This window comes from Melospiza georgiana, chromosome Z (genome assembly GCF_028018845.1).
Source record: "Melospiza georgiana isolate bMelGeo1 chromosome Z, bMelGeo1.pri, whole genome shotgun sequence".
NCBI classification, from domain to species: Eukaryota; Metazoa; Chordata; class Aves; order Passeriformes; family Passerellidae; genus Melospiza; species Melospiza georgiana.
The window spans coordinates 22,984,771-23,110,569 of record NC_080465.1 but is presented as its reverse complement, the minus strand read 5'-3'; the positions used below and the strand labels follow the sequence as shown (position 1 = coordinate 23,110,569).

The window sequence follows — 125,799 nt, the reverse complement described above, 5'->3', positions numbered from 1 at the left end:
TGAAAGAGGAGAAAGGAGAATTCCCCTGAGGGCCAATTGGATGAGCTTGAAAGTGCATTGTTCACCTGGAAAATTTGCATGAAAATGACCACATTAACTATGTTCTATATTCTCCACTAATACTGTCTGCTATCATTTCAGTGGAGAGACCACGACTAGACCACACTAAGCCATGCACAATTAGGGATCTGTATCTTTCCTGAACCTTTGTAAATTCTACTTCCCTTAGAAAATGTTACGCATGGAAGTATAGATCTGTCAAGATATTCCTGTGTTTCATCCATAACATAAATCTTGCCAATTATAAACCTCTGAGGAGGGAATGATACTCAGTGAGAAAGATGAAGCGCAACATAGAGGCCTATTCCTGCACCTTCTGCTTATTCTTGATATTTCATGGGCTTTCTCACAAGGTGGAATTTCTATTTCATTGTCTGCATAGGCTTTATAGGAAAACATTTCTTACCTTTCTCAAGAAATCAGTGTAAAGTGAAAATATGAGCTTCTTAAATGCTCCTAGAGAAGCTGGTTACCTTTGTTAATTAGTGAGTGGTTCCTTATCAGTGCAGGGATGGGAAAGCAGCTTATATTAATCCAACTCAATAACTTCAGGGGAACGTTTTTTCTTAAGATAAAGCAGTCTCTAAACAAAAACCATAATAAATAAAAATTGCAATTCCTACACATTTCACCCTTACAAAACTGTTTTGAAAGATTTCTCATGTTTACCTGGTCAAAATAAGATTGTTTATTAAGGTATGTTAATTTTTTAATCACTTATGCTCTTAAATAGCAAATCATATCTCATCCTGTTTTTCCTAACTCAAATCCTACCAGCTGCCTTCAAAAGACAGGTTTTTTCCTTAGACCATCTAAGTTTTGAATCTTTTAATCAGATCTAAAAGCCTTCTGTTTCTACTTCTGCACTTCTCTCCAAAGAGCTATGTTTAAAAATGTGTTCATTTTACTCCTGTCATTACTCCACCACCACCTTCAATGATGTGGCTTTGTTTCTTAATTCTTTGATATTGGGCATGTCCCCATTTCTGGAATACCATAGAGATGTTTTTTTCAATCAAATACTTACATCAGAACCTGTCACTGAACAGGACTTGTTATTAAGTTGCTTCATAAGGCATTTTATTTCAAAAAGCCATCTTCCAGATAATATTTTCATCTTGGGGACCAACATATATGGGGATGTGCTTTAGTTGGGATTTTTTAAACACGTGTGAAATATAAATTCTTATTTCAGGAACGATGTCCTTCTCCGAGTTCTAAAAACCCTTCAGTTCTGTGTTTTCCATCTTTAGTAAGAAGAGCAAATCAGTAAGGGTGTACAACAAAATGTGTTTTTTCATGGGATCTTTCTATAGTAAAGAAAACTGCTTTTAGGGAAAAATTATATAATACTATAGTAAATTCATGCAAGTAGATGGAATATGTGAATAAAATGACCTGAAAATACATGTAAGGTAACAGCTTACTAAATAAACTTTAAAAATTGATAATTACAAGGGCCAAGGGGAAAATGGCAGAAACACCTGACTAAATCCATTGAGTGGGCAACAAAACACAGGGGTAATGAAAGACAGTGTCAGTAAACACAAGGTGGTGTATACTGGCAGGAAGAATCCCAACTCTCCTTACAAAAAGGGACAAGAAGGCAAGTGCCTATTACCACTCCTGAAGCAGGATTTTAGGGCTGCAAATCTCATAAAAGCATTATCTTCTTCCTTTTTTAAGCCTTTAAAGTACTAAAAGGCCACAATGAAGAAAAGACGCCCTCAAACATTTTCTTATCCAGGCTGAACAACCCCAGCTCTCTCAGCCTGTCTTCAGGAGAGGTGCTCCAGCCCTCTGATCATCTTCAATTATGTCCTCTGGACCTGCTCTAACAGGTCTACATCTTTCTTGTGCTGACGACCCCAGAGCCAGATGCAGAACTCCAGGTGAGGTCTGTATCTGTGAGGTAGAGTAGAAGGAGAGAATAACCTCCCTCAACCTAATGATCACTTCCACAGGGCTGCTTCTGTGACTTCTTCTCCCCATCTGTATTTATATCTGGGATTGTGCCAACTCAGGTGCAGCACCTGGCATATGGATTTCTTGAACTTCATTAAGTTCTCTTGGACACAATTCTCAAGTTTATCCAGGCCCCTCTGGAACACATGCCATTTTTGTGTTGTGTCAGCTGCACTGCTCAGCTTTGTGTCATCTCCAAACCTGCTGGGGATGCCCTCAATCCCACCATCTGTGCCATTGGTGAGGACACTGCAGAGCACCAGTCCCAGCCCTGACGGACGTCACTTGTCACAGCTTCCACCTGGACAGAGAGCACAACGCTCTGGTGGCATCCATCCTGCCAATTCCTTATCCACTGAATCAAATGCATGATCAAATCCATCTATTAAGTCTGTGTCTCTCCAATTTGGAGATGAGAATGTGATGTGGGACCGTATCAAAAGCCTTACAGCATTCTAGATAGATGACATCTGTTGGCCTTTCCATGTTGACTGTTGCCATCACTCCTTTGTAGAAGGTCACCAGATTGGTCAGGCACAATTTGCCCTTAGTGAAGCCATGCAGGCTGCCTCAGAACACTACCTTGTCCTTTATGTGCCATAGCGTATCTTCTAGGATGCTCCCTGATCTTCCCAGGCACAGAGAATAGGCTCGCTGGTCTGTAGTTGCACAGATCTTCCCTTCTCCTCTTTTTAAAAATTGGAGTGATATTTCCCTTTTCCAGTAACCAAGGACTTCGCTTACCATCATGACTTTTCAAATATGATGGAGAGTGGCTTGGAAACAATAGCAGTCAGTTCCCTCAGGACCTTGGGATGTATCTAATCAGGTTTCATCAACAGGTGGCTCTTCAGGTTCAAGCAGTCCTGAACCTGCTCTTCTTACAGTGGGAAGGACTACACTTCCCCACAGCTGTGTCTATAGAGAAAAAATTTGTGCAGCCGAAGCTCCACTGGAGTTGAAGCTGGCCATAACTTTGGGGGACAATAAAAAGAGCTTTTTCCTAAAGTATTAATGGCAAAAGGCAGTGTAGCAATTACATCAACCAGTTACAGGATGAGGATGGTCATTGCACAAACAGGGACATGGACAAGGCAGAGGTGTTTAATGTAGTCTTTGTCTCTATTTTCAACACAGATGAGAGATCAGGGGGTCTCAGTGCCCTGAGCTGGAGGACCATGACTGCAAGAAAGACCAATTTCCTGCTGACCCTGAACTTGCGCAGGACCTGCTGGGTAATTTTGTCCCAGTTTTTCAGAAGGACAAGAAGGAGGTCCTACAGGCCTTCAAGTCCCATGGATTTTTATTATTTATTATTCTGGGAACTACTGAAAATTGCCTGGACAACAATGTGATCATTGCACCCAGCACAGCTTCATGAGAGGAAAGTCTTGCTTGTCAAATGTAATTTTCTTCTAGGACAGGGAAACCCATCCAGTTGATGTGATCTTTTTGGATTACAGCAAAGCTTTTGAAACTGTCTCTCTCAGGACTCTCCTGCAGAAAATGTCCAGCCCACAGCTGGATAAACACATGATGTGGTGGGTGAGCAGCTGGCTCATGAGTCAGGCACAAAGGGCTGCAGTGAATGGGGTGACATCAGACTGCTGTGACCTGTCACTGGTGGGGTTCCACAGGGCTTCACAGGGTTCTGTCCTTGGCCCGCTTCTCTTTAACATCTCCATAAATCACCTGGATGTGGGACTGGAAGGAATAGTAAGTCAGTTTGCTGACACTAAATTGGGAGTAGCTGTCAATTCCCATGAGGGCAGAGAGGCCCTGCAGAGAGACCTGGATAAATTACAGGCCTGGGAAATCACCAGGTTTAGGTAGGATGTCAAGAAAAGGGTAATGGAACAGGCTCCTCAAAGAAGCCGTTACAGCACCAAGCCTGACAGACTTCCTGAAGCATTTGGACAATGCTCTCAGGGACATAGTGTGATTCTTAGGGTGTCCTGTGCAGGGCCAGGAGCGGAACTTGATGATCCTGATGGATTCCGTCCAACTCAGGACATTCTATAATTCTACAATTTTAAGCTGAAAAGTAGCAGAACTCAAGATAATTTTCCGAAATACCTCGAAGATCTCCCACTCCTTTAACTGTATTTACTAGAGGATGCTTGAAACCTCCTTGAAATGTGGCATTCTTATTTCAGTGTAAATATAGCCTTTTACTGAATACTAAAAAATAACCACCTGCTAGATATATTTCTCCTGAAACAAAATAAGTGTCAGACCTTCATTGGATTAGTATGTGTCCAGTTAAAATAACAAAGTCATGGGAATTTTTTGTAGTTTGTGCCAAGTAATCCTTAATAGTTACCATAGGTAACTATTAATAATACAAAGCAACAACCATTGATGCCTAAATATTTCTGTGTTCAGTTACCTCACATTAGCAAAAACTCACTTCTAACATAGAGATTCCATTCTTTAGCCACAGAAGACCCTGTGATCTGTACCTGTCCCTCACAACACCACCTATTTGTCGCATGGGCCTTTGTTTAAGCAGATCACCAGAACTCTCTTGCTGAAAACATTCAGTTGTTTCACTGATACTGTGTCAAGTAGTTATCTCAGATAAGGGGCAAGACAAAGCTCTTACTTAATGTAGCAAGATATTTCTGAGTGAAAGAGCTTCTTAGCAAAAAGAAGTCTGAAAATGCAAGACTCAAGAATACTCATTGTCCCCACCAAACAGGGCAATAACTTCAGCCTCTTTATTTTTTTTCAGTGAGGTTTGCAGCCAAGATTATACTTCAAATAACCTTTTAACCACAGCTGTTAAGATGGAGGCTGAGAACATTCACTTCTGAGCATCCTTCTCGCATCCTTTCCCTTTCTCTGATAGAAAATCCTTCTTGGGCTCCTATCTATCTTATCCATGTCGCCATGAAAGTAAGGTTCATTTTTTCTAGACAAAATTAAAATTGTTATTGCAATGTGGATGGCCTGATCCTTGTCAGCGATTACAAAGGAAATAGGTGCTCTGGGACGTGATGTCCAAAAGTCAGATCTGTGGCAGACAGGTGGCTGGTAGTACAATGTACTCAATCAGGTCTCTCATTCAGCAGAGACCAGATACATAAATGCACGCTGCACAACTCATAATGAACGTGTCATGCCTTAAAGGATCTGTCCTGATTTTTTCCCTTTACATACCTTTATTGTTCTCTCAAGAAACCAAGCATAATTGCCATCAGTGTATCAATTTGGTCACTATTCAAATGGAAAAGCTTTCCTTTAGACACCTTTGACACACATTTTAAAACAGGGAGGAAGTAAACATCAGGACAGTTCTATAAGGCTCGCTTATTTTTAAATGTAGCTTTTTCTTTAGAAAATGTCTCCACAGGGTTATAAGTCATGGTACACAAATAGATATTTAAATCATTTTGTGGCCTCTGAAATGCATAAAGCAGTTAAGGTGCTTCATATTTCTCCAGTCTGTGTTTACTGACTGCATCTTGGCAATGAATATGTTGTTTTCCATTGATATTTCTTTGCTAGGTCACAAGTTAAAAATTTCTTGGGTCTATTTCCTTGTAACAAATTTTCTAGGAAGAATCTCATCAATTTTCTAGTGAAAGCCAAGCATGGTGACAACAAAAACTAGATTTTCCCTAGATTTTTAATTTCCAATTTATCTTCCAGTCAGAAAACCAGTATGTTTTTATTAAAAAACCCAAACAAGCAAACAAACAAAAACTCCAAAAAACATGCAGAAAACCAAATCAGCACAAGATAACAGACAGAGCTCATAAGGAACTTAAAAGTAAGGTTTACACCAAAAGTTAATAACGCTTTATTTCTTTGAACTACTATGTACTATCAGATTCTACATCTTTTCCCAGGAAAAGAAAAAGTGTAAAAATAAACTAATATTAGGGGAGAATTTAAGCACTGGTCTTCTCTATGCAAAGTTAACTGTTTTCAGAAATCATATTATTGCATTAAACACACATGTTTTTCACTGTACTCCACATCAGAGCTATGAATCTGGCCTTTTTGGCAGGTTCAGCTATAAAGATGCACAAACTAAGGCCCCAGATGAAAACACCTACAAATCACACTAGTTCATCTGTAAATACAGATGTTTTGCAAGCCTGGGCTGGTTATATCTCCAAGGGTTAAATATATCTTGTAAAAGCATTGTCCTCTGAGTAGAAGTTTACCTGAGAAGAATTGCCCAATTGTACTTTGCTCTATCTCCTCACCTTTTCAAGGTTTAATGCTTTCCAAAGTACTGCATGTGCTGGTTTCCAGAGTTTCCTGCTCACATGGTTACTGATTAACCTATGAGTGCCCTTAAAAGATTATCCTGAGACCGCATGCCTTCAAGGCCCTTGTGGCTTTTATTAACAGAATGTGGTTTGCCTTTGAATATCATAATCCAGCTGTGGTTGATTATGCAGCTCTGAGAATATTTTATAAATTTCTGGACAGGTGTGAAAAATAGCTAATTGTCCGCTCTATATATAGATTTCATGTATTACAGCAACAATTGGTTGATGTAACTTCTGTTATCTTATCTTTAAGCAAAAAAACCCCCTGCTTTTTAGATGTGTGGGCAGCCTAGATCTCCATTATGAAAAGAACATCAAGTGTTCATTAAATTTTAAGCTCAAAATCTGTGCATTACAGACTGAGCATGTACAATCCTTTACTTATTAAAATGTTCTTTAAATTGTTGTTTATGTCCACTCAGCCTGAATTTGAAAACATAATATTGTTTTGCATCTTGCTGGGTATCTATTAATTGGTGGTTTTAAAATCCACAAAAGCACCACCAAATATATTGAGAAAAAGAAATATTACTCTTAAATTGAAGAAGTTATGGTGACTTGCCATAAGTAAGTGGAAGAATAACATAGCTATTTGATAAGTAGCTCAAGAGACTGCTTACAAAGCAACAAGCAGAATAACAACATTGTGATCCTGAGTCCCCTCTCCATTATCATATATATTTGTATTTTGTGAAGTGGTAACCCCATGGATACTGGTCTGCTAAACTTCAATTAGAACACAGCATCTGTCTCTCCCATATTAACTCCTCACACGGTGCCTCTGGCTGGTTGCTGAGTTTCCACTACAGCAGGCTGGGGAAATTGGCAATGGAGGCAACCATGCAGTCCTTTGTTTGCTTCTGCCATTTAATTTAACCCTTCCCCATCACATTTTCTTCAGGGTCAGCCTCAAAGTAGACCTCATGCAGCCTGATGTAGATCTATTTGTGCCTTCCATATCTGTCAGATCTGCCAGGCATCCCCCTTTTAAGTGTCTCCCCAGTACGGCTGCTTAGCGAACAGAGTCAGAATGAACTATCGCCCACAATCCACCATGTGGACCCACATTCCCTGTGCTGTTACCTTTTCCCATCAGCTGTGCAACTGATTGTAAAGGCAGCAGAAAATAGCGTTATCATCTGCAAGATGACAGAAGAGGTATTAATACGGGGGCTGCACACTGAAGTGTCCTAGTGATACATGTGTAATGCCACATTGCAGTGGAATCAATATGGCACAAAACTGAACAGCATGTGGAAAGCAGAATATTTAAACATTAGGATTTATAATGGCCATTAAGTTTTTTTAAAGTACTTAAGGCCTTACCACTAAGTTAAGCTGCTAAGAAATAATTGTTACCACTGTCAAGGCACTGTCATTTTTAGCTAACCAATGGTAATGGGATCATCATGCAAGTTAAGAGTGAACTGCACCAGAGAACTGCAGCATTAAGTTTTTATGAAAAAATCTATGAAGATAAATTAATAATCACAGAATCTGAGGACAGTTTAAACTGTACTTTCAAAAATCATGTCCCAACCTCTTGCCATGGATCTATGACCCATAATCTGCAGGGAGGGACACTGTCTTCTGAAGCTGAGACATTCTAGAAGTACAGAAATGCTATGAAGTGTCACCAAAACCCCCCAGTTAAGACATGTGAGTATGTTTGTATGTGCTTGGATGCATGCTGGGGGAATTTAAAAATAGAAAACATAGTAACTTTAGCCTTGAACATTCAGAGTTTTCAATTCAGGCCTCCTACAGTAAATTCGCTTTTCCTACATCAAGTATTCAGGCCAGTTAGGAATGATCGTAAAGAATAAATTAAATTTACATTTCTCTATGGGATAAACTACACTTGTAATGAGATGTTCCAAAGAAACACTAGTACTTACTTGAAATGTTCAGCAGCACATGTAATTTTGAAATATTGAAAATTTTGGAAAAAAAAAAAAAAAAGGCAGGCTGTAAAGCAGTATACCTGAAGTTTAATTGGCTTATTTTAGTAATAGGCTTATTTTATACAACTGAAGTCTATTCTGCTTAAAATTATTTTTGTTATCTAAGATCTCAAAATGTGATACCTTGTTTTAATGATGCCATATAGATGCTTCATTTACATATGAAAAATTTAAATATTAACAATCCTTCAAAAAATACCCTTGAAGCAGGATTATTGTAATGTCATGGAAAAGAACATATACCACAAAAGTAATTCTTATTCTTGAGGAAATACGTGTTTACTTTCAAAGATAATACTGTTTAACATAGTTTAAAAATAATAACTTAAGTATTAATTAAAAATTTTCATTACAAAGCCAGCATAAAATAAGCAAGCAATCTCTACCTTCCTTTTATCTCAGGTACTTAGAAAGCAGAAGAAAAATTGAAGGGAACAGAACTGATTTCTGTTTTCTTTCATAGGACTAGAGGTACCAATGGGACTAATTTTGTCAAATGCCATCTTGTTTTAATGGGTTTTAAGTCTTTTATTAACCTTGCCTACTCAACCTAGATTTTTCAGTTTATAAGTCATGCAGACAATTTTTCCCCACATTTAATATTTATTAACTATCATTCTCTTCTTCTCAGACTATAGTAGATGAAGCTAGGAGAGTAAATTCTTAAAAAGCAGCAATGAGATAGTATTGAGGAACTAATGGCAGACTTACTAGAGCTGGTAACCCTGGAAAAAATGAAAGCATTGCCTCCTTCTTTTGTCACCCTTACTTGCTTTCTTTCTGGCAAGCAAAGATGAAACCCTTCAATGTAACAAGTCACTTCCCTGTATGGCTATGTAGGTGTTCAGAGGCATGAGTTGAAAGATGAAAGTCATCAAATTTTTGTTGGTATTTGCTTTCTGTATGTATGGAATGATTACTGAATTGATTTTGTTAGGCGACACAACAAAGCTTGTATGCACACCCACCAAAGAGCACAGGGTGAAAACAGCAGGAGGGGGATGCCCCAGATAGTATGACGTCCTGGCTGCACCCACCCATCAGAGCCCATAGCACAAGCCTAGTTGGAAGCCCAGTAGCAGGATGGCAGGAAGGAGCCAAAACAAGGCTTTCTGAGAAAGAAACCGCCTTGCCACAGCCCTCCCAGGGCTGTCACAGGACCTGTTACACTCCTGTCCACATCCAGCAGGAAACACATCACTAGCCATCAGAAGCACCTCCAGGCCATGCTTCTCACTCTCTCTTACAGATTGGTGTGACTGAGGGAATTTTTGCTGTTTTGATCATGGGATAGTTCCTATGGCACCAGGCCTGATGCAGACAGGGGGTATTCACCTGTATGAAAGGGGGGAAAGGATTCTAGCTCATGAGCTGGCAGCACTGACTGAGCAGGTTTAAAGGGGGAAAGGGACTAGATCAAGCTAGCTAGAGAAGAACCTGGGGGAACGCGCCTGTGTTGGGGTGGCATGGACAGCCCAGCTGAAGTGCATTTGCACCAATGCAACCAGCGTGGGTAACAAACAATGGAAGCCATTGGCAGCAGGCAGCTGTGGCGTGGTTATCACCATGGGAATGTGGTGGGATCGCTGGAGTGCTGCAGTGGATGGCTACAAGCTCCTCAGAGGACAGGTGAGGAAGGAGGGGCTGTGGGGTGGCTCTGCACACTGGGGAGGGTTTTGGCTGTACAGAGCTCAGGGCCAGTGGGGATAAGGCTGAGTGCCAGTGGGTGACAGTCAGAGGGAAGGCCCACAAGGCAGAGATCCTGCTGGGAGTCTGTCACAGACCACCCAGCCAGGATGAAGTGAAATATTCCATCAGTGGATGTTTCGTGGTCACTGGCCCTTGTTCTTGTGGGAGACTTTAACTTGACAAATGTCTGCTGGAAACTTTAATTTGACAAATGTCTCCAGCACAGCAGAGAGGAGGTTCCTGGAGAGAGCGGAGGGTAACCAGGCACAGCTTATAAGGGAGCCTACCAGGGCATGCCTTGCCAGACCTGCTGCTCACAAACAGGGAAGGGCTGTGGGACCACCTTGGGCACACTGGCCATGGAATGGAATCAGTCATAGAGTTTTGGGTTCTTGGAGAAGTAAGGAAGAGAATCAGCAAAATACTTGGACCATGGACTTCCAGAGGGTGGACCTCGGCGTGTTCAGGGCACTGAACATGTTCAGAGAGTCCCCTGGGAAAGAGCATTTAATAACAAAGGGGTCCAGGAAGGCTGGACATACTTTAAGAAGGAAATATTAAAGATGCAGAAGCATGCCATCCCCATGTCCAACAGGTGAGCCGGCAGGGAAGAAGACCAGGCCAGCTGAACAGAGACCTTTAGCAGTAACATGGGGGAAAAGAATCTATGAGCACTGCATGAAGAGGCAGACAGCTCAGGGACAGTACAAGGATGGTTTCTAGGTCACATAGAGAGAAAATTAGAAAGGGAAAAGCTGAGCTAGAACTTAATCTGGCCACTGCTGTGAAAAACAATAAAAACTGTGTTTATAAATACATTCACAACAAAAAGAGTGCCAAGGAAAACACTATCCTTTATTGGACTCTGGTGGAACATTGTAACCAAGCATAAGGAAAAGGCCTAATGCCTTCTTAGCCTTAGGCCTAGCACCTGCCAAGTCTTTAGCAGTGAGACCAGTTATCCCCAGGGCAACCAGCCCTCTGAGCTGGTCACAGGGGCAGGGAGCAGGAAAGACCCCATGGAATCCAAGGGGAAATCATGAGTGACCTCCTGTGGCACTTAGCCCTCACAATCCTGTGGGACTGCTTGGATTCCTCCAAGGGAACTGAGGGAGCTGCCAGAAGAGCTCACCAAGACACCCCACCAAGAGAGGTTGAGGGAGCTGGGGTGTTTAGTTTGGAGAAAAGGAGGCTCAAGGAAGATTTTTGCACTCTTTAGAACTACTTGAAAGGAGATTGTAGCCAGGTGGGAGTCAGTCTCCTAATCAAGTAGCTATTGCATAAGATGTCATAGCCTCAAGTTGCACTGGGTGAAGATCAGGTTGCACATCAGGAAGAATTTATTCACTGAAAGGGTAGTTAAATGCTGGAATATACTTAAGCATCAGATTCCCAGGGCATGGTGGTGTCACCATTCCTGAAAGTGTTCAAGAAACTACTAGATGTGGCACTTAGTGCATTGGTCTAGTTAACACGGTGGTCAAAGTTCAAAGGTTTGGTCAAATGTTGGACTCAAGGACTATGAAGGTCTTTTCCAGCTTTAATGATTCTATCATTCTACAATTCTGACTGGGCCTGCTGCAAAGGGTTTGGAACACATTTTTCACACAAGGGAAAAGCAGCTTGGTGCTCCATATGATTTACTGCAAGATGTTTGGGAAAGGATCAGAGGTTGAGGTGACTTGGGGAAGACCAGGAAGAGGAAAATGAGGAGAGAGGAGGCACAAAAAGGGCTGATGATAGGTGAGTAGTTGGCCAGTGAGTGTGCTTGTCAGCCATGGCCCGTTCCTAGGTAATGCAGCCTGTCCAGCTGCTCACCCAGAGTCCTTCCTTTCTTTGTCACACTCACAATTCTTATGTTTACATACGAGAGTGAGGGTGGTTGTGTGTGCGTGTGTGTGTGTGTGTATTGCGCATGTGCACATGTACGTGCATACATATGGAGTCTGAATGCAGCAGCTGGAGTCAGGGGGTGAACAGACACCTACATCCGTGGTGCAGCAGCCATAGTGGGAGTGGCAAGGACCAGCAAGGATCATGTTGGATGACAAGCTTGGCTGGTGAAGTGGACAGGATTAAGTGGGTGTGGGGTCCTCCAAGGGCAAGAGCACAAGGGGTTTGGCTACGGGGACAGAGAAGTCCCAGCTAGCTGCCATTTCCACTGGAGGAATATTTATAAAACATATTCTTCTGATGATTTGCAATTGTCTTTAATTTCATGTTTGAAGCCACTCCTGGCTGATGCCTTTGTCTTTTGTGACTATAACTCTTAAAGTTCCGAGGCTTTCTTTTTTTGCTGGGATTTATCCCAGTATGCTCTTCTAGAGAGCAAGTATTGCCTTTCACCCCACTAGTTTAAAAATGTCAACCATTTAAAAATTATGTTGACACAGAATATTTGGCAGGTGCCTGGGATAACTAAATTTTTACAACATCCAGAATAAGACACACCCAGACACCAGCCTTTCAATTTGTAAATAATGGCTAACAAATGGAAAACAGTGAGGAACAGCTATCCAAGCCGTCTGTCAACTGTAGCCAACTGAGGTCTCCATTTTAATACAGCTGGATCTAGCCAGACTGGTCCTTTAACTTTATTGCTGAATATAGGAAGCAAATAATGCCTGCCTAGCAACTTTCTGGGCTCCCTTTTCACTGATTCTTGAATGCTATTGATTTTTTTTTCAAGGATGCAATGTGGTAATGCAGATGTGACCTTTCTGTCTTACAGACTAGTAATAGGTAACACTGTACAGAAGAAACCTACTCCACTAGGTTTTAAGAAGACTAGAAGAATAATTGAGTCTTTGCAAGGTTGCACATAACAATAAAAAGAACATAACTAGAATTTTCAGAAAAAAATGCTTTGGGTATTAATAACAATTGCTAAATAATAGTAATTATTCTGAGAGAATTTAATTGCTTCTGTTTATTCCACACATTATTTGGGAAAGTAAAGATTAATTACTTTCCCTGGAAAAAAATGAATTTAACTGTGGAAACAGTGAAAGATCTTCAGGATTTGTAATAACCAGTAATAAAGAGTATTCTAGCTTGTTTAAAGGAACACATGGTGAAACCACTGCATTTCATTAAATGGCTAATCTCTTTCCAACCAAGGGGATTAGTCATGAGTTAATCAAATCATTAACCAAAATAAACTGTATCATAATCTGGATTCCAGAATGAAATCCTTAACTCAAATAAACTGGTGTCATAATCTGGATTTCAGAATTAAATCCTCAGAGAAACAGGAGTATCAGGAGAGTGACGTCCAGCAATTTCAGTGGAAGATGAGTGGCCAGTGGGGAGACATCTCATGTGTCTCTTGGCTACAGAACATACAGAACAAAAGATGACATGAAAAAAAGTCTGCTTGGATAATATATATATAGTATAAACACATACTTGTGAAAGGGGAAAAATTTTGTAAACCTTTACTTGTGTGCATATGCAGATAATAGACTTAAAACACTCATCACCTAGAAGGATCAGCATCACATTGCAGCTGACCTGAAGCTGCCCCCCAAACTCAACCAGCCTAGAAGGAAAAACAAGTCCCTGGGTGAACAAGGATACCTTGGATTCAAATCTACACAGGGACCCTCAGCCAGTGTCATTCAGCCCTGAATGCAGAGGTACCAGGGGCCAGAGAGCTGGATGGTGCTAAGACCTCAACCAATCACTTGTGTAAGGGAGGGAAATTTGAAGCTCCTATACAAGGAGCTGCAAGAATAAACTCAAGGCTGTTTGTCAAAAGAACCTTTGAGAGGACAAACAACCCCACCATAACAGATCAGCCCAAAATTGAGTAGTTTGAAATATCCCACATTTTTAAAACAAATGAAATTTCTAAAGAATCTAAGTAAAATTATTTCCCTTATCTGCACAGTGAAGGTTTTCAATACATTCTAGTATGTATTTGAAATCAAGTTACACTTGAAAATACTATTCTAATTGTTTTCTACCACATTTTTTCTATTGGTATTCAGAAACAGGTTGTGGTATGAGACAAGCAATAGAATACTGCCCCACAATTTACCTGAATGCCTGCAAAAACCCTGCTAGGAAGAATTAGTCTCTGCACAGACGTGTTTTGTTTCCACTTTTTATGCACTCAGAAATTTTTCTTTGTTGGCTTTTATTCCAGTAAGGAATGATCTCTTTATTTTTCCTTACAGATGCAAGGAAAAAAGAATATTCATTTGAAGTATTTATGGGAGCAGAAGGTTGTATCAGGCATCAACAATAGTGGAGTTTTTCTAAGAAACTTATTTTGTGTGAATGTCACTATAAAGCCACATTTACTTCCTATTTTTTCCTCACTTCACATCAGTTTCTTTCTGTGGACAAATTAGGTGTGTAAGTGCTGCAATCCAGTGCTAAAGACTGTAAGACACCACTGCCACTTGGATTTGAATTCTATTATTCTTCTCTGTTTGATGCATACTTGCATATCCTGAATTTCCAACATTCAATGACAAAATTCCTTATAAGATTTAAAATGTGAAACAAGTCTATGATAGCAAAAATTCTTACCATTCCTGTGCCAGTGTTAAGGTTTGGCTACAGTGATTTCCTCTTCTATGTATCACAGAAGTTTTGAAGGATCATATTAAATCAGCATATTACAAAAAGAGTCTGGTGCTGTGCCCAAATTTGTGTCCAAATTCCACTTTGCCACCAGGTTCTTTTTGGGAATTAATGTGTTTTCTTCAAATCTATAATGTCAGGAGGTAAGCAATGTATTGAACAGTGATCTCCTATGTATTAGCTTAGGAGAACAGACAAGAAGAACTTTCAGAACTACAAGAGACAGGAATTCAGCCCTCAAAAATCTTTTTCCGAAGGCATTTAATTCAGAAGGTCTGTGCTCCAAACAGAGTTTAGAGCATGTTTTTAACATCACCAGTATTGAATAGAAACTTCAAATTTTCTCAACATATGCCTTCATTATACCTCTACACTGACATACGAACAAGAGTCACAGAGGCCATCCTGATTTGACATAGGTTCATTGAGGTTCAATCATTGCTGTCTCTGCTCAGTCATCAGAATAACAAGTGTTTCAAAAGCTCTTTCAAAAGCTGTTCAGATGTCATGTCTTGGTCCACTTTATGTGGCACCTGTCACAGACACACTTTTGCATCAGCAGCTGCACTAGAACTGCCTCAGCTTCCTGGTGCAGCTGTGCAGCACTGGCGCAGGATCACCAAGGGAATGGTGATCTGTCTGAACCTATGTCAAATCAGGATGGCCTCTGTGACTCTTGTTCGTATGGCAGTGTAGAGGCATAATGAATGCATATGTTGAGAAAATTTGAAGTTTCTATTCAATACTGGTGATGTTAAAAACATGTTCTAAACTCTATTTGGAGCACAAGTTAAAAATTATGCAGAAATTATTTCCCATGTAATGAAAACTACTGATAATGAGCAGTAGATATCTATACAGATTATCTACATTAACTAACCTATCTAGCAGAAAAAAAGAGTAACATTCAAACAATTTTAACCACCTTTACATTGCTGTCCTTCATTGCTATACACAAATGCATTTCCCTGCATTTCCCTGCAAGGTGCAGTGTCCTTCATTGCTATACACAAATGCATTTCCCTGCAAGGTGCAGTGTTTTTTACACATCCTAAACTTCTCCTATCACAATGCATTACAACAAATATTTTCAGCTATTACTCTTTGCAAGCTCAGAACAGGTTTTTCATAGAGGAAATTACTTCAGCACAGCACTTCAGCATTTGTTAGTCAGTCTTCCACAGAGAACGCATAGATTTTAGGTAATTAATAACATGGAATACAGATATTGCTGCTCTTTTTTCCATATGCGGAATATGAAATACAGACATTTTTTAACATGAAAACATGTTTCTGTAAGGAGATCACATTAGCTATTCCCATCAGAAAATACACTATGTAAATGTGCTATATGGTACCCAGTTGTTTTAAACTAAGGGTAACATGAACGTAATTTTGAATATTAGTAAAATATATTAAAATATGCCATCTGGAATGAACTTATGACACTTCTAATAGGAGAAACCATGTTTCACAGATACACGATTAGAGGAAAGCATTTAATATAATACAATACATTATAAAATATAAATATATTTATATATATATTATATAATCCACCAATCACGACTTTTCAGGAAAATTTTCTAACCTCATCTCACTTTACAGACTGGACATTGGTAGATCTTCAGTATTTGGGGACTTTGATCTGTCATTCGCTGCTGGGCTCAACTCCTGCAGATTGAATATCCTCCTGAGTACTCATTAAAATAAAATAACTGTATAAAACAATAAAATTTATGTTCTTTAGCTTTTCAGTTTTAGTCTTCTGCTTGACCTTCAGATAATTATGAGATGTTTATCACCGAGAAGAGTGGTTCCACAGCAGACTTTAGCCTGTCCTCCCTTTAATGTGACCCCAGGAGAGAGATGAAAGCATTCAACTACTTCCACTTCCTAGGAAGAAATTTGCTATTTTGCTCTCACAGGCTTCTTGCAATGTTTCCCTGGAGTGACTGTTACCATGCTTTGCAAAGGTCTGTCTCCTGGAGAAGGCAAAGGCTGCTCTGAGACTTTGGATGGTCCTGGCATTGATGTTTCTTGTCACCTTTCACCCATGCATCAAGCAGCTCACTGTTATCAGCACCAAAAGAGCTGGCTGTTGCTAGCAAACAACACAGTAATCAATACATTCCTTGGAAAAAAGAATTTTTACTAGCAACATCCAGCAGGGTTATTCAATGTGACAAACCCCCAAGATTTTCAGTGCCTGAGTAGAAATGTAAGAAAACTGAACAATGCCACCATGCACATACACACGCAAACAGAAGATATATAATGGCTGAAATTCCTCTAAGTTTGTGGGTCTTAAGCTATCCAGAGACCTAAAGTGGAAACACTGATGCCACAAGTTGACTAAATGCTTTGCTGAACAGTTAGCTTATTCCCATTAGCAAAGATTCCTACTTTATGAAGTCTTCCCTGTCTGCAGTACCTCAATTCAAGTCCCTTTGAAATTATTAACATACCAAATGAAATCCTTACATTCTGAATCAAAAACTGAAGGTCAGAATGCTGCCATATAGCACAAGCAATACCTGTATTGGGAACATCAGTGCCAAGTATGTGGTGATCTTCAGTCTTTCTCCAAAGCCTTCTCCTTCATTTGATAGCAGAATATTTGCCCTTCCAGGCAGCAATTTTTGTGCTACTTAGGGCCAAAATATGCTTAGCAGTCTGCTTTTTGGACAGTTATAATGAAAACAAGGTAAAATCAGCACAGGAAGAAAATGAAGGGCACAGTAAGATAGAGGCAATGACTGCTGTGACCTACCCAGTTTTTGAAAATCAAGGTATGTAACTCTGTATTAGCAATGTTCCGGCTTCCTAACACCCCTACGCAAAAAAAAAAAAGGCAAACCAGTAATAATTAGAAAACTTTTTCTTTCCCATTTTGCCTTTGCACTTCACCATCTATTCTCTATTAACTGCTCTCTTCATTTGTTTGCTCAATCTTCTCTCTTGAGCAGATAAAAAGGTTTCATTAAAGTAAAGCCTAATGCTGTCAGTGGCAGGAGAGCTGCCAACCCTGGCGGTTTTCATAAGTCCATTAAGCTGACCTAAGCATGCTAATACTTAATAAATTCCCTCCATTCACAGCAGTCCTTTGCAAATATCCTTTTATCTCATATGGAAAACTAGGTTAGGCGATGCAAATGAGTAATAAAGGACCAGACCCCACATTTTGGGGTGTATTTATGTATACACACATTTGCACCTAAGAGGGGAAGCACATACAATCAATTGCAATCTCTGATGTACCAGAAGTACTAATTGAGATTACAGAAAGAGCTAACAACAACTTGATATGAGTATTCAAATTACTAAGATGAAAATGGCACTGGACAAACAAAACAGATCTTTTTTTCATGGATTTCCTTCACTAGTTCATTTGTTGAGCAGATTTTCTAAACCTTTTTCAAGGACATCTGCTATACCTATTCAGTACATTTCATCTCTAGTTTATCCAGCAAGCCAAATAACCCCAAACCCCAGATTCTAAAAATCACGGCCATCTTCTGCCATTACCAGTTAAAGTGGAAAAAAACCACTTGGAAGAACAAGTGGACTGCAAAGCACCACCAGTCAGCATCATCCCTTACCAAAGGAAAAGCGTTTAACATCATTTGTCACTATCCAGAGGTCCAGGAAAAACTTTTTAATTAAAACAAAGCTTTTAAAGCAACAAAGTATCTAGCCTTCATCTCTTCCTTAAGAGAAAAAAAGTCTGCAGCAGTAGAAAATGACTGACTGGAATTCTCTCCTTAAAGGCTAATGTAATTGTTCAGATAAAGTAATAAATATGGGGGCATGGTGTGGAGCGGAGAGAGAGTTTCCTATGTCTAATAAGAAATGTACTCAATAAGCAGCAAGATTTAAGTAAACATGTGCCTGACAGCTATTAACAGACAAGTGCAAAAATGATGGTGAAACAGTCCAACACCATAATTTCTTCAGCCATAATAGAAAACATTAACTCACAACAGCTGATATTTTATTCATTCTCTGTTTTCAGGTTTTGCAAAGGTTACTGGAAACCGTACTCAGATTTAGTTCATACAAAATTATAATGCACATGGAAACATAATAAAAGGACCATAGTTCTGTGAATAAACAGGATGACATTTTAAACACAAAACCTAAACTGTCCTAATAAGAATAAAATACTCATCTTGTAAGGATCTAGCAAATTAAAACTAATCACACATATATCTTGCTATACTTAATGCAGCATTTATATCAGCTACTGCAGCGAGGTAAACAATGTATTAGCAACCTTGCACAGGACCAGAACTCCTACAAGGGAAAATAAACCACCCTTCTCCATCAAGAAGTGTCTTTCTCCTTCCCCAAGAAAAGAGAAATGATGCTGAAGCCACCTAGAGCAGGTGACAATTGTACTCCTTAGCCATAGCTGTGGTGAAGTTTTCAAATAAAGAAAAGCTTGACAGAGAGCTTCTTCACCATCAGCTGAGTATACCCTTAAGCAATCCTCCTCCACTTTACTTCATTAATTTATTTCCTATCCTCGCAGAACAAAACAGTACTTACTCAACATAGCGTAATAGCCCACAGGCCTCTTCTCTAACGACTCATTTCTGCTGTTCTGCTGCATTGGAACACCCACTTGTCACACAACAGAAAATATGAAATATGGATGCGTTGAGAGCAGTGAAGAAGCAAAGGAAATTTTGTCCCGTGAATAAACTTACTTTAGGTAAGAGAAACATGGCAACATTTTTTTCCTCTTCTTTTTAAATAAACACTCATACAATCTCATCTGAATGACCCACGTGATGCTGAATGATGCATCCATCTAACAAAAGACGAATGTATTTCATCCCTAAATTCACATCTAAGAGCTCCATTTTATAAGATAACCCTGGGTATTTCTGAATTTCTGAAAAGAGAAATGTAAATGAAGATGCAACATCTGTCCTTTGACTTACTTTTCTATGAAAGTGGTAAAATTTTAGTAACAATACCATTACCTCTTAAAAGTCCATGCATTTGTTTTTGAAGCAACTGATAGGGTTTCAAAAATAAACGTGGGAAAAAATGCTACAGTTTTTCCTCCAATTACTGTCTCCTGGTACCATCAACACATAATGGTAAGAACGGCAATAAACTCATTATTTCATAAGATATTTACAGTATTTTTGTGCACAGCTGTTGATTTGATTTATTTAAGTGAACTTTGTACTGCTAAGAAACACAATTAATATACGAGGAAAGAAGGTTAAAAGTAGGTCAGCGATAGAGCAAGCGTTCTTAACCCAACCAGCATTCCAGCCTCCAGCTTGAAGCATGTTAATTCCTCATATTCTAGAGTGTTAAATAACACTGTAACTAGATGTTGAAGACAAGAATCATTCAACATTATCCACCCTTGATCTTTACACAAAATTCCCATGACATCCATAGAACTTCTACAGCTGTACAAACTAGAATAAAGTCCATGGCAAACACAGCTTTCAGGATTTGCTCTACAATAAATATCACAAGCAAAAAAGAGACAGCAAATGTTAACTTTTTATTTCTTTTGAACATATAAAGGTTATATGAAATAATTGAAATTATTTTTATTTATGAAACAATTCTTTTAGAGCCATCTTGTGGGGAAAATAAGCAATTTAAAACAATACACATACTTTAATAGCTTTTCTACCAAAAAGATCAGTGGTTATGTATGACATCTTCTAGTACTCTTTAAAAAAAATAAATGTCTCAGGCACACTGTAAACTTTATACAACATTGTTTAATCCCCTAGAACATGAAGGAAGTGCCTTTATGAATAATCACTTGTTAAAAGATTAGTTCTAGATAGAAAAAATATATATCATAATGTTAAAGATGCTATTTTTCTGAAGAAAAATTTTAGACCAGATTCTATTCACACTCCACCCAACTACAGACCACAAAAAAGCACGAAAACCAGAAGAGGCTAAACCTTCTTTCAGAGCCCTCTTGAGTAAATTAGACAGAATTATTCAATCTAACTAAACAGGGGGTAAAACAAAGCAAAATAAATCTAAACATATTAGTAGATTTAGCAAACGAACCTGTAAAGTTTTCATTATTAAACATCCTTAGCATTTCCAATTTAAAGCTTTGGTAATATTCCTAGGTTCTGAAGGAGTTTACACCAGTTGTTTATAAAGAAGTCATTACACAACAGTCTTCTGTTTGTATACACTTAAGGAAAGTACAGCCTTGGACAGTCAATTTCAGTATAATCAGAAGTCATGATGCAGACTTCAGCTACCTAGGGCAATCAAACATCAGCTCTGCTTGACTTATGTGTCTTGCCTCAAAGTGCTTAAATTTTATCCTAGAGAACAAAAGCGCACATATAGGTCATATATCTTACTCAGTTTTAACTTTTGCCCTAATAAAATACTTCAATTATATAGAACATTAAAGCATATCACATCACATTTATCCAACAAGTAATTATCTTCTATTAATACAGAAGTAAAACAGGACATCACAGAACAACTGCAAAGCACACAATCAAGGGGTGTCACAGAAATATGCATTTTTTTGAGCTGTTACAATCAGTGTATAGCATAGACTAGCAGGCACCTCTGTTAATTTATTTTTTTAAATAAAGAAATTTGACAACAAAAGGGTCCTATGATACCTGAAACTTCTGACAGCTGTAACTAAACAGAACACACTTGCACCCAGACATATAACCAGACAATTTTACTAAGGCAAGTACAAGTATGTAAATTTTTATTTTTACACTCCTACCAGACTTCGAGTGAAAGAACATATATGTGTGCACTTATAGCCTTCCTTCCTCTGTAAAGAGGACAGTGAGATCTGCTTCCTCCATACCTGCTTTAAACTTTGGAAAGGAGCCCTGACTCAGGGGCACTTGCCTTAATGAGATTTTGAATTTCTTTGAATTTCGGATGTTCTTTATCAGCTACCAGCTGCAGCAATATCGCTTCGCTAGTAGTAACTATAATTCCAGTACGTGCAAGACGCTGAAAAATAAAAGAGCAGAGAGAAATCATGTAAGGTATTTGCAAATGTGAATGAGTGGATTTTGAAAGAAAAGATAGATAGCATTTTTAAAAACATCTCTTATTAACAAAAGCACTGCCAATTCCATTCCAGCATTTCTTAGTGGTATAATTTATAAAGCTAGGATGAAAAACTGACAGGGTTTAGACTTTCCTATGGCAAAAGGCTGCCCTGGATTACAAATAAGGCTTTCTACTTAAAGTAGATTCTTTCCCCAAGTCAGATTTAATAGGCAGCAGCCCCACACATCTTAGTAACAGCCCCTTCCCCCTGCATAACCCAGAGGACAGCTTTCTTCACTCTCATGCAGATGAAAGGCCTGGGGAAAAAAATAAAATAGCAAGGTCCAACCGAACAGCATTAAGAAAGAAATTATAACAATTTCTCTCTCAGTCCTTGTTATGTACAAATACTTCAGCTTTTGGACTACAGAGCACACCTAGTAGCAATAATTTCTGGAAAAAGAGGAAAAATCTCTTCTACAGACATTATAAATCATACTGGTACGACAGCAGCTCTTTTTAAATGATGTTTCATTACAGACAGTAACCCCAGTCAGTTCTCACAGGCTATAGGATAAAATATACAGCTGCAGAGAAAGGAAAACCAAAAGAAGTCTGCTAGATCTTGTAAGTGTGCAACTCAGCAGGGCTTGGGCTTCACGTAGCCCAAGGCACAGGACTTACTGTAAAGTTACTGGACTTTTAAAAATGTAGTTGTTGCTTACATAACAAAGTTACCCTCACCAAAAGCTTATCAACCCATGTCGCCCATCATCTTCCCAGCCATCATACAGATGCTTTGGCAGTAAACCTCTTCACAGAGCCAGCTTTCCCTCCCTCATCCTCGACTCAGCTGCATGCTCCACCAAATGGGAGCAGGGTCTAATGGGATCCTGAACGGGCTAAGGGAGGGCTAGCGGCAGAGAACAGACAATATGTACATACAAGTTTCAACTGTAATCATTAAAGCAAAGAGAAGCTCCAAACTCTCTAGCTCTTCAATTACAAACCACCTGATGGGTGAAAGTTACTAACTTTAAGGGACCAACAAGTAAAGTATATGTATCTACAGCCTACATAACAACAAACTAACAACATTGGATTTACTGAATTCAATACTTCCTACTTGCCATTCTTTCCTCAGCTCTCCTACTCAGTATAACCATATTTGTTAAACTTCACATGCATACAAAAAATAAAAATAGAAAAATTAATATGAAATATTATAGCAATGTTTTGAACGTGAGCCTCTTCAAGAATACAAAGGTTTTGGTTTTAACTAGCATGGATGAGAAAAAAAATCTAGACCCTTAAAAATCATTTCTGTCTGTGAAATGTTGGTTGAAAAGAGAGAACACCTTCTCTTTAAAAGCAAAACACACCGTAACATGTCAAAAGAGGCTGACATTGACTTGTATCTTCTCTAGGACTAGATATTATTTTTATAAATTTTAGATTAGCAGAAAATAAGAGATGCGTTTGCTAAGTATATTAGATGATTTCTAAGGAAATCACAAGTTTTCTTAGAAGAGAGTCTTTGGGAAGGAAAGTATTGACAGTATGTTGCATCCACACTGCAGAAAAAACTAGAAAAGACAAAGAACAGAAAAGAAATCCAGCAGGAGCAGATGAAGCTGTCTCAATCTGAGACCAAGCACTGGTATAAGATATCTTCATCAGACAGGGCAGATTCAGAATAGTCACATCCTTGAACTTTTGGGCTGAGTTATTTCATCAATGAAAATTTCAAGATTTTTTTTGTTTCTGAGGGGTTTTTTAACTAGAAGTTGTTGCCTGCTGTCATTTTTAAGCACACAACAGAAGTGGAAACAACCTGTTATCCAAGCAGACATGAACGCTTTCATTACCAATTAAGTCAAATTGCACCTCCTAGTACACCACTCAAATATTTGTATATTCATCACCAGTACAATCAAAACACATGCTATGCGATGGGAAATGTGGAGAACTGAAGGGGCAGGTGGGACCAGATGGGAGTTATTTGGGGCTGCTGTGGTTATCACTGCAAAGTTCTCTTTATTATTCCTGAAAGATCACTGTGAATAGAGAAGGGCTGTGTTATTGTGAAAAGGCAAATGTTACATTCATCTTCCCAGGAAGGTACGGAAAAGGGTCCAGGAACACTGGTCAGTAAAACTCACCTCAGCTCACCAGCTTGCGTAAGTTTGCACAAGAGACAACGTTAAAATCATTTATTAAAAGAATGTGACTAGGAACTGTGAGCTGTATGGTGAAACTAAAGCAGGATTATGCAAGACTTTGGTACGTTGCCCACCCCCCCCATAATGCCACAGTCAATCGGCATTAAGGACATGTCCAATACATGTCCGTTTCTCCTGGTCTCCTCCTCCCAAGCATGCCCATGTCTTGCTTGCTCTAGCCCACATCCCTTGGTAGCACTTTTAAGTGAGGCTCTGTAACACAAGAAGCAGACAATGTTGGTATGTGCTGCTGCCATGTGCAGCAGAAAAGGTGTTACTGCTGGCTCAACTCCACATGGCAAGCGTTGGCTCACTCATATTGTAATGACTGACAACACAAGAGACTACAGAAAAATGCTTTCTTTTGCTTCCTGAGAACACATTACAAAGGTGTACCAAGAAGTTACCAAAAATGGAAAAATTTACAGCTTTTGCAAGCAATCACACTTCTAAGATCAATACCTTTTAGCCTAGAAAGTAAAGCAAAGCTAGCTAGTCACTGTTTTAACCTTTATTACATTGGCCCAACTTCTATGCTTACAGACACATTGTAAGTAATAAATGTACAAAAACATACACAATAAAGCCATAATAAGGTCACAATAAGGCCAACAGATTTCAGGTTTTCTGTATTTGTTTTGTCTCCTACTGCTGCTGCACCATATTGATTTGGGAAGTCCATGACTTCAGTCACTCCTGTACTCTGTGTGTGTCCCTATGCTCTATGTGACAGTTGACATTAGGTTTCCACTTTATCAAAGTCACGGGTTTCATCAATCACTGTGTGCTGGGGATTTCTCTTTAGTCTTTAAGAAATTAAGTCTTCTCAAAATCTATGAAAAAGCATAACATGCTGTGGTTATCATTAGTTTCTACTTCAAATAATTATTAGGGCCTGAGGCAAAAAATTGCAATACTTAATGTATGTATCGGGTTTTGACTTTCAACAGTGATGCCTGTAGGCAAATTAGGAGTACACCATCAAAAAATCATTTTAATGAATTTGCTACAACATAGTTGTATGTGCTTTTAAATCTTCTTGCTACATTTATCTCCACTTTCTCAACATTTAGTTTGCCTAAGCTCCTAAAAGCAGGGGGGAGGGGAATCTTTACTATAATCAGGGTCTTGCGATTAAGCTTTAATTTGCACTGATGAAGAAAAGCAGGAGGAGGGACAGAGGTACAAGGAGATTTGAACAGGATCACATACTGTATTTCGTTGCACTTCAAGAATTTCCACACCTGAATAAAATACTCTTTGGAACAACGAAGCCAAAAGCTTTATAACGCTTTTACTCTGCTGTAGAGATAACACTGCATAAAGGGACATGCTAAAATACTAATGTCTATACAGAGCAATCTATATTGTATGAAAAAATCACTGCTAAATTCCAAACATTCCAAACTGGGTTATGCATATTAAATTATAATTCAAGGAGATTAAAAAAAGCCAGTACTTTTTCTCCATTTTCAATGCTATTTTAAGAATCAGAGTACTCATCTCTTCTCAAATCTAATTTTATCCACTGCTTTGTCCATAGAAATTCCTTGTTAGCCTACAATAAGCAGAGAACTTAATATACCAACCCAAGGTGAAGAAAGCCTTGCCTAAGAAACTTACTTCAAGAGCAAACATTCTGTCCATCATACTTCTTGAAGAGGTGGCGTCAGCTACAATATGAACTTCCAGACCTCTGCCAATTAATTCCAATGCTGTTTGCTGGATACAGACATGAGTCTACAGGGGAGAAATCAAAGGTAGAAAAGCCACCAACAAACCATTATTATGAAATGAAAGTCACACAATCACAAAGTAGAGTACATAATTAACTAGAGTTCAAATACGCATTTTTCTACCCCTGGCAGTATGAGGGAACTCAATATGCATTTTAAATGCCAGTTAAGATTGTGACAAGTGCCTGTAGTTTATAAGTATCTCATCTCAAATTCTTTAATGAGATAATATTAATGACAACACAAAAATAATTTATTCTGTAGAGGATATCTAAGCTCTAAGTACTATAAATTATATAAACTGAGTTGGTTTGCTTTAATTACACAAAGTGAGGCCCCTTTGATGGCCCATAAACATTACCATAAACCAGTATCAGAATGGCAATACGCCTACCTCTACTCCAAAGAGGACAATACTCCGGACGCCAGGGATCTCTGCTAATGCTGCTTCAACTTCTGGCAGCACCATTGAAAATTTTGTCTTGGGAAGCACAAGTTTAGCTCCTGTTAAATCAATTTCTTGCACAGTGCTGCCAAGACCTTTAGGATACTGTTCAGTGACAATAACTGGAATTCCCAAGAGCCGTGCACCTTGGAGCTGTAAGAGGACAGAGAGGAAAACATTTTTAAAAAAAAGAAAAAACAGAAAAAGTAGAAAAACAATAACAAAGACATTGTTGTTACCTAATACTAAGTAATAGTTAGACTGTATGTAAAATAATAAAAAAAGTTTGCAACGAGTGATCAGAACTCACTACAACATACCAGTCGTTGGCCCACGCTGATGATATCACCAAAGTATTTGATAGCAGGCCGGAATCGCTCTTGCATGTCACAGCAGAAAAAAACAGTGCTTGAGGGTGTCAAGTTGCCCAAAGTAGTAATCTGAAAAAAAAAGAAAAAAAGGTAATGTTTTCCATGGCAGTGGATATCCCTTCAGAAATGTAGCACAATGAGGAAGAGTTTGCAATACATCTGCTAGATTATGGATTTATGTTACTTTGAGTCAAAATAGGAGACAAGTTTTTCAAGCTTGATTTTGATATGTTTCTGAAGTAAAATGAATAGCTGATACTGAACAGTACGGTAGAGTCATCAATATATAATCACAATTTTATTAGGTGGGAAGCATAATTCCACATAAATGTACATGGATATTTCTGAACTCTGAAGGGGGGCAGAGGAACACACCACCTAAATCATAACAAAAAAAAAAAAGTACCAAAAGCAAAATTACACTCTTCAAAGTCATTTTTAAATCCACAATTCTTGGAACTGAAATAGACCCAGGATACATTAAAGTTTAAAAACTTCATACTTCCACTTGCTTTCAAATATTGTATGTGTATATATATTCAATACTTCCATTGTGTAGTCAATTTGATTTGTCTATGACATCTTTTAGCACAAGTCTGATGAAAGCCCAAGGCTAGAAAGAAAGTAGAGGAGACTGTAAATATTAGAAACCAAACTGAATGCATTTTAATGACAAAAGTAATCTCCTAGAGTTTCCCTCATACAAGATACCAAGTAGGGTGGAAGGCAGGGGATAAGAAAAATAAACCAAATACTTAACTTTCTTACACTTAGAAAGAGTGCTTTGTATTTTTATAGATAAATTACTTTCACTACCTGTCGAACCAAAGTATAGGGCTTCAGATGGAAGCCACAGGGAAAGAAAAGAGCTACATACTGTCATTCAGTTGTAAGGCAACTCAAGAGAAATTACATCCATTCAGGAGCTTTTCAGCAGACAGATAAATCGAATTGAATAAAGAGCTTCTGGGAAGTACCCATTAATTATATACACTTCATTTCCTGCAATCTGAGGTTGTAATGTTTTAAACTGAAAGAAAATTACAAAATCTGTAAAAGAATGTATTTTGGAAGAGTGCAGGTGTATTAGGTTAATGTGACAAGGTTTTGGTTGTGGGAGGAGACTGTAAGGGTGGCTTTTGTGAGATGCCAGAAACAGCCTTATGTCAAGAGAGCACTAATGCCAGCTGAATCCAAGACAGATCTATTATATCAGTGATGCTGGTGACAACTCTATGCTAACATATTTAAGAAAGGGTAAAAAAACCCCACTGTCCAACAGCAGCTGTGAGAGGAGGGTGAGAATATGTGGGAGAAAGAACACTGCAGACACCAAGGTCACTGCAGAAGGAGAGGCAGGAGGTGCCCCAAGTGCTGGAGCAGAGATTCCCCTGCAGCTCCTGGTGCAGACCAAGATGAGGCAACTGTGCCCCTGGAGCTCATGGGCTTCCATAGTGGAACAGAAATCCACCTGCAGTCCATGGAGGACCCCACAGCAGAGCCTTGAAGAAAGCCTGCAATATGCCTTAAAGAAGGCTGAGACTCTGAAGAGCCCCGCTGAAGTGACTCTCTGAAGTGAACTGTGACTCTCTAGAGAGGAGCCCAAGCGCAGAATGTTTGGGAAGGATGCATATTTGGGAAGTTACATTACATACTATCTCACACAGGAGGGACCCCTCTCTGGAGCAGGGGAAGAGTGTGGAAAGAATGAGTGGGAGAGGTGAAGTTTTATGAACTGACCACAAACCCCATTCCCCACCCCTCTGTGCTGCTTGAAGGGAAGAGGTAGAGAAGTTGGATCTAGAGCTAAACCAGGGAAGAAGGGAGGCATAGGGAAGAGGTGTTTTTACATTTGTTCTTATTTCTGATTATTTTACTTGGTTATTGATTAGCACTATATCAAACTGATTTCCCCAAGTCTGGTTTTTCTATTATGGTAATTGGCAAGATTCCTCTCTGTCCCTATCTTGATGCACAAGCTTTGTCATATTTTCTCCCCTCTGTCCTACTGAGGACAACTGATGGAGCAGTTTGGTGGGCACGTGGTGGCCAGCCAAGGTCAACTCACCACAAAGGAACTGGGAATTGATAAATATTCATTACAAAACTTTCACTGATTCAACACGTCTCCAGAGTAAAATGATGCTGATCTCAATTCCCAAGGCCATGCTTAATAATAGCAATGCTTAAACATATGCAATGGCCTGTTCAAACTGTTGGGAAAATTACCTGTATGCTAACAATTGCAAATACTAAATTTCCTCAATTCTCAGATTCATTACACCTCTACTGCCAAAGCAGCAAGCATTCATAGACATGGTTCCTCCAGTCCTTGTGAGCCAAACAGCAACACTTCTAATACTAGCAATTACAGAGGCAAACGCAGTAACCACCACAGTGCAGATGATGTAACACTGGGCTCACTGATACCACAGGAAGACAGAAGAGCATCACAACAGGCATTAGGGAAATCTTTTTCACCGGAAGATACAGCTGTACTGAAAAAATTTACCACAGATGTGAGATTTTCAATCCTATGAGATTTTCAGTATTCAGCAATGCAGCAGCTGATTTGATCAAGGGGCCAGGGAAGGCAGCCTCTAGATACTTTTCCCAAGTAACACTTCTGCAATTCTACAGCAGGTAATAAATGAGGTCTGGGACCAAGAAAGATTGGACATAAAATTAAATAACCACCTTGTTCTTGAATACCATCCATCATACCCCACCATTTGCCTGAACAATGAAAAAAGGCAGTCGGCAGGCAGTATTAATGTACAATTCAACACCACAGGAAACACATACTGTGACCCATTCCAGCTCTGGCACTTACTACCATCACAGAAGTCAATCATGACATTTAACTTTCCTACTGCTCAGCAATAAAAACAGAAAAATTGGAATAAACAATACTTATAAGTGTGGTTCCTACTCATAAAATGTGCCATTTTGTCTTAGCATTTATATGACAAGCAAAGACTATAAACTTTCTCCTTTAAATCTTCCCATCACTTTAACAGCTGCACCAGAGGAGGTTAAGGTTGGACATTAGGAAGAATTTTTTCACAGAAAGGGAGAATAGATATTAGAATGGGCTGCCCAGGGAGGTGGTGGAGGTGCTGTCGCTGAAGGCATTGAAGGAAAGACTGAAGGTACCATTTGATGCCATGCTCTAATTGATATGGCAGGGTTCAGTCACAGGCTTGACTCAATCTCAGAGGTCTTTTATAGTCTACCTGATTCTGTAATTCTGTAACTTTTTAACATCTGTCTGAACCACAAACCATCATCAACTACAGAATGACCAATGTGAAGTTAATCTACCGCCTTGATATGCACCTTCCTCTGCCAGTGCAGCAGATGGCACCACCACCCCTAGCAGAGGAACAAATGTGAAGAGAGTTGGAAAGTCTTCAAGAAGCAGCATAGTCTTGCCCTACAGAAGGATCAAACAAACATAAATAATATTCTTCACAGATGACCACATGGTCTGATCCATCAGAGACAGAACTCTTGTAAAACCCATCCCACAGCTCTGTTACCTTTGCCTTTCAGTGTTTTCTCATCCATAGCTCCTTTGCACACATGTATGAGTACTACTTCCAGTTAGCTCCACAGTGAATTTGAAACACAAGCGCATTACAACCCTCCTTCACATGGATAACCATGTCCAAAACTTATTACCAGACCTTAAGAATCAGACCTTTAGGTCTCCCTTTAGGCCTTCCTTTCCCACTCCTCATTCTAAAATGTATCGAATGCTTTTAGTATTTCTTCCTACAAATTGTTTTCATGGTCCTCCCTGGGGTAGTTTTCAAACTGCAGTCTGGAACGAAGCACTCAATACTACTATCACAACAGTGTTTCTCTGACCATACTACTTCACGGCTCTAGCAGGGCCTCAAATATCAGCCAATTCACAGACCGTCCAGGCCCTGTTTATTCTGTACTTTTCAGTACAGTATTTGCTCTTTTCATAATGGACGATACTTTGACTCCTGAGTACATTTTAGACTTATAAATCATCCCCTGAACTCTCCCTCATCTACTGTTTGTATAGCTGATTATTTCTACATTGCTACTTCCATTTTGAAGTGCATCTTATTGCACCCTGTTTTTCCAGCTTGTCCTGAAATACCTGAAGTCTGCTTTTTCAGATGCTTGCAGCTCCTTCCAGCATGGGATCTTCTGCAAAAACAGTATTTGCCCTATGTTTTGTCAAGAAGAACAATGGAATAATTAAAAACAGTGGATTTGAAAGCCATTTTATAGAGCACAATTAAATTTTATTCTGATTTGACAGTGAAGTGCAGAAGAAAACTGACTGTGTTTCAAGCCACAGAGTATTCTTACTATAGACTTCCACAGAATCTCATGTTTATGTCAAGAAGCACTGGGAGCTGGAGCAAAAGCACTATATCTGCTTTTCTTTACTGTCAAGTTGGTTTCATATGATTTAATTTATGCCTTCAGATTCATGCCAGCACCTCTCTAAAATAAAGTTGTGTCAACTGTATATTTGCTAAATAAAAGCTTTTACAAAGTCTAACACAAATAATTTGTATATTGATTTTTCTATTTATTTCTGATTAGCTTGCAATCTGAATTGTGGCAGAACAAGAGGAAACTGGAAGAGAAGCTAACATCAAAGAGTCGACACTTGCTGGTGTTACATGGAAGACCAGATGTAGGCAGTGCAGAGTGCAGCAGAAAGCAGTTTGAAAGTCAGTTTCATAAATAGTAGATAACAGAGTCCATAAATACATTCATGTAAGCATTTGCTATGTATAAAGGAAAGGTTTAGTTTACTAGTTAGTTTACTAGTTCTTTAGTGTGCCACATAAATCCTACAACTCACTTGCTTTCAATGCCATCCTCCCCATCTACAAGAATGCTGTGACACTTCCACTTCACATCTGGCAGTGAAAATCACCCAGATCTCCCCAGTGCAACATCCCAAAGAGCTGGGGTGAGGGCAAAACTACACCTAAACATCAAACCTGGGCTGGCACATCAACACCTGTTTGACTTCGCTGCAGAAAGTGGCAAGCTGGGCAAGGACTGTGAGCCACTGCAGCCACACAGTATCTGCCTGAATCCACCCTGCATATTACATCTACTCAGCCCCAATACCATTAAACAACTTGAACTCAAAAGTAAAAAAAAAAAAAAAAAAATCAAAACCCAAATGACCTGAAGTTCACCTGAAGTACATAAGCACTTCCACTTGTTGCACTTCATTTCTCTTAGTTAGGATTTTATGTCCTCCAGCTGAAGGTTACCCACAGCACAACCAGAATAGGTACATCAAATGGTCAAGTAACCTGATGCAGCTCTTTTACCCAGCTAAAGAAGTCATCTCTAGGACCTTGTCCAGACCAGGATTTAAAGGTATGCTGTCACAAGTCACATACAGCTTTAAATCCTACCCTAGAAAAGACCTAGGTGGGAAAGGAGAGGTGCTTTTTCACATCTATTTATCATCTCTGCTGATTATTATTATTATCAATCAGACAAAAATGTGATTGAGATGAAGTACTATAATTATAGGTTCAGCTTTACAAAAATATTCACATATACTGACTGGCTTTTTACCTGTCCTTTACCTGTTCAAAGTCTGGGAAATCATGAGACTGACAAAATTAATTTCCTCACAGTATTTGTAATGAACAAGAAACTGGAAGCAAAGAAATAACCCCGTTTGACATCACTAGTGACGTCATAAATCTCATGTCACCTACTAAATGTTACATACTAAAAGGGCAGACTGGGGGATGCTGCAACCTTGGTATTTCAAGAATGGCACAAAAGAGACAACAACAAAAAGAAGCTACCACCTTTTCTTCTGTACTTCTTAAAGAAAATTGGTAAGATTCAGTTGTACTTTGCTGCCTATATTTCAAATGTAAAAAAAATGAATAAATTCAGTTTGATGTATTTCAAGAGAAAAACAGGTAAAAAATATTTCAATTTAGAAACATAAATATTTATCTTATGCTAAGCTAATGTGCAGCCTTTTACATGTATTTCAGCATTTAAAAAGGACAGATTTAGTTAAAATAACACATGACATACATAAAACTAATGTAGTACAAAAGTCTTCAGCAAAATTTAAAATTACTAAAATGCTTGTTACAGAGTAAAGATATACAAACAAGGAGTCTGGATTTGAGAAACAAATTCCTCTTTCAGTATTTTCAGCCCCTTTCCTCCCCCTTCTTTAAGGTCCCACATGCTGCTTTTCAAAATACTTATTTATTTAGGAATGTAACAATTTATCAAAAATTTTAATTTCACCCTAAAACCCCCAAATAGAATCCCTGCAATTTATGCTTTGGCTTTTCCTGCTCTTCAGAAAATGGACTTGGGTTACTGAGTTAGTTAGTTCTAGCTCCAGACTATCTGAGCAATATCAGGTATATGCAATAACAGCGAAAATATGTGTATTAATTGCTATATTTCATTTAGCTTATCATTCAGCAGAAGTTTTTTCAAGACAGATATGCCTGAGACACCAACCTCTCTCAAAAAACTAACCTGAAAGAGATGTACTTTTATGCAATGGTTTCAGCAATAATTTTACCCTTTTAGCTTCAGTATCTTAAGGTTTACCAGTTTGTAAATACAGAGTACAAGTCCTCCTGAGGAGAAGCCACCTTGAAGTTATGACAGTAACTGTGAAATAGCCTCTCTAGCTGCCTAAACTGCTCTATTACACAGCTGTAATGTGCATATTACAGCCGTCTTTTCTTTGGATATCACCAAAGTCTTTTTCCTTATTTCTCTCCTCCAAAAGCAGCTACAACAACACTACAGGAAAATACAATAACTTTTGTAGCACTATTCAACTGTATGTAGAGGTGATTAAAATGGTCCTGCATTGCCTCATCCAAACTACAAATGTTATAGTCTCCCATTAAGTCTCTCTATAAGACTTAAAATTTATGAAAAGCAGATGCAGTCCCTCCGTTTGAGAGAGGCCTGAGGAAAGGTCCCTCTCCTCTGCATGTCTGGGGTGGAGAAGATCCAAGTTGAGGAGTGGCAGCCAGGCAGAACATCACAGTGCAGTGCTCCCCACCAGCCTGCCTAACGCTGCACGGCCATCAGAAGCTTAAGTGACTGTTTCGTGTCAGCACACCTGGACCAAACAAACGTACATATATGAGGATGGTGAAAAGGCATAAAACAACAAAAGAGCAAATGTCCCTGTACAGATCAAGCTTTGAACTGAGTTCATGGAGTGGCTTTCCAAGGGCAGCATATGGTAATTCCTCCATGAGATTACTGCTCCCCTGAGCTGCAGGGACAAGAAATTGAAACAGACCAGTTGAATATCATTTGATGCTGACATTCTGTGAGCTATTATACCAAAAGGCATCCTTCTATGACAGGCCTGCACAGGAGTCAAAATGGAAGGACAACATACCACAGATTAGCTGCCTTAAAGGTTAAAATCCTACCTCCAACTAAATGCATACATATACCTCATAAAACATGCATATAAAATCACTGAAATTATTGTCTAGTGATACAGCTGCTAGCACCTCTGAATTTTAAATCAGAAATATCTTTCTAAATATGAAAGTCTAATCACATCAGCAAGCAAAAGTTGTCCCTCTTGAAACATGCATCCAAAACAGGGATTCCACTGACTATGCCACACACAGAGTTGACAAATCAATGTTGTGTGTAACTGCAGATAAATCATGGAGGAAGGGAGGGAGGAAAAGCAGGAGGGAAGGAAAAAAGGGCATATAATAGTGGCAATGCCTGAGTGAATACACAGAAAGTATAATATTCCCATCACTAAGTCCTAAAGGTCTTAAAAAGCTCAGCTGTGTCTGTATCATACCAAATGTTTCTCAAACAAGTGATCTCTGAGCACCTGTCTCTGGCTTAAGGCAAGCTGACTGACATCATTGTGATGTCTCATTTGAGACATCTTCAGCTCATTCACAGCTGCTGAAACATATCAAGGAATAACCCACAAATACCATCCTTTTAATATCAACAGCTGCAACAGAACTGCAACAGTATTGGTGTAAGTAGGCAATCAAATAGGCAATAATGCATAAACTATTGGTTCATCCTGAATCCCTGCAGTCAAAGCCGTATAGCGCATTTGCACCCTGGGAGTGATGCATCCTTGTCTCAGTACTGACCTTTATTCCAAGATGTATGTCCTGCTACAAATGCTTGAGCTGCATTTACAGTTTCAGTGCAGAAGGCATCTGCAAGGGAGTCTTTGCAGAGTAGTGATCTGCATGCACAAATGAGAACCAAATTTTGACCTGAAACACTGTTATATGCCCAAAATACCCAAATTCTGTTTTTAAAATCCTTGCTTTCATGAACATCTATACCAACTCTTTTTGCAAGCCGGAAAGACTGTTCCTTTCCAGTTTTTCTGATTGGGCTCCCACAAATTACAACACAGAAACAGAAAAGTTTTTAAACTGAATATAATGAGTGTATATGATGTGCTAATCATTTATTAAACTAGTTAGCTCTTCTTAACCATTCTTTCCATACCTTAAGTTAAGAATAAAAGATGCCAAAGGCATCCTTAATATGAAAGCAAACAGACCACCTAGAGAGTTTATGCATACAAGACACTATGATTAAGCAGAGTTTACAAACAGGATTAATTACACATTTCTGAAAACATTAAGAAAAGACAAGCAATGTTTCAGCTCTCATGATAACACTTCTCTAACATCTGAGAAGTGTCAGCTAGGCAAAATAAAATTTCCTAATAATAATTTTTTTAAATGTTCAGAATGAAAACAGCAATTATGTGGGGTTTAATCCTGGGGTCTGTTTTGGTTTGTGGGTTTTTTTTAAGTTGAATTCTTCGATACTGGAAAATGGAAGAAGCAATGTGTTTTGAGTGGAAGTATTAGAGCACAACTTGCGCCAATCTCTAGTGGGCATAAAAGTATCTTCATAGGAAAGCACACGTAACTGCATCTGTCTGGCAGTCCGGCTTCCTGGTTTGTGGCTACAGAACTACCAAGCTGTAGACCTGCATATCAGAAAGAGCTTTTTGAGGCAAAGAGGAATACAGAGGTCCTGATGAACTACAAGCCAAGATACCGAGCTCTGGCAGAGCCCACTTTACCGGCACTCTTGCAGTTTCCACCTCGCAGCATTACCCCCGGCTAAGGCCGGGTATGACCAGCCGCCTGATTTAGCGGAGAGCATTGATTACTTCAGCGACCTGACTTGTCTTCCCATTCATGACGCCAACTAAGTTCTGGCCAGCCGAAGGCAAAGCCCGGTTACCACACGCGTGAGGCGCAAAGCGCACCTGCCTCCCCGGCTCGGGAAACCAAAAGTTTCCACGGAGAGACAACTGAGCGCGGGCGGCGGGGACTGCGCCCACGGTCCCAGCCGGCTCCAGGATCCCTCACTTCTCCCGGAAGGGGCCGGGGCTCGCCGCGGCAGGACGGGACGGGCTGCCCGCCCTCACACGCACCTGTGGCGGCCGGCTCTCACCTGGATCTGCAGCGGGACCAGGCGCACCTTGCAGCGCTCGTTGACCAGGAAGCCCTTCGGCAGGTCGATGTACTGGCTCCACTCCTCGGCGAAGAGCTGCACCACGAACTTACGGTGCATGTCTATCTGGTCCCCGTAGAGGCTAAGGAACTTCTGGATCAGCAGCTCGTAGCCGGCGCCGTGGGGCACACTGGAGGGCCGCGCGAAAACCGAGAAGCAAAAAAGGACGGGCACAGAGCCGCCGCCCGCTGGAGCGCAGCTCCCGCTGCCCGGAGCAGCGCCCGGCTCCGCCGCCGCCATCTTCAGGGACCGCCGCGCCGAGCCCCGCCAGCTCGCTGCGGTCCGCGCCACCGCTCCTCCTCCCGCCGCCTCCTCCCCCGCGACCGGCCGGGCGGTGCCGGCGGGCCCCAATCCCGGCTGCGGCTGCTCCTGCTCCTCCTCCCCGCCATGGGGTTCGGCCCTGCCCCGCACCCTCACGGGGGTCGGAGCGGTGCCGGGGTGCCTTCTTCGGGCGGACACGGGGTGTCTTGGGCCGGGGCTTGGTGCTTTCCCTGCTTAGGCGGAGAGTGAGAAGAGCAGCCCCACACGGGCGCACTTGCCCTCGTCCGGGCGGAGAGAGGCCGTGTCTCCCGGAGAGGTGCAAGGGGACACCGCGGGTGTGGCGGCCCCGGCGGGGCCCTCGCAGGGTCCGGGGATAGAGCGCGCTGCTGGGTGCCCTGGGCAGGGCGGGCTCGGAGCGCGGGCGGGCACCGGGCCCAGCCACGGCGGGGACGGGCGAGGCCGCGTCCCGTGCAAGCTGGGAAGGAAACCTGTTGGTAGAGCCTGAAACGTGCCCGGTTGCTTTGGAGGGTGATCCAGACCAGATCTGAAGAGAGACTGGTAGTTGAGTTCTCTACGAGGCTTCCTTCGGAATTGCCCTTTTCTAAGCAGCGGGCGGTGCCCGAGCCGCGGCTCCGAGCTTCCAGTTCCATGCACGGATGAGGGGAAGTGATCAGGATAGAACGCATATCTTTTCCTTCGTAGCTTCATGCTCTCTACCATATTTACTTTTTCTCCAGGGATGACTGGCAGCTGAAATTGTTTCCCCTATTTTTGCCATGATTAATAGAGTTTCTGTTATATTCAAGTGTGCTTGGGGGAAAGATCTGAGTAGTGTGATACTCGCATAGAGAGAAAATACTGTGTTAAAAACAAGTGGATGTTTGCATGCACTGTGCCAATGCACCATTAAGTTTAATGCATGTTTGCGTGGCACAGAGTTGATTAGGAGGATGGAGCACTTCTCCTATGAGGAAAGGCAAAGACATCTGGGATTGTTCAGCCCGGAGAAGAGAAGACTTCAGGGTGACTTGCTTGCAGCATGAAGGGAGCCTACAAGAAAGATGGAGAGGGTCTTTTTTACAAGGGCATGTTGTAACAGGGCAAAGGGAGTGACTTCAAACTGAAAGAGAGTAAGTTTAGATTAGGTTTGAGGCAGCAATTCTTTACTGTGAGGGAGGTGAGGCCCTGGAACAGGCTGCGCAGAGAAAATGGTGGATGCCCAATCCCTGGAAGTGTTCAGGCCAGGCTGGATGGAGCTCTGAGCAACCTGGTCTAGTGAAAGGCAACCCCCTGTTCAAAGCAGGGGGATTGGAGCTAGGTGATCTTTGAGGTCCCTTCCAGCACAGGACATTCTCTGATTCAATGCAAATTGTTCTCAGGCTTTACTGGTATCAAAAATTTGGAGCTGTCGTGTTACATGACAATATTATGTTTTCAGCAGTTTGCTGGTTTGTTGGGGTATTTCACTGGAAAATACATATGTTGATATGATTTGATTTAAAAATTGCAAGGATAAGTAGTCTTTTGCAGTTATTTACGTACTCACTTGTGTACTCACTGGGCACCGAAGCAGCATGAAGTGATTATTTTATACATTACCCAAGAAACAAATGTGCAATGTCACCTGCACATCATAGGAAAAACATTGAAGTGATACTGTGTTTAGGCAGAAATTACACATATTGAGGTGTATTAAGTCTAAAATACTCTCTTTTTGCTGTCTCTAACTGCCAGTGAATTCAGTGGTTTCATACAGAATTTCTACCTCCTTTCCACATCTCTGTGGTTAAGATATGCTTTGAAAAGAGTGGAGAGCCTGTCCATCTGGGTTTGGTGTAAGCACTTGATTGTATCCTGCATAGGACAATATGTAGCTGGGGAGAAAAATAAATTTTCACCTCCAAAAATGAGGTGAATCCTTGGGAATGTTGGGTGAATTGTGTACAACTCTGTTCCACCTGCCAGCTATAAAAAATGTCCAGTAGCTTGGGTTCAGGGCTTATTTTAATTATTTGTCCATGCTTACTGTTCTGCTGGTTTAATTTATTGATACAGACAGTCATTAATGCTGTTACAGTAGAGGAATACAGGGTGAACAATTTTATGGCCTACTCATTAGCTGACTTGAATCATTTCCAGTTTTCCAAAAGAAAAGGTGACAAATTGAACACCCAGTGAATTCCGTTTATTTTCTGTGACTTAAACTGGTTCCCATTTCTTAATTTGTACTTTATTTTCATTGAGTGCAGTTCTAAAATTAAATATACTTCTAAAACATAGCATGGGTAGTGGTTTTGTGGATTAATGATGCCTTTTAAATGGATTTCCTTTTTCCATTGTAGCAAGATAGATACATCTGCATTAAAAAAATAAGCCATAGCAGGTTCTTACCTTTCTAAACTGCTGTCTATAATGAATATGTTTGAATAAAAATCAGGTATTATGCAGAACACATAACATATTTTAGTATGTTCACCAGATTCAAGCTCACTTAAATAACAGAAGTTTTGCTAACAGGAGTAAATGTGTGCAGTGACAAGGAATTGTCAAGGCAGTACCCACATTCATCCAAAACCTGGATGATAAGGGACTTTTCTACTGCAGCTGACCATTGCTTCCCCTGTTGCCCCTCAGGTCAAGGACCCGGAGCAGGGGCTGATCCTCCCTGCACAGGACGTCTGGAGGCAGAGGAGCACAGCTAACAGGCCCCCTGTACACAATGGCATATGCCATAGCTGCTTTCTTCATCACACAACCCATCTGTCTTTACCAAATGACAGCTAATCTTGGCCCTTGGTCTGTGTCTTATTTCTGCTGGTATCATATTGTACAGCCTTGGATCTTTTCACATTTCAAATTCTGTCTCTTACACTGCAATTTCACAGTCAGTCTTTTCACAGGTAGTTTAGTCCCTCTCTCCTCTCCTCTCCTCTCCTCTCCTCTCCTCTCCTCTCCTCTCCTCTCCTCTCCTCTCCTCTCCTCTCCTCTCCTCTCCTCTCCTCTCCTCTCCTCTCCTCTCCTCTCCTCTCCTCTCCTCTCCTCTCCTCTCCTCTCCTCTCCTCTCCTCTCCTCTCCTCTCCTCTCCTCTCCTCTCCTCTCCTCTCCTCTCCTCTCCTCTCCTCTCCTCTCCTCTCCTCTCCTCTCCTCTCCTCTCCTCTCCTCTCCTCTCCTCTCTTTATATTTTCTTTTTCGTCTTTCTTTGTAGCTGCCTGTGCTTGGAGAGTATTGTCCCGTAGAGGAAATCACATCTAGTGCAAGCACAGGTCAGACTATGCTATTTTTCCATGCCAGCTTTGGTTATCTTCAGTTGTCAAGGGATCACCCTGAGATCAGAACTTGAGAAGCATCACCAACTGAACTTTCCAAGCATCACCAACTGAATGTAAGTTGGATTCAGTAACCTTTTGTGTGTCTGTTAATCGTACAGCTCATGTGGCACTTGCAGAGGTATCACACCATCACAAATATGAGGCTTAGCACACCTATAATCCAGCATATCATTTTTTGCTTCATAGTAAGAGAAGAGTATGATGCACTGCACAGGAAAAGTGCCCAATGATCTCCATTACATTGGCTTACAACAAACGTGGTACTTTTAACTCAGTTTGAATAACACAAGTGTGTAACAGTATTTGTAATGTATCTCTCTGGCATTTCACATTGCAAGTAATGTGTCATCAGTTCTGGTACACAATTAGGAAAAATATTGCTTTTGCTGTAAATTCAGAGGTAGCCTACATCATGTCATGTGGGCTGTATTTTGATATCTTTTGATATCCTTTCCTATGTAACAACACTTGGAACAGGATAGGAGAATGTGACACAAATGGTAACCACGGAATCACAGTCATAAAATTGTTCATGTCTGAATAGACCTGTATGATCATCAAGTCCCACTGTAATATAGTGCCATAAGGCAGAGCCAAAACATAGACAAGACCCTACTTCTATGTTACTAGTACTAAATATGTGAAAATTCAAGTTCTCATGGAAAAAATATAGTGCTGTCAAAGCACTCTGCTGAGTTTTAACTGTTTTTTCTTTCTTTTGCTAAAGAAATTTCATTAAAATGATGGTGCCACAATAGAAGCCTAATTATGAAACTCAGCTGTTTTTTCTGCAAGAATGTAAAGAATTGAAATTGGGAGCAATTACGCTATTATAAGGCAGCCTTATATAACGAGCTTACTCTCTGGATAGTTATATGACTGTTTTCAGAGTGATATGTTACAATATAATTTCTTAGACCTAGTTTCAGATACGGTAGCCCCACATTTCTATGAATATAAATAATTACATGTCTTCATTACAAGCATTAAATATGGCATGGTAATTCTATTAAAGCACAGTGTTAATGAGTATGTTTTGCCTTTAAATCACAAAGCACGGCAGACAAAAATTGTCAAAATTTCTCAATTATTTCTTGAAGATTAAGTGTTGCAACTATGTATTTTCAGGGCACAGAGTAACTTGGAATTACACCAGATGTTGGTCAAAAAATACAGTTAAGTTTACTTTTGAGATTTATTACCAAAAGATTTTCAATATTGTTGATGAAAATGTAAAAACATGCAGACAGAGACCAGATAGATGAGGGCTTTTTTCATCTCCTTCTGCCAAGCTGGCTAATGACAGTGACAGACATCTTAAAATCCATTTTGTGGTCTGAAGGTTGGTAAGTCTGAAAACTTAAAGCATTTCTTTTATGATATAATTGATCTTCATCTCTGGCAGTCACTCTTCCACTCTTAATATACATTAGCTTTTGGGGGTTATTTTGTTTCTCTTTAATTTTTCCGCTGAATCAATAATGTTTGGTCACATGGGACACCAGTTTCCATAGTGAAGAGCGTTTTGAGTGTTGCCTGTACTGTGCCTGTTGCTTGATCCATAGTTTATTTTTGTGTCTTTAATGACTTGTACATGTTTAGATCAAATAAGCTTTAGTCACAAGCCACTCTTGAAAGAATTTCCTATGCCAGTCCTTCTTTGGGTCCTGTGTTTGTCCCTAGTTCAACATAACTCTTCTAGACCTGTAATCCTGTTAAATACTCAGATGTCGCTTTGTTTTATTGTTGTTGTTGTTTTGTGATTTCTTTTCATTATTATTTTGTTTATAACCTGGAAATATTCCATTTGGGGCATTTGTAGAGTTTCCACAATCTCAACAAATCTTTTGCATTGTTACTTGGGAGAATTTGTGTACTATCTGTGGGGCAATATCTTTTCATCTAGTCACATCTTAGCAGTTATGGACCCTTCCAGCTTTTTTAGTTGATTAGACAAAGATCTAGGAAGCTATGAGACAAGTTCCCCAAGGAACATGTCAACAGTTTGTCAAACTTTGAAGATTTTCTCCTGCAAATTAGGTGTTTCTTCATGAATGAGTGGCTGCCAGGTCACCTTCCTTTCCAGTTTTGTTGCCACCTCTGCTGTTGTCTTCATGCTTTGGCATCTGGTTTCTGTAGCCAGCTGTCATGGCCCTTGCTTTTTTGAACAATAGCTGTAATAAGTGTATATATATGTATACATGTGTACACATATATCTAATAGTACAAACCCAATGTAGTTTTATATACGCGTAGCCTTTCCCACACTAGAAGGTATACACTGTGCTCAAGAACATTTGTATAATGGAACACTTCTTCCACAAATGGGAGTAGTTCAATTTATTGAATTGTACTGTCTTGTAAGTGTTGTACATGGAATCAGAAATGCCATTAATTTTCTCAAACTATCACTATTATATTAACACCTACTTTGCTTCTAATTGTAAATTGCATTACCTTTTTGTAATAATTCAAGCAGTAGTTTACTGATTAGAGAAAGGAAGTAATTTGATACATTTTAATAATCAGACCATTTGAGCTCTTCTTCAGCTGTCAGAGATGAGTTGAAATCATCCCTGTTGCCACACGCCAAGGACAGAACCAAGTTTGAAATAACTAGCCTTTTCCTTTCTGTTTTTATTTAGTTCTTCAGCTCCTTGAAGACATTAAATTCAGCCAATGGCAGTATTTAAATTAAAAGAAGCCACTAGGAATAGTTGCTAATGGCATTTTTCACAATATACCTCTTTTTATGGGCTGCAAAACCTTCTGAAATGTCTGTTTTGGGATCCTAGAAATAGCTGATTCTGTGTGAAGGGTTTACTCTGTACACATAGGCTGTTCCACCAGGAAAATATTGCTCAGGCACTGGGTATGGGAGCAAGCCAGTTTGGGGCAATGCTTTGACCATCAAGGACACAATCTGGCGGGAGTCAGAATGGAAAAACAGAACATTTTAAGAACAGCCCAGTCTCTAGCAATGAGGCAGATCCCAGCTGAAGCAAAGGAAGTCAGGACAGCAGGTCAGGGTTAGAATCACAGAGTCATAGAATGGTTTGCGTTGGAATGGACCTTAAAGGCCATCTAGCCCCATACCCTCTGCTTTGGACAGGGACACCTTTCACCAGACCATGTTGCCCCATCCAACTTGGCCTTGTGGGACATCCACAACTTCCTGGGCAACCTGTTCCACTGCCTCACGACCCTCACAGCGAAGAATTTCTTCCTAGTATTGTTGCAGTCTGATCTGGGCCCAGATAGCTTTAGACCAGTGGCAACTATATTGGAAATCCGATTAGGTGACTTTGGGGAGAGAGACACATTTCCAGACTAATGTCTCTGGAACTAAATGCCTCAATAACTGGTAAATAACAAACTAGAAGGTGAACAAGCTACATGGGAGCACACTAGAAGAGACTAACTGAAGCTTGGGGTCCAGAGTAAAGCAGTAGTACATATAGATTAGGGTTTAGGGCGGAGTCAAGGTTGGATCTGAGAGTGAGATCCACTAGGAAAGGATCTGAAAATCATTGCAGGGGTACATTGACCAATCGAGGGTAATGAGGTAATCTAAACATACTCTCAGTATAAAGCTATTCTCCCTTGTTCTGTCACTACATGTCCTTGTAAAAATTTCCTCTCCAGACTTCTTGTAGGCCTCCTTTATGTTCTGGAAGGTTACAATCAGGTCACTCTGAAGCCTTCTCTTTTCCAGGATGAACAATCACCATTCTCTAATCCTTTCCTCATAAGAGGAAACCATTCCTCCAGTCACTTTGATGTCCCTCCTCTGGACCCACTCCAGCAGTTCTTTGTCCTCCCTGTGCTGGGAGCCCAGAGCTGGATGCAGGTTCCAGGTGGGCTCTCCCCAGAGCAGAGCAGAGGGGCAGAATCCCCTCCCTCCCCTGCTGCCCACGCTGCTCTGGATGCAGCCCAGGACACGTTTGGCTCTCTGGGCTGGGAGTGCCCATGGCTGGGTCATGTCCAGCCTCTCATTCACAACTCCCCCATGTCCTTTTCCCCAGGGCTGCTTTTGATCTGTTTATCCCCCAGCCTGTGCTGATACCAGGAGTTACTGTAAGGTAACTCCTTACAGGAGGTGCAACACTTTGCACTTGGTCTTGTTAAAAATCATGAGATTCCCATGGGCAATGGGAATTCTGTCTTGCCCAGCTCCCTCTGGATGACATTCCATCCTTCCGGTGTCTTAGCTGCATCACTCAGCTTGGTGTCATCTGCCAATTTGCTTAGGGTGCACCGGATCCTTTTGTCTGTGTCATTAATGATACATAAAGCACTTATCCCTGTACAGACCCCTGAGGGACTTGTCACCAGTGTCTGTCAGGACTCTTTGCTGTTGACCACCACCCTCTGGATGTGATTGTCCAACTAATTACTTATCCATTGAACAGTCCACCAGTCAAATCCATCTCTCTGCAATTTAGAGATAGGGAAGTGGTGAGAGACCATGTCTAAGTCTTTACAGAAGTTCAGATAAATGACATCTCAACTCTTCCCTTGTCCACTAACATGGTCACTCCATCATTCAAGGCTACTGGGTTGGTCAGGAAGGACTTGCCCTTGGTGAAGCTGTGCTGGCTGTCTTGAATCATCTCCCTGTTCTCCATGTGCCAGAACACAGCTTCTAGGAGAATCTGCTCCATGATTTTCCCAGGCATGGAGGTGAGGCTGAGAGGTCCCTGGTTGCCAGGGTTTTCCTTTCTACCCTTTTAAAACCTGAGTTCAATGTTGTCCCTTTTCCAGTCACTGGGGACTTCCCCTGAGTGCCAGGAACTTGAAAAAGCCATGGAGAGTGGCTTGCCAACACAGGACTCTGCGATGCACTTCATTGGGTCCCACAGACATATGTGGGACATACTTTCAGATTCCTCAGGGGGTCATGAACCAGATCTTTTCTTACTGTGGGAGGAACTTTTCTCACCCAGTCCCCATCCTGCTGTCCATCCACTCAAGAGATGTGAAAATAGAGGTTGCCATTGAAAATGGAGGCAAAAAATTGTTGAGTACCTCATCCTTCCTCTCATCCATTGTTATCAGTTTGTTTATCAGGGGATGTGAAGGTTCCTTGACTTTCTTTTTCTGATTAATATATCTGTTGAAGCCCCTCCTAATATTTTTTGTATTCCTTGCTAGATTCAGTTCCAGTTTTGCCTTGGTCTTCCTCACCTTCCTTACCCAATCCTACACAACCAAACTTCATGCCTATACTTTTCCCAGGTTACCTGTCCTTGTTTCTACAGCCTATGCATTTGCTTCTTTCCCTTTATTTTGACCAGCTTCCCATGTTCAGGCAGGTGTTCAGCTGTTTCCAAGAGAGCATAGCCCCATTATACGTGACAGTTACTTGGGGAGGCAAATGCATCACCCCAAACCTTCACATCCTCCTTCCACCCCCCACTTTACTTACTGAGAATGATGTTGTGTGATGTGTATACGTGGGATATGATATGAAATACCCCTTTGGGTCAGTTGGGGTCACCTGTCCTGGCTGTGTCTCCTCACAGCTTCCCATGCACCCCCAAATTCCTTGCCATCGTGGCAGTATGGAAAGCAAAGAAGCCTTGGCTCTGTGTAAGCCCTGCCCAACAATAACCAAAACATCTCTACATTGTCTACCCTGTGCTCAGCACAAATCAAAAACACAGCCCCATACTTACACTGTGAGAACAATAAATTATATCCCAGCCAAAATCAGCACAATTACTTACAGCTAAACTCTGTAATGTGAATTTTTATCTAACAGAATTCTTGCCCTCTGCTCCTTTCTTGGAATGAATAGCTACCCAAATCAACAAGGTGCTTCTATCACATTGTGCCTTTGCATTTTCATTTGGCATGCTTGTCTCTTTGGCAGGCTTTGACTACATTGGAAAGTGTAGTTCCACTCATATGAGGTATATCAGCCAATTGTAAGACAGAGGAAACTGTCAGAGATTTTTACAGAAAAAAGAAATATTTTCTGTCTGTTCTTTTAGTGTCGGCATTTATCTCCATTTTATCTATTTTTAAATCTGTCACTCCAGTCCTCCGTTTCCCAGTTCTAAATATTTTATCTTGAGGAGGATGTAATTTACTAACTCAAGAGCTCTTTGAAAAGCTTTCTAACTTGATTACTGTCATTGGGAACATCTGCCTAACAAACTTCTGCATTAGCAGAATGTGGTTTTCGTTTCTCAGGAGATTCATAGGTTTAATTCCAGGACTCCTTAATCCGTGAGTGATTTTGCATTAAAAAAAAATTATTCGTTGCCTCCTGTTTCATTAAAAGTTACTTTTTTTAAAAAATGGAATAACAGAACATAGGAGAAAGAAGAGGTCCAGAGCACAGATATTTTTAGCTAGCATCTATTGTAAGTATCTCTGAGAGATCAGGATGAATAGCCTCATCATCACTCCAGGTCTGCTGCCACCTGCACAATTAATTGATCATATTCATATCAGCAAAGCTGCCTGACAGATGACCCATTTTGCAAACACATACATAAATGTGCATGAGACCTTTATTTGTTGCAACACTGTTTTTGGAGTCAGGCTTTATTGCTGTAGCACCCAAATAAAAGCTGAAGCAAGAATTTTTCTTTAAAAAGTGCTTTTTGTCCTTAAAGCTCTTAGTCTTTGCAGAAATTTCTACCACTGGGAACAGGGTTTCTGTGACTCTTTATTCAATGACGGACTCTAAAATGAGTATTTGTTGAAAGTTAAGACTAAAAAGCTCATTAATTTGGACAGGGTCTTATTAACAAAGAATGATGCAATGGAATATGCAGGGGTAATATTATTTCCTCTGTGTGTTTCAGTGGGTTCCACTGAATGGCATCCTCATTGTTACTTAGAGTTTCAATAGCTGAAATCTTTTCCATTTTTTCTTAATAATCTTTGGGGGTCTGTGTCAAAATGGAATGACTATGTGGATGGTTTGGGGTTCAGAAAATAAAAAGAAAGCAGAACTCTACTGTTATATGCTGTGGCTTTGAGATGTCTGTGTTGCTTGGTGTAATGTGAGAATTTGCAGTAACAACCTCTGCAATGACCACCAGATATGTGAATCAGCAGTTATAACCCAAATCCTATTTGTTTGAAAAGCTTGTAGTAAGGTTTCTAAAACCTGCAGTTTTGGAAACGACTGTGTTTTCAAGTAACTGCTTCTTAGTGACTCTAATCTTAATATCACAGCAAATACCTAATTGTCTTGCAGATTGAGAAACATATGTGTAGAACTATTTTTACTTAGCAAAATAAGTCATACATTTTTGTTTTAATATATTATTGAATGCAACAGGTCTTTTACTAATGCAACAATGCTATCTAGTGTATTGCTTCAGTTGATTTCACTGTGCAGTTTTAATGTACTACTGCTCCTATACTTCAAAAATTTATTTTTTTAAACAGAGACTGGATGGTGGTGACAGAAAGCAAGCTACTGTGATTTATGGGTTGCAGAAAAAGATGATTTCCACTTAAATTCTGAATATGCCTGAATATACGGGTTCTGAACGTGACTGTGGAAATTGCCAGGAAAACATGTACAGTGCAGCTGCCATGAGGGTAATTGTTATCCACTGGCTGTGTAAATAAAAAGCTATTAGTAATTCTCTGACTGTCCTCAATCAGTCCTGGAAACTGTTTTTTAGGATGTATTTTTCTGACTCTATTTTTTATGTACAAAAGCAAGGCAGAGATTATCTTAACTAGGTCAAAAGTTGTCTGGGAGGACCTTTTACTGAACATCACATAGAGAGGTTCAAGAAAAATACAGACTATAGGATCAACATTTTAGTTAGGTAGTGTTTAATATTATGAACTATATGAACAAAGTGAATTATCTCAAAAATATTTCACAAAAATATGGTTTCTGTATTCATCATTTCTCTAAAGAAATGTAGTTTTTCATACAGCAAAAGAGGAAGGTCTTTAAAAATAGTCTGTACCTCTAGAAAAAACATACTAGCTCAAAGTAGTTCTGAATATACCTGGAAAATGGCACAGGAACTACTCATTGTAGCAGAGATCTGCCAAAACCGGACTGAGACAATGGTGAATCGTGCTTCTTACTGTTTTGATCTGAGAATTTCCCAACAAAACCGCTTTGTTAATGGCAGATTAGAGGCATTCGGGTAGATGTAAGCTTCTCTTCATGAAAATTGGATTTTTGTGACTAGCAAAATGGAAATGGAGTTATATTTTTTTATGCTCCAAAAGAGTTTCTCCTAATCCTGTGACAGAATACAGCTTTGTTACTGCAGAGATATATAACTGATTGCAGGGTTTTCACATGTTATCAATAAATAATTTTCTCTCTTTAATGTATGATTCTAATTAAATGCTTGGATAGAAGTAGAGCAGAATGTATATGGCTGCATTTTTCATGGCAATCTGTAGAATTTTTTTGCATTTGCAAAAAAAATTGGTTTTGTGTAATTCTAGGTGAGAGCTCAATTATCTCTGTGCTCCTAGAAGATGAGAATTAGACACCTACATGCTGACAGGAGATGGATTTAAGATATAATCTTCTTCTCACTGTTCTCTACTAGTCAATTTAGGCATTTTTTTAAACTGACTTCTGTGGATCTTATTTGCAGGCATATAACTTTTTTAAGGCTCTGTTATGGTGTCCTGTGAATTTCACTTGGCATTTGAGCTCTTAAGCTAGGCACTGAAACAATGCCTGCAGCAACTCCATTTCCTTCAGCTACTCAGCTGTGAAATGAGCAACTCTGCTCCTGAAGCATGGTAGCTGCCAATGAAGCAGCAACTTAGATTCTCTTGTTTAGTATCACAGAATCACTGAATGGTTTCCATTGGGAGGAACCTTAAACACCATCTTGTTCAAGCCCCTGCCATGGGCAGGAGCATCTTTCCCTAGACCAGGCTGCTCAGAGCTTCATCCAACCTGGCCGTAAACACTTCCAGGCATGGGGCACCAAAAGTTTCTCTGGGCAATCTGCTCCAGTGTCTCATCACCCTCACAGTAAAAATTTCTTCCTAATATCCAATTTAAATCTATGCTCCGCCAGTTTAAAGCCATTCTCCCCTGTCCTACCACACCCTGCCCTTGTAAAAAGTCCCTCTCCACACTCTCTTGTAGCCTCACTCAACTAGGCTGGAAGGGTTCTGTAACATCTTCCCAGGGGCTGTTCTCCTGACTGAAATATTACTAACTAACTAACTAACTAACTAACTAACTAACTAACTAACTAACTAACTAACTAACTAACTATAGTGGAAGAGCTCTGAGTATTAGGACTTCAAAATGTACCATACCTTTGGAATTTTAATCCAGACTTTTCCAATGATACTCTCTTAGTCTCTTTGTATGCAATATTTTCATTTAGATTATTACAGAAGTAAGGATCTACTCACAAATCTGGAGTACAGCCCACATTTTCATAGCTAGGGTTTTTTTTCTTGCTTTAAAAAAAAAAAAAAAAAAATTCTCAGGCCCTAGGCCCTAATCCCACTTTCTTATGAAAATTTACATAGCCAGAGAAAATTACATGTCTCTACAAGAAGATTGTAAGGCATTTGAAACCTAATTTTTTCTCCCTGTATCTCACTCACCTGATTGGTTTAATCCAGTCCAAATCCCTAAATCGCAGTGTCTCATTTGGGATATACAGTGTTTACCGCCAATTTGGGATTTCTTAAAAACCCTTATTTTTAAAAACTCAGGAAAAATTTTCCAAAGTTTGCACCATGAAATGCAGCTGATCAAGATATTGAAGAGATGTCTTTTTTAGCCACACACATGGTATTAATTTAATTCCACAACAGAATTGTACTCTAGAAGTATTGAATTTGATTGTAATGTTAGTGAAGTGAAAGGCCAAATACATGCTGGCTTTAGAAGCTGACAAATAAATAAATGCCTTTTAATTTTGACATTTGAATTAATGACATCATTAGCTCCTTATCCACCTATTAAGGCTGAAAGCTGATAGTTTTCCTGGATAACAAAAGTTAAATATCGGATGACAGTTTTGATGTTCATGTCCATTTTTCTGTCTGTGAATTTTCTTAAGTTATTAAGAATTCTTATCATTGAAATGCACCTAGAGCAAGATCTGAGGTAGCATTCTAGTCCCACATACCTTTAGGACAAGAAGCTGTCAGAGTGAGCTAATGCTCAGGCATGCCTCCCCAGAGATCCATCTTTGTGCTTCTCCATACCAAAAAATGGAATCCTTACACATGAGGAGTACAGTCTGGCACAAATTAATGTCTTCACAGTTTCTTATTTCTTCTTAAGACTACTATAGCACAGGTATTTCTGCCTGAACTGCAAAAGCGATGAAAAAAACATGCTTGGCCAAAAAAAAAAAGTTAAATAAAAGGAGTACTGTTGATCAAGTGTATTACTAATAAAGTGCAGCCCACCCAGAAGAGAAAACTAATAGCATTTAGTAGAAGACACATGTACTTGGAAAAGTACTGTAAGCTGCCTAGTAGAAATTACTTTGGAAAAAAAAAAGTTTGGAAATTATTGGATAGCTAGGCAAGTGTTTTAGTATCTCATAGTTAGCTAGATTTTAAAATTACTGTGATTATATCCTGTGTTTGGAGAAAAAAACAAGTCATTTCCCAGATTTTCAAAGGTTGCTGCCTAGTAAAGCCTGCACCTTTAATTTCTACACTTTCAAAGACACCAAGAACATAATAAGTCAAATGTTGTTTTAAATCCCCCTGAGTAACATTTCACATAAACAGTATAAAACTGTGCTGAGTGTTGTTGTATGTGTTGTTGATTCAGCAGAATTCTGATGTGACATGACTAGTTTCAGCATCAGTGACTTCCTCACTTACTATTACCAATTTAAAAAAATTAGGAATGCAAGTGTATTTTGTTATTAGCAAAGAGAAAAGAATAATCAAGAAAGGCAGAATAAATAGAAAAATGAATGGAAATTGTAGTAATCACTATAATACATTTTTTCTTGAATCACAGAATTGTTACTCTCAAAATCATCAGTTAGTTTTTCTGTCATCTACCATCGCATAGGGATACCTGTTACTACATATTTTGACCACATATAGTTAACAATGATGCATGAAAGCCTGGCAAAAAGAGATTAATAATGAATTCTGTCAGGCAAATAACTATATACTGAAATAAGTTGCGTGGATTTGGATCAAATCCACAAGTTTACAAAGTATTTTAAAACCAAATATATGCCCCGCCCCTTCCATAGCATAATCACCATAAGAGACTGACATTTCTGTTTATCTGCACTTAGCAGTTTCCACTGAATGAGCATATTAGAATTCCCATCAAGGCATTCACTCCCTTCTTGCAAGATATATTTCAAATAATTAAATACTCTTTACTCTGTTTGCTATAATATGGATTTGGGGGCTTGGGGTTTTATTTGGTTGGTTGGTTGATTTGTTGGTTTTTAAATGAATGGAGATACTTAGTTCTCAGCGCAGAACCACCACAAAAAGAATCTTACCAGACTTGGACTGTCCTATACTTGTAAGAAACATTATTTTTGTCAGCATAGCAGTATCAGTTACTTGAATAAAAGGAGACACAATAACAAGGGGGTTTCTGCCAGTCTAAGTCCCCTTTTTATTTAAAAATATATGTGTGTGGTCCAGGTGACATAACAAAAATCTCCCAGTCGTCATGCAAGACTATGGAATAGCAGGAAGTATGGAAACCTCATGATGCCAGAATGGCTCCAAATGGGAATAGGTCAGTGTACCTCCTACTGCAAGGCAGCAACAAGGACTGTTTTGTTGTACTGCAAAATGATTTCCTCACCATTTGATTTGATCTGTGCTTATTGCAGTCTTTGGAGAAACTCATTGAAGTCTACTTTGGTAAACGATTCTCAGACTTGTGGACTTTTTCACTCTGCTAATGACCCAGTTTATTTAAAATTAGCACAGCAGCAATCATATAATATCTTTGTCAGAGGGTATAATGTGTAAGGTATTAATTCCTGAGTATCAGGACACAATCAGATAATCTTCTGATGTAACCTTTATGGCCACGTGATGTGTGGCAGTTCGTGTTTATTTGCAATTATTTGCAATTAATTGCCAAATTATGTGTGGCAGTTTGTGTTTATTTCATTAACTTATTGTTAATGGTTCATTCTGTTATCCCCCCCACATTTTCCCCCAAGTGGTCAGTGAAAAGCTAACTCCCTCAAAACTGTCCTTCAGGCTAATCCCCTCCCTTTGTTCTAGTCCTTTCCTTGCCTATCAAGGCAACCCTGCCTCTCCTTCCCTGTCTCTCAAGGCAGCCCTGCCCCTTTTTCTTGGATGTTCCCTGCCACTCACCACCTGGGCCAGTCCTTGATTGGAAATCCCCTAATCTATTTTTAATATATGAGGTTAGTAGTGCAACTCCCCATCTATACCCCAGCCACCCCTCATCTGCTCCTACTACATGAAATTAATTTTCCCAGACAAATACTGAGACATCATTTTGCAGCAACACTCATACCTCAGCCAGTCCAAATGTTGATTTGTGTAAAGGTAGGAAATTAACAGGTTAGTCACTATATTTTCTCATTCTGAAAGGAAGACCCTTTGTGGTGTCTGACATGAGCATCATCATTATTCAGCCTAACTGCATGCTGGTTCAAGAACTTAGGTATTCATGAGGAATGTGACATTTTGCTGAAACATGCTTCAGTGCATCTGCTGGCACCCAACTTACTGGCTAAAAGAAGGAAAACTACTGGACTGAGAGTAATAGACTGCTTTCCCCTTAGGAAATACAGGGCCTATGTATTATTTTCTTGATGTCATGGACATCCTATTTCTTGGGGTAGTGCATGGGACAGTACTATTTTACTCACCTTTGAAAACAGGCAGATTGCCCAAGGCTATCTTAGTTACACTATGGAAAATACAGAAATCTGTATTTCACTAGTGCTCACAGCTGGGAAACAAACACTTTATGCTCCCAAGGCAGCTGTCTTAGAAGAGTCCCACTGCTGCTGAAAATGTACCCAAGAGTCTGGAAACACCAGTTGGCTGATCCTGTAGTGGATGGAGCATGGAAGTTGCACACAGACACTGTTCTTCCTCTGATGTTTTCTCTGACCCAACCGCTGTTCACAGAAACAATGTGCTTCATCTTAGATACACTACAAAAGAAGCAACCAAGTGCTGACACTCATGAACAAACCTTTGGGTTTTGTTTCTCCTTTTATATTTTTAATGGAAAATTGTTTTCTTCTTTTTTAATTTCTTTTTTCCCCTCTCATTTCTTGCATTTGTTGCATTTAAGTGGTTGAACCTTTTCATTAGTCATATATAGGATCATATATTATAACGCTAAATAAATTTTAGAAATGCTAAATATGTTACCAAAGCTAAGCAATTGATCTTACTAAATTCTTTAGTATTCTACAAGATTAAGCATGATACTTGGATGTCAGGGTGCCATATTAAAAAAAAAAAAAAAAACCAGAAAATAATTATTTTTCATAGAAAGGAGAAATTGCTGTAATAAAAGGGGTCCTGAAGTATATTCAGGAGTAATTCAGTGTAAGAGTTAAAGTAGTTTTGATTGCAGCAACCACTTCTTTGCTCAAAATTTCAGCCTAACATGCAAAGTTGAGTTTAACTTTACAATAAAATACCTCATTCTTAAATTTCCAGTTCTTGACTAGGTAAAGGCACTTCCATCTGTGTCAGTAAGTGTCAAACATCCCCTGCCCCAGCTTTCAGCTACAGACAGCAATTTGGGCACTCCTTAAAGAAACAGAAAAAATGGGAGTGCTCCAGAAATGCTAGATCACAGTGACCCCCTTCCATCTTTAGGGAAGTGCTCTTCATTCCCCAGTGTGTACTTTACATTAACATCTACCATCAGGCATGATGTTGGTGTATGTATTTGTTAGCTCTCACTGGTTTGTAAATCCAAAATTGTAACCTTCCTTATTTATACAGGGAGTCCCATAAGGAATATTGTGTTCAAAAAGTTATGATCCTTATATATTTTTCACTGCATCCTTGGTTTGGGTTTTAAAGAAAATCAATTAAAGTAATAATCAAAGTTCAAAAATTGACACCAGTTCTAATGCCTTGTTAGGTGGAAAAGGTAGAAAGACACAAGAAGATTATTTTTAAAGTGTGTTACATCCTACTCTTTCATGAGAACCTAGGTTCATACCACTGTTATGATGGAAGAGAGACTTATGATGGCCAGTGTTGGAGAGAGTCACCCTTGCAGTATTCTCTGATACTGCTTCTGGCTGAACAAAGTGGGCATCACGCTGCGTTAGAAGAAGGCATTGTGCAAACAAAGTATCAAAAGAAGCTGGAAAACAGACTTTGTGCAATCAGACTTAAATCAAACTGAGACAGAATGGTATTTGGTTTAAATTATCTTATACTTTATTTTAAAACTTATAAAAACCAATTATTAGAACATAAAATCTAGTGTTTTAAAAATTCAGCTATATTCTATATTCATAAAATAATGATCTCTAGCAGTCATTACTAAGAGTATGGAAGCTATTAGGTACTCAATATAATGACATAAAGTGCTGCAATAATTCTTTTTATGCTATATAAATGATTTTCCCCATTAAGCATGCAGATTTTCTCTGCTTATTGTTGATCTGCTGCTACACATTTCACGACAGTTTGCTCTGTCTTCAGAATTTGAATCTCCAAACAGGCAGTTTAACAAATGAAAGAGCACAGATCATGACAGAAAAAAAAATTCAACAGTGATGTTAGTATTTGGGTTTGTTTGGAGGACTTTCTTCTGCTTTAGCTTTATCAGAAAAGTCCTCTGCAGAAAATATTTTTTCCTCCAACCAGTGTCAAGCTTTTACTTCTTACAATACATATTCAGAAGTATGTAAACTACAGGAAAAAAAAAATGTTAGTGGCATATATTTTCCCTTTAGACACAACATGTGACACAATATATGTTGATTCTTTTTCTACCATGTGTCATACCATGTATCGTTTATGTTCATTTAGTACTAAGAAAATGTATCAGATTCAGCATTATATTCCAAAGCAATATAAAATAGATTTCAATTAGGTTTTACAGGTTATTTGCTTAGCAATTTGTCTCAAGAGATAAAAAGTGATTAGTAAAAAATAATAATCAAGTAAGTAAAGACATATCTGAATGTAAATATCAAATATAAAAAACATTATTCTGAATAACTATGTAAAAGTACTGGTAATTAATTACATTGTTTTCTCATACAATAGCTTGTACAGACTGTCCCTTAATAGCCCATTAAATGGTCAATTAATTAAAGCTTCATTTTCCCAGATAAGATCATCTCATGTAATTCTTTGGTTAACAAGACATATGCTTTCTTAGAATTGTCTAAAAAATAAAGGGGATCAGTAATTGTAGATGGATTAAAACCTTCATCCACAAGTTGAAATTTTTGTTGTTTGAATGTTCCTGTCATTTCCATTTTTTCCTGCAGTAGAGAGAAAGATACATTATTCAAAACAAGCCACTTTTCTTTTTCTCACATTCACATTTGTTTTTCAAAGTCTTACTTGATGTAAGTCCATTTATTCTCATTGTGCTGAAAAACTGTGTGCTGCTGCAGACCCACACCAGACACCCAGCTGACAAAAGCTAGAGCCCTTTTCTTTGTGCATCCCTGTGCATGTCTCTTTAGTGTCACATGTGGTGTCTGCCCAAGACAATCGATCTTCTTTACTGGGCACATCATAAAAGGAAACTACACACCATGAAACTTCTGAGAGTAAAACTTGTTATTACCAAGAACTCCTTTATGATAAAACTCAGGAAATTTGCTGTACCTATGACTATTGTCACCTCACAAAAGGGCTTGAAAGAATCATGTACTAATTCAGCCATATTCATATTCAGGTCCAAAGGAAGATGGATCTTGACCATGCATTTTGTTTTCAGACAACTCCAGTGCTTTGGTATCCCTTGGAAAAGTGGTGTGAGGCATCTGTAATGTCTATTCTAACTACCTCTACTCAGCCCAACTTTATGATCTCTCTCCATCATCTTCTCTTCTGTCTTTATATTTTTTTAATGTATGCAAACAATCTCTGAAGAAAAAAAATTAAGTATTAAAAAAAAAAAACTCAAAGAGCCCTTTTATCTACTCCAGGCATACCTACAGATTTTATCTACCTGCTCTGGTTGGTCTAGGACATGTTCTGACATCTTCTAAAGTATGATTATATGTCAGATCGAGCTTCACAGAAACACAGAAAGTTGGAAGAGACCTTCAAGATCGTTGAGTCCAAGCCGTTCTCTGACACTTCAACAAAACCACGGCACTGAGTGCCACATCCAATCTTTTTTTAAACACATCCAGGGATGATGACTCCACCACCTCCCTGGGCAAACCATTCCAGTAATTCATCACTCCTTCCATGAAAAACTTCTTCCTAATAGCCAACCTATATTTCCCTTGATGTAGCTTGAGACTGTCCTCTTGTTCTGTCAGTTGCTGTCTGGAGAAAGAGACCGACCCCCACCTGACCACAGCCATCTTTCAGGGAGTTGTAGAGAGTGGTGAGGTCACCCCTGAGTCTCCTTTTCTCCAGGCTGAACAGCCCCAGCCCCCTCAGCCATTCCTCCTAGGCCTTGTGTTCCCAGCCCCACACCAGCCTTGTTGCCTCCTCTGGACACGCTCAAGTGTCTCAAGGTCCTTCCCAAACTGAGGGCGCAGAGCTGGACACAGCACTCCAGGTGTGGCCCCACCAGCGCCAGTACAGGGGCAGAATGACCTCCCTGCTCCTGCTGGCCACACTATTCCTGACACAGGCCAGGAGCCATTGGCCTTCTTGGCCCCCAGGGCACACTGCTGGCTCATGTCCTGCTGGCTGTGGACCAGCACCCCCAGGTCCCTTTCTGCCTGGGCCCTGTCCAGCCACACCATCCCCAGCCTATAATGCTGCAGGGGGTTATTGTGGCCAAAGTGCAGGACTTGGCACTTGGCCTTATTAAACTTCATGTTATTGGACTCTGCCCATCCATCCAACTGTTCCAGGTCTGTCTGCAGAGCCCTCCGTCCCTCTAACAGATCAACAGACGCTCCCAGCTTAGTGTCATCTGCAGATTTGCTAATGAAAGACTCAACACCCTCACGCATGTAAGTCTGTAAAAATGAACAGGACTGGCCCCAGCACAGACCCCTGAGGGACACCCCTGGTGACTGGCCCCAGCTGGATGCAGCACCACTCCCCAGAACTCTCTGGGCCCAGCCATGCAGCCAGTTCCTAACCCAGCAAGGAGTGCTCCTGTCCAAGCCCTGGGCTGCCAGCTTTCCCAGGAATGTGCTGTGGGACACAGTGTCAAAAGCCTTGCTGAAGTTCAAACAGACAACATCCACAGCCTTTCCTGCATCCACCAGGCAGGTCACCTGGTCATAAAAGGAGACCAGGCTGGTCAAACATGACCCCTCCATGTGGCTGGGTCTGATATCCTGGCCATCCTGTAGATGCTGCATGATGACACTCAGTATGAACTGTTCCATTACCTTGCCAGGTACTGAGGTCAGGCTAACTGGCCTATAATTACCAGGATCCTCCTTCCCACCCTTTTTGTGATTGGGCGTCACACTGGCCAGCTTCCAGCCATCTGGAACCTCCCCAGTGAGCCAGGACTGATGGTAAATGATGGAGAGGCTTTGCAAACTCATCTGCCAGCTCCCTCCTCACCCTGGGATGGCCCATCTGGGCCCATAGATTTATGAACATCCAAGCATCTCAGAAGTTCTCTGACTGCCTCCTCCTGGATAATGGGGGGACCATTCTGCTCCCTGACACCATCTGCCAACCCAGGAGGACAGTTGTCCTGAGGACAAGCCATCTCCCCACTAAAGATTGAGGCAAAGAGAGTGTTAAGGACTTCTACCTTCTCCTCGTCTGCAGTTACTAAGTTCCCTCCCTCATCCAGTAAAGAACAAAGGTTGCTCTTACCCTTCCTTTTACCATTAATATGTTTGTAAAAACACTTTTTATTATCCATTACAGAAGTCGCCATTTTAAGTTCAAACTGAGCTTTGGCCTCCCTAATTTTTTTCCTACATGCTCTAGCAACCCCCTAAAATACTTCCTGAGACACCTGACCTTCCTTCCAAAGATGATACATCCTCCTTTTATTCCTAAATTCCTTCCAAATCTCCTTGCTCATCTAAGCTGGATGTTTACCTTGTCAGCTTACCTTTCAGCACACAGGGACAGTCTGCTCCTGTGCCCTCAGGATCTCTGAAGCACACCCACCTTTCCTGAACTCCTTTGTTTTTAAGAGCTGCTTCCCAAGGAATTCTCTGAATAAGTCTCCTAAGTAGGCCAAAGTCTGCCTTCTGGAAGTCCAATGTAAGAGTCTTATTGGTGTTCCTCCTCATTTCACCAAATATTGAGAACTCTATTATTTCGTGATCACTCTGCCCCAAACGACCTCCAACCACCACATCTCCCACCAGCCCATCTCTATTTGCAAACAGCAGGTCTAACATAGTCCCTCCCCTGGTGGGCCCACCCACCGGCTGTGACAAAAAGTTGTCCTCCATACACTCCAAAAATTTCCTGGACTGCCTCTTTTCTGCTGTATGAAGTTTCCAGCAGATGTCTGGTAGGTTGAAGTCACCCACAAGAACAAGGGCTGGTGATCCTGAAACAGTATCTAGCTGCTAATACAAGAAGTTCTCCACCTCTTCTTCCTGGTTGGGTGGACAATAACAGACTCCCATTATGGTGTCAGCCTTGTTGGCCTTCCCCTTAATTCTTACCCATAGGCATTCAACTCCATAAGTTTCAATACCTATAGTGTCAAAAGCCTCCCTAATATAAAGGGTCACCCTTCCACCTCTTCTCTCTTTCTTGTCCCTCCTGAAGAACTTGTAGCCATCTAGTGCAGTGCTCCAGCTGTGTGAGTATCCCACCACATTTCTGTGATGGCAACTACATCACAGCTCTGCTGTTGCACCATGGCCTCCAGCTGTTTGTTGCCCATGCTGCATGCACTGGTATGCACGCACCTCAGCTGGGCTGCTGACTTCTCTCCTAACACAGTCTTACCACCCTAGGACCTGCTTCCAGACAGCCCAGATGCATCCCCTTCCCCTTTCAGACCTAGTTTAAAGCCCTCTCACCAAGGTCTGCCAGTTTACAAGCAAAAAACCCTCTGCCCTTAACAGAGAGATTATTTCCATCTGGTTCCAGTAAAACAGGGGCTGTAAAAATTGCCCCAAGATCAAAGAATCCTAAATTTTGCCAATGACACCAACCCTTGAGCCACTTGTTAATGATGTGAGTTCTCCTATTTCTTTCATACCTGTGCCCCTGTCCTATTGACCACTTGACCCAGCGCCCTAAAGTCCCTTCTAATCACCTTGACACCCCTCTTTTCAATCTCATCACTGCCAGACTGAGTATCAGCAGTGGGTAACAATCAGGGGGCTCAATCAGCCCAGGAATATCATCTCAGTGATATTTTGTACCCGGGCCCCAGGGAGGCAGCAGACCTCCTTGTGGGATGGGTCCAATCAACAAATGGGGCCCTCAGTTCCCTTCAGACGGGAATCACCTATTACGATTACCCTTCTTTTCTTCTTGATGTTAGAGGTAGTGATCCATCTTACAAAAGAGTCATAGTTGGGAGGCTCACTGGGCAGACAATTTTCTTCTAAATCATCTGGCCGGCTCTCTAGATGAAGGGCCTCATACCTATTCTATAGCTTAATACATTTTTATTTTTTTCCCTGTACCTTCTTTCTTTCTTGGTTAATGACAGCTGTACCAACAGCAATGCATCTGTAAAGGATGCATTTAAATCTTAATTTAAATTCAAATTCCAGATACTTGATATCAATGCAATACCCAAGATTCAGATTCCTTCCATCCAGTGTGAAGGTTTTTCTGTACAACTATACAGGAGTGAATCTAGACTAGGTTCTCATAATTCATAAACTCACTACTGCAACATTCTCAAGTCTAATCTTGCTTTCTCACATCAGAAAGCTGCTGCAAGATATCTTCCTGGACTTATGAGATAGATAGATACATACACACATATTTCACTTCCAAGGTCTTTCACAGGTTTTTTGTTTCTTCTCTTTTTTCTGAACCAATATTCAATCTCTGGGTAATCTAAGAAACCAACTTCCATAACTTTTCTCTTTAAACAATGATGATTTTTTTCATCTGCTCCTCGAATGTAGGGGACTCCCCCATAAACACCTTCAGAAACATTTTTCTGTTTGTCTTTATCAGGAAGTTTGCAAAACACTTAAGAGAAATGAAAGTGCTCATCAGAATTCATGTACCATGATTATCAATATTGTGTGCTTTTGATACTCTCATATTTTTTCCTAGCTCTATGTAGCCCACTCTATGATATTTACATTTTTACACTCTGTGGGAGGAACTCTTTTACCCCAAACTGGACAGTTATTAGAACAAAGTAGTGCACAAATAAGGATGATTCTGATGATTACTGTGGTGGCAACAATAACATACTTTTTTATTCACCTTTTCAATTTACCTAGTATCTTTCCAAATGCTTTAATATTTGTCATTGTTACACAGAAAATAACATTCATTTTATTGTGTACAGCCCACTGTCTTCTGTTTTAGCTCCATTTCTATCTCATTTTCACTGAATAAAATGGATTTTAGATTCTTTTCTCCAGATGCAATTGTTCATGTTTTTAAATCGGAACCTTTTTCTTTTACCATGATTATGCTTCTAATCTCCCCAAATCCTTTTGTATGATCTCTGTCCTTGCTCATTTGTACAGTTTCTCTCATTTAAACATAATCTGCAAATTCATTGACTTTTTGTGTAACCCCTTTCCAGGATCCCATTAATGAAGACAGCAAATAGGACCCAGTCTAAAACTAATCTAGTGATACATGAACAAGCACTTTTTGTTATTCACTTAGCTATCTCTGTGTTTAAATTATGTAGATGTCTGTATACACAGTGCAATAATGTACCTTACCTGGACTCTTAAGAAGAGCGGACAAGCATAACTTGGTAGATAGGTCACTACTTGCTTATACATTTGCTCCAAGTCTAATGATGCATTGTGCTTTAAAATAAGAGAAGCCATTCCTGCTTTTCCTTCATGATCTGCACAAAAGGAAGTTAGATGACAATTTTGTTACATGAATAAAGTTGACATTGTAATGATAAACCACACAAAAAAACCCATAGTGCATTAACAAACCAACAGTCATATATCATATTCTGAGTTTCAGTAAAGATGCAAGATCTCATTCATATTTTATCTGGTATTACATGTACATGGAGATCACTCAAGTGTTCAATTAAGCAACAATGCTGTAAATTAGTGTGGCGGGTAAGACTAAATGGAGTCCTGTGCTTGATATAATCGATAAATGTGGATGAACATCAACAAATTCCTCTCTCAAAAACAAGAGTGAAGAGTGTCTTTCCTGGAGTAGCCAATTATATCTTCATTTCTGTTTTAGTCTCTTTCTCTTGCCAGTATGTTTTCTCAAAACTGTGGATCTGAATTAACAGAGAGAGCACTTAAAATTCTTACTCTTTAGTCTGGAAAATGAGAACACTGTGAGTGTTTGGTAAAGAACAAAATGGGTAAAAGGTAAAAGCAATGAACTTCAGCTATCAAAATTAACTAAACACTTTAACCTAGTAAGTAACTTAACACTTTAGGCTAGTAGTAATAGCAGAGATGTTCTGCCAACCTTATCGTTGTTTTGGTTTGTTTTAATTTTTTGCTATGCTATAAAATCTGTAAGGAATTTGATTTTTTTTAACCTTAAGTGCAATTATCAAGACAGTCAGATAAACTGGGTAGGTAAACAGGTAAGTATTGTACAGGAAATTAGCATCTCTCATACTTTTTGAATCTGATTTTTAGACAGTCTTCTATGATGTTTCATGTTCTATGGCTTTAAAATACTGTTCAAGTGAGTGTTCATGCTTCACATGAGAGAAAGTGACACTTTCTCTCATTTTAAACTCCTTTATCATTTTGTGGTGGGTTTATCCTTGCCAGCAACCAAACATCCAGCCAGCTTTGTGCTCAATCCCTTCTGCCATGGGACGGGAAGTAAAGGAAAGCAAGGCTCAATAGTTAAGGTAATTGCAGTTTCATAGGAAAACAAAAAGATACATGTACAAACAAAGTACAACCAGGACATCACTCAATATCCCCCATCATCAGAGATGTCCAGCTACTTCCTGCAGAGCAGGGCCTGACTTGGAGCATGCAGCGCTTTTTCAGGGAGACAAGCACCACACCCACAAACCTCTCATCCACTTCTTTTCCTCCAGCTTTAATAACTAAGCATGGCAAAGTTATTCTGTATCACACGATGCAGAATATTGCTTTGGCAGTTTTGGGCCACTGTACCATCTCCATCTGCTCCCAAGCTCTTGCTGTCCCCAGCATTCTCATACACAGAGAAAGCATTGTACTGTGCAAGCTCTGGCCAGTGGTAGCCAAGCACTTTTAAGTTATCAACACTGTTTTAGCCATTGTTTTAGTCTGGTGCAAAGCAGAGCACCAAAGAGTCTCCTATATAGAAACTTATTTTTATCCCAGTAAGCACAAATATGTATTTTAAAAAAAGATTTAGCATGAATGACAATAAAGTCCATCTGATCTCCTGAAAAATAACAAAAAACTCTATTAAAAGAAATTAGAATATTTTCTTCCTTACAAATTTATTTTTCTCTTCATATTCTTTTTCATTTTCTTCTTGGTTTTATAACTTAACTGTTTACAGTTACTTCATGAGGCAAAGTAAAATAAGACAGCAAAATGTCTCCATATATTTTCCTTTAGACTTACTTTAGAATTACCTAGTTTACTTTTTATTTTGGCACATATGTCTGGATTTTCCACAGATGTGAATTTACTGAATCTTTATATTCTAATTTAGGTTATGTAGCTATCACAAATGTATGCATGGTCGATTTTCAAAAAAACTCCTCACTGCATATAGATAAATAATGCATAATTCACTGGCTCATTCATAATCGGGTGGTATTTTCATTACTTGCATCTGCATTTTAGCTGGATATTACAGATGACTCAATCAAATATGATTCATAAGTTTAAAACACAAAATAGAAAGAGTTACGAGGGTTAACAATGAACCTGGGAGAAGCATAATGTATAACTCAGACTTTTACCTGGCACAGACACACCATACACATTTGCTTCTTGTATGAAGTCCAACATTGCAATGACATCAGATACTTCTGTAGTGGCAACATTTTCCCCTTTCCATCTAAAATGTGTGAAAAAATAATTTCATCCTATGACAATTGTCCTTTTAAAAACCTTTAGCAGAAGCTCCATTCATTTCAGACTGACACTACCTCACATTTTTTCACACTTGTGACATTAGAATTTAATCACCAGAAGACAATGTTGCAACTCATTGCCCTTACTGGGCATCAAAACAGTGTAAGGGCCACTGAATAGAATTGTTTCCAAGTTTTTTACAGGTATATAAATGTATCAGAAGTGGCCAATCTCTGCTATTTGATACATTTTTGTCCACATCAGTATCCGACTTCCTTGCTCATAGCAAATCCATCACTAATTATATGCTTTTTGAAAAGCATGATCAAAGAGCTGGAATTCCTACTAACTGTTCTGAAAATTAATCATTCAATTCCACAGGAATATTACTCACAGAACACCTGTGATAAAATTAAGCCTTTATCATCCACTTCAGAGTCATTATAAACTACATCACAATAGCAATAAATTGAACAGTTCCAGTTGAAAACAAATCCAACCCCATTATTGCATTCTATGTATCTTTAATTAAGAAATTTGAAAAGAAACAGTAACTGTACCTGAAGGTATCTCCAATCCTGTCCCAAAAATACAGAAAATTGTCATGGTCTTGAACCATTAGATCTCCAGTATTAAAATAAAGATCTCCCTTCTTAAATACCTCACAGAGTAATTTCTTTTCTGTGTGTCTTTTATTGCCAGCATAACCAAAGAAGGGGTTCTTCGCATTGACTCTGGAGATCAGAAGACCAGCCTCACCTATACAGAGAAGTTGAAAGAATATAAACCCAAAATATCATTGGACATTTCTGTACCTGACATTAATATCACTTACAGTATTGTCCACGCAAATTCACAGTCACTTGTATTTCTTCCTCGTGGCTCACCAGTTTTCTCCCACAAGGGTCATCTATCTATTGTAACTCCCTAGTAGTTTATAATCCTCTGAAAGTGCACCATTCAAGTTCATATTGAATTGACTCCCCACAGGTTACTGAATTGTCATGATGAGTGTCAGCTTTATCAGCTTCCTAATCAAAAACTAGTGTTAATCAGAAGTAGGTGCTCAGCCCAGGCACTGTGTTCCTATTTAATCTCTTTTCAGAAGTTCTGAGAACACTGAAATTACCTCACTTAGTTGGAGCCTGGTGTTAATAACCCCAAGCTTGTGGGTTTAAACCATGTGGGACCATTCACTTAAAGAGTTTGATTTGATCCTTGTGCGTCCCTTCCAACTCAGAATATTCTGTGATTCTGAGACTTCTTAAGAATATTTATTAAAGTGATACAGCATCATCAGTTTACTTTTTGGTGTAAAATTCAAAAGTTTAACACAATTTTTTTCCTCAAAAAGTCGGGAGAGTAGGGGCAAGGACTATCCTCTTATGCTTGTAGAGTTCCAGGGTGTTAGTTTGCAGACTATGGAATAATTGTATGAAATAACCTTTTTGGGAGCAGGTTCTGAAAAATATAGCTTAAGAGTTCCATTACTTTGTAACAGAGACAAGAATTATAAATATAAAAATATATCAAAATGCTTCCAAAAGTAGGCACTATTTTGAATTTAAGACTGCCTCCTTAAAAAAAGCTGTGCCTTTTTTCCCCATAAACTGGTAGTGTTTAAAGTAGAAGTATTTAGTTCACTGGTAGTATCATTGCAGCCATAATGCTCTGAAGAAATAAGACATGGGTAAGACAAAGATTATAGACAGAGATAATACTTTTCATTAGACTGGGTGGTGTAGCTGGAAAAAAATTAGACCACATGTCTAATTAAAGCATGTGTTCCCTTCACAGGTCAGTCTGACATCCATAGAGATAAATTCCTATAAAATTTCAGCTTTTGGTGACATATCATCTCAAAGTGCCCATGTTTTATCACCAACTGTTAGAGAATCTCATATCTCCTTTGAAAAATCTGTTTCAGCTCCCCATTAAAGCTGTCTGCCTGACCTTTAATATGAGTTTTTCTTCCTCCAGTTTCAGCTGTTACTTTCCTACAATTCAATGCATGTTCCAGTATGTAGATAATGCTTTGAAACGATTTTTGGTAAATAGTTTTAGGACAGCTATAATCAAGCAGTTTTGGGGTTTATTTCCTTTTTTTGGGTTGTTTTTTTTTTTTTTTTTTTTTTTTTTAATTATTAAGCTAAATCACATCACCTAGTCAGAAACACTTAATCTCTCATCAAAAAGCATTTGCTCTAATCCACCAGTCCTTCCTGTAGATCTCTTAGGCAACCATTTCCTTATGTTAACCTCCTTTAAAAAACACAGATGTCACTATGTATAAATTCAAAGATAATGCCATAGCATCACTTTTGACCACTACTCTTCTGTGAATACATCCAAGGATCTCCTGAGTGCTTCTGATATCAGTACTGGTGTGTTTAATGCTGTTTTATCTGAGATCAAAAATCATACTGCTTTTTTTCAGAGCAAAGAGTAACAGTTAATTTGGTAAACTGCAGTAACACAATAGCAAGGCTTCTTAAAACAACTCTTTTAAGTATTTGTATTAAAATCAATAGGCTGTAATATCCTATTAAAATATATACTTACCTTTCTTAACTTTTTCACACCAACCATGCTTATTTCTAATTGGTTCATCTTTTTGGAAATCATACTTGATTAAATCAAATGGGAAAAAAAGCTAAAAAAGGGAAGAAGTCATCAGTTACTCATCTACACAGTGACATCTGGTGGCAGCAAATACACATAAGGAAACCTGTACTCCAGTCTTGCTCATCAAAAAGGAGAATGCACTTTCATTTAAAACTGAAAATACTCTGTATGTAAATTTATGCCACTTCCTGAAGCTAAGCAGCATCAAAACAGTTTTGTAAATGAAGACACAGAACTGTCCATATGTTAAATTTTCCTACAAGTAAGTTATGAGATCTACATCATCAGTGAAAGAACAATGTGAGTCAGCATAATAGAAACATTATCTCTAGTATTTAAGGGACATTTAATGGTGGTGGCTGCTTTGATGTGTTCTTGGGGTCTTCTGGCACTGAAAACAGGTGGCGAGGGAAAGGCCTCACAAAGGAAGATCTGCTTCCTCTTGGGTTTTACTGTTGCTTAGCTAACCTCAGCTCTTCCCTCTTGCCTTCTCAGGCTGCTGTATGGTGATGGGAACTGAGCACCAGCAGACGGGTACCTCCTGCCATGGCTCCAAGCAAACTGAAGGACAAGATACTCCTATCAAAACTAGCAACTGCAACACTTTCCCCCCCCCTTCTTCTTCTTTCTTTTTTTTTTTTTTTCTTGAATATACAGCATGTGACTATTATTTTGCTTTATTTTTCTCCTGTGATATGAATACAAATTGGACCTTTAAGAGACACTTCCTGATACTATTCCCTGATACTGTGTTTGCAGTGATCCAAATTGTCTCTTTATTATTCTAAAGAGACAATTTGCCCTACTTGGGATTCCATGTTGCCTTCCCAAAAGGAAATGTATCAGCAATCTTTAACAACTGGTCATACCAAGGTAATGATCTTCTCCTGAGAATTCTTGGCAATCAGGAAACAATTTTATAAAATGTTAATATAAACCTGCACTCTTCACAATAAAGAAATGCAATATAACTTAAGGAGGGTTATATGGAAATGACTGAAGTAAAGGGTAGGATGTTAAAACATAAACCTCTTTCCTTTTCTGCCACTAACTCAGACAAAGAGTTGCACCTTTATCCTAATTTGAAATGTTATTGTAAATAAATATTTTTTCTCAAAGAAATCTTAATAAAGAGCAACATGAATCCCACAATTTCAGCCTCATATGGACAAAACAGGTTCATTGAGTCCTTTCAATGTTCAGCACTGTGTTTTTCTTCTACCCTAAGTCTGAAACAAAAAGATATTTTTAACAGTTGATCAAAGGAAAAAAGTCATAGCCTGCAAAATAAAATAATGATTCAAGAATGGAACACTATTTTAATTAAGTGAAGGGTAATTATTTTTATTAACCTCAGATTAAATAATTTAAAAAAGTCAAGAATCTGAGGGCCAGAAAGTTTACCTCAATTAGAAAATAACTGATTATTCTTGAGGAACAGAGTGGAAGAGGGCCTCTTCTTTTTTTTTTTGTCTGCCTTAAATGCTACTCACTCTTTCTTTCTTTCTTTCTTTCTTTCTTTCTTTCTTTCTTTCTTTCTTTCTTTCTTTCTTTCTTTCTTTCTTTCTTTCTTTCTTTCTTTCTTTCTTTCTTTCTTTCTTTCTTTCTTTTTACATTGATATTTATTACTTCAATAGGTTTAATATGACCAAATGCAATGAGTAATATAAATAATAAGAATGAAATGGTATAAAATTAATTGTTACTGGTTTTGTGTCTGATTAGAACAGCTTAAAATAATGCATCATACACAGTAGTATTTTGACACTATACAGTTTTTGAGCTCTGAAAGAATAAAGAAGTATTTCAAATTGTTAAAAACACTCAGAAACTGTAATTCAGTATCTGAGAGACTATTATTATACATAATTATACTATGTTGTATACAACTTCTTTTGCCTACAACTTCAGAATATTAACAAGGTGTATTCCAATTAGGTTTCTGAAAGAAAGAACCACATCTTGTATTAAATATGCATAATGAAACTATGCATAGTCTGTGCAAACAGCTGTGCCTGCACAAAAGTCTTTTCCAAGCCAAATCATTCTGTGATTCTAAGCAGCTTGCTTTTCATATTAAATACTAGAAAATGAAAGCCCCACAGCAAAGTATTTAGTCTGGGCACAGACTAACTTTTGGTTCGCCTCATTATTTAAATTCTAATGGGACAAGGACCTGAGCTGTTGAAGCATTACCATATTATTTTCTCAGAGTACTGCATGCAACATTCATCATTTTAATCTACATCTTACTCTCTGAAGCACAAGATAATGTAGCAAACAAAAAGCATCATTTAGCAAGCTGAAAATGAAAGTGCATTAATGTGCAACATTGTCTACTACTATGCTGCCCAGATGTTATCTAATACCAGCTTCCCTCACCTGCTTTATTTTTTAATTGATTGGAAATATGTGAATTTAAATATTGTTTTGAAAGTAGTTTTGACATTCCTAGCATTTCAACTTGCAGAGAATGCCCAGAGAACCTTTACCAGAAAATAGATATCACAAGCTTTTTATTACTGGTTTTAAAGATGAAGTATTTTTGAATTATTTTGGACAATATCAGCTTCGAAAACAAAGCATTACATGTACTAGATTTAGTTTCAAGCATCTTTAAAAACTGAAATGTAAGGAAAAAAAGTTAGAACATAGTGTCATCACACCTTAGAGACAGTTTTGAAAGTATACTTGAAATGCCTTATTCACGCTGTAAAGAGCAGAGACATAGGTACTCCACACAACTTTGTGAGCCAAAGTAAACAAAACCAAGAAACAAATATTTTAAGCTATGTTTGATATTAACTGAATCCTAACATGTAAGAATATACTACTTTAGAAAACACTTCTAGTACTTTAGATTATTTTTGCTCAAAATTAGTAAAAGGAGAAGAAACAGCATTAATTTTCATTGGCCAATGAACTTAGGTGCATCCATTTCTCGGATTTACACATCAGTATTCTTCCTTTGAACTGTTTTCCAGGATTATAAAATTTGCTTAAAACTAACTTTGTTTATTTTTAAAAAAAATAATTTGTCTTCTGCCACAAGTTCTGTGACTGCATGAAGAAGTGCATAATACTAATTCTGAATGGCTGTGTGAAAGCCATTTTATATGTTGAAATTATTTAAGATTTGTTTTAAGATCGAAATGTTCCTCAGCTCAAAGATGATTTTTATCTATACAATTTTGTGTAAGAGATTTGGATTCGTGTGATATTTTGAGTATCTTTACTTAAAATAATGAGAAATTATTTTTACAAATAAATTTTGGGTGGGGTTTTTTTGGTTTGGGGTTTTGTTTGTTTGTTTGTTTTGTTTCTTTTTGTTGTTTGTTTACATAATGCTTTTCAGGTGAGCGTGGCCTGGGTTATTTTCAGCCCTTCTTACAAGCTTCCTTGAATCTCATTAATCCCAAGCTCCCTTGTTGTCTGTCATCACTCAGAATTTATTTCAGTATAAGAAAGAGATTTATATATTGATAGACACAATTGAGGTTCTTCAAGATTTTTCCCATATCACATCTATATACATACAGACATAATGTATTTCATATATAAAATAATTTATTATTAACATTACCTAGACACGGATGTATGTCAGATGAAAAGATTCAACAGTAATTTATTATATTACTGTGTTAATAAAGACATTGTATTTTTGGTAAAACATTTTAAGTTTCACCAGCTGAAAAGCTATTCAGAGGCTTCTACTTTTCTGTTCATTGACTCTATGTAAACATCTTTATTGAAAGATTTATTCATATTCTACAGGGAGGCTTTCAAGCACATGAACCAATCCCTCTTATATAAAGAACACAGAGTGAAAAGAAAGAAATGCAAACAAGAGCACTTCTTTTAGTTAACATCTTAAATACAGTGACTTCTGCCAACTGCTGGAACAGTCATCTGTTTCTTTCTATTACCTTATGTCTTCCAACATTTTTATAAAAATAAATGTGTTCTGTAGAACCTTAATATTTATCACAAGCATCTATCCCCAGTCCTTAGCAGTTACTGGTAGAAAAGTTACTTTGCTCACTCAGAACTCAGGTTGCCAGTCAAAGCTGTAATTTTTGTATTGCACCTTTACAAACTGTGTCATTGTCACTACAACAGAATGCGCTCCTATTTTTTTTCCTTTCCCCCCACCCTCCCCCCCCTAAAACTGTTATACTTCGAAACTTTCTGCTATTATTCCCTCTATACTCCCAACACCTGTATCCATAGGGCTTTGTACTGCATTTACTTTGTTGCAAGCTCTGCAATTATGCTGTAGGAAGAGAGTAAGTTTCATCCTTCTCTTTCAGTATACCAAAAATATGAACACACAAACCTATTTTTCCCACTTTCTCAGTTATGTTTCTTTCTATTCTAGAAATAGGTGTTTAGGAAATCCCTAGAAAGCATGTTAAAGATTATCTCATGTTGTCCTGTGTGTCAGGAGAATGTTCCAAAAGATGTTGTAGCATTTATTTGAAGAAACAACGAATTTTAGTGATTGGGTAGCTGGGCCTTCTCTGTGCCATTGTCTGCTTTACAGCAGGAGACAGATTTTCTTTCCAACCTCAGCAAAGGTTTTTCACAAGTCAACAAATCAGAAATTATGCTGCTCTCCTTTACATATCACTAGTTGTCTAGTGGATGTCACATAGACTGAAGTAAAACAAACAACAGCTACACTTCAGAAGGCATTGTTTAGTAACCTGCAAGCTGCAAAATGTATTAAAAAACCACCCAGAACAAATGCCTGAAATAAGCAAAAATGAACTTATGTATGGCATTAAAATATGCATTTAGTGTCACTTGCAAAATCACCACACTATTTAATTAAAAATACAGATGATTAAATAAATATGCAGGTAGTTTCAATTTTAACCTTTATCTGCTGTAGACTTCACAAAGTATTTCCAAAAGGTTAAGACTTATGACAAAAATCTGACCAAAGTTCTGTAATACTGAAAACAAATTTACTCAAGTTTGGAACACATGCAAAATCTTGTAATATTATAATGCATCAGGCTTAGAAAAGTCCGAAGCAAAAATTAACATCAGCTATAAGGCTCCTGGTTCACTTACTACTCTCTAAATTCCAGATCTCTGATTTCTGGCAGCAGTTCTGGACCTTTCTGGAAATAGCCAACAGCATTGGATGGTCACTGAATGGAGCATCAGACATGTAGGACAGAGAATCAGTGGAATCAGCTGCTAAAATTCCTGAGGTCTCTGTGGTTTCTGAGCAACACACTAGCTCTTGTGGTGTTTTCTGAGTGGTTCCAGAATCCTCACTGTAGTCTGAGTTTCTGTACAAGAAATGAAGAATTCCTCTGGCCCCAGTGTGTAAAGCAGTCTGTGGAGTGACTGTACTGTGGTGATGGAGATTGAAGCTGAGGACCCTGGAACATATGCTGCCTAGAAACCTATTTACATGGCATCAGAAGATACCTCTGCTGTATAAAACAATGGTTTTACATTATTCCTTTAAAAAGTTTTGTCGGGACATTTTGTTATCAGTTCTCCTAAGGAGCACAAATGTCATTTAAGTCAACAAGACTTGTATATAGACTTGTATATAGATAGGTATCACTCAATTTAAAATTCCAGGCAATGCATGAGGTACTATTTATTTCAAGAAGAGTAAAAACTGGCATAAATAGCAACATAATGATAAGTATGCAATCTTCTTTCAAAAAGACTAGACATCTTTCATATTATTAGCTAAAGGTTGGGACACATGTTACTTTGTTTGGGACTTTCAAATTGCTTTTAAAAGACTGTCCTTACAGGATCAAAAAGAAAAAGTCCCCTTGTGAATTTCACGCATAAATAAATTCTTAATTTACTCAGAAGGATGGAGGAAAGTCATAATGTGTGATAAAAATAACATGTAATCTTCCTCCCAAAAATATATGACTGCCATTTTCAAAGCTGATGAAATACAGAATGGGGTTTTTTTCTAGTTTCAGTAGCCTAGAACATAGCAAACACCTACTGTAGATAACTGGGTATAGCATTTTAAAATTAATCATCTTGCCTAGTATTCTCTGTCACAATACCTCAACAATGATTATATATGTATTGGGTTATCTTTAACAATTCTAAATGCTAATACTGGCTAGATGAGGTTGCCTCCAGGTATAAAATATCTATTAAATTTGTATATGTCTATATGCTACTGTATGTAATTATTGCAATATATTAATTATTATTAATTGCCATGTATGCCAAATATTTACATAGCAGAATATAAATATAAATATAAACATACTATATAAACACATCTCTAACTATAATTTGTAGAACATTAAATCAGAATAGGAAATTTGTAGTCTTATTTCAGCAGTGAGGAGTTCTTATATATTAAAATAAATCGAACTTTTTTCTTTTGTCCTCTAATGTTGTAGAGACCTGAAACTATACTTGGCAGCTGTCAGATTACTCAAAACTTTCAGAAGAGAGCCAAGGCCTTTTTGACTCCTGTGAACTCCATAAAAAATCTCAGTGTTTCTGCTGAGTGTACAGCTGTGTTGGGTGCCAAGATTTTACAGAGGATCAACTAACTTGCAAAAACCAAGCTAGAAAATTTGTCTTGGACTTAGGACTGCACTACAACTAAGAAACACAAATTTTCAGCACTCCTACTAAACAGAATGTAAAAAAATAGTCACCTTATAGAGGAAATTGGTGCGCCCAACAGATCCAATTTTTCCTGTGTGGTTCATGAAACAAATGTTTCCTTCAGTAGCACCATAGAACTCACAGATCTTAATAGCACCAAATCTGTCCAAAAATTCCCTCCATACATCATTTCTTACGCCATTTCCAACAGCTAGTCGGACTTTGTGATTTTTTTCTCCTTCCTTCTGTTAAAAAAAGGGAAGAAAATTAAACTATAGTATACTGATAACTGCATTTGATTGGTGCATACATGGCAGGAAAAACGTACCTTCTTCAGAATACATCCAGTAAAAAAAAGAGGAGAAAACATAACACTCAAGAAGTTAAAGAAAGCTGGCATAGCTGGTGGACAGCTGCAAAGCAGTAAGCTGCAATCTAAAACCTATTAGCATGTTGAACAAACAAATTATTTCCTGAAAAAATTACTACAATGATTTATATAAACACGTCCGTATTTTAAAAGTTGTATTGTCTCACTCTATTACTCCCCAGAGGAATTAAAAAATTGGGAAGAACAGAGAAAGATGGGAATTATTTCTGTCATGGGAATAAAGTCAGAAGAGATGAATAGTTACTTTCTTCTGTCTTCAGACTGATTATGAGGAAACAATCAGATTTCACACACTTGTAAAATATTTTTCTTCCCACATATTGCATATGAGTCATGTTCCATACTTTTTTCAAAATTAAGACTCTCAAGGTTTTGTTCAATGTTACTGGAATACATTATTTCTTAGTAATCTTGAGTCTTTACTGTTGTCAAGTCCCATGTTTACCATAACAAACCCCATAGTATGTATCAAATTCAGTAAGATGTTCTAATTTTATTTATACATTCCCAAACATTGAGATTGCATGGACCACCTTTAGAACACAATCGTATTTAAGCTGAAGTACCAGAAGGCAAAGTATCTACACTGTTTGGATTTGTTTGGCTTTATTTTCTTTTAATTTCACCTAGTTTAAACTACAACTCCATTTTCAATCATTTCAAGTTGCAATACAGAATGCTCTAGAAGTGAGAAAGCTCAAAATATACATAGGTACAGTTTGTTACCACATACTTTCAGAAATGCATGGCACTCTGCCACTGCAACTGTGTCTATACACCTCTATCTGCCTACACTCCTATATACATACATATGCAAACACCTCTCCATAAACAAATGCACACGTCTGCACATGTTCACATTCTTTTCAAACATTCATATATGTATACATTTGCATACATGTACTGTAGAAAACAGAGAGTTTCTATTTTCTACTTTTATATTATGCCCCTCTCCACGCCCCACCAAACCAGTATTAATTAGTTATGGCTTTACAGTAAAAATCCATCTGAACACCTTTAGTCTCACATAAAATCATACCAAATTATTTTTGTGAAGAGATTTGGTCAGCTGAGTGAAACAGGAATCTTTTGAACAATTTGGATATCAAAACCAGTAAAACATCAACTGAGTGCATAGACAGCAGTGCTTCTCCAAGGCTTATGTCTTGGACAAATTAGATTTTTCAAGGATGTGAATTCTTCCTACTGTAACAAAAAATTGCAAACACAATGGAATTTTAAGCTCCTCTAAATCACAAAGACCGCTATGTTTTCTTCCTTCTTCAAAACCAGTAGCTCACAGAAAGATAAAAATGTATTCATTCATCTTTCGAGTCTTCCTTCTGCAAAGTAGGTTCTCTTGCTGAAATGATTCAGCAAGCAAAGTACCGATTTCACTAGATGCAGGTAGATGTTGGCAGATTACAATCTGAGGCATAATCCTGCAATTTTACCTCAAAACTACATCACTCACTAGCCTCCCCTGGTCTCTAACAACTCTGTTTCTACAAGAACCCAATTCCTGCTTTTTCCCTTCTATCTTTAGATGTGAAAGTAATTTCTAAACACATAAGGACATACTTCACTGACTTAATGCCAAATCATTATTAACATGCTGCATTATACAATACTAAAATCTGACATGGATGTAGCCTGGAACAAAGTATCCAAAAGTTGCCCATAGGTGTTATTTTTTACAGTGGTTTGTTTTTTCAACTTCAGACACAGTATCACAATGCAACAGTGTAGGTTTTTACATACTTGAAATAATAACATCTATTATATTATATATTAAAATTCATTATATTGTCAATGAACAACAATAATATTTTTTTACGCTAAAATGTTTCAGTGTTACTTTGAACTTAATCAGGAAAGTTTTTAATGTTTTTTTCTTCCTCCACAAAATTGTTCACCAATTTTAGGATATTTCTGTCAGCTCAACATAAAATTCGAAGTGGGTTATTTTCCTTGAAATTTCAATGCTAAATTGAAATGAAATGTGAAATTTAAATGTGTCCATAGCCAAACTACAGTTATCTCTTGCTGATGCCACTGAATTATTCAAATCTACTGACTCTGCTAAGATACAAAAAATAGCTCAAGAGACACTTTCAAGAAAATTCTTTGTTCCACAATGAACAGAAAAGACAAACATATGCATATATATACACACAGTAATTGAGTCTTTCATCAGGCTAAGAACATTCAAAACCTCTAGAGACCAAGTTAATAAAAAAAAACTTTGCTTCTACTATTTTTCTTTAAGAAAAATAAAAGCAGTGATAGCTGTTTGCTGAAAAGATAGGTTTTCTCCTAGTCTAGTTCATCTTCTAGGATGAACCAGAAGACAGTGGCTTACATGGACTATAGTGCTTGGGATTTTTTCCCAAAAGAACAAATATCATATCATTTAAAAGTGCAGTAATTTCATTTTCTCACACTACTTTGGCTGGTTTATATTAATACTGCAGAAAGTTGTTTCTCTAGTTGAAAAGATGCAGAGTAGTCCTGAGAGGACTACATCATCCCACTTTGCTTGCAATGTTAACACCTATCATCAACATCAACAATACAATGTAAAACAACTTCACTTCAGGAAGGGATGCTGCCATAGCAGTCAGGCTTTTTGCAAAAATACAAAGAAGGTATATGATGTTATCAAAAACTGGTCACAGAAAGCAGATTTCTTAAAAGGTAGAGGAGTAATTCACTTCTTCACAACTCAGGTAGATCCACTGTCAGATTGCTTTGCTGCAACTGCTGTATTTGTGAGTCAGCCCCACCATAGCTGTACCTGTCTGTCAATGCAAGATTCCATGAAGAGCAGGGCTTTCTGGTGAAGACATGAACACTGTCATGAATTTAGCAGTCTTTCAACTGTAAGAATGAAAACTATATGTCATTTCATCTCCTGGCAGGTTTAATAACTATGGTGAAAATTATTAAAATTAGGGAAACTTCAAGCAGTGAGTTTTACTCACATTAGTTTTACATGTGAGTAAATTAATATAGAAATATTTTATCTATTTTTACCTTTTTTATAACTAATACATGACATTAGTTCATGTTAGCTTTATGTGTAACTAACTGCCAGTGTAAAGTGACCCACAGTAAATAAAACAGAGTTAGCCATTCTAAGATCTGTCATCTGTTTTTAACATCAAACATCGTCACATATATTATTGTCCAGATCACTGCCGAAGTCCAGCTTTTAGGACAGGCATGTTGGTATCCATGGGCATGGTGGCTGAATAGTTACAGACTAAATCAAATGCTGCAAGCAGGAGAAGGGAAGGAAAAGAGATGATAATTCAAACAAATTACAAAAACGTGGTTGAATGACAAATACTTAGAGTGTCCTAATGAAAAAAGAAATAAAATAAATATGCAGAAATTCATGCTTTAAACTGACTAGACCAAATAGGCTTTGAGCTTCTACCATTTTCAGATGGCATTTAATTTACCTTTGGTACAATAAATAAAGGGGTAGAAGGAAATCCAAGGAGTCACCTAACATATCTCTCTCTGCTCCAGCAGAAAAGCTCTGTTAGGCCTGGGCCATTCGTGACACCTGATCAAGCTGTGGCATGTCAGCCAGCTGCCCTGCAGCAGTTGGTATGCAGTAATTGTGTGCATGCGTATTCCTAGCCCACTGCAAAAACACTGTACCAAATTAACACCTCCTACGCTAAAAGCTGTGTTTCCTCACAAAATCTCCTTTACAAAGGACTCAGTGCCTTACCCTGGTCACCTACCACAAATAAGTTCAAATTGCATGTCCTCTGACAATTCAATTATGATTTGTGTTTCTGAATTTACTAATAGCTCTCCACAGATAGTTAGGACAAGAGAGTTTAGACCAACAGAATGTAGTAACATTTTCCCAATGTTTCCAAAAATGTCTATTTATTTTCCTGCACTTTGATTTTAATTTCTTAATTCAGAGTGATTCTTAAATAAAATGGGTGTTCAGTTTACATACACTTCTTTCTAACAATAAAGGTGAAGCATTTTTTCAATATCTTTTTCATTGACATCAATGCATTAATATGCAAGAATAGTTCTTACCATACACCTGGAATTTTTTTTCATTCATTCTGCCAGGATCTTTGAACTGTGTACCAAACATCTGCACACATCATAAATCAGTTTGACACAATATGTCTCTGTCTCGCATGCTTGTTTCTTACATATATTAACTAACTGACAAGTCAAGATCTGCCTTATTACATTAAACACCAGATTCCTGGGATTTTTCATCCAGCAGTCTTTTCCCCTTAAGTGCTCTCAATAAATTACTTGGAATATCTATGTGATTAAGCGGTTGTTAAATGCCTCTTAGAGTGTTATCAGCAGTACACTAACTGATGCAGGAAGTATTCATGATTGCAGCTACATAAAAATGTGCTGCATTTAAAGCAGCTACTTAAAACAAACACAAGAAAACAAGTTCATTGCCCTTCTTTTATTATTTCTGCACAAGGAATATCCAAATGGGGAGAAGCAAAGATAATTCAAGGAAAGGAAGCATGAATTGTTCTCTGTATCATGCCCTTGATGAAACTGAAAGCAATCTCAGGGCCTGAGAATGCAAACATCTGTTAAATATAAAATATGATAAGAGATGAGACAGGATTTGCATTCAAGTATTTACATGGTGTGTATGTAACAACACATTCACCAATTCCTCTATTGATACATTAGCCCTGAAAAAGGGGCATCAGGTAGTTAATCAGACTGTAAGATGGGAGATACTCTACTATTACAGATATATTTTTCAAGATGCACATCCATGTTCATTATTTAGTAATGCCTAATTATAAACTGCAACTAGATTTTTTGAGCAAAACACATACCCAAATTTAAAAATACAAATAAAAGAGAACAGGAAGTGTGTGAAGAGATGCACTATAAGAAAGGACAATAAAATTAGGAAAAGGACACATCTTTCTAGTTCAGAAACTGGTAGCTTGCTATTTAATATAGCTCATTCTCACCCCATTTCTAATAATCAATCTCCTGATAATCTATTAGAATTATATTCTAGAAGAAGATTTCTTCAATCAGTTCTTCAAAGAAGAAATATTTTGTTTAATTGTATTCCCATCTCCTCAGAAACAAAAAAAAAAGTCACTTTTGTCTGTGTTCCACCCAGTAATATGAAGCATTGTATTTTTGGTGATTGTCCCAGGAGCACACCAGTCAAAACAAATCACACAAAACCTTTCAAAGGTCAGTTCAGAGAATTAAAGCGCATACAGATTATTTCTTGTGGTGCATGTTACACACACTATTCTGTGAGCAATATGAAGCTTCCCTTTGTGAAAACATGGCTGTGATTTCCAGGCTTTAATATAAGCATGACTCCACTTGTTTAACCCAAAAGACAAGTCTAGGAAAAACTGGAAGGAGAGAAATTGGTCAAGTTGTATGACCTCTTAGGTCATGATCCACCATGCTAGAATCAGTAGTTGATGTTCTAACTAGCCTTCAGTGCTGTTTGTATATAAAAAACTAATGCTTCCTAAGATATCACAGAAACAATTTTCCATGAAGAACATCTCAAAACCTTTTACCATTATTACTGAGGAGGATGAGAAAATAGATACAGGACCATTTGTGGGTACCAAGAGAGGTAGGCCAGTATCTGTAAGTATCAGAAGACACTAAGAAAAATAGGTGGTTTTATAATCTGTTTTAAAGCCATTTTTCAAATGGCTTTAAAATAATACTGTTGTTGTAGTTATAGCAGTTGAAAACAAGATGTTTGCCATGACATACAGTCTGTTCTTTACAAGGTCAAATGATACAGTCTAGAGAGAAAAAAATACAAGCTTCCAAATTTCATGGCCTTTTCTAAGTTTTAATTTAAGATCTGCTGGGTATGTTCTTAGTCTAAAAGTTATATTTTCTCTAACAGTATGTACAAACAATGTTCAATTTTATTTTAGGCACTGCTGATATTGCAGTAAGAAATACTTGGATTAAGAATGATATCTTATGTGCAGATGGCTTCAGGTTTTTTTTTTTAAAGGTTAGGTCACTACAAGAATAAACAAATTGCAAAATTCACCCCTAGAAATTAAATTTTAATGACACGTAGAGATTCTTAGAAGCTTTCCCAAGGAAGGTACAGATGTGGCTGTTTGCAACTGTGTCACATTACTGGTTTAGCGTATTCAATAAAATATTTATGTCAAAAACCTGCAAGGGGTTTAACACATTTCCACTCTACATTTTAAGGACATCAGAAAGAACAATTTCCAGTACCAAACATAAATTGAACTAAACTTTAATGGGAAATAAAATGTGATTAAAAGTAAAACCTGCATTTTAGAGTGCCTAGTGACTAATTTCTCCTTGCTTATGTGACCATTAAATTCCCTTCCTTTAAGGAAAACTGCTTCTTGGTGAGAGACAGTGCTATCTAACTACATAAACCCCATCCTTACATCACTTTTCACAACACTTTAGTCAACTGTAGGGAAATAAATATTCATTCTGTTTTCTTATCCCAGTAGCACTGAATTCCTTGTTTTCACCTTCTTCACTACTGTTGTTCTAACACAGAAGACTTTTAACACAATAAATCCTAAGCATCTTCTCTGAAGTAGTTTCAGAGAGCTTAATCCTATCCAAAGAACCTGTGGCCAAACTGTATCTATTAGAGAGACTGTCTTGCCCCAGCTTAACAAAACAAAGTCTGAGAGCTGATAAGCATGGTCTTATACACTTAGGTAACCCCAAGGAAATAAGAAATATTACCTGTGCCAGAGGATAACCCTGTCTCAATACCAAGCGGACATAAAACAGGACACATATTAAATGGGAAATTGTAAGCAATGATACAATTATTTGTGACACAGACTTTGAATAGAAGCAGAAGTGAGCTCTGGTTTTAATAGAGAGCTTACCTATTTCATGCAAGGTATCATAAATCAGACAAATACTGTCACACTGCATCACAGCTTACAAAAGTAGAAAACATGACATAATGGTTAAGGACACTGATTTCTAACCTCTGTTTGTAACACTTTTCAGGATGCAAGTCTTCTTTACAGAAAAGCAGGAAGGAGATACTGCATTACCACTCCCTTCTTTCCAAAAGCTTCAGGATACAATGCATTATTAAATAGATCATTATGTCAAATTTGAAATAAATCTGCAACTGCCTTTGGAAGGTTTCATTTACAGTTCAGATGCTAAAATTTAAATTAGCTGCAAGTGTCTAAGGAAAATATATCCACGGATTAGAAGAGAAGCATTCCAAGGCTTTTGCTAAGAGGCAATACAGGGAGCTCTGCTACGCCATACTCTTGTAGTTTTTCAGATCACTGTTAATAGAGACTTTCAGCAATGTCAGCCAGCAAGACCAGTTTATCAATTTTCTAAATATTCTTCTTCACTGGAGTAGTCATGCTCATATCTTACAGATGGATCCGTTTTGTAGCTGCTGATGGCTATTAGCCATCAATGCTGGTAACTGTATTTTCCTACTATCAAAATGCTGCAGAAGAAGTGTTTGGAAGAGGACAGGCTTGAGGATTACTCACTTGGAAACCCAGCAAAATCTATAAATGTCACATAAAGCCAGATCTTTTTGTACTTGTACCTAAGGAAAAAAGATAACTTCCTTTTCTAACAAATGTTCTTTCCAGACAACAGATTACTAAACCAAACTGGATACAGAATAACCTCAGAAAAATTTGCTGCAAGAGTCTTTGAGAACTTTTGCAAATATCAGTGGGAGGCAGAATGATTAAACAAGACAAAACCAATAGGGAAAGCTCAGCCAAGAGCCTACATGCTACCACAAAGACTAGCCCAAAGTTCAATTCAGAATTTATGAAGTTTGAGGCCACAGCATGGACTCCAATTGCAAACAATATACCATTTATTTCAAGTTTAGTGTTAAAGAAACATTAAATTAAATTAAGAAAATAAGGTAATTGCCATGGATTTAATCTGGGTTGATGAGAAGGGCTTTGTAGCACTCCAATCTCATGAACAGTGCCCATGTAATATCCTGACATAACTTTAAAATGCACCATATCTTTCTCATGCTGCTAGCATACATTGTACTTCTACATTAACGAAACTTAAATAGGGAATCCAACTCAGGCAATTGTTTTGCTTACCTGAAAACTAAGAGTAAATTGCATAAGATATTTTGAAACCTTCCACTTATTTGTGCGAACATGTTTCTCTTCCAGTTTTAACATGACAGATACTTAGTATTTTTCTTCAAGTACCTAGCTGTCAAACTGATTTGTTTTATAATTTGAATTTTTCTTGAGGAGGCTTAGCAAGCAAGTAAAAACAAAACAAAACCCTGTAGCCTCACAGATGAGAGAGCTTAGATAAGCCAGCTCCTAGAAAATTAACACATAAATTAACAAATAGAATAGTTATATGGTTAATGAATAGTTAATGATTATAGTTAATATAACCACTGTATGCAGTATATAAATAGTTAAGGATGGTAGAAATGACTTTATTTGAACAATTTAAAATTGCTTTTACTTCACAGTAGCTTGGTAAAGATTGAAAATTAGAAGAGTTTGTTTGACAAATTAAGTATATTAATCTATAATTTGTGCTTTAACATAAAAAAAGGAGTGTGAAAAGAAGTCATGTTCTTCCTGTACAGTAAGAGAATAGAAAAAGGGAATAATTAATATCTCAGACTGCAAACACAGCAGAAGTTACGAAGTTTTGGTGAGAAGGGAAATGATGTTATGGCAATCAAGTTAGCCTACAATGGAGGAAAAAACCCCACAATTTATAAAAACTATGCCTCCACAATGCCTTGACTTTTTCTTATGATTTATAACTTGATTTTTTGTTATCGACTAAGTTTTTGTTTATTTTACTAGAAAGTTAAAATCCCCCAAACAAATAAAAATCAAAAACAAACTAAATCCCAAGACATACCCCCCACAAAAAAACCCCACAACAACAAAAAAACCACACAAAAAACAATCAGAGAAGGTATCAGTATTCTGGTTTCTCATCAGCACCAGAGGTCTTCACCAGGCCATTATCCATGCTCCCTTTAATTCAAGAACTTCTACTTTACTGGGGTACACATGGATAGAGCAGTTGGATCCATAACCCACAACTACATTGCTTAAATATACTTTTGAAAATTTTCCTCAGGGAAAAGCAATCCAATGACCTTTTCCATTCTTTGGTCAGCAACTCCGATATTAATGCAAATTATTATTCTGTTGCAAAACAAGACTGATTTGCATTCCCTTATTTTAGAATACTGCTTAAGGATGATGTTAATAATTTTCAAATTAAATACTTTGAGTTTCTGGTACCTTTTCCTAAGAGATGAGTCATTTTAATAAGATTCACTGAAAAGGAAATAAACCACTGATTATTTTTGTGAAATAACAAAATGAAATTATGATAGCGGCAAAGGGAGGCTTTTCAAAGCGGTAACAGTTGCACTGCATCCAACTTCTGTATATTTTCACAAAATTCTTTCTGTTCTGCTAAATATTTGTTGTCTAGAATAGTTCTATATTTGGAAAAAAAAGCAAATTGTTCACTTTGAACAAAAAGCTGCTAACCTAGACCAAGCCCCTTCTAAGTTTAAAAATATTATTTAGATGGTCTCAGAATATGCACATTTCGCAAAACAAAACAGTGCTAAAACATAGTGTACAAAATATGAGACCTCTGACATACAGAGGTGCCAAGAAAAGAGTTCTGAAAATTTAGAAAAGGCATTGGAAAGTACTCCTGGTTGTTTGAACTTACCTTGCAAAATTCCATGAAACAGTACTTTATCACAGATGATACTGAACCAGTTTTTATTGTCAAAATTGTTCCTTATAATACTTTTAGCATATCTTCATGATTCAAGCCATTATTTTTATTTAAGCATCTACATATCACCGCATATTTGCAGAACGTCACATAAAAGGAAGGGCAGAAGTACATGCCTAATACAGTTTAATTTCCCTTTTACCATATCCACTTGAAGAAAAATAAATGTACTGACAGACAAATAGGCATCACTTTGATTCCACTTACCACTGGCTGATTGCAAAGGTAACGGCACAGTTCTCCAATGTACTGGATGACAGTCACGTTGTACTTTCTGCAGTCATTCCAAAACTGACTAGCTGAGAACTTCTTTTTTAACACACAGGTTGCACCTTTATGGAAACAGTAGGGAAAATGAAATCAGGCAATTGCTCCACATGGCAGCTTAGCTACAAGACAGATTATCTGAGGAACTAAAACTCTCTTGCTCAGAGAGCTAGGCAGTATTTAAGCTGTTTTATTTGAAGATATGTGTTCAAACCTGGTAGGCAAAGAAGGCAGAGGAAATCAGCCTCCTGGCTGAGACAGCAATGTCTCAGAATAGATCAGAGCTTAAAAACAAGTCAGCTTCTCTTCTTACAACACTGTTGGTGTTGTAACATATTTTAAGAGTTTAACATGAACTCTTGTGTTCAAGCGTTTCAAGCTGAAAAATCCAGAAGATTCAGGCTGATTAGTAAATCAAGTGAGTATCACTGAAGCCTTATTTCTCAAGAAAGTATTCATTAATGCTGATAATATCTGATATATTCATTAATGCTGATAATAAAATAAATCTTTTAGAAAGGAGCCATTGAGGACACCTACATTGTCTCAGTAATACATCTGATTTTTTGCCAGTGTTAAAACACAAAAGTAAAAGTACACAAATCAAATGGATAAAAAGTTAAGGGATTTAAAAATACATGAAAAAGCTTGCACAGTCAGTAGTAGTCAATGTATTTGTCAATATTTTAAGTTCACCAAATACATTTTAATTCTATTCTACTGTACAATGCTTAGTCGTACATACACTAATGCACCATACATACTGCCAAAATACTATATATGTTCTTAGCCTCCTTTTGACCTAAATATGAAGAAGTCAAAACATTTGTGATGCAAATCATGACAACTAATTCTTCACCACAAAGAGAGCTTGTAGAGATCACTTGTTAGTACAAAACATCCCCTCTCCCCAAAATACATAGTTATTCCAAAAAAGACTACTCACTGAATTTGAGCAAAGCATTAGCTTCCCTAGGGCTAGTGAACCTAAGCATGTTTTAGACATTTTATAATAATTCATTCTCTATTAACAACAAAAGCAAACAAGCCTTACCCAGCTGAATGCATCCACCAATGCCAAGAAGAGAAGCTGCACTGTGATAAAGGGGCAGAGTAATATAAATGATGTCTTCTGAAGTAGCACCAAAAGCCCACAGTCCAGCAGCTCCTTTAAGAACCTGTAAATGACTAATGACTGCTGCCTTTGGAAGACCTGTAATAAAATCAAAATAATGCACTAAAGCATTTCTTAAAGGGAATCTGTATGAAGTCTCTAAAATCACAAGAGAGTCAATTTTTACTTCTGTAATCAAATTGTCAACCATCTTTTTAGACAACCTAAACAGACAACTGTCTGTTTAATACAATATTGCATGTTTATATAAAGATTAACCAGTTTGTAACCTCATCTCTTTGCTATTTAGTTTGATGTCACAGTCATTCAAATAAGTGAAAACATGAAGAAACTCACTGGTTTGCTGCTAGCAAATTATAGAAAGCAAGAAGGGACAAAAAATGTACTGTAGATATGGACCTCTTTTAACATAAAGAGGTATCACACCAGATCTTGTTCAGGCAAGAGTTATAGTGATAGTAAGGCAAATAAGAAAGGCATGGGATCTTCATGGAATAGGTCACACAATGGGTGCTTATCTAAGAATCAGACATCTTCATATTTGTTTTAGAACTCTACGAAGCCTACGATGAATTAACAAAAAAGAAAGAAATTTGTGAGAAGACCACATCAGTTAGGTTCTTCTGAAAGAGTTTGCTCAAGTTCAGCACAGCACTTGTCTTCAGCAACATGCAGACTCTCAGGCAAGGGCTTCTTGTGCTACTACCCTTCACCTATTAATCTGAGTAGGGGATGTGATCTTGCATAATATATGTGTTCTCAAACACACACACAAATTTCAGGCTGAGTCAGGCTGATGATGAACGGTGAGAACAGTTCAATACTTTAAAAAATAGAATGATTCACAAAGTTTTCTCACCTATTCTGCAAAGCTACGGTTCATTTGAAGACTTAGCTAGAGCTGGAAGTATAATCTGTGGAGAGGTGATAGCTATTCCTCCAGGCTATTCCACTTTTCTACACTTAAGTGAAAAGGGAATATGCCTAGGTTGGCAATAAATTGCTTATAGTAAGAAGTTTTCTACAGTCTTGAGTTTTTACTTCTGCCTTTACAGACAGATTACTACAGACTTTGCAAAACACTCCTTTCTTTTAACTAAGATTATCAGTCAAAACATGTGAAATGTTCAGTAACTCAGAATTAGTTATTCCATACTCTTCAGACTACACAAACTTTATGATATTAGTTACATAGTACATAATAGAAATTCAATGTAAATTCTTGTATTTCATACAAAGTTTCAGAAATATTTCAAATTCTACATAAATGAAACTTGAGACTTCACACAGATACTCTGATTCTAATTGTAAGAACAAAATCATCCCATCTGGATAATTCTGTAATTTTTTTAAGCTAATTTAACTCCCAACTCTTAACAAGCAAGCTTAAGCATAGTTCTATTAGTAGAATTTCAAATAAAACCTCATCTCTTGACAATATTTATAACTTCCTAACTTATTGGAGACTGATGTTCTTATCTCCTAATTTTTCCTGAGAACCTGAAGCAAATAAATTAAATTATTATTTGTATGAAGGAACAAAGCCTCAAACCACATAAGTATTTTCAATCTTCATGTGGCTAAAACTGTTGCACTCAATTGAATGAGAATGCCAATCCACTCAGCTTAAAAACAATGCTGCCTTTCATGTCAGTGATCAGGTTTTTTTAAGTATTAGCTTCTTAGCTGCTGGAGCACAATTCAGACATCTGTTTCTAAACTAAAAGGCTAGTAACTTAATCCTATTTTCTGTCTCTACAGTGACCTGCATAAAACACGACTTAATGTAAGAAAAACAAATGTCTATTTGTGTGTTTCAAGATTATTTTTTAAAGTTCTAGGTAAAAATCTTAATAACTTTAGCTAGGGAGTGTTATGTGGTCACAAAATACTATCTATTATGATTGTAAACTGACCAAAAAAGCAATGTTTTATAAACACCTGAGCTGTGAAGTAATAAGAGGTAAAGCCTTTCATTGTATTTGTACAATGTGGCAGGAAAAAATAAAGAAGAGAAACCCATAAACCACTGAAGAGAAACCCAATATGAGCAGTTTTCTATAGTAATGCTTCTAGATGAGAAACATGACATTTTGCTATTGAGATACCAGAGTTTCAGAAAAATCAAGTTTCTAGATGTAAGCTGAAGGAAAACATGGACTCTTTAGAAGATCTGTACCTGTTGTTCCTGAAGTAAATATATATAACACAGCTGACTTGAGAGTGTTGGCAGAGCATCGATTAACTGGAACAGGGTCTTCAGCTGCGGCTTCTATTTTGTCCAAAAGGGTATGCACATTTGGATACGTGGAGTCCTTGGCCATTATCCAAACACTAACATCTTTTTGAAGTTTAGGAAGAATTTCTTCCAACGTTCCAAGCAAATCTTAAAAATTAACATGAAATTATGTTAATTCCATTATGCCTTCATAAACCTAGATAATAAAGTATTTTTTCTCTTAAAGTTTTACTTTTTATAATAGAAAAAGAAATGCAAGTCACCTCCATGGATATAGATTCAATAAAATAACAATGAACTAGAATGAAAATCCACTGAAAACAAGATATAATATGCTAAAAATACCGCTGATCCCATCCCATAGTAGAATGATCAACTAGCTGTCAAGGCAAACTTGTGAGCCTTGATTATTTGCTCCTATTGTCCACATGATTTTAGGTAACACTTAGTCATTGTTAAGACTAGAATGAAATGTGGTTAAGTTTCAACTTCAAATAAATCTTGAAGAAATCCATTGAGGCAGATATATGCATAACTGATAATTACAGTACAGGTTTCCTTGGATGCCCTCAACAGCAATCTCCTTTTGAGAACTAATTTTTTTTCAAAAGCACAGAAGTGACTAATTTAAAAAGAAACAGCAGTTTAACTAAGTTCTATTCTGTTGGCTTATCAGGAAAGAAACAATGAGAGCAGTTCCCAGAGTAAATAAAAAAGAAAATATATAGAAGATATAATCCTTAAATAACCTATTTGGTATTTATATTTTGAAGCATTTTTACAATGTCACTTTCTCAGAAAACTGCACAGTCATTAAAGTACTAATCCAGGAAACATACCAAGAACAGGAACAATACTGTTTCCAGTAGAACTCATTTATACCTTAGGGCTTTGATACATCTCAGTCTAAGTAATTAATCTTACAAATAAACCTATGGATATAAATTTATTTTATTATCTCAGTTCTTATAATAAATAAAGTTGAATAAACTTTGAATAAACAAAGTTGGCATGACTCACCCAGAACCTCACAATGAGGCATTGCCAGAGCCAATATTTGAAATCCTGATGTCAACTCCAAACTCACTTCACAAATAATAAATATGGATACCATATGCATAAATTTTATGCCAAAACAACTGAAGATTTTTAATCTTTTAGAAAGCTGCTTTAATAATGATAGACTGATGTAGTTAATTAATAACACACAATTGCTATTACAGATATACTGCCTACTATCATCAACTAAACATGTTTTACAAACCTAAAGCCTACAGAGTACAAATTTTATATATTTTATGAACATTTAGCAAATAGATCTGACGTAGTGTAACATTAAAAATTTTGCTTTCTAACTTCCTAGTACTGCAGAATGATTTCAGGAAGAAATCACCCAAATAACTTTAAATCTGAAAGATGCGGTTTGAATCACTGGAGTACAGTCCCACTTTAGACAGCAACACAGTGAAAAAATTTGAACAAAAAATAATATCAATAACAGTAGTATTAACTGCAGGAAACCTGATGCCATGAATGTCAAGGTTCCTTGGCATGTTAATTCTGTCTAGCTGTGGTATTATGGAATTATGGCATATTTTTGAGCAATAAATAGAAAAATACAACTGTACTGCTTCTAACACATATTTATCAATGAAGTGTGATGGAATAACTATGTACATATTACCATCTCATACTGACTTTGTCTTCCTATTATGAATATATGTCTCTCAAATATACTAAGGAGAGCTTGTGTAGAACCTAGCAAAAGAAACAGGGGTGTTGGAAGTAGCTGGTGTTCTATTTCTGTTTTCAAAAGTAGAGAATATAGATTCTCCACCATTCTTTATTAATGCAGTAGCTTCACCTACAATGCAAATCTGTCAAAAAGAAGAGGATTTCCCTCTTCTTTTTCTTTTTTCCCCCTTTTTGTGCGGCAAAGGAAGAAAGATAGGAACTATTAATTTCAACCCTGCAGACGCACTCATTTAAGATTCAAAAATGACATGAGGACACAGTTCCCTTTTGGTAGACTGAAACATATCTACCCAAAATAGTTAAGATTAATCATCATATTAAACATACACACTTGTAATTTTTTCTCCAAACACTCACTCTTAAAACCAGTGGCTCTGGAGCTTTTTACTGCTATTGAACAATTAAATGATTACACAGCATAATTTTTCTTCTGTGCTCAGGAATCTACATGAACAGCTTGTAATTAAAAGTTATCGTGAAACAAACTTCTCAGTAGATAGCACAGAACAGAATAAATAATAAATTATTTCTTGAATAAAAAAAGGTAAGCTAAAACAGCTGTATTTAAAGTGTCAGAAACTGAAAGTTACTTCTGGAACACACATGAGATGGGATGTTTGGAGATGACTCTCAGTTGTAACAACATATTTCCAAATAATAGTTCTAATGATCGTCAATTAACATTTTGTTCCCCAAACAGAAAACTTCTGTGCCAGACATTGTGTAGGGCTGTCTAGTCTTTACATATCATCTTTTCCACCTGTCAGGAAGACACAGCCCTGTTGGAAGAGCTATAATTTGTATATTTCTAGAGGCACCTTGTATGCGCACCTCATACAGAAAAGCAATTACAGTAAAGCAATTGTGCTATTTAAACTTGAGAGTTTTACCCAAATAATACTTATTTACTCTTTACACTACAAAAGTATATTCAGATTTTGGGTTACTTGTTTTGGGAGAAATATCTCCTCATACAAAATTTGGCAAGTTCCATCTGTGCTGTTTACATGGCTTGTATACAAATGTTTGCCATTTGCTAGTTATTTGGCTCCTACTGGGAAAAAATATCTGGAATTTATCAGGATGGATATGTTTTTTTGCTTTTGTTTGCTTTTTTCTCGTCTTACTTTTAAAGCATCATTCAGTAAAAGTTTGTGAAACTGTTACTTTATATTCACATGAATACATAACTCAGTTACATCTTTTGAGAAAGCAAGGAAAATATGTTTTGAACTACTGTCCCAGGCTTCCCGTTGCACAAAGGTTTTTTATGTTATTTTCTAGCAGAGAGATCATGCAGGCTGTTGGCAAGGACACAGTCCCACGCTGATGAAAGGAATACATTAGATTATGAGATCAGTTTGTACTGAACAGAAAGTTACTCAGAAAGAAAACTCCAAGAAATGGTTCTTACATAACTTTGATGTGTACCCTGGCTGATATGTTCAGGAAGTTATATCAAGTCCGGACTCTTCCCCACACTGTCTGGCCTCAGAAAGTAATTGTTACTTGTACTTGATTCCCCAAGTGACTCAGCATGGCTTCTCACAAAGTAATAATAGCAGAAAAGTCAGATGCAGCTCAGGATCAGTGCTGGTGTCTTGAAGTGCCACTGAAGGCAGTAAGAATAACAAAATAGAAACCACCTTGCAAATCACAGTCAGCTCTTTTTTACCCCCAAAGACCATCTGGGACAAGACACAGACTAGAGTAAGAGCAAGTCATCACAGAGATATGGTGTCTAACAGAGCAGGTGTCTTCCACAGTCCTCTTCTAAATGTTTAGGTCTAAATAACTTTTTATTCCAAATGGAAAAGAAAAGGTTGTTTCCATACAATCCATTCTTTTATTTCATTCAGTGACTAACATGACAGATGAGACTTCTAGTTGTATGTAACATCAACTGACTTTAATTTACAAATTCAAAAAATACTTTGCTTACTGTCTTTCTCCAGGATTTAGACATGCTTCTGTCAAGCTCAGAATACACCCAGCAGCAGCAGCAGAAAGCACTGCTAGTGCCTCAAGAGTAAAAACTTCTGGCCAGAAAAATGCAATACAGCTGAGAGACAAATCTCTGTACAGAACTGCAAAATCACAAGACGGCTGTGAATAGAAGGGGCCTCTGGAGGTCACCTTGGTCTGATCTCCCTGCTCAAGCAGAGCCACGTAGAGCACACTGCCCACACGTGTCCATGCAGCATGTACACTCCTTTAATAGCCTCTGTTATCAGGACTGATGTAAATCAATCTCATGGAGTTTAGAAAGCAATCCTTTAACAGCTGAATCCTTGCATCAGAAGTCATGATGGCAATCTGGGATGTCCTACTCTGGGCTGAATTCTTCCCAGTAGGAATAGATTAGAGATGCCCTGGCAAATAAATTCCATTTGTGCATTTCTCGTGGTTCACTGAACGGTATGTGTTGTTTAGTACTATTGCTGATGTAGATACTGCTATAGATACAATGATAGAACAGATGCAATGTAATCCCTTCTTCAAGCAAGTCTTCGATCAATAGAAATATGCACCAAAAAGGACATAACACCTTAAAAGATGTCTTCATTTTAGGCAGCGCCTCCTCTGTTTAACCAGAAGCTTATTTAAACAACTAAGGGGGGCATAGTCTGGTAACCTGTAGTAAGAATGAACAGCTTCAGAGAGAGAAGAACATAGTTTCTTTCTTTCTCTTTTACAAGTTCCTCATTGACATAAAAGTTAGTTAACTACTGTTTTATTAAAAATGCAGTTTGAAACTCTAGCTTTTGAACCTCTTTCAAGAAACATTCCCCTAAATGGGAGTGGCGGGAGAAAATGTTTCTGGGAATGGAAGTGTGAAAAGGTTAAGCAACAAATTAAAGCAAGAGCTAAATATTCTGGGAACAAAGACAAATGAGAGAAGTTAAAGTAAAAAAACTCTGTCTCTCTGGCACAAAGGCAAATGGAAGGAATAGAAAGACTAAATATTGGCAAATAATAGAATCCATATTTGCCTTTTAGCCAGAGCCTGGACAGGAAGACAAAAAAATGTACTTGATTGCACTAAATTAATTAAAAGACCATCAGTGTCATAGGAAAAAACCCCACACTTTAGAGATAGCCATTTCATATAGGAAACCAACAAGAGAAAGAAATCCTGAAGTTTTTATAACATATCTGGGGCTTTTTATAACATATCTGAATAAAACATTCAGTTGCTGAGTTCATAGAATACATTAAGACAAAATCAAATCCACAAAACTTAAACACTACTGAAACACTCTGAACTAAAGTTAGAAAAAGCAATCCAAGTATGACAGAATTGTCAGATCAGAAGAAAGTCTGATTCCAAGTGCTGAAGCAAAGACAATACTAATTGGATGGGCTTACCAAGCCACAATGCCTGACAAATATGCAGGCACACACACAATAAAAGTTAGGAGTAAAAAAAGGCATATGAGAGTGCTCTTATAAGAAGCAACATGAAAAATGGAACAAGGTATGGAAGACAATGCAACCATAAATAATATCAAACCTAATTGTATGGAGGTATCACATTTGTAAGAAATAAAAGCATTTTTGAAAATGAGGTACAAAAAATCTTCAAGATGCAATCATCTCACACAAAAGGAGGCTACATCAACAGTCTGAGCAGGGAAGATTTTGCCATAAACTATCATCAGTGAGAATTGTTTCAGGCAGCAGCTGAAGGTTCCCTTCAGCATAAATGAAACCTTAATATTAACTAGATATACAGTAAGATATAACAGTAGAACCTGTACATAGGCTCCTGTTTTAATGTGCTGTTACAGACAAGAATTTCAAGAGCAAATTTGGTCTTGCTGAACACAGGGAGTAAAATTGTTAAGGGGATAATTTCTCCCGTGCTGCAGTCCATGAATAAGACCAAAGGTCATCCAAAACACTGAAGATATAGTTTCTAGCCATTGCAAGAAATAGAATTGCTAAGTAAACCTGCATTTCTTTGTGGAGGGTAAAAAACCTACATAGTTTTAAAAGAATTTCACTATCCAGAAATACTGCCATTACATACTATTCTCTGATTTTAAAAAAACAGTCTCAATTGCCAGACATGATGCCTGTCTATGGCAATGACAAATGTTAGACCACAAGTGGATCGGTTGTAGTGTAAATGCTTCGTAAAAAAAAATATATACCACATTCAAACTATCCACAGTTCTGTGAAAATGGTGCCACAAGGGGAAAAGGAACAACTCTTGTTTATTGATGAGGAAGAATCCCTTGACAGTCACAATAACACTGAACAAAAAGATGTTTAATAGATTTCTAAGAATTATGTAGCTGACTGTGTAATCCCACTGTTAAACATTGCTCTGAAATTTTTATGAACATCAGGGGGAAATTATTATCTATAACAATTAGGTTCAATATGTTTCTTTCAAGAGTGGTATGAGTTAGGCCTCACAGCCACTGGTCTGTGTGTACACTTTCAATTGCCAAACCTGGACTCCTTTGGAGAGGCTACTGTATTATATGGTCAATAGCTAAGGACATAGCAACTTTAACTTCTTTCACAGATAAAAACAAAAAATGAGCCTCTAAGTCCTGAAGGCTCATGGGACCAGCAGATTTACAGCAGAAACTAAAAGCCATTAATAAAGTAAGAAGTCCAAAATGTAAAATACCAGCTGAGAGACTAATTTGTTGGTATTTGTGTTGTATCAGCTGTCTGCACACAGCTCTTCCCTTGAGAGCAGAGGCAGAATCCCAGAAGAACATAGTTCAACACAGTTGCTCTCACTATCAGCTGCTGGTAGCAAATTAAGACCCGAGAAACACAGTTCCCAGCGCTGCTCTGCAAATGCGTTTTTCATCCATTAGTTACCTCTAACTTAAATAAAAACGTCTCTCAGATGCAAGCTCTGATACAAAGTTTCTCCCTTTCCACAGTCGACGAGCAGAAAGTTCCTGAACATTAATTCCCTTCCTCAATCCATACACTCAAAAGTACATATTCATAAGAAGAAACTAAACAAGATTTTTTTTAATTAAGAAAGCAAAATGAAAAGCTGTCAGTTCAGAACTCTTGTTATCATGTATGTGGATTATATTTAAATTGGTTTTGTTTTCATTGGCTTGTTCTAATTACCAAACATCTTAAACTAGGAAACCATATAGAATCAGAATGAGAAGATTTATAATTTAAGAATATGCAAGAGAAAAATTTTTGAAAACACAGCTTTATAGCAGTAGATATCAGATGGAAGAAAATTCTATCATTTAGGTGTCATGGGTGTAAAACCCCACAACTTGTGTAACAGTATTAAAGCAAGAAGGTGTGCAACAGAAAAAAGGCAAAGGAGACTTGAAACAACATTTTTAAAGAGAAGGGACAATATGAGACAAATAATATGCAATATTTAGTTATATTTTCTTCCAATCAAGTGTCAAGCTTCTGTGTGGTCTTTGAGCCTTGAAGGTTCACTTTCACTTCATCATAATGAGTTTTGGCAAGTTAATGTTTTGGATCTGTCTTCAGTTTATACAATTAACCCCAATTTGAACATACAATGAGCAGGATGCCTACAACAAGATTTTAAATTCTTTTGAAGTATTTAATAAAAATGTAATACTCCAGAAAGTTGCACCACACACACTACCTATTCAAACACAGCAATTTCTTCGACAATGCAACACCAATAGTAAGTTTGTTATTATGAATCAACCTCCTATGTACTCTATTTCCAAAATTTTATTCTTGTAAAACTGTCGTACCTCTGCAAACAATTGAACAGCAGAGGCTGTACAGTCCAAGTTTAGACCTTCCAGTTTTGCAGTGTGTTTGATCAGTAGAAAGATGGGCAGGTAGTACAAGAGAATAAAGAACATTACTTAAGTAAGATTAAATTTGACTGTTTGAGAAGTAATGGGAAATTATTCTTAATGGGTAATTTTAATGCTTTCAGAGACACTTTTACTGACACAACTAAACACTCAGAACAGGCTGTACTCAGATGTGGAAAACTCTCCTGTAATACACATTCTTTAATAAAAAGTTAAATGGATGTTCACAAAGCAGAGATATAATTGATTCTGCCAGAGAGGCTGAAGCTTTATAACATTTTGAAGCCTTCTCCAGCTCCGTATTTCTTTCATTCTGTGAACATTTCTAAATCAGGTTTCCAACAAACAATCTGGAGGGCCAGGTATGTGGGAGACGTGATATTAAAAGCTTTGGATGCAGGAATGAGGAGTATACCCTACCTGCTCCCACAACCAGTAGCTTGGGCTCACAGCTACTGACACAGTGCAGGAGAGATCTGAAGCGGACATTGAAGTTGAGGAACGCCACCACGCAGCCCAACTTGGCCAGTCCAAACCACACATGGATGAAGTCTGGCTCGTTCCCCATCAGCAAGGCCACCGTGTCCCCCTCCTTCAGAGCCTCGTGCTGCAGGAAGACCTGTGCTATCCTGTTACTCCTCCGGTCCACATCTCTGTAGGTGTGAACTGTCCCTTCGTAGATGAGGAACGGTTTGTGGGGCTGCTTCTCCGCCAGCTTCACAAACTTGTCCAGGACAGTGACAACCCTCCCCTGCAGCCGGTACATCTCCATTCTCGCCCCATAGGTCACCACTTTGAGCAGGTATCTCAGGTCGGCCCAGAAGTAGGGGAAGAGGAGTTTCTGGATGAAGTGCAAGGAAAGAATCCCGACAGCAGCCCCCGGTACCCAGGAGGGCGGCACTGGGAGCGGGTAAAGGTCGTCCCAGCCACGCATCTCTCCGCAGCCGGGCCGCCGGGCACACAGCCGGGCAGGGCGCAGAGGCGAAGGCCGGCACGGGCTGAAGCTCTTCCCGCCCTCACCTCGTCCACAGCGGGACGCCCGGGCCAACACCGCTCAGGAGCAAGGGAGACAGGGAGCTCCGACGGCACGGCACGGCACGGCCGGAGCCCCCGCCCGCCTCAGCCTCGCCGCACCTGCGGGACGGCCCGGCGGGAGCGAGGCGGGAGTGCCTGCGCTGCCCGCGCACGGCTGAGGCCGGACACCTTCTCCCCCCTCGGCCCTGGGACTCACGCACAGCACCGGGCTGCTGCTGCCGCCGCTGCTGCCGCCGCTGCTGCCGCTGCTGCTGCTGCTGCCGGCGAGGCGGCGGCGGCCTCTCCCTGAGCCGGTTGCATAAGGCGCGATCTCCCGCTCACGCCCGCCGGCGGCCGCAGCCCGGGGCTGGCTGCCGGGGAAGGCGGCGGCGCAGGAAGCCTCGCCCCGGGCCGAGGCGGCGGCTGAGCGAGCTGCGGGCGCGGTCCCGGTCCCGGGGAGGGCGGAGGGCGGCGCTGGGGGCAGGTGGCTCCCGCCGGCCGCTCCCGCCCCGCCCCACGGAGCGCGGACCCGCCGGTCCCCGAGCCCGGCCCGCCCTCAGGCCTGGCCCCCCGGAGCGGAGGGCCGCCGGCGCCTCAAGAGTTGAGCGACGTTCCCAACTCTCTGGTTTTTGTCTTTCATCACTAAGATCGAGGTGTGATTAGATTAAGAATGTACAGGCACAGGTCTGTTATATGAACGCTGACTGGACATGCATTGAAAACAAATCCAAGCAAATTAAATAGTGCAAAACTAGATTAAGAGTAGATTTCACGCCTCTTTAACGGCGATACTGTCAGCAGCCTGAGATATTTTTATTGATACGGTAGTGCTCCTTACTTGCAAAGTGCAGTGAATGTGAGTGTTCTGTCCCAGCTAGGTGTAAATTTACAGGAAGAAAGAAATATTTAGGTTTTCAGCTGATTTCAGAATCACTTCTTCCAGAAGAACATTCTGTGAGAATACAGAGGTCTAGCTTAATTTTCTTAAACGGAGATAACTTAAAGGGCCAGTATTTAAAATTCCTTTGAAGTAACTAATAAGCAGATTAAATGTTGCATTAACTTGTGCTTAACATTCAAAAACTTACAGTAGTTATTTGATTGACTGGAGTTGGGCTGTTGTTAACTGCTACAGAAATGTGCACAAATAATGAATAAAGGGAAAGGCCGTGACTTGTAAGGAAGATGCATACTTACATATTGATTTGAAGGAAGATAGAGGTTGACAGATACTCTTGTTTGCAAAGATTGCTTTGAAGAAGGCAGAAAGAAAGCAGGAGGCACAGCAGTTCAGGTCAATGAAAAGCTCTTGGCATATGGATGAGAATGAAAGGAAAAGCAATAGGAAATTGATAGAGCACAAAAATAATATATATACAGAATGGGCTGTGGAAAGAGAGATGTATTTTAAATATACTGTGCTGCGAGCTAAAAATCAGCCAGGCAACATTGTATTTACTAAAGTGACTAATGATTAGTATCTCACCACATGTCACATGAACAGAGAGGAAGAATTTTTTATCTTAGATGTTATCAGTGCTGCTAATCCCCAAGAACTGAAATGATTAGCAAGACTGTCGCAGACATCTTTTCACTAAAAATCCTTTCTTGGGATTTTTTCCCTTCTGAGGAGATGAGACCTCAGAAACAAAATCTAAACAATGGTTACCTGCTGCTGTGGAATGCAACAGGTGGATCCGTGATTGGTCTCCTGTAGATGTTTGAATTTAGTGACCAGTCACGGCAGAGCCAGGTGTCGCACTCTGTCCGAGCCAGCTGCCTTTGTTATTCATTCTTTTCTATTCTATTCTTAGCTAGCCTTCTGAGGAAACCTTTCCTTCTATTCTTTTTAGTATAGTTATAACGTAATATATATATCATAAAATTATAAATCAAGTCTTCTGAACATAGAGTCAACATTCTCGTCTCTCCCCTCATTCAAGAGCCCTTGTGACCACTGTCACACAAGACTTTAACATAAAGACTCTGGTATTCTGAAATACACAGTTTCAAAGCAAAATTGTATGTTTGTCTCCTCTGAATTGCCCCTTTTTCTGTTAATTCTACATAGAAATTATATCAATCCTCTTTACTCGGTATCCGAGTTTCTTGTAAACATAAGCAATAACTTCTTTCTTATACCCTTCTGAAGGGAGACAACTCTCAAATGCATAAATTTTCCATTAATTTTCTGGGGTGTTATAAAAATGGGTAAGACATGCCAAAAAATATCAATTGGCAATGGAAATGTCACATAACTCAGGCAAAGCATGCTGGAATTGGATTCAAACCCTGCCTGTGCCCAGAATTCCTCTGGGATATTGGATTAATCTCTTACAATGTCCCCAAACTGTGTTATTTAGTCAAGCCACATGCCTAAACTTACACCTTAAGGCCCTCTATGTCCCTCGGTTTGATGGTTACATAAGCAACTACAGATTAAGACGCAAGGATCTGCAGTTTCTATTCCATGCTAAGTGAAATGGTAGCTGGTCCAGCATCAGGTGGGTTAGGAATTAGTTAAATTCACCTTCAATATTTTTGTTCGCCATAGTTTTGGTTCTTAGTCCAATGGAAATACATGCACATTTGTTTGGTGGTTTGTTTTTTTTTTAAGTAAACAGCATAGAATTTTAGTGGCTCAAATTAATTTTTTTTCTTCAAATCAGCAGTGAAGTAGTTTTTTATCTGGATGCAATTATCTGCATGCATGGGTTGTTGAATATAACATATGAACAGTTAAGAGAACATGAGTTGCCATATGCATTGAATAAGTTATTGGAAAAAATAGTTGTCTGGGGAAAAAAGCATCTTATTATGAGAATAAAATTACTAACACAGCACATACTTGCAAGTGGTACATCCATATTGTGAAGAAACCTTAAAACTATTCCAAAGGTTAACTCAAAAAAAGCCCCTAGAAAGTTCTCATGTTTTAAGTGTAGTGATTTTTTTTTTTTTTTTCAGTAAATAAAACCCCAAAAGATACAGCAAGAAATTACCTGTTCTTCAGGTTCTTGTTAAATGTCATGAGCTGGAATCTAATTTACTTTTGACATTATGTAGGACACGTAAACTCGTGCCAGAGACAAACCACTGAGCCCTGAATTATTTAGTACACTGTAATTATTCTGCTCAATTTCGCTTCAACAGACAACATTTTGATGCCTGAGAGTATGCTATGACCCAATAGTTAAACATAAAGGCGTGTCATTTTCTACTGGCGGAATTCATATGTGGAAGTATTTTTTAAATGTGGTTAGATAAAGCATTTCCCTGTACCAAAATCTCCGTGCTGCAAGAAAATACAGATTACAGAAATGCTTCTGTAGCATAAAAAACCTGTAGTTTTGATGTTACCATTTTGACACATTGTGCCTTCTAATATCCAGATAACACAATATAGTGTTGTACATACATTTTATTAACTCTGAACCCAGCTAATACCCCATGGGAATTTGCTTGGGCTATTTTAGTGACATAAGTATCAATTTAGGGGGCAGGGGAGAAGATATTTTAAATAAGATTTTTTTTTATGTATGAAGTTTTTGGGTCCTCTCGGGGGAAATAATAGCATAAATTCTGAAGTGTCAGCTATTTTCTAGTTTCTTACTAAATTTTAAAGTAGTGAATTTTTTTCATTTGAAATAGAAGATTTGAAATCTACAATAGAAAGAGGTTAAATAGAAATTCCTTCAAGATAAAAAGTTTATGACTCAAAGACACATTCCTGGCTTTTCAGATTGCCAGAATGCTGTAATATGGGAGAGGAAGAAAATAGCATCATATTCTGAATATTGTCTTGCAGATTGTCCACCACTATTGAATGCTTCCCTTTTTATATTCCAAAATATATATTGTATTTTAAATATATATTCAATTTTAAAACATAATCCAGAATATTAAATAAAAAAATAAAAATACCTTGAAAATGCAATTTTTAGATTTTCATATCTCACTCTTCAATTGCACTAGCATTAAAGTAAAACAATAATATCCAAGTAATTGTGTCTATTAATTTCCACAGGTTAGCTGTGAAACAGATGTCTAGCAAAGTCTAAAATCTTAAATCTAAAATTAAACAAGTAATAAGCAAACCAGAATTTGATGTCTGAGTGGCCAATAAGCAAGTCATAATGCTGAAACAGCTACACAAAAATAGCTCTTGATTAATAATGTCCCACGGAAATCTGTGGAATGAATGGTGTAGTCATACTACAGTTATTACAGAGACCTGAGGAGGTAAAGTCTAAAGTTGTTGTCATGGCACAGACCAGACATTATGGATGTTTTTCATTATAGGAAAGCATTTAGGGTTCTTCAAATCCATAGGAAATTAAAATTAATTTTTATAATATTTTGGAATGCTTGTTTATTCTGTAGTTGTGTGAGGACATTCATTTGAAATACTTACATAACATAAAGCGCCTTGTCTCAAGTCATTCACTACAGCATGTCAACACTACAGACTGGCAACACTACAGACTGGCAACCTTTCAAAGATATAGAGAAATATCTTGTCTGGTAGATGAAATTTTGTTAACAGAAAGCTTTACTATTAATTTAATGCATAATTTTAAAACCACATTTTATTTTTAATTTTATTTAGCTTTGAATAGGTTCTACAGGTAAATTTGTAGTTTTGCCTGAATTCATGAAAATGTGTTTTTACTAGGAGTTATATAAACTAGCACCCCAGCACAACTTAGCCACAAGCTTCCAAAGAAGAATACTGAAATATTCACATTTTCTTGCTCCTAGAACGACCTCCTGGACTGCTGATGGAATGAGTTCACAACAGGGAGTCTTTTGGTCCTGAAAAGACAGAGTTGGTGTTCAGTCCCACTGTCATCCAGAAGCGATGTCAATTGAGCAAGCTACAAGCTTACACACTTGATACGGAATAATTACATAGAAGGATTTCACATTGTAGTCTGGTAGTCTCAAACCAGTGGTTTTGATTTTACTCATTCCACAGCTCCTTCCCATCGAGTATGAGACATGGCACTGACCTGTCAAAGGGATGCATACTTTATGTGGCTCTAAAGAAGAGGTTATTGTTTATATAGAAAGATGAAATAAGAGCCACATGAAAAGTAGAATCTGAGTATAAATCCTTTATAAAGGATATTCTGGTGTCATCTCAGGTGTAAGGTAAACAAGATTTGAAAACATGGGGAAATACCAGACAGGATAGAGAAGTAAACAGACTTCTCAGTATGAAGTGCTATCATTTTCACATTCTATAAATAGATACATTTTGACCACTAGTTTAACTTGACTCATGTTATGGTTGATTTGAAAATACCTTATCATTTTTTGAAAGTTCTACACCTTAATTTTTTTGTTATTCTTAAAATTTTTCTAGACTACCACTGCAGAGCATAGTATCCCAATTCCTTTTTCTTTTCGTGTCAAATCACAAAAGCATTCCTTTGCACAGTCATACCTGGCTTGGAATAGGATGACATAAGAGTCTAGAAGAAATCTTTCAGTGATTGTCAGGGAAACTTTCTGGCATGTTGGTCTGTGTCAAAACAGAATGGAGCAGATGAGGCATGGAAATCATGAGCAAAACTTCAAAAATATGTAACTGTCTCTAAGAATTCACATATGAGCTAGATGCCTACCATATCCATTTTTGCTTCTGGTTTGTGGGCATGTCTACGGAGACAAATTTTAATTTAAAAGAAATTTTTTTTTAAAAAAGCATCTTTCAGATCAGGGTGTTTTCAGAAAGTACCAGTTGGAAGTATTCAGTGTTTATCATGCTGAATTTCTAGGTGAAAGGGCTGCTGTACTCATCTTTCAAAGGATTAGAACGCGGTGTCTGCTTTCTGTGCCTTCAGGCACACATAAGATAGTTTTCAACTTGCCTCTGCTTTCTGAGCTTTCATGTTTGCAACACAGTTAAACAGTATGCCAGAGAACATCTGCCCCTTATTTGTGCTTTCATTGTTTTGTGCTTTGATTGCATTTGAAATTTTATCTGATGACCGTGACCATAGTATTATCAATGTTAGCTGGTATAATAGTTCATTCCTGTGACCTCTTCTTGCTAGAAGCACTTCCCTGTACTTGTACTACCATTTCTGATATTGTCTCTATGTTCTAAGAACTTAGGTCTTCTATATGGAACAACATTTTCAGAAATACTTTTCCATCTGGTATAACTAGGCTATATGCTAAAATACTGACTTTTTAAAATTCAGTAGCAAAACATTCCCACTAATTTTCTTACTTCTCACATGTTCATGTTCTGTGGTATGGAAATGAAGAGGGAAAATAACTCTCTTGAAGGCCCAAGAAGCAACTTACAGCAGAAGAGGGAGAAAAGAATTTAAAGTACTTAAGAGTTACAGGTACTTGTACTTCTCTGCACGTTTCACCATTACTGAACGCTGAAACCACAGTCATTTTGTGGTGCAGGAGACTCATTCCTCAAGCATCTTCTTACGTAGATCCTGTTCAATGTGATTGTAAATCAAAGTGATCTTTTATTAATTTTGCTGGATTGAGTTGGTGCATTGTTGTGCTAATAACACAGCTAATAACTCTTTCTGGCACATATTAATTTTGCTTGTTGGAAGCTATGTTTGACATGCTTTTATGCTTCCCTTTTTTCCTTCACAAGGGAGTTTACTTTGAGAGATGATGGAGAGAAAACCCCCTTTTCCTATTCCTATGACTCCGTTATGCATAATCGGAGTCACCAAGCAGCAACAGCAGAGCTACTCAACAGCCTGAGGAGAAAAACAGGTTCTGAGGATGCCCCTAACACAGAGAAAAGCACCCTCCCTGACCAGAGGGCAGTCTGGCTGCGCCTGAATGCTGGGGTGCTTCCATATAGGAGCTGCCAGCAGTCCCAGACACGGTAATGGATCAGGTCCAGGGTAGAAGAGGAGGCCAGAGGTAGGACTAGAGACAAGAACATGACAATATCCATCCACAGGGCAGGACAGCTCAGTTCAGGTAAGTGTGACTGCCAACCCTGAACTTAGACGCTTTGGAGCCTTTGGGTGGAGGGGAGAGCACCACAAGTGATTGTTGCTCTGGGCAATTAGGGCAAATTTATGTCACTACTTGTTACTTGATTCTTGCAGGTTCTAAGAGCCTCATTTCTTCAGCAGTTTTCTGAGAAGTGTTTCTGACAAAAAATAAAACCTTTTATATTCATTCATGTAACTTGTCATTTGAACTGCAGATGAAATCTGTCATATTCAATCACCTTGACTGATAAACCTCATGAGGCTAATGGGGAACAAATGTAGGAAGAAAGTTAATGAGGAACAAATAAAGTGACTCAATCACATACTTTACTATCATTAACTTTACTTTTTATTCATGTGATACAGTCTCTACTACATGCAAAGAAAATATCTTTTGTATGTGCCATTTTATGGCATCTGTAAAATTTAAGCCATGAACATTTCAGACAAATTGGCCATTTTCTTAGTTTCCAACTGCCTGGAGTGTGTCTGTGTTATTAAGTGGTTATCTTAAAAATGAGGAGGTAAGTATGTAGGTATCTTCAAATACTAGACTGGTAATAAAAGAAAAAAGAACATGGTAACCACAAGGCAAGTATGGGCACTTTTAAAGTCAGAATTATCTGAGTAAATAGCTATGCTTTTATTTCTGGAAGGGACTTTCTTGCCAAAAACTTCATCTGGATGGAGTTGAGTAACTTCTTACATCTATATGAATGATCTTGTTGCAAAATTATTTCATGCCAAGAAAAAGAAATCATGTTGAAAAAGAAATTTTTAAGGATATGTCTGTGTTCAGGGGCCATTTTTTCATAAATGACTTGCTGAAATCTACATTAGTAAGCCTGTGTTGTATACCAGTCCCTTAACTGCCTAACAACAATTGGCCTATTGGCTATGTGCACCCTCATGGTCTTGTCTCAATGGTGTTTTAACAGACCACTTGCTCCATGAGTGTTAGTGGTCAGTGGGATACTAGTAAATGTTGAGATAATCCCATTTTGTCTTCTCTCCACTAGAATACTGTTTGCCTAGGTACCACTGTGCTAACAGCTTTGGAAATGGCTTTAACATAAGGTAGTGATCTCTACTTTCCACTGAAAGCAAAAGAAATTCTGCAAGATTTCTCAAGGTCCACTGATTGTGGAACGATGCTCAAAAATGACCAGCCAAAATGGTCTCACTGGAATAATTTGTTGTTGATATGTTTTCCTAATTTCCATTGCCTGCAAACCATGATAACTGAAAACAGCCCGGGGAAATCACCTTACAAGTTGCTTTTGCAATTGCAACATTGTGCCAAGGCAGGAAAGTTTTTGCCTGACTAGCCTGTGTGGTAATCAAAGCAGACTATTGCCAGGCTGGAGCAAGAAAAAAACACAAACTGCAGAAGGGTTTCACTTTTGTGATGGCAGTGACTACAGCATTCTGCCTAGACAGCACAGGCTCAGGAGTGGCAATAAGTATTTTCTGTCATGCATTCTTTTCTATAAGTAGCTCAGTGATGACCTCTCACCTGATAAAAGAGCAATAGCTGGAGATGGAGGGTTAACAATTTTTTCCCCTTTTTCTTTTTTCCTTTTTTCTTTTTCTTTTCTTTTTTCTTTTTACCTTTTCTTTTTCTTTTTTTTTTTTTTTTTTCTTTTCTTCTTCTTTTTTTTCCTTTTTCAGATATCTTCCAACACTGGGGGCAAGAAAGAACAAAGATAAACATGGGGAAAGGTGCAGTAGGAAGGCCAGAGAGGCCAGTGATGTGCTACACATCCTGTCCCCTTTCCTGTGCCTGTCCCTCAGCATTACATTGCTTTCCAGGCATTGGGTATAGGCTCTTTGCATTGTGAGAACTCAAGGAAGGGCAGTGGTGGTGGGGAAAGAAGCAAGATGCCGTAGTTACACCATAAGGCTTGAGAATTATTTCAACTTTCATACTGACTATTTGCTTGCCTGAAATTAAAGTTCAGAAGTCTTTACTATACCTATATACTTCAGGGATAAAGTATTTCTTTGCATCAGGTTTTCTGAAAAGTTTTAGTGCCTTATTATTACTTTTGCCTTGCCATGTGAAAAAGGCTGTGTCTGGAAGTTGCTAAAAATCGTTTTCTAAAGGTGTTTTGAGTATGCTCACAATTTGGTTACTCCATCTTTGTTTGTATTTATTTAATAACAAAACTATTTCATTTGTGTGCTTTGTAATACCATATTCATAAACTAGTGGTTAGTGAAGTATTTTGAAGAAGGTTTCCATAGTAATTTTTAGTAAAAATTCCAGAATCATCTCCTTGAGGCTCCAAAACCAGAAAAATTATGTGTTAGGTATGTCTAAATATAATCTAGGTAAAGGATCAGCCATTTAATATGCTTCTCTTTTAAGGGTTCCACAATGAATTGTTCAGTTATTTTAAAACAATTTTTCTACAAGGAGCATATTTTTAAGGCATTGTCAGTTGAAATTGCTAAATACTGCTGAAGATGTAGAAGAGCCATTTGACAGGTCTGGCAGAAGATAATACAAACTTATTGCTTAATAAAATTATTTTCCTTTCCTCCTCCCAACAGGAAGATTCCTAATGTTAATTTACTGTCTCTAAAACTCAGAAGCAGAATAAGCCACTTATCATCATCCCTACCACATTTCTCATCCCTACCACAGAAAGGCTGCGTAAGTATCTCTGTCACCGAAAGCCTTTAGCCTCTTGGCCATGCTGTTGTTCCTCTTCTTTCTGAAAAATACCTCAGGCTTCAAGTCAAACTATAAAGTGGTTAGGGGGTTTTGTAATAGAAGTGGTACTTGTCTTAAGATTATCTAACTGTTCATTTTTATTGTATTCTTGTCAATACCGTATATTTAAAATTTTTGGCTCAATGTGGCGAGACTCTTGGTTTATAGATATTGATATTGGTGTTTTTTCTCATTATTATTGTCTTGTTTTCCTGATTTTCTTATTTGGGTAAGTAGATCCATGCTACAGTTTTGGCTTTCTTTTTCTTTGTGTCCAGAAGTACAAGCACTGAAGTTTTTTGATCAGGATTCCCTTTAGTGTAAGCAACATAAAATGCATATATATTGCTCATATCCATGTGGCAATGCAGCTGTCCAACTAACAGGAAGCAAAAAGTATATAGCAAATAAGCTTCTATACAGAGCAAGAGTTTTATATAATCTGTTTTGTACAAGTAAATAATAGTAGTTTTTGCCAGTGTGGGAAGCTTTGTATTGCTAATCCTTGCAATTCTGTTTATAAGTTAGTCAGGACTGTAGGATATTATGTGCTTTAAAGGAAGAAGCAGCCTATGCTGGAGACTGTTTTAGAACATCATCTACATTTCTTCAGCACTTTATTTTCAAGAGCTACAACTGTCACCCTATGCAGAAATGTGTGAGTTCTAAGACGCAGACAATATTGAAGAAAAATCAGCATCTGTTATGAAATGGACTCAAAACTTCATATGAAATTGTTATTCATATAATGGTCAAGAAAAAAATGAAAAAAATTAGTTCTTTTGGAAGACTTTCTAAACTTGATGCCAGTGTTGCTATCAGAAAGTGTTTTGTGGAAATTTTCTAATTCCTACATGAAGGACAAATTAATCTGGCAATATTTACTACCTGTGTAGTAAAAACATAATAGACGCCATATTGCTATCAGAGTTTTGGTATTTAGAAGGCTATGAATGACTTTATAAACACTTTGCTTTACTCATTACTCCACCTTCCAGGGTGATGTAATTTAACAATAACTGTATATGTCGTTATGTAGTTATTTACAATACAAAATGGCAATGTGGTTTAATTTAAATATATTTTTCAAGCCTTTTGAAAAAATTCTTAGTTGAATTATATTGAATTTTATAAAATTCAAATAAATACTCCAAGCAAAAATGAAACTCAAGGAAAACAACAAAAAAGTTGTTGAAACAAACAGTGAAGTAAGCATTATCCAGCATTAAACACACTCCAGTATTTAAAATATCCCCATATTTTTTAAATTTTTGAAGTGTTAAGTCTGCATACTAAGAAAGATGGATCAGTTTAAAATTCACATTAACCTTTCCCTTTGACTTGAGGAGTTTCAAAACTTTTATGTATCTATAGGGCTTGTAAGGATAGTATAAATATGTTTCTTGAATAGAGGCTTCAGTAAAGTAAAGAAATATCAAACACTTTAAAATTTTTTTCTTTATCTCTGTTTGGGATTAGAACATCTGCAATTAAGGGAAAATCCCTCATCTTAAAACCTTTAAAGCTTTTACTTGTACTATTTCAGTATATTTAAGTGCCAACAGGTCAGAATACTTGGACTGAAATCTGTGCACTCCTATTCCTCTCTGCTGTGTGAAGGACATGAATGTATTCCCAGCAGCTTCCTTTGACTCACAAAGTTTAATCATGATGCAATGATGAACGTGGCAAAATGGGTCTTATTGGTACTCTTCAAAACAGCATATAATTTTTTTTTAACAAGATGCAAAGGAACCTTTTTGGTTTTTTCTTCTCAATACAAATATATTTTGCTGCTTCTAAGATACAGTTTTTCTTTAAAGCTTTTAAAACCACCTGTATTTGTGTTTATTTTAATTTAAAATAGCACATTCTGTGAAATGTGCCAACAGTAATGGAATTCTCATTTGATTTCTGTAACTGTTCTTTTAACTAAAACCTTACTTGCAGAAAGCTTTGGAAGAAGTCAAGCTTTTTTAACATGTGTAAAAATTTTGTTGTTAATCTAGTCTAAGCAAAGAAAACAGAATAACAATTGTTTTTAGGCCTGAGGGAACAATGGCAATGCCAGATAATATTAGCAGTGCCACATAAAATCATTAGAATGTTTTGAAATCAGCAGGTAGAATGGGGATTAGAATGCCATACAACCCTTCAGTTGCCCTAGAACAAAAACAGCCTGAAACAGGCTTTTTTAACATTAGCCTGTTTGCTGGCAGCTTGTTTACCTGCTTGAGGCTTGGAGCTTCTGCAATGCCTAATATCTCCACAAGTTAAAAACATCTCAGGTTTCTGGGTGTGCAAGGTTTTCTGGTGCCTGGGCTGCTTAGCTGTCAATACTACAGATATTTGTGGCTGGATATTAAGAAACTTCTACTTCAGTATCTTCTAGAGGAATAAGTGGGAGGGCTGGTTTTCCTTTTAATGCCTTCCCTCCCTTATGTAATATTCTTTCTTTGAGTTTATCTCCCAGAGAACACTTTGAATATTTAACTTGCTTTTCAACTCAAAAAAGAACAGATTTATTCATAGGCAATGATGGTTCATGTGCACGTTAAATCACCTACAGGGAAAGTAGGATAATTAATTTGTGGTGCTGCACATCAGCCCAAATACTGAGGGTAGGAAATGTATTCATTTCCTGCTGAGCGGGACAGACCACAGAACCTGACCTGCACTGAGGTGTCATAGAGGTAGGTTAAAGTGACCAGTGGCAAGAACAAGCTCTAAACCTTAGAAGTTTAAATTTTAGAAGTTTCTTGAGAAAAATGGCAAAATGTGTCTTTGCCAAATAGTTTGCTTACATTCAAATTGTGGCTATCTCTTTCTGTCCTTCTAGTGCATAAGCTTAACACAAGGCAGCATCAGGCTGATAGACTGAATCATTTGTGGTATGTATAGACATTTACGTAAATACTGCCTGTAGTTCATATATTCAGATATTAATAAAATTACCTCCAAACTTCTTTTCAGAGGTGATTTTTTTTGTGCTCCTGGCATGGTGAAAGCATGTAAATATGACCCTCCTTCTTTGGATCTCAAAAAAAAGACTCAGCATTATTAGCAGAATAAAGTCCTTGCATGTAAAAGGTGTCCAGGCTTTGAATAGAGCAATTAGTGCCCTCCCTATTTATTGTTCAAATTGATAATGTGCAAAGGATTTTTTTGCCTTTTATAGGATTCTTTTTTCCTATTGCTAGAAATATTGTGGTCTACATGTGAAATATTCAGTCCCTCAATTTCTTCAAGGTCTTCTCGTTTGATAGGTTACTGTTGTTTCACATCCATCTATGAGAAAGGGTACTAACTTATATATTTAAAAGCTTTTCAGTACTAAAAATTCTTATAATATTTGGCAGTAATTTCTATAATGGTGATTTGACTCCAGTTTAAACACTAAGTTTCAACTTTTATAATTTGTTTAAGGCTTTTGTACAGTCCATGACAGAATTCCTTTATGAAAATAAGTTTAAAGTAATATGATTTTCAAAATTGAATGCATGTCTTGCTCCAAAGCAAAAGCAAAGTCATCAAATTTGAAATAACAAATGAAGAGATGTTACTGATACTCTTTTGAGCTGGTGCAAGAAAGAAATAATGAAAAAAAACCAGACAAGATGCCGAAGTCAGATACCATTATGGAAAGTACTGAAGGAGAAAGAAAAAACATGAAAGAAAGATCAACACTGGGAGGTGACTGAAGGCTTTGAACTGTGAAGCAAATGAAAGCATAGGGAAAAACACCCAACTCTGCAATCTGTTTCTATTCTTACCACAATAACCTTACATATCTTGTGTTTTGGCAGGTCACCTAGACCTTATTGATGCATACAGAGGAGATTACTTTTAGTCCTGAGATAAAATTCCTCCTGTTTTTGAGCAAAAATATAAAACAGGCCAAAAGAAGTCATGTGGAATGTCTTCACTTTAAAAGAAATTCAACAGGAAATAAAGTATATACCTGATATTTATTTCACCAGCACATACAGCTTGTGAGAACAACATAGGCAACTGATCCCTGTGCTGTGTGAAACGTGGTTTCCTGTGAATTCTGACCATGGCTAGATGACTGCTTCCTTTGAAGCACAGTAAAATGTTCTCAAGTAACTCCATATTAACTATACAGCGGCTAGAAGCTTAGGGCACATCTGAGATAAATTTTTTGGAAACAACTTTGAGCAACATTTATTTCACAGTCTCCTCAGCAGTCGATGAGTTCCTATTAGTGTATGAAAATGTTTCACAATGCCCAGCTCTCCTGACCTTGAAAGTATAGTTTGTTTCACTGTTTGGGCATTGGGAGCTCTTCACCTAGAGATATTTCTATGCTGAAGCAGGCTCTGCTGCTCACAAAAGTTCATTCTCTGCCTTTGCAGGCCCAGGGGACAGTGAAGGGAGACCCACATGCAATTGAAGTCCTTTTTGGGGACTCTCACTTCACTGTTGTCTGTACATCTGATAAAGATGCAACTCAAAGCATTCAGGTTTGAATGCTTTATCATTAGGAGGAAGACATTGGCACTTCCAGAGCCAGCTGCCATGCTTAATTATGTGGGTGGTATGCACTGTTCCTGCCAGAGGTAACTAAAATTACCTGTCAGCATTTTTGGTTGTACCTTCATGGAAAGACGCAAACATAGCTGAATCCCTCCCTGTACTCTACACTATTCTAGAAGCTCTTAGACTTGCAGAAAGAACCAGGTTTTGTACAAGGTCAAATCATCTTGGCCATTGTGCTTCAGATCCAGGGTAACCTCAGTGGGAGCTTGCTTTATGCAGCCTGCTGGAGAATAAACAGCCTTGGTTTGTATGTGCTGACTTTGGAAGTCATTATCACTCTACCCAGTGCAGCTTTCTAGTCACAAAGTTGCTGATTAATTATTTTCCTCTTGTGTAGATACAATTACTTTCTTATTGCATTCAGTTCCTTACGTGTTTTGCATCTTACTGCTTCCCTAGTTTATCAAGACATTTGTACTAGTAGCAAAAAAAGTTCTGGTGCCTTAAAAAACATAGTGGGTAGCTCCATCACTGATAGAGAGAAATCTATTAGCATATCTTTTGTTCCTTAAACCAGAAATTAGAATACAATTTTGAACTGAACTGTAAACATAAGAGATGTTCTAAGGCATTTTGAAAACATTAAGGATAAACACTTCCAGGTGGAGAGAAGTGGGAGATAATTTGTTTTTCACATATGCAGATGAATGAACCACTGTCTTTTAATCGTGAAGCCAGGAGCAGAATTGTTGTCTTGTGCTCTTCTTCAACGTTTTCTGAAGATTAAATGTTGGTAAAGATTTGAATATGGAGGAAAAGGGTGAGAAAGAATGGCGGCAGTAATGGGCAGACAGAGTACTGTAATATATGTTCATAGTGAGAATAAAGCCAGATCAGTGACCAGACTTTTCTCTGGGCTTCCTCAGGTCTCTAATATTATCCTTTTTATTAGAAAATAATTGTGTCCTGGGCTGCATTAGGGGAAGTATTGCCAGCAGGCCAAGGGAGGTTCTCCTTCCCCTTTCCTCTCAGCATTGTTAATTCCACATCTGTAATGCTGTGTGTAGTTGCGAGCACATGGGGAGTATTTTGGTTACTGAGGAGAATTCAGGCCAGCATGAAGATCTTTATGGATCTTTATTTCCCGCGAGGAAAAACTGAACAAGCTGGGGATGTTTAGTTGGGAGAAGAAAAAGCTCAAGGGGAATCACCTCACTGAGTACAAACACCTGAATGCAGGTATTTGCACAGAAGGTGGAGCTGTGATATTATCAGCAGTGCCCAGCGACAGAACAAGAGGCAATGAGCACATACTGAATCACAGGAGGTTCCTCTGAACACTAAGATGTAAATATTAACAATAACAACATCAGGAAAATGTTTGAGTTTTTTATCTGATAGTGACCAAACACTTGTGCAAGTTGCTCAGACTGGCGCTGAATATTCCTCTTTGGAGAGGAGATTCAAAACACATCTGGGTAGCTGGCTGTAGGTATTTCTGCTGGACTTGAGGGATTGGACCAGAAGACATCCAGAGCCTTCCAACCTCAACCCTTCTGTGATTAGAAACCAGGCTACTGGTGTTTTATGGAAATCTGTGTGTGGAAGTACTAGAGAAGGCAGTATGAGTAATGTTCAGAAATGCTACCACCTTGTGGTGCTGGAATGGCTGAACACACTGACAGCGCTCTGACGCTCATCTCCTTACCTGCAGGGTCCCTGAGTACACGTGGTGTCCACACACGTTCTGAAACAAGATTTCAGAGTGCTTTTGAAGTAATTTCTTTCAGTAGATTGGGTTGTTTTAGTTTAACATTATCCTCTTATTCATATGGTTTAGATAGACCTGCAAGGAATAGGGAGTTGGACTCAATGATTCTGAAGATTAGTAAATTTATATGGAATATGTAACAAGTATAGCTCTTTTATAACCTCACTCCAAATTCAGAAACCTCATATCCCATGGGAGATGTCAATCTACCTCTGCAAAATGGCCTCCAAATGGGGCAAGAACTAGGTTAATACAATACCTATTTTATCCATCTGGACAAAAGATCATGCAAATTCAGGGAAATACACAGCAGAATATGCAGCACACTGGCTTTCCCTCATGTAAATGTGGAGTTTTTAATATTTAAATGCAGATATGTGCAGCGAAGGAAAGCACATCCAGCAGGTGTGCTAATGTTATATTCTCTGGTCGGCTTCTTCCTGCAACATGCCATAGCACCTTTAACAGGGCGTACATGTCCAGTTCCAGGAAAAGCTGGAACCTACAGTCATTTCAGGCCACTTTTCATGAAAACTCTATTTCAGCAATATTGCAACTGATAAGCAAAGGAAGAAATTTTGTGCCAGAATTGATGAGTTTTTGCAAACAGTTTTATCTGTGTTAATTCTGGTGTAAGTTGTGGAAAAGAACGACTACCAAATGTATTCAACTGTATTTTGACATTGAATGTTTATTTTCCACAAAAAATCTGATACTGAGCATTACATAAAATATTGTAATTAAATATTACATCATATACTTAACAAACATTGAACTGTAGTCTATATGCAGTGCTTGTGCAGTATTTTGGTTATGTTTCCAACTGCATGATTTGTATTTTATTAATGCTTAGGACATTATTAATCCAATAATTTATGCACTTTAAAAGCAGAATCAGTCTTATGAGCTAAAGGAGCAAAATATTCAACTAACTTAAGATATTGGTGGCCTAGACAAAAGTAATTCCTATCAGTGATAAATTAAAATAATGCTGCGCAAGCAATTGCTGCAAAGCAGTTTTTCAAGTGCCAGTTCATGAGCAAGTTGGTCTGCACTCAATAGTCAGTGTCCAGGAGCAGAAGCGGATATAAAATAATCTCATTTAAAATGTGGCTTACCTTAAGGGAAAAGTTCAAAACAGAATGTTCTCAGGCATTGTTACCACTTTTACAAGGTTTTCAACACAGCAAACACTGCATTTTATTCTCAAACTGAAACTAGCCATGGTTTAGCTTCACACTGCTACTCTCATTTCCCCAATTCCCAGATCATTTAGGTTTTGGCTCCTGAGCTCAGTCAGTCTGCTATTAAGTTTGCCAGTTCATACTGTCATTTGGCAACACTTGTGATACAAAGCACACTTGGACGACCCAGTCATTTCACACAGACACTGAGCAGCTGCCAGGTGGCAATAGCGTTCCACCACTACCAAGCAAGACTGTTTCCAATTGAACAGCTAGCACGAATTTGTCTTGGTAACTACCTAAAAACGTGCAATAATAATATTAAAAGTTTAGTGAAAAGCTGTAAGTTATTTTAAATGTATTATGAATACAGGCCCCCAAGATTTTCCATTTAAATGATTCCTTGATGGTACTTCTATAAAGTCAGGCTTTTCTATGCAGAAATAGAAGTCTGGGGGAAAACCAAACCAAACCAAACCAAACCAAACCAAACCAAACCAAACCAAACCAAACCAAACCAAACCAAACCAAACCAAAATACCCAAACCAAATACAAGAACTCCTCAACATAACAAAATGTAAGTAAGCAAAAATTAAATAACTCCCTGCATACACTTAGGAACCTCTTCCTAATGTCCTTCTGCAAACAAGAAATTAAGTTAGGCAAAATCAAGTGAAAAATACTGTCTTGGAGCCACAGGGAAGGCCAGTTCTTTGTGTCATTGTCGCTGGGCCTCTGCATTTCTTCTAGAGTCAAGTCAGAGGTTAAGAAGAATGACTTTCAGTGCATCTGTTTTTCACAAACCAAATTAACCACGGTTGGAAGTCATATTATAGAGAGCCTACATGAGATCTGCTGGAAACCTTAAAGACAAATTTTATCGTATATGCACTTTTGCATGGGAATTTCTTATGTTTGCTTGTGTCTTTTGATGAGGATGAATTTTTTCTCAAGACATCTTTCAACCAACCATCCCCCACCCCAAAAAGGAACTTTTTTTTTAAGTTTTAGGTTTTTTTTATTTTGAAGGTTTATTTTGATTTTTTAAAATTGATTTTACCTCCTTTAAAAGGAATTTGCACACGTGCAAATATTCATTGATTAGTACTAACAGGATGTATGGTAGTAAGCTCCCTTCAGCTATGTCCCGGCGGTGTCTTTGGGGCGCATCGATAAACCCTGGGAGACGGGAATGGCCCGGCGCTCAGTGTCGCAGGAAGGGGAATCGGCGCGGCCGGCGGCTCCCGTGGCGGCATCGCTCCGCCAGGCCCCGGGGAGAGCGGCCCTGCGGCACAACGCTGAGGCACGGCACAGAAAACACTGCCCGCTTCCACCTGCCCTGCCGAGGGGCTTCGACCACACACGGACACGGACACACACAGACACACACTCACACACAGACACACAGACACAGACACACACTAATACACACACTCACAGACACACACTAATGCACAGACACACACTAATACACACACTCACACACAGACACAGACACACACTAATACACACACTCACAGACACACACTAATGCACACACAGACACAGACACACACTAATACACACACTCACAGACACACACTAATGCACACACACACACAGACACACACTAATACACACACTCACACACAGACACACAGACACAGACACACACTAATACATACACTCACAGACACACAGACACAGACACACACTAATACACACAGACACACAGACACACAGACACACAGACAAGAGCCACACACACACTAACACATACACACACAGACACAAACACAAACATACAACACACACACACACCCACAATACACACCCACACGGACTGCTCCGCAGGAACGCCACTAAATCTGAACAAATGCTGCCCCAACGGAGGGGCTGGGATCCACCCTTAGGCCTGATACTGATCTGCTCAGGAAATTTCCACACGCGCGCTGTGGCTCCTCCCTGGTTCGAAGGCCCCGGGTGGAGCCGGGCCTGCGGCAGCTCCGGTGGCGCGGAGGGTGTCTCTCCCGCTCGGCTCCCTGCACACCTCACACGCCCCCGGTCAGACCAGTGGCTCTCCCCGGCTCGGCCGCGGGTTTTCCACAGCACATTCCCAGACCTCTCGTCATTTGGAGCGTTTTGAATCGTGCTGCAGCGACACGAGGGCGGCTCGAGCTGTTGCACAAATTCCAATGCTGGCGTTTAGTCTGGGGCCTCTTTGTGCGGGCACTGGTTCCTGCAGAGTCTCGGGATGATTTCCCCTTCATCCCTACGTCTTCCTTAGACTAGAGTCCTGCCGCATTCCCAGCTGGATTCCTACTTTCCAGGCCACAGCCTACGGCTAGCAGCTTGCACACCGAGCTACCTGCACCGAGGGTGTTTGTCGAAACCCCCAGAAGGGAAGCTCTGCATTCATACCAGCACACACAGAGCAAAAAGGGCATTTGTTAAGCATCATAATGTAACCAGCTGTTTACTACAAACAATAGTAAACAAAGACTTGTAAGGGAACCACAGCCTGTGTAATTCCTGTCCGTGTGGGCAGGCCAGGGCTACATTTCTGAAAATATGTGAGAAATAAATCACAACAAGCCCCATTTAAATGAAGCAAAGCAGTGTAAATATGAATTAGTCAAGCAAAGGCTGCCCTGAAGTCTCCACCTGTCCTCCTGTGAAGAGCTACCTTCTTCCACCATTACTCTTAAAACTATGTGAATTGCCTTTGCTTGAAGATATATGAGGGATTCTTTACTGAAAGCAGCTGAAATTATTCAGGAGAAGAAAACAGTCCTGCGGTCTGCACAAACAAGTGTGGGCACAACCGGCTTCAGCGTGCTTGTGTGCATATGTTTCTTGGGTTTTTATTGCAAGGATTGACGTTGTTTGCTATGTCTGCTTACACACTTTATCTACTACATGTATTTATAGATAAATATAAACTACATTTATTTATGTAATTCTTTATTATGTGAGCAGTGGATGGTGTTTGTGATGAGCCAGTCATAAGATGATATGTCATTTTACTCTTCCCACGGGATAGAATTTTTTTTATGTTGTGATTTTTTTTACTGTCTGTTTTGAAGAGATTTAGATTTCAGTAAAAAGTGAGTAGGGCAAGATACTCCCAAAAGAAAGGTTTAGGATCATGACCACAAACCTAGGCTAAAGCCAAGAAATAACCATGTGAGGCTGCTGGACCAGTTTGTATGTTAACCGGAATCTACACTCACAGATCCACTGCAACAGCTACAGTCCTTGTGCCATCACTGCCTGTCTTACTTGCCTACACAATGCAATGCAAAGTTGGATGTAAAACTGTAGAACCAAAAATAACAAAAATTTTAAAAGGAAAAAATCTTGGTGAATCCTTTTGTATGAAAAAAGTATGCATATATTTATATACATCCATTAAAAATACTTAACCTACAGAAGTCTTTATTTATCTTTTGCATTAATTGAACATGCAGAGCTGTTGATTGATACCATTCTCTCTCTCGAAAATACACAGTCATACCCTGACTGAGGCTTTTGTTATCCCTCCATCAGGAGGGATGTCTGGCCAGCTGCACTGCCCAGGAGAGATGCCATTGGACTGCTAGGAAACAAGTAATTGGAAGTGAGAAATAAAGAGCAGTGATGCCATCAATTCTCGGAATATGTGCTGCCCTTGGGTCTTGGAAGGAGACAGGCTTGTTCAGATTTTTTTAAAGGCAGTGAAAAGTCTTGCCACAGATAACCTCCACTGACAAGTACACCACTTTTGAAGATGCTTTGCAACTACTTTGAATGAGACACATTTCTGGGTTTGAAAGTTTCTTTCCCACCTAACGTCAAAATTCCATATTGTAGAACAGTCCCTCCCTGGTCCCTCAGCTGACCTCTCACAGAACTAGGGGTCTGAATCCATCCTCAACAGGAGCCACATTGGCTAACCAGGCTATTTCTGCAGTTACCAGGTACCTCTCCATCATCTGAACACAAACCCCACAAACACAGTGCCAGCAGTAAGCATCACACTCATTGACCCAGACTTCTTCCACAACAAGTGGAGTGCCACAAAACTGGTGAGGGGGATGAAATAGCTCTCTTATGAAGAAAGAATGAAAGAACTGAGGTTCTTCAGCATGCAGAAGGCTCCAGGGAGACCTTAGAGCAGCTTTCCTGTACCTAAAGGGTACCTTTTCCTACAAGAAAGGTGGAGAGGAAATTTTTACATGGGCCTGTTGGGACAGAACACAGGGAATGGCTTCACACTGACAGAAGGCAAGGTTAGATTAGACAGACAGGACTTTTACAACTCTTAAAGTTCTAAAAGAATCCTAGGGTATCCTGAGTTGGAAGGGGACCACAGTGATCCAGTCCAGCTCCTGGCCCTGCACAAGACACCCCAAGAATCACACCCTGTGCCTTGAGAGCATTGCCCAAATGCTTCTTGAGTTCTGTCAGGCTGGTGCTGTGATCACTGACCTGGGGAGCCTTTTCCAGTGCCCAGCCACCCTCTGGGTGAAGAACCTTTTCCTGGTATGCAACCTAAACCTCCCCTGACTCAACTTCAGGCCATTCCCTTGGGTTCTGTCCCTGGACATCACAGAGAAGAGATCAGTCCCTGCTCCCCCTCTTCTCATGAGGAAGTTGCATTCTGCTGAGTCCTCTTCTCTTGGCTGATGCAAGCAAGTAACCTCAGCTGCTCTGAAGCTCTTCCCCTCTAGACCCTTCTTCATCTTCATCGGTCTCCTTTGGGCACTCTTCAACAGCTTTGTATCTTTTTTCACATTGTGTAACCCAAAACTGCCCCCAGCGCTTGAGGCGAGGCTGCCCCAGTGCAGAGCAGAGCAGGACAATCCCCTCTCTTGCCTGGCTGTGATGCTGTGCCTGATGCACCCCAGGCAGAGCTGGCCCTCCTGGCTGCCAGGGCACTGCTCACTCACATTCAACTTGCCTTCAACAAGGACTCTCCGGTCCCTTTCCCCAGCACTGCTCTCCAGCACCTCATTTCCCAGTCTATAAACATACCCAGGGTTGCCCCATCCCAGGTGCAAAATCCAGCACTTTCCCTTGTTTAACTTCACACAGTTGGTGATTACCCAGACCTCTGATTTGTGAAGGTCTCCCTGCAGGACCTCTCTGCCTTCCAGGGAGTCAATGGCTCCTTTCATTTTAGTATCTCTTCAAAAGTCCAGGTCATTTATGAAGATGTTGAAAAGCACAGGGCTAAGGATGAAGCCCTGTGGAACCCCACCAGTGACAGGTCACATCAGTCTGATGTCACCCCATTGTCACCCCATTCACTGCACCCCTTTGTGCCTGACCCCTGAGCCAGCTGCTCACCCACCACATGATGTGTTTATCCAGCTGTGGGCTGGACATTTTCTCCAGGAGGGTCCTGAGAGAGACAGCATCAAAAGCTTTGCTGTAATCCAAAAAGATCACATCAACTGGCTTCCCTTCATCAACCAGGTAGTTCACGACAACCTTTTCATTACCCTGGGAATCCCAGGATCTATGTCTGTGTAGGATGGGCTGTCCCATCACTGTTCTTGCCTCTGGATTTCAGAACCATTTAGAGACATTATTTCAAACACTTATCTTTTATTTTTGAACTGTATTATTTGTTAGTTTAAAGTCTGACTGCAAGATGGTGGCAGGTGCCCTTTGGCACAATGGTCTGCCCTTTAGAATTTTGTGAGGTGACAGCCTTATTTGCCATTCACAATGCTTCTTGTTTACCTCAGTAGTAAAATCTAAATGCATCCAGTCATTTCAGGCCAGTCTCTGCACCAACGTTTTGCCTGTTTGTTTTTAAAACCAGGGTTTTTCCTCTCTACAGCCACACTAGACTGGCGAGATGGACACAAGGACATTGTGCATTTGCAGGGCCCAGTAAAGTGTCCCCTTGGTCCTGTCCAGCAGTAGGAGAACATTAAACTCAGGGGGAGTTCTCTTTGCAGTTCTGCTTTGTCAATGGTTGTTTCATCTGCATGTTTACAAGGATACCGGCCTGATACCAAGAACACAAAATAACAAGGCATGGTGGTTCAACCACAGCCAGCAGCTGAGCACCACACAGCTGCTCACTCACTCCAACCTCCCACCACCCTGGTGGCAGAGCAAGGAAAATCAGAGGGAAAAAATCCAGTAAATCTCATGGGTTAAGATAAGATATTGATCATGTCCCTGGGGTCCCAAGCACACTGTACCCAACCCAGTGGTGGCATTGACTGGGCCAGCAGAACATCTCCTTTCTAAGCAGAAGGCTATGGTGTGATATTGGGATCAGGGGCATTTTGGAGGAGATGATTACAAGCACCCAGATTTCTTCTTTGTGGGGAAATTTTCAGCAGTAAATTTGGGGAGGAAAGCCTTGCACTGGTTAGCACATCCAGCATGGGTTGTCCTCTCACCACTTGTCCCCTATGGCTGGGTTTAACATAATTTGCCTACAAAGCCAAGAACCAGACGAACCTTGTGGCTGGCATTGATAAGTTCCTTTTTAAAGTCATGGTTTCAAGAGAGTGCAATCCACCAATCTGAATTGAGCCCTGGAAAAAACATGCTTCTTAGATGCCTGCTGTGCTGGAGGGAGGCGTGAAGGGGACAGGCAGGGTGGCTGGCAAAATTCACAAGGTCACGGTTTAACACAGACACCTGCTCAGAGCAGAAGCAAAACAAGCCAGTTGTTATGAATACATTTCTCTATCTTCCTACCATTTTAACAGGAAAAAAAGTAAATGCCAGGAGCTTTCAATAACTGTGCTTTTCATGGTAGCCTAGGGAAACACAACAATCCTGGAGTGGATGGGAAGGTTTGTGGTTTTCCCTACGCTTGTTTCTAAAATCTGAGAACGCTCTTCCCCTTCTCACTCCCCAACCGCGAGAGCGACTTCCACAGAACCGGGTTCCTCTCCTCAGGCCAATAATTACACACTCCAGAGAGGTACTGGATGTTTATTCCAGAGCTGCGCAAGCCTGGTGGTATTCCAGAGACGGAGCGCGCCCTGCCGGACTTTCCCCTGCATTATTTACACGCACAAGCTCGGAGTCAGTGACTTCCCAAGCACAGCCCCGCTAGCACGGTTTGTTCGGAAATTTCCATACGCTACATATCCCAGATAACTACTACGCATGCTCAAGAGGAGGGTCCTCACCTGGTCCGCGCTTTTTTGCTCTACACAAAGGCGTGAATTTAAGTATTATAATGCACATAGTTAAGAAAAAAGGCTGATTTTAAGTATTATAATGCACATAATTAAGCTATAGGACAGATAGACCTTGACCTATATCAATGTATACAACAAACACACATCAACATCCGGATTCACTACGTCCTCAAATCTCGTCGCGTTTAGTTCCCGGATATCCTGAACTAGGCGATGCTAGCCGCTCCCAGTTCCACTGATCAGGTCTCCTTCCTCGCTGATTAGCCTTGAAAGTGTCCCAAGCTCTTACCCCAAAGCACATCCTGCCTTAAGGCAGTCCTGATCCATTCCGCGCTGTGCAGGGACAGGAGGCAGGTCCGCCCCGGCGCGGCGCGGGGCTGCAGGCCGGCTCCAGCCCCCCCTCGCCCGCTGGGAGCGCGCAGCCGGAGCGGGCCGGGATGCTGGCATGCTGCTCCTGGGCCGCTCTTGGAGCTGGAGGTGTCCCGCAGCGCGGAGCCTGTGCCCACGGCCCGGGTGCCACGTGGGATCGCAGCAGCAGCAGCAGCAGCCACATGTGAGGCTCGACTGCCCTGCCGTGGGTTCTTTGAGGCCCCTTCTAACCCCAGGCATTCTGTCTCTAAGTGTTGTGTATACGTGTTTACTTTGCTTAATCACAGAGTTCACTAATCCAAGTTCTAAAAATAAAGTATGAAAACTTAAAAAAAAAAATTTCCAGCACTGCACTGTTGAAAGGAAACTGTAATTTCATAATGATGGCGTTTGACACAGCCACGGCCACAGAACAGCCACTGCATTGGAGTGCAGATCTATGGTGTTACAGCAGCTTTGAGCACAGTGCATTAAAATGCATCACCACGCTTGTGCCATCTTTGGGACACTACCCTTCTGAGAATTTTGTTCTGTTTCTGTTGGGTAAGTTTCAAATGGACCTAGCTGATTAGAATTTGGCCTTTAATTTCACTTAACTATTGTGAATTTAATTCTCTGCCTCATTAATGCAACTCCTGCTCCTTCCCTGTCTCTGACAGAGGGAATTCTTCAGTGCCCAGGATGGATCAGTATAGGTAGGATAAACCCCTATACACCACTCCAATAAAACAGTCAAGGGAGTTAATGAGAGCTGCTGGAAAGAAACTGAAGATCTATTATGTGGGGAAAAAAAGTATATTGCTCAGGAGTCATCTGCCTATGAAGATGAAGGCTCAGTTCTTTGAACCACATAATTTTGTCATTTTCTGAAGTTGCTCCTTTCATGCCAGAGTGTCTACTGGAATAACCTTTGACCATGTCAAAAAGCAGTGAATAAATACATTTTCTCAGCCACTGCCTTTGAAAGCTATGTGGCCCAGAGCCACACAGTCCAAAAGTCACTTCATATTTTAAAACCAGATTTTGAGAAGCCCTTCAGCCAGCCAGGACCAGAAACAAGACAGGCAGAGTGAGGTGATAAACTAAGAGGCAGCAGCAACAGAAAGAGCAGAAAAAGGGAGGTTTTTCACATGGCATAAAAGCAAACACACCTGTGAAAAGGCTCTGCTGCTGCCTGTATTTTTTTAGTGGGCAGTCAGGGGCAGGAGTTAAGTGGGAAGGAGGAAATATGAGCTCTCACCTCTAGGGAGAGATATGCTGGCATGCTCCACTGGAAAGACCAGTTATTGTGTGGAAGAGAAGGAGCATAATTAATGATGTTTCCAGGGCTGTATGCACTTTACTGGGCTGTACAGCCAGTTACAGTCCCCCAGCTGTTAAAGCGTAAGGAATATTGTTCATCCAGCTTGCTGCCTGTGCCACCCTTCATTATAAAGGGTTCCCAAATCAAATTTCAGGCAAAATCTATTGTCCCCATGGCACACTGCTGGTGCCAGGGGCACTGCTACTGCCATGCCTCTGCCTTCAGGTAGCAAGTTAGTGCTGTTGGATTGCAAGGTGCAGAATGGAGGACAAAAGGCTCCCTACAGCTGCTTCTGAGAAAGAATTAGCTGCTGCCCTCTTAATGGACTCAACACCTTCTAATCCTGCTTTTGCACTGCAGACTGGCTTGCTCTCCTCACCTATGGCAAGCATACACCCTGCATGCGCTGCTGTCTGCCACTAAGAGCTCGTAGTCACCAGAAGGTGTGGTTTTGTGAAACCCCTGCCTTGTAGCCTGGACTCTGGGCAGGAGGCTGCAAATGCCCAGCTGATGGCACTGTGTCTTCATCAGTCTGCCTGTCTAGGGGGAGAGGTGGGTTACCTGCCTGTGGTCAGTGACTAAAAGGATTGCTGTAGCGCCAAACATAGTCCATGACGTGCCATTTTACCCTCTAGTTAACAGTGAACAGGGGTGCTGGCATCTGAAGACTTGGCAGAGAAGGATGCTCTTGTGCATGCAGAGAGCCTGGGCACAGCCGAGCTCGAGGCTGTGGCATAGACAGTGTATGGAAAAATTCAAGTCACCAGAGGTTTATGTCCAGAAAGGAAACAGAAGAGTCCTGTAACTTAATTCATAGGACATTGTTGCAGAATAGTCCGTTTTTTGGGGATGATTTGTCAGGTGCGGGAAAACTTGGGGCTCAATTTGAGTCAACAGCAAGTTCTATTTATTGAAGAGAGCGTCAGACACTTATACAGCAAGTAATAAGCTTATGAATATTCTGTAAGCCAAGCGATCTATTGGTTAAACTATACCATCGACTCTTCCTCGTTCTTTTGGGCCTACATTCTCTATTTCCCACATCTCTCTGTCTACTTGTTATCATACCCAGCTAGGCACAAGGACACACTATCTTGCAGGTGCAGGACTTGGAATTAGCCATGGCCTTGTACTTTTCCAGTCTCTAGTCAGCTAAAATCCCAACAGGGTATTTCCCCATGGGGTCTCTCAAAATGTTGGAGGATGCAGGCTCCTTTTTCCTAATTTCCTGGCTGCATTACCCTCTTCCTTTTCCCATTGGCTGAGGTACATGCAAGGTACAGACTTCCAGATTTGCCTACTATATGTCTCCCTTAATGTGCAGGCAACCCCTTTTTGTACATTAAATGATATTCATATTATATTAAGTCGTCTTCTTCTCTGAGTTTAGGAATTTAGCATGACATTGGCTGAAGAGCAGTCCATGTCTATTAGTCAATTTTCTGAAACTGATAGTTTCTCCTGTTACTTCCTTATCTAAAAATCCCTGGCCCTGTAATGTGTGTAAAGACACATTAATCTTATTCCTTTCTACAGCAATCCTGGCTCTCCTTTTGGGAGATGTGGGTGGTATGAAAGCCTGAGGAGCAGTCCCACACTCTCCTCTGTAAGACACCCAGCTGCGACTGCAGCAGAACACCATCAGCATATTCTTGGAAAGGAGATGCAGCCATTCCTGATCCACTTCTCCATGGCATTTGCCTGCTTTCTGGGGCAGAGTGAACCATATTGCACCTAGCTGGCACTTTCCCATAGCTGTGGTGGCCACCCTGATCAGAGAAGAAGGTCCACAGCGTGCTGCTCTAAAAAGTGTAGCTGTTACCAGAGACCTACCATGCAAATCAGACTGTCATAGTGCTTAAGAAAGCATCTGTGCACTGTGTACACTTTCCTTCACAGGAACTGGTGACTGCAACTACTGTGATTTGGACATGCCTAGCTTGAAAAGCCTGCCTTTTGCTGGCCAGCTGGTCAAATGGGTGGCTTTCTGATCACTGAGAAGCATTTATAATTAATAGCATGTTTTACTGAACCTTCCTGTGGGCATGTCTTCTTTTGAAGTAGTTGCAGTTTTGCTCAGGCAAGTAGAATTTTACTAAAGTCGTTGGGGACGTTAGAAGTAATTTGTAAAAGATTCCAGGAGCAGAGAGAAGGCAGAGTGATGAAGGAGGCAAATTTACAAGAATTTTTGCTGGTTTTGCTGTCACCTGTGTTCTCTCAGGGCTTCTGCCATATCCCCACAAATACCTTCTGATCTGGGTACCAGTGCATTTCCTGCACTTCCTGTCCCCACCATGCCCCAGTGTCCCTCAGTACCTGCCCCTGCAGGCACCTCTCTGGCCCTGAGCTCCACAGCCCTCACCTACCTGTGGATGCTGAGGGTCCGTGCAGAAGAGGGCACCGTGAGATGGCTGCAGGGGCACACCCGCCATTAGAAGAGCCTGCATGTGTGCTGGTCTGTGTGCCCAGGGCCGCGAGGCTGTGCCAGCTGCCTCTTGGAGGACCAGCGAGTAACAACACATGGCACTATGCTCTGCTGATGTCACCAACTGAAGGAAATTTTAATTTAAAAATGCCATGTGCTGAAAGCAGTAGTCACTTTAGGGTGGTCTTGGTTTTCCCTTGAACAGTGCAATGAAATCCTGCAGAAACCAATGTCAGTCTCTCCGTGTTACTGGAGCCAGTGTGGAGTGCCTAACTCCTCATGTCTTCTCAAAGTAAGAACGTCAAATAAATCACAGTATTTCAATTATAAGTGGACACAAGATAAAACATATTCTAAAGCAAAGCTTTAGTTTTTTTAGATCTGAATCTATCTATCTATCCTACCTCTGTTTGCAATGTAGACAGATTGCATTTATGCGTTTGTTGCTTGTGCCAATGAGGGACCCTGCAACTAGCAATTCCATTTAAATGCTTCTTGAAGAATCAACTAAAACACAAAGGACCCTAAGTCCTTTGGGTCCCTGTTCAACTCATTTTAGGGTGACATGGTCAAAAATACTTGATTGTGCATATCTTGTCTCCACTCTGCTTGAAGTGCAAGTAAGTGGGGGTGCAGTTGCACAGCTGAAATTCCACCATAACATTTTGTACTGGAGTCAACCCCCAGCTTTACCAAGCACTACACATACACAGACAGAGGAACTGTAGGATGCAGATGCAGATGCAAGCAAGTAGCAGCACATCTGTGTCTTGTTGCCAGCATTAGGGACAAAGCAAGGGGATCATAGTTTAAATAGCAGCAGAACTACATTGCCATTGATTGATCCTGTGAAAGGCAAGACCGAGATTGGAAGCTGTTGTCCACTTGTCTACCTTCACTGAAGTTACTGGGGCAAGCCAGAGCTGCAGAAAGCACACAGCTTCTATTTTCCATCCTTGAGGATGTTTTAACTGTGAGACACTCAAATTTGATGTCTAGCTTGAAAAAAACACAGAGAGGGGGAAAGATGGGTAACTTTGTCCCAGGCAGAAGCAAGAGTCAGAGCACAAGCCTGACTGTGGTACACCTCAAGGCCCAGGAGAGCTGGAAGAGAAGTATCGTGTAGGCAAGGTGTGGATGGGGGAGAGATGTAGATTATGCAAGGAACTTGAGGCTGGGGGCAAGGGCTTGGTTTTGGAAAATCACAGAGAACAGCAGAGAACTGAATGGAAGCATGACTGGGAAATGTTTGGGTGAGTGAAGAGAAGGGGTTTGAGGTAAACAGATAGAAGGGAAGTGGCTGAACATGTGGACAGCAGAAGCACAGGGTGAGTTTTTTGTGTGGCATGAAGATCAACTGTCTTTTCAAAGAATAGAAAAAACTAGGACTGCAGTGATTGAGGTGAGGTAAAAAAGGTGGTTCAGGGATGTAATCCTCAAGGAAAAAAGAGGTTTATAAAAGGGTTGAAAGCCACATTTCTGCACTTCTGTGAAGGCAATGTTGCATATATTTGTGTGACTATTTTAGGGAGCAGTGAGGGATGAAGATCTGACCCTTTAACTTCTCAGATCTTACAGTGAATTCTGGCTGCACAGCAAAAGAAGGTTCACAGCAGGGAAAAAAAAAAAAAACAAAACAAACAAAAAAACCCACAAAAAAACCCCCACAGCACTTTTTGAGCTTGATGAGCCTTAACTCTCCTTAAGCACAAGAAGCAGAGGAGCATAAAAGGGTGTTCTAATCCTGTCCTACTCTTACGGTAAGTGAAACTCAGAGGCAGCAGATCACCTTTGCCCCAGACACCTATTTTCTGCTACCTCCTGGAGAGCAATAACCTCTGGTGCTTCACCTTGGGTTGCAGTCTGATAAGCCAGCAGGAGGAGGCAAGGACAAGAGCTGGGGGAGGGCAGGTACTGTCAATGCCAATGCTTTGTGCACCATCTCCTGACTCCGGGCTGGGCCAGTCAGGAGGTGAGCTTCTCATCTGTTCATGCTTCTGGCTGCACTCATAGGCTGGCTGTGTCCAGTACAGAAATCATGTGAGGCATGTGCACCATGGGCTGTGGGGAGGACAAATGCTGCCTTGGAAGAGGAGGGAGGAAGGGCACAAAGGGTTGACATCTGTCAGAAGGTTATCAAGCTGGCAATAGTTCTCTAAGGCAGGAGGCTGGTAAAGCTCACAGCAATGCTGGCTCATTGTGAGCCCACCGTCAGGACAGGCTCAGAGGGGCAGAGGGGCCACTGAGAGAACAGGTCACTGGAAACCACACCACCCAGTTGCAGCACCACATCTCATCTCAGAACAAGGCTTTCCAGAAGGCTGGCCCAAGAGGCACCTTTGAGACTGGAGACTTCACTGCAATGGGATTATTTTCGTGGTGAAAAATTTCATGTTGTGGGCTCGAAGGAGATGAACTGCCCTTTGCTGGTTTGTTAAAAACTTAGACTAGATAGAAAAGAGAACAGTTTGTTCTTACAAGAAAAACTAGAGGAGAAAAAATGCTGCCTTTTCCTTTCAGAGAGCTGCACTCAGTCTCCAGTTGGGACCATGAGAGAGAGCACCATTGCTGGGAAGCTTCCAAACCCAGAGAGTGCTGTGCATCCATCCATGCATGCTGTGGGAAGCAGTAGTACATTGTCAGAGCATTAAAGGGCATTAAATTACATTCCCTAATGAGCTATGAGCTGCTGGTGAGATCCAGCAGCCCAAGCTACCTTAATTTTCTAGGAGCTTAGTCTAGCATAGCTCATTTGGTCTCCTGATCTTCATGGATAGGGGTAAGAACAGGCCCAGTGCCTCACAGGAATAAATATGGCTCAACACACACTGAACTGAGCTGAGCTGAGCTGAGTTACATATGGAGGATATGGCAGAGCCAGTGTTCTGCTGAACAGCCAGGGTGTTTCTTCCTGCTGAGGTCTGTGAGGGAAGCT

The 125,799-nt window shown here is 39.1% G+C and overlaps 2 protein-coding genes across 3 annotated transcripts; both read right to left on the bottom strand.

The window, feature by feature from the left end:
- Positions 1-21,133: 21,133 nt before the first annotated feature.
- ISOC1 (isochorismatase domain containing 1) lies at positions 21,134-36,208 on the bottom strand. Its single transcript, XM_058043667.1, has 5 exons — positions 35,868-36,208; positions 26,319-26,438; positions 25,948-26,151; positions 25,441-25,557; positions 21,134-21,553 (listed from the first exon to the last, which is right to left on the bottom strand). The coding sequence occupies exons 1-5, from the start codon at positions 36,165-36,167 to the stop codon at positions 21,407-21,409; spliced, it is 888 nt and encodes a 295-aa protein (XP_057899650.1). The 5' UTR covers positions 36,168-36,208; the 3' UTR covers positions 21,134-21,406.
- A 17,750-nt stretch (positions 36,209-53,958) lies between these two features.
- On the bottom strand, positions 53,959-94,546 carry SLC27A6 (solute carrier family 27 member 6). Of its 2 annotated transcripts, XM_058044408.1 has the most exons (10): positions 93,871-94,546; positions 85,831-86,037; positions 83,571-83,729; positions 82,457-82,581; positions 72,066-72,260; positions 65,335-65,425; positions 63,333-63,531; positions 62,658-62,755; positions 60,472-60,602; positions 53,959-54,951 (listed from the first exon to the last, which is right to left on the bottom strand). In XM_058044408.1, exons 1-10 carry the CDS (start codon positions 94,382-94,384, stop codon positions 54,775-54,777), a joined length of 1,896 nt encoding a protein of 631 aa, XP_057900391.1. In that variant the 5' UTR covers positions 94,385-94,546; the 3' UTR covers positions 53,959-54,774. The 2 variants fall into 2 exon arrangements, with proteins under 2 accessions (XP_057900391.1, XP_057900392.1); XM_058044409.1 differs by lacking the exons at positions 53,959-54,951; positions 63,333-63,531 and having other exon boundaries at positions 60,491-60,602.
- Between the last annotated feature and the right edge of the window lie 31,253 nt (positions 94,547-125,799).

Bases quoted from the DNA above. Each gene is read 5' to 3' on its own strand.
- SLC27A6 (XM_058044408.1), bottom strand. From the start codon at position 94,384: ATGCGTGGCTGGGACGACCTTTACCCGCTCCCAGTGCCGCCCTCCTGG. The intron at 86,038-93,870 runs GTAGGGTATACT...TTAATTTTTAAG, and splicing joins GCTACTGGTTGTGGGAGCAG to ATTTGCTTGGAACGTTGGAA. The intron at 62,756-63,332 runs GTACAGTTACTG...CACACATTTTAG, and splicing joins AGGATTGGAGATACCTTCAG to ATGGAAAGGGGAAAATGTTG.
- ISOC1 (XM_058043667.1), bottom strand. From the start codon at position 36,167: ATGGCGGCGGCGGAGCCGGGCGCTGCTCCGGGCAGCGGGAGCTGCGCT. The intron at 25,558-25,947 runs GTAGGCGTATTG...TCTCCCCTGTAG, and splicing joins TTGTCCTCTTTGGAGTAGAG to ACTCATGTCTGTATCCAGCA. The intron at 21,554-25,440 runs GTAAGTTTCTTA...TTTATTTTTCAG, and splicing joins ACAGAATGTTTGCTCTTGAA to CGTCTTGCACGTACTGGAAT.